Genomic DNA, 121,896 nt, shown 5'->3' on the forward strand with positions numbered 1-121,896 from the left:
AGAGATCATTTATATACTATTCCCTAATTGTCCCCTCCATAGACTTCCTCAAGACATGTTAATGCAAATGTGTCCAGGAGAAATGTGTATTCTTTAGTAATAAACTAGAGACTTAGTCTTTCATCCATCTTTGAATAAGTAGTTGCATAGCCACATTTACTAGTTCCAAGTCCTGCTAATATATGAGGAAATGACAAAGCATTAGGTCACCATGAAGTCATAAAATATCTGAGGAGTTGATCAATATTAATTTATGAATGCACGTATAATGTGAATATCTCATTTTTCAGCTGATGATTTCTATTACCCGGAAAGAGCCTCATGGAAGAGAATTATAAAAGTTCTTTCATGTCAGCCTTGAAATTGAAGGCCATAGAAAGCATTCATTGGAAGAAAGAGGTTACTTTGTATTATTGTGTATGACCCAGAGCAAGTGTCTTCAGTGTCTTCATTTCTTCTCTAAAGAACAACTCATTTGAAAATCACTTTGAGACCCTCACATAACAGATGAGAGCAATGTACTATCAAAAACCTGAATAAGAAAAAGCCTGAGAATTGATTTTCTATGTTGCTGTGACCAATCTGCTTTTCATTAGTTCCACTGACATCAGTACTAAATATATAAAAACAAGAGTTGTGTGTATATATTGTTTTGTATTATTTTTTGTTTTATCATAAGAGCACCACCCCCCACCCCCATCCCCCACCCTGCCACATACAAGCTGCAGCCTTACAATGAAGGCGGAAGAAAAAAAATAATTCTCATATTCTCCTATTTGCCCCAGACCTGAATTACTCCATTTCCTCAAGTCAGCAAATCCCCTGTACATCTGAAGCACTAAACTCGGTTCCTGAATATATTGCCTGCTTGTGAAATCACCCACACTGGATAGGCCCTTAAAGAGCCAGACATGCCTTGAAATTTACTGCCTCAAGCCCATCCATCTTTCCAAGGCCTGCAATTTTCTCGAGTCTTTTCCCCAGAATAAAAGCTTCAGATGTTTGTCCCTGCAGAGGGCAACCAAGAGCTATGCTGCCAGTCGAACCCATCCTTGCACCCTGAAGAAACAGTGAGCAAGGATTCCTGGCTTTGGCCTTTGTAGGACCTTGACAGCTAATCCAAGTCATGTGAATGGCTTTAAGCTGACCCATCTTTTCTTTTTTAATTTAACAGTATGTGCAACTGCTTAGGAAAGACCAATTAGACTGACCCATCATTCCTTCAAAGGCCTGATTGTTCTGATGTTTGGTCAAGCACACATACTACACGTAGATATGCCATAGAAACCAGATTCAGATACAAATCTACAGGCGTTCTGAGTTTTTCTGCCATCCAGCCAGCTTCCCCTCTTTTTAGGTAGATGTAGTCTCATTTGGCACCTCAAAGCTTGATGCAACACACCAGACTTCCTTCAGACCATTTTACAACTGGTTTGTTTCATTAATTAACCACCTTTTGTGAGGTTCGTCAGCCAGAATAATATTGGCTTCATAGCCAAGAGTTTTATAGCTGTGTCACAGCATATTTTGATTTTCCAGCTAAAATTATCTAGTATGCTCTCCGCATTACCATTTAAAGCACAGAAAATTTTCTTTGAAGCTGACAGTGTCCTGTTCCTCTTCATTAGAGTAAGCCAGAACTGCGCCATTAAACATGCAGGCAGCAGAGAGGCCTGCGGGAGGCCCCTTCTCAGTTGCCCCTTCTTAGGCTTCAATTAAAAGATAATACTGACTACTTTCATAGCCCAGAAAAGTAAATTAACTCATCATCCAAGGAAACACAAGGCTTCAAATATAATTTCTTAGACATTTGTGGAGCTTCCTCAGGTGAAATCTGTTTTCAGCTGCTTCTAGCTCCTATTTGGTAGGCACTTTATGGAGACCTACCCTCCTGGTCATTTCAAATTCCTCTTAGCACCTTTATGTTCCTAATGGCATCTCTGAATTTTAGATCTAGAGGGAATCAGAGAGCAGATGCAAACTGAGAGATTAGACCATTTTTATAATCATTCCTTAGACCAAAGTTCTCAACCACTGATACTGCCATCAGGAGCATTAACATGAAAATGCCCAGGTACCACGGATCCAATGAAGAAGAAATTCTGGGAGTGAGATCCAGCAAGCTGCATTTTAACAAGTCCTCCAGGTAAGTCTGATGCAAGCTAAAACTGAGAACCACTGCCTTAGGTATTTGTGAGGCTTTCGAGATTTCCAACTTATTTTGACATACAGTAGTTTCGCTTCTTTACATTATAACTTCATTAAGTAGGCAGAGTAGATATTACCTTTTCCAAATCTCTGTAGAGGAAACTATAGTTTAGAAATGGTGTTTGTTCAAGAGTATCCTGTTGCTAAATGTTAAAGCAAGCCTAGATCATGGGGTTTCCAGTCCAACACTCATTTCCACTGCAGTCTGCAGCCTGCGGAACAGAGTTGCTACTGCATGGACATGGAAGCCAGGAAGTCTCACCTGGCTCTAGTGACAGCATCGACTGGGCCCACCAGGTAGAGCCCCTAATGGCTGATCCCCAGGAAAGTAATCAAAAAAGGAAAGAGGAAAAGAGGAAGGGAGGAAGAGAAGATGGAAGGAAAAGGGAGAAAGGAAGGGAGGGAGGAAAAAAGAAAAGTTAGAAAATTGGATAAAGGAACATGGAACAATGGTAAGGAATGAAGAGAATCTACAGCACCAACAAATACAGTATGAGTATGAGAGAAAAGCAAACATTTGATGAAAGGGTAGAAAAAAGGAAAGGAGAGCCTACTTAAAAGGTAGAAGAAGAACCACCTTAAATATTTTTCTTAGGATTTCTGATGGGGAGAAAACCACTCAAATTTAGCACAACATCTTATAACAAACAAATATGGAAGCCAAGAAAATTGTTTTGGTTCAAAACACATTCAAGGCATGTTTTATTTCCTTATTTCTCTTTACATCTTTATTGCCAAAGTCAGTGTGTCTAAAAGTGACAAGACAGGTGCATTGGCTCACACCTGTAATCCCAGCACTTTAGGAGGCTGAGGTGGGAGGACTGCTTGAGCCCAGAAGTACAATACCAGCCTGGGCAACGTGGTGAAATCCCATCTCTACAAAAATTAGCCAAGTGTGGTGGGGCACACCTGTAGTCCCAGGTACCTGGGAGGCTGAAGTGAGAGGATCACCTGAGCTAGGAAGTTCTAGATTGCAGTATGCTATGACCACATTTCTGCACTCCAGCCTGAGTGACAGAGCTACACACTGTCTCAAAAAAAAAAAAAAAGTGACAACAAACCAATCATATCAGAATGAACAGATACTTGTTTAAAACAAAGACTTCTGAGCAACATGTTAAATTTACCAAATCTGGATGTGGCACATGGAATCGTTACCTTTATCCTGTATCTCAGGTGAGCTTCCGTACTTGTCACTAGCTAGACCAGTAAGAGTTCACAGTTTGCAACTGTTGTATTTTGTTTTTAACTAAATAGAATTTTGTAACTAAAAAGGCAAATTAAAAACCTGCCTCTTCAACATCCAAGAAAAGGCCAAAAAAAAAAAAAAAAAATCTCTGTTTTGGACCCAGTGTGGTGGGAAAAGGTGTGACCCAGGACATAACAGAAAAACTCATTTTATGTGGTATGTGGTCCCTATCTGAATTGAGTAGTAAATAAATAGTGTATTTCCCATAATTGATACATGTGGTATGTAATGCCTCTTTAGACACATCACTATATCGTGGTAAAAATGAATACTATTTGTGCTCTAAGTATAAATATTGTACGAATATATTGTGTTATACTAAAAATGTTGCTAAGGGGCATGATTCTATGGGGGAAAAAATGAAGAAAAATTTATGGACCCAAAGATGTAGTCTCTGGAAAATCATCCTTTCTGCCCAATCTCCTACTTATACTAGCTGGACAGAAACTGCCCACACAGTGAACAAAAGTGAGTAGATTCTTATCTTGTTAAGAGAGCTTGACCCTGTTTCAACAACCATTCTCCATCACTTAAAAACTAGGAAGTTAAGAGTTGTGAAAAATGCATATGCAAGAAAAAATAAATGAATTGGCACATGCCTCTCAAGTCAATTCCATCTGCTCCAAATAACACTCCCTTTTAAACTTTGTTCATTAAGCCATTGGTTCCCAACATATCCCAGGAGAACACAACTTAATTGGCGTGGGATATGGTCTGGGTTTTGGAATTTTCAAGAGATCCCAGAGGATTTTAATGTGCAGATAAGTTTGGGAAACATTGCCTTAAACTAATCACTTAAAGCAGAATAAAAGCCAGTGTTGATTAGAGTACTGTATTAGTCTGTTCTCAAGCTGCTATGAAGAAATACCTGAGACTGGGTAATTTATAAATGAAAGAGGTTTAGTTGACTCACAGTTCCACAGGGCTGGGGAGGCCTCAGGAAACTTACAATCATGGTGAAAGGCACCTCTTCCCATGGTGGCAGGAGAGAGAATGAGTGCCAGCAGGGGAAATGCCAGGTGCTTATAAAACCATTGGATCTCATTAGAACTCACTAACTATCACGAGAACAGCATGAGGGAAACCACTCCCATGATGCAATTACCTCCCACCAGGTCCCTCCCATGACACGTGGGGATTATGGGGATTATAATTCAAGATGAGATTTGGGTGAGGACACAGTCAAATCGTATCAAGTACTTAAATTCAATCAATTCCCGTGGTTGAAGCCCTCAGTGATTCCCCTTTGCCTATACCATTAGGTCCTATATTCTAGTTCTCAAGCCTTTAGCAGGAAAAGGTAGCATCCCATTATCTCACCATTGTCTGTCTTTTCAGTTTAATTTCTATCTTCCTGCCCAACAAATTTACAAATGTGAAACTTTTTATAAGAATTAAAGAAAACAGCTTGCGCTATACCTTTAAAAAAAAAATCCTAGCCTTCCCACAATGAGTCCCTGTTTCCTGGAATATTCTCCCTCACTCCTTTGTTTTTCATTGGCATGACCCTTACATAGCCATAAAATTTTCACACTGCTCTTCTTGCTACTCTTTGTCTCCTAAGTAAAACTTTCTAGTGTTCTCATAATATCCTATGCACAGATCTAATACTGCATGGATCTATCTCTCCCAGTGAAATATGAACTCTTAAATGCAACAAACTATATCTTACTCGTCTCTGTACTTCCATACTAAGCACAGACATTGGTAGCAAATTCCCAAACAATGTTTATTGAATCAATGGATAAGTAAGGACAAGAAAGTATCTCCAAATGGACTTCTAGAGCCATTCTAGTATTCAAAATCAGAACTTCTTTGTGGGTTTTGGGAGAAGGGAAATATTTATTTATTATTTATTAGGTAGTTGGCTCTCATTTTCAATGATGGATTCTCAAATATTCCAAAGACTTCACACTTTGTTTTCAACCTTAGTTCATGTTGAAGCTAAAAAGATGGGAGACATGATGGTTCTCCTTCCAGTTGTATTTCATTTCGATTAATCTTTTATGGTTTTCCTCCTTTCTGGTTTCTGCAGCCTGCGGTCACATTTGTGGGTATGCTGCCATGCGAGATGCATCTTCAGTGGAAAGTATTATATCTCACTCATTGATATAAGGAATTTCAAAGCTGAACAAGAGATACTGGTTAAAATCACATGTCCTTTCCCTTGGCCTTGTATGCACACCTTCACAGCTGAAGATTTCAAATCTACAGGGATACAAGAACTGTCCTCTAAATGAAGGTCATGCCTTTCTATCATGCCCTTTTCTTGTTTGGTTGCTTTTCCTGGGAAGCCACGTCTTTGTCACACCCAGTCATATCCTGTCCAGCCCTTACATAAATCTCAGAATACACACCCATATATATCTAAAATAACAGTTGAGAAATATCATTCTCCAGGCACTGAGCAGCAGCTCCAACCAAACACCTGATCACTGTCTTGCCCACATTCTCCCTGACCCCTCGTTTTTGGTTTTGTTCTGCTTCCCCCTGCACCCATGCACCCCTGCTGCCCCTGGCTCCTACTCTTAATGAAAATCCAGTTCAGTCTTTTCAAATAAGATTGGACTGTAGGCAACTGAGCTGAATTATTCCAACCTCCACTAGACAAACATTGTTACTCCAGAAAAGTATATGAGTGTTTTGAATTCTACAACAGAAATTTATTGCTGACTCTTTAACTTAATAAAGTTACTTTAAGGTCAAAATAAACAGACTAGGGGGAAAGCATCAGAAATTGCTACCTCCATGGAGAGCTGGCAGCCAGCCCTCTTGCCTATCCAAATATACAATTGCCATTGCCAAATACAAGATAGCACATTTGTATTAAATCCATAGGCTTTTTCTCAACTGACTCAATTGCAATAATCTACTCAAATGTGTGGCAAAGTGTGGGTTTAAAATTGCATGAACACCTCCTCCAACCACTGAACATTATACCACATAGAAAAATGGAGACAAAATATACCAAAACTGAAATATAAAATATGGGCAGGCTGGAGTTATGCCATGTCATTTGACTTTATCCACGGGGGCTCAGAAGTTAATGCATTTGCTCCTGGTGACACTTAGGGATAATGTAATCATCCTTAATGAAAACATTAAAGAATGATCTGGACCTGGTACATTTCAGAAGTTGAAGTGGTTTATTATGATGGTTTAAGAAAGATGTTTTTAGTTTTGCAGTAAAAAGAATCAATATCAAAAATGAACAGGCTTTTGTTTAGATGCAAGGTAAGCAAGCATACTGAGGCAACTCTGATATTTAAAAGTATCTGGATGAGGAAAAATATGACAAATCAAACAAGGATGTTTGGGTATCTGTTATGTACCCAGCTTTGTGTAAAATGTTGAAAGCATAAACTTCCATATGTTGACTTGACCTAGCCAGTTTACCTTCACCTTCATTCCTTGGAACCATACAGGAAAGTCTTTGGTTAATATTCAGTGTGTCTTTTAATACTTTTAAAAGATATATAAATACCTTTTTTTAGTAAAGTTTTTTCTTCTTTTTGGTTTTGGGGTTTTGTTTCATTTTGGATTTTAAGGGCAAGAGAGGAAGAGAAAATAGAGAAGTAGGACATTTCTTACTCAATAATAACATCAGTGACCTCATCAACAAACTTAAACACTCCCTCCTAAGGTACCACATAAACTTCTTTGTGAGATTAGGAAGATGATTGATATTCCTCTCCAGTTATTTTATATCCACTATCTTTTTCTTCAACGGGCTAATTATGTCAATGAGTCTAAGTATAAATATGAGAACATTTTTTGTAAAAGGAAAACCTGAGATAAGGGAGAATTGCTGAAATTAAAAAGAATTAGTGACGATACTTGATTTCTTGAGAGTTAGGACTAGACTATTTATTAATTGAAAGCTGGAAGCGGAGATGCCTTTGAAAATAAGTAAAAAAGGGCCGGGCGCGGTGGCTCACGCCTGTAATCCCAGCACTTTGGGAGGCCGAGGCGGGCGGATCACAAGGTCAGGAGATCGAGACCACGGTGAAACCCCGTCTCTACTAAAAATACAAAAAATTAGCCGGGCGCAGTTGTGGGCGCCTGTAGTCCCAGCTACTCGGGAGGCTGAGGCAGGAGAATGGCGTGAACCCGGGAGGCGGAGCTTGCAGTGAGCCGAGATCGCGCCACTGCACTCCAGCCTGGGCGACACAGCGAGACTCCGTCTCAAAAAAAAAAAAAAAAAAAAAAAAAAAAAAAAAAAAAGAAAATAAGTAAAAAAGCAAACAGGTCATTGATTACCCTCTCATAACACAATTTGAGAAGGCAAGAACCTGGTTTCTCATTTAGCCAGGAGGAAGGAAGAGATTTTTTTCACTAAAATGGAAATAACTCTACAGTTTTTTTTTTTTCAATTACAAAGGAAATAGAGATTTGTTGTGAAAATTTAAAAACCAAAAACCATAGAGAAGACTATCCCACCTGATGAAGTTAGATTGCTAATAGGTTAAGGAAATATCAAGAAGCCATAGCAATAACCATTATTCTCTCCATCAATAAGGAAACACATTAATCTCCAACTTATATGAGGATAATGGAGAATCAAGGCATATCAGGGTATAGAAAGAGGAGAGAGATTAGATAACGGAATGAACTATATTCATAAACTTACGAATTTTAGAGCCATTAAAAATACCACATATGTCAGTTAAAATAATTAATTGAGATGGCATATGTAAAGTTCTCACAACATGATAGGCACTAAATAAACATTAATTTTGTTTTCTCACCTTTGTTTATACTGCCAAGAAACTGATACGATCCCCAGGCCTCTTGGAGTAAAATTTTAAGCTGAACTTCTATGTTAGTTTGTTCTTGCACTGCTATAAAGAAATACCTTAGACTGGGTAACTCATAAAGAACAGAGGTTTAATTGACTCACAGGTGTACAGGTTGTACAGGAAGCATGGTGGCGTCTGCTTTTGGGGAGGCTTCTACTGATGGTGGCTTTTTACCGATGGTGGAAGTCAAAGTGGAGCAAGCAGTTCACACAGCAAAAGCAGGGACAAGAGAGAGTAAGTGGGGATTGCTATGCACTTTTAAACAACCAGATCTCACTCACTCTCCTGAGAACAGCACCAAGGGGTAGTGCTAAACCATTCATGAGAAATCCACCCCCATGATCCAACCTGGCCCCAGCTCCAACACTGGGGATTAAAATTTGACGTGAGATTTGGGCAGGGACACAGATTCAAACCATATAAACTCCCAAATTTTATATTTTAAAAACAATTGGAGCAATAAACATATAAAAAAAGATGCTCAACATGATTATTCATCAGAAAAATACAAATTAAGAAATACTAACAAGTAGCAGCATGGCTACAATTAAGAATATACAGCATTGGGGAGAATATGGAGCAACAAAAACTCTTGAATTACCGGTGAGAGTGTTAACTGATATGATGACTTTAGAAAACTCTTTGGCAGCACCTAATAAATCAATATACTATATAACCTGTAATTTCACTGTTGGGTATGTACCTGTCCAAAATGAGTGCTCTGTCCTCCAAAGGATATATACAATAGTGTTCATAGCAGCTTTATTTATCATAGCCCCATACAGGAATATATAAATATAAAAATATATATATATAAATTTACATACATATAAAAGAATGAACTACTGGAAAACTATATATATATATATATATTCCAATATGGGGATATGATAAATAAATTAGAGATATGTAATTTAATTTATATATCTATAAAAGAATCAACTATTCATATACATAACAACTGGGATGAATTTGACAGATATATGATGAGTAAAAGACATTAGGTACAAATAAGTAAACTCCATATCTTTTATTCGTGTGAAACTCAAAACCAGGTGATACAGAATAATGGCTCCCTTTGGGGTGCACATTTGCAATGCAAGGTGAGCTGGAAGCCTCCTAAGGGGCAAGAAATGTTCTATATCTTGATCTGTGCATGGTTAAAAACATTTCTACAACATGTAAACATTCAAGATCTTCACTTAAGATCTGTGCACCTTCAAACGTATAACTGAATTAACAAAATAATTTCAGTTTTTAGATTTTTTTCAACATGCATGTACATTTGGATCAGCATTCTTGATGTTTATATCTCATCTGATCATTTTTTAAATTGTTTATGTTCAGCACCTCTACCTTTCTGAAAAGTTTCAATACATAAAGATTATTTTCAAGGGAAATCTAGTACCCCTTTCACGGAGCATACTTATAACAGGTGATTTTTCCCCACAGGTGACACAAATGAGGGTGGGTCTACTCATAGCTCTAGGAGCCAAGGTGGCCCAATTTAATTTAATTTAAGTAGTGGCAGTCAGTGAGTTGCAGGCTTCACGTGGGCCACCAATAACAGAGTCTGACAGCATCACAGCAGCAAGTACTCAATGGAGCCAGAGTTGACACTGAGAGTTTTCTCTTTTCTATTTCAGGAACATGACAGCATTTTTTCCCTCCTCCAGTTTTCACTTCTAAATGATCTTTAATGGCAGGAAATTTTTATGCATTTTACATCTTCTTATGCAACCTAGGCCTCCTTTAAAGAATACATTGCTCTCCTCTTTGCTTCCCTTTTCTAATCATTGAACCATGAACTTTACTAGTATAAACCACAATTCGTGGCCCATGTTTATTTTCACCCTGTTAAGGTGCAAACGTTTCATATAGTTCTCTGAGGGAATCAATTCAATACGAAGATATAAAAGAAGACAATCTCACTTCTGACAAAAACAACATTTAAGAAAAACGCAAAAGTAAATAAAACAGAAATAAGTAAGGAATAAAGCATAATGGAAGACAACCTGTTTTCCTGATTTGTGTGGCTCAGATCCCTTGGACTTGAGCATTAACTCAGTAGGGGCCTTCTCTGCGGGTGGAACATGCTGTTATTCTTCACAACAAATACTCAACATCCAGGAGGAAGCAATGATTGCAACCTAACTTTAAAAATGAAATTAAAAAAAAACACTCACACAGCAGAAACAAAGCCAATCAATACTACATGGAATTAAGAGTTGTTAGTTTCATTTCTGAAGCACAATCCCAGGATCTTGGTAAACTCTGACCACGACCATCAAACATAGCAGCTTGCTAAGGGAATAGCACTTCTGCTCTCCTGGTTCTTTCATTCTCTTCTAGATCTCAGGTTCATGCAAGGTCAGAATGTCAAGACTCCATTTTCTCTAACACCATGAACCATAAACAGTTTAGCCTAGGATGGTTAGAAGACTTCCGAAGCTTTTCAAAAATGAAAGTGAATGGCCATTTAGGTTTCAAAGTAGGCCTGTACCCTTCTTCACTTTATTTTTTATTTTGTTTTGTTTTAACGGGTCTGGGTCTGCCAAATACATTAGTCTACTCAGTCCTTCAGGTTGAACTGTGGCCTGTGACAGCACTTCACTTTAAAACAGACCACTCTCATTTGGGAGACGTCCAGAGCAGAGCAGCCTCTAGCTTGCAGCCTAAGCACTTTGACCTCCTTCTCACTCTGTGCCTACTACTGTCCATGTGCAAGTTACACAAGCCAGAGCAATCTCAGCCTCCATCAAGAGCAGAGCTCCAATTTAAGAGTGATGGCTGGAGTAGGTGTTATTTGTACTCTATGTCAGGCAGTGATTGTTCACATCTGGTTGCAAGCTGAACGGAGCTTTAGATTATTCAGAGCAGTTCAAAACGCTGGTGGTAAGAGAGGGGGAAAAGGGTCTTGACTTATCCTGTGGTTTTCAGACAAAGGAGTCACCTTATTAATAAAGAAATATAATCAAATATGTTCCTTTCAATGATAAGTGATCATGTGTATCGTGTGTACATATAACCATACGCAGCAAGGCTGCAAATTAAAAAAAAAAAAATCACAATTGAAGTATCAAAGTAGAATAGGCATCCTTGCTAATAAGCTTTTTTGAAAATGGTGTTGATTATGAGTCAACAAAGAGGTTGCAACACACAAATGTACACACACATGCACGCATGTTAATTTTGGCTACGTTTTTACACCTAATTTCTTCACATCAGGGCAGCAATCATGTTTTAAAATCTTATTTCTACATTCCTTTTCCCTCTTTTCTTCTTCCTTGGCCATTTTGTATAACGTAAACAGAGAGTACACATTTCGGGCTCCAATTCTTATGCCAGAGGATTAAAATGAAGCCACAAATAAAAGCTGCATGAATACTGATAAAGAAATGCTGAGACATCCTGGCCATTGCTTTTCTTGAAAGAAATCTCCTGGGGTGAAAAGCACACACAACATCAGTCGCTATTCAAATATTTTATCTCATGCACTGCTGCAGAGCTGCATAAAAATGTATTTTGAGTCTATATGGCAGGAAAATAGAAACTGGGACTATAATTAGAGTGAACCTAGAGTAAATTACTACACGTGAGGTTAGACACAAATTTGACATATTAAAATAATTTAAAAAATAGAAAATAGAATTTAAAGTTAAGAAAACAAATTATTCTGTAAGGAACTTGAAGTCGCATTTTAGATTTTCTTTTCCCCTGCAATGTTTTTTGCTACCTATTGCAACTTTCATTTGTAAAAGTGAGTTAATTCTAGAGCAATAGATAGTGAAATATACAAAAAATAAGTATGAATTGCCCTGTCATTCTTTTAATATCTTACAATGAGGTAATGTAAATTAACCAGATAAGGAGATGATTAAACATGTCTTTTTTTAGACTACACAGTTGAGCATCCCAGAAACAGTGCAGAAGATTATTTTTAAGCTATCATCTCGACAGTTGCTCTTTAATTCATTTTTAGGGGGGACCTGGTACAACATGAAAGAAAACAGAACAGAAGATGTAAATGGTGGTGCTCCCATGTGTAAGATATCTTTGGATACTTGTTTGCCCCTGTAAAGCTGCAGCCCACAGCTAAAATACTAAGATTCAGTTAGAGTAGTGTTCCCTTTACTTTCTCTTATTTTATAATTTTTCATGACAAAGCACCAAGAATAAAAATTCTGCAGGAAAACACAGATTCCTTAAATAGAGAATACTTTTATGGAGTCTGATTTTTCTAGAGCATAATTTACAACACTGTGGTAAAATTCATTCTATGCTCTGATATTGAAAAGGATGATTTCAATCAAAACAATTAATGTTCAAGATGACAAATGAAACAGTCTCTCATTCTCCAGGGCATTTTTTTCCTATTTATTCCATTCTTGGGAGACTTAGCATCAATCACTATATGATGATCTTCTCTTCTTGCCGTCTGAACATTTTGCAGGAGTCAAACACCTGTTTTGCAACTTTGGTTTTAGATTTGGGGCTCCAGTTAGTCAGTCTAAATGCTGTGTTTTGGTTTTCTGTTATGTTGGAATGCCACAATGGCCCATGCCTTCTGGTATTCACATCTTCCTGTAGTACACTCTTCTTGAATATGAGGTGGGCCTGAAACTTGCTTTAATTATTAGAATGCAGTGGAAACATTGCTGCCCTATTTCAGACCCAAACCTTAAGAAGCCCTGGCAGCTTCTGCTTTTGCATTCCTGGGAGCCCCAGCTTCTGTGTAAGAAGTGTGGCATCCCTGCTAGAGATAGTGCGTTAAGGCCATGTGAAGAGAACCTGTAGAGAAACAGAAACCCTTAGACTACTGGAAAACAGCCAATGAGCTCAACTAAAAGAGAAAATGTAAGTCCCAGACATGTGACCCAGGCTGAGCCATTTTGAGCTACATACATGTCTGAAGCATGTGAGTGAAAAAGCCATTTGGACATTGTAATGTCAGCATACCTCTCGCCTATGACATCATGAGAAATGATGAAAGAGTAGTTCTTTTTAGCCCTTATATTTTAGGGCAATTTGTTACACAGCCACATGCAATCACATATTTCTATTCCCTTTACTGTCTTTGCATGTTAAAGAATGATATATAATTTATTTTTCACAGCTAATAATACATGGGGCCCTCTCTAATCCTGATACTCTGTTTTTCTCTAGCAGTTATGGCCTCTACTCAGTCTTTCAAATTAATACTCACTAAAAGACAGGTTAGTATAAATTCCAAGAAAAGAACTCTTCCTCTGTTAGTGGCTTCAAGTCTTTTTTTTATTTAAACCAGGATTTTATATGATTATCTGAAGGCATTGGCTATTCTTTCTCGAAGCAAAGATAGTTTTTCATATTTCTTCTCTTATTTTTGACTTCCTGGTGAAGGAGAACAATATACAGATCCTAAAAGTTCCTAAGTGAGGCTGAGAGAAAGAGAAAAGAACTAGAACTTGGCAAAATGTGCCCCAATCTAGAAAACAAATTTCCTTGGCACCCTTTGATCTTTCTAGGTTTTAGGTAAGCACTCAGATGATACTTCATTTATTCTTCTCATTTATTCATTCACCGAGCTGTCAACAAAAATGCAGAGAACTCTACAATGTGTCAAAATACTATTTAAATATCTGTTTCTTTTTTAAAAAATCCTTTCAGTAACTACTTAAATATAAAGTAATCAAGTTCAAGAACCATCTATTCCTCCAAGATCCCTTAAAGTCAACTGGATTTCTTTTAATCCATGAAAGTCAGGACATTACTTTTTATTTCGTGTGTTTATTTCAATCCTTAATATAGAGCTATTCAGAAAAAAATGAGCATGAAACCTTGATGGGTGGATAGACCTATGTATAAGGGAATAAATGAATGAAGCAGAACTAAGTAGGCCATAGGAATGCTCAATGCTGCAATATATCACATATTGAATATGTATTGATATGTATCACTAGAAGATAAAATAGAGCCATATTTGGAAGGCAAGAAGAATATTAACTTAGCCTTGACATTTTCCAAAGGTAAAGAATTTATCTTACTCCTTTGAATATCTCAAAATTTCTCAAAAAAAAATCCTGTCTGTATCAAATTTAATCCCCCAAAATAAAATATTAATGATTCAACCACTTGACTTTAAAGGAAAACTGGAAGTTTGGTAGGCTTTAAAATAAAGCAATATGAGCAAAACTATTTCTTGGTTGCTCAGGACTGGAGATGGTTGGACAGATAGAGTCCGGATGTACTTGTACCCTGTAGGCACTGCACAATCACCTGTGAGCACCATTTTTGCATCCTTTGAGTCTAGGAAAGTAACCAGAGGGAACTCAGAGGCTGAGAAGATTTGCTAACCCCATCCCTACCAAACAGATTCCAGCACTACTCAGTAGGGTTTATTTCAATGGTTTCCATGAGGATAAGATTTTAAAATTGAACGCTAGATACAGTATATGAAAGCAGAAAAAAAAACTAATTAATGACTGTGAATGTATCCACTGGTTACCATAACAAGTGATGAATACCAAGTAGTAGGGGGGGAAAGAAGATGAATGTGGAAAGAAAATTGGGGCTGTGTTTTCCAGAAAAATTCATAAATGAGCAAAACCTAATATGAATCCCAGAGTCAAGCTGGGGAAAAGGAATGAGATGGTAGTTTTAAGAAAAGACTCTAATCTGTCTTTGTGCCAGAGACAAAACATTTTAAGTATCTCTTACGTAACGAAGCACTCTAAAATTTACTGGGTTAAATGGGTTAAAACAACAATAATTTGTTTGTTCATAATTATGCAATTTGGGTTGAAATGATCTTTGCAATGGTGTCAGTTAAGGTGATTCAACTCAGACTGGAGGGTCTACTTCCACAGTGGCTCATTCTCTTGGCTGACAAGTCCAATGCCGGTTGTCAGCAAGAAGCTCAGGGGCTGCCTCACATGGCCTCTTCCTGCAGTTAAGTTTGTCTGTCCTCTGGCCTTCCATGATTTGAGTCCCTTCCATATGGAAAATATATTTACTGTTTCCTGAGACCAATAAAACCTCATCTTATTAGAGCATTGTCTTAGGCTTGAAGTCCAGATTCTCATCACCTAGGTCATATCCAGGTACAGATGAGATTCTTAAGGCCTGGCTTCTTTTGATCTGAAGATCTGTGAGCCTGTGAGACAAGTTAATCTGTCCCTCATATCCACAACAAACAATTGTAAACCAGGGACAGGAAAATTACAACAAACGCTCCCATTCAAAAACTGGAAATATGCGAGGTACATAGTAATCACTGGTCCAAAAAATCCTGAAATTTATCCAGGTATAAATAAATAGTTCCTCAATTAGGGCTCAACTCTAATGTCTGGAAATGTCTTTTTAGTGGTTTTTGGTTCTATTCTCTGATTTATCCTTCCTTTTCCATAATAACTGACCCGTATTTGCAGATGGGTTGCTTTCTTAGTACTTCCTGTCAATAGGAAGTTAACATCCAAAGGCCCCTGTTTGGTGCTGGAGAGGATGTAGAGAAATAGGAACACTTTTACACTGTTGGCAGGACTGTAAACTAGTTCAACCATTGTGGAAGACAGTGTGGCAATTCCTCAAGGATCTAGAACTAGATGTACCATATGACCCAGCCATCCCATTACTGGGTATATACCCAAAGGATTATAAATCATGCTGCTATAAAGACACATGCACACATATGTTTATTGCAGCACTATTCACAATAGCAAAGACTTGGAACCAACCCAAATGTCCATCAATGACAGACTGGATTAAGAAAATGTGGTACATATACACCATGGAATACTATGCAGCCATAAAAAAGGATGAGTTCATGTCCTTTGTAGGGACATGGATGAAGCTGGAAACCATCATTATTAGCAAACTATCACAAGAACAGAAAACCACACACCACACGTTCTCACTCATAGGTAGGAACTGAACAATGAGAACACTTGGACACAGGAAGGGGAACATCACACACCAGGGCCTGCTGGGGGATTGGGGGAGGGGAAAGGGATAGATATACCTAATGTAAATGATCAGTTAATGGGTGCAGCACACCAACATGGGCACATGTATACATATGTAACAAACCTGCACGTTGTGCACATGTACCCTAAAACTTAAAGTATAATAAAAAAATTTTTTTAAAAAAGGCCCCTGTTTATTTTAACCTGTGTCTGTCCCTCTTAATCCAGCTTGGTAGTGCTTCTGCTAATACAATTACCTTAAGGGTTTTGTAGGTTTCCAATAAATCTTTTTAAAGTTTACCCTATTAAAATAAAATAGGCAAAAGTCATAACAATACATCTATTAAAAAACCCTCTTGAATCTCAGCTGTAGAACAATGTCTTACGATTCTTAGAAGTCCTTTTTTTTCTTGCTGAGGAGCTCCATGAGTCATGCCTTTATGATCTTAGGAATCCTGTAGTCTAGTAGAGAAAATCTAGGAAGTATTGCCTGAAGTGTTTCAAAGAAATTAACAAAGGGTTTTGAAACATGACCTTACCCCAAATGCCACAACCAGATTTCATCTTTGTCCTCAGCCCATTTGTTACTGTGAGAATTACTGACAGTTGGAATAGCTGAGTATGGGAAACAGGTTAATTTTCATTTATTTATATTTTTGAGACAGGATCTCACTTTGTCACTTGGACTAAAGTGCAAGGGTATGACCATAGCTCACTGCAGACTCACTCCTTGCTCAAGGGATCCTCCCATCTTGGCCTTCAGAGTAGCTGGGACTACAGGCATTCCATTATACCCCACTAATTTGTTTTTTATTTGCTGTGGAGAGGAGAGTCTTTCTATGTTGCCCAAGCTGGTCTCAAACTCTTGGCCTCAAGTAATCCTCCTAACTTGGCCTCCCAAAGTGCTGGGATTCAATGTGTGAACCACCACCCCTGACCAAGAACCAGATTTATATTTGACTGAAGCAAATCCTGGCTTTTTTACATTGATTCTTAATTTTGTTCAAAAATTAAAATTTCCTTTGTAATTGATTTTGTTCCTCCTGTCTTTGTCATAAATAGGTAAAGTCAAAATAGGTAGCTTCAACATTTTGCCCGGAAATCACAATACCCAAGCCACAAGGTCATTAAGTATCATTTCTATCATCAGCCTTACTGAAGATGGAAGCCTCACTCATTTTTCCACCAGCCCCATTCTCTCTAGCCACCAAGAACAATTTCCCGAATATTGTTCCAGTGTATAGTAAAAGTTTCTTTGAAGCCCCTCAGGCTTCAGGGCCCTTCGGCCCTTCAGGGACTGCCACCTAGTCCCCAAACCCCCTAATTTCACATCATTCATTTACAGCCACATTGTACTTGCAAATACAAATTTTGTTTTTACTTTCTACCATTGCCTTTAAAAATCACCTCAAAAACTGAATGGCTTAAACAAAAACAGTTTATTATTTCTTATGATCATGGGTTGAGCTGGCAGTTTTTCTGCTTTACCTAGTGTTGACTGATGGCTAGCTGGTTTACAGTGGCCTCACCCGTAAGATAAATTTATGCTGTCTGGATGATGGGAGCCATTAGGCAGGAGCTGTCTGCCTGGGGCCTATTCTCCCTGCTGCCTGGGTTCCTCAATTCTCTGTTATGTTGCCTCTCCATGTGCTTATCTTGAACTTTCTCAAACATGAGGGTCTCAAGGTAGTTAGAGTTTTTTCATGTGGTGGTTGCTTTCTACTAGCACAAAAGTAAAAACTGCCAGACCATCTCAAAGCTCAGATCCACAACCAGGACAGAATCATTTCTACTTCATTCTATTGTTTAAAACAAACCACCAGCCCAGCCCATATTCGTGCAAAGGGCATTGGTACCAAGAGGATGTGATTCACAGGAAGGCAAATAAGTTAACAGCCTGGCACAATAAAAATCAATTACCTTACAATGAATTGATTGAAAAGAAACTATTGCACAGCAGTTCTTGAAGTGTGGTTCCCAAACCAGCAGCATCAGCATAACTGTGAAACTCTTTACAAATACGAATTCTCGGTCTGTACCCCAGATCTACTCAAGGAGAAATGCTGGGGACAGACCCACAAATCGATGCTTGTCAAGCTTTCTAGGTGATTCCAATGTAGACAAAAGTTTGAGAATTCAAGGGCAAAGAAATGTGTCAAATTGAATTCGTGTCATATGTGGAAACTGTTAAAGCATAGCCAACCAGTTAATTCTTATTATGAATTAGTTAACTCTTACTTTTAACATAGTAGTTATAAAAAGGTTAATTTTGCTGACAATGTTCTATGACTATTGGTATAAACCATTCTTTATCACATAGGTAGTAAATAAATGTATTGGTCAAATTAATCAACAATCCAAAAACCTAAATGAAATGTCTAAGAATCAATTAACAATTGTCTTTCTTATCTATCTACATACACACCCACACACACAGACACACTCACACACACACCTCCTTTTTACTCTTTCTTTTGCTCTTTGGTTGTTCCTATTGTTGTTTTTGTGGTCACTTTGATAGTATTTTATGTTATGTTTGAATGATAATTTTTTTTGTCATGAATTGTTGTTTATTTCCAGGAAACAACAATGCAGGCACGGTAAAGAAGGAAGCTAGCATATATAGTAAATATAGCCAGGGTACGAACAATTTTTCAGAACAATTATTTTTTAAAACAACCTGGCAATGTAAATTTAAGATAAAGATCCTGCTTCAGTGGGGAATTAGCAACTTATCTAAGGACATTTGGTAGAGAAAAGGTTTCACTTATATATTGATCCCTCTCTTTTCAGTCCACTGAGACTAGGCATGTACTCAGTAATTTCAGGCTACCCTATAATCTTCCAAAGTATTCAGGTGTTTGCAAAATTAACCTCTCAAAATATTGCAACTGGAAATGGCCTATTGAACTCCATTAATTGATTAAATTCTACATGCCATTAGAGCAGCACTTGTTTGATTGCCAATAAAAATGAATCATGGGAAGTGGTTTGTTAGGGAAGAGAAGATAAAAATAGAAAGGATTCAAACATTAGCAGCAGCATAAGAAACTTGTAGTGCTGATTTCTGTGTAAAAGTTCTAAAATCAAATGATATTTGTAGCCTTAGACACTTGATTAGAATATCGATGAGAGGAGTTGTGCAAGTAATATCCTGGAGCAGGTCACAGTTTATCTTACTTTATTTCTCTTAATTCAGTAAACGTTATGGGGCACGCCACATGAAGGCAGGCATCATTATGCATTCACAGAATCCTCATATCATTCCTATGTTGCAGGCAGTATTATTTTACACATTTTACCAATGGGGGAAAAAATGTTAAATTAGCCAAGTTGGGATTTAAATTCAGTCTGGTTACAAAGTTCATGCTTCTAGTCACCAGGCGAAACAGATTCTTTATACTGATCTCAGATTCTCACTTTGAAAATATTTGGGTATATGCCAATATGGTGATTTCTAAAGAAGTTAAAAGAATTTCTTACAGGTTAGCCATCGAAATTGTAGTCATGGCTACTACCATAGAATAGATGATAGTCTTCTCTATTCACAATTACTTAATTGTAAAAGGTCTTCAACACATTTCATTTCATTTGACTCACTCAATTATCAAAAGGAATTTATTCCAATTTTGTCACTATCAAAAAGAAAAATAGAAATAAAACCTGAGGCTTAGAGAAGCAAAGTAACATAGATAGTTCATGCAATTGGTAGATGCCTCAGCTGAAACAGTAAGGCCAGTATCCTGATGTCAAGTCTTACACTTTTCCTGGAAACCCCCTAAATTCTCAAAGATCAAGTAACAATCCACAAAGAAAGGGAAGCCTGCTCAGCCTCATTTATACATCTGAATAGCAAGATTGCTGAGAAGCAGAACCTTTAAAATGCAGTATGAATTTAGATCTTGCTTTATTTAAAATAAATTTCATTGTTATACTCCCAATACAACTTCTACTCTTGTATTTGATCTCCTTCTTTGACTAAGAGAGACAGGGCTGGAGTGACAGATAGACAGCTGGGAAGTAACCCCATCCAGTTTTATGGGTATTCACAGACAAGCCTACATTGCTTAGCAAAGTGACCTATCATAAGTACTTCCAGCAGACAATTGGTTGATAGTCATATCTTTAGTGACACAGCATAGCTTTTGTTTCTTTAGAATACATGGACCGGCACCTACAGACGGGGGTCATTTGGTGGCTTTGCTTCTTGAATATGTCTCTATTTTTAATAAATGCTTAAACCCTACGACCCCATTCTTATTCTGCCTCCCTTTAATATGCTCCTGAGAAGGTACTCTGGGTAAGGGGCTTTTGAGAAAAAATAAAATAGAAGGGAAGAAAAGAGTGCATGAAAATAAAGTGTTGAATATTTGGAGAGGGCACATAGCAAAAAAGGAAAGCAAAAATCAGGAAGAAATGTGATAGGGAAGCACAAACTGGTAGACGGTGTAGGAGGAAAGGGCAGGACTTCAGATGATTCATATGAGATGGTGTCAAGTCAAAGAAGTGGACAGACCTAAGTCCCTATTCTCTTTTGACTCAATTCTCTGCTTATTGGTACAACCAACTACAGTTGGCTTAAATCTTTGCTGAAACTAAATGGAGACATAGCACCATTTGTTGTGTGAATCTGCGTCTGTAATTTCTGTGACCTGGGCATTCAGGGCAAAAATTGTTCCCATTTTTTTCCATTTCATGCGTCATTTCAGAGCTGTGTAGTCTCTGTGTAGAAGCTGTGGGTGCCAATTTAAATGAGTAGAAAAACAAGAATTGTAAAGCCTGCATTGCCAGCATCTGCTTCTCTCATTTACAACCAGAGAATGAAAGGTAACAAGAGCAACTAAATTTAACAACAGTGGATCCTGTGTTTGCTTAAGTGTCCCGTTTTAACTAAGAAGCAACTGTGTGTGATCCCTTCAGAGAATCAGGTTGCTGGTTGGCAGGCCTCCAGGAGCAGAAACACCTGCACAGTGGAGACGCACGATCCTCTGTGAAGGGTGCCAGCCATGGCCATTCCACATCACATGCTTAGCATCTGACTAAGGATGTCAGTTGTTTTCGAGGGCCAGTTGGTTACAGAAAATAACTACAGCTCTGTTGAGACCCTTTCTCTCTCTGCTTTTCTCTCTGATCTGACTAACCTCTTTCATTCTTTGCCCTATGTTATATGGCTTAGACCAAAGTCTGAGACATTTAACCAATTTATAAATATTAAATGCAGAAGGCATACTCTATCAGTTCCCGGAAATATCAAAGAAGCTGGAAGGGGAATGGAAACTGGATGGCACTTTGTGGAGGTCACTTTGCTGACAGTCAAGTATTCAAGGGTAGGGTTTGTCCCATGGTTTTAAACCATTGCCTTATACAATAAGAGTCTTTTCTATCATTCTTCTAGCTCTTAGCACAAGCCTGGAAGAACGAATGAATGACAACTAACAAATGACTGACAAAGAACTTAATGCTAATTTATGTAAATGTGACTAGATCTGGACTTTTATTTTGCTTTTATAATTAACTTATTTGATAACTTTCAAAAAGTAGCTTATTCTTAATTACTCTCTGTCTTTATTTCTTCCTTTTGTCTTCATTCTTTTCTTCCTTCTTTCAGTTTTTCTTTTTGTCTTTCCTAAGAATCTGTCTTCTTATACTACATTAAATAGAAGGAAGGAAAGAAGAAGGAAATTCTTGGCCTGATAAAATTCTTTCCTTTTTCCTTCCTTCTTTTCTTTCTTCTCTTTAATGTAGTATAAGAAGGCAGATTCTTAGGTCATGAACCTGATTCTGCCTTTAAGAAGAGTTCTTACTTTTTGAAGGCATATTGGGCCACTGGATCCTAACAGACATGCATTTTAAAAAAAAAAAAAAAAACTGTGAATTTCCTTGCTAATGGCAATTTACTTTCTCTTCAATTTATTGAACTTCTTCAATTTAAGAAAGAAGATAGCATCATGCTGATTATTTGCTCTGGATTTAAACTGAAATTATAGCCACCAGAGATCATGAATAAATAATTCTCAAGAAGTTTTAGAGAGTCTTCCAAATATAAACCAGCCTGAGATAAGGATCTAGACAGAACGATACCCAGGAAGATTGCTAAACCCAGCACCCATTGTGAAGCATTAACTGGGTGGCAGTAGAGCTGGCCAATCAGCTATGCATTCTCACATCCTCTATCAAACTGACCTTAAGTATGAGACAGGAACATGGTGCTAGCTATATTGTGTGCCAGACTGACTGAAACGTATTTCTTTCTGGAAAATTCTCAATAGAGAAAGAAAAATTCATCAGATCTGAAAAATAGCTCAATTTACATAACCATTATATTATCTATGTAATTTCAGGTTATTCCTCTAGTTGCAGGTGCTTTCAAAATAAAGGTTAGAGTGCATTCAACCCAAAATGTTATCATTAAACTAATTAAGAATGAAACTTTTAGGCTTAATAAATAAACCTCTCAGCCCATGTAACAGTGAAATTATCCCACATTTTATGAAGAATACAATATTTAAAATTCAAAAGGATCATTTTTATAGTTTTTGGCTGATCTTTGGAAATTATGACAAATTCATGTGACCCCCAAGTTGCATTATCATCCCTCTTGGACATATCTAATTCCATCATCACTGCCACATGACATCTACATTTTCCTCCACTTCCCATCCAATCACTTATTGACTTTCATTGATCCTATTTATTACAACACCATGTTTAATATCATAACATCATAAAACATATGATGAATCAAAATGAGGGAAAAAAATGCCCAAGCATCCTTTTTTTTTTTTTTTTTGAAACACTGGGTCTATTTTCCCTGTGAAAAAAAGAGGTTAGGAAGTTGTAGTAGATCTTGTACCGAAACTCAACTCATCATGTTAGTTTCCCAAGAATAATTGGAAAAACTTACCAGCAACATTACCTTCAACTCATCATGTTAGTTTCCTAAGAATAATTGGAAAAACATACACAACATTACCTTCAACTATTTCCCACTTGGAGAGGGTATTAAAAGGTTAGTTGTATATGATAGGATGGCAAAGAAGTTTAGGTCATAAGGACTGAAACAACAGGAGAGTCATTGTTCCAAATCTCCTTGTCATCTCTCGGATCCAAAGTAAGATTTTATTTAAAAGTTTTAAATATAAGATTAGTGCTAGGAGTTATTTTTTGAACTCAGCAGCTTCTACATCACATGAGTATTTTTCAAGACACATTGGTTCAAGGGATACTTCATTAGAAACACCAGTTACCAGAACAATCATGAATATTAGCTATATATTATTATTTTGATGTTTTAACTTTAAACAGTAAGAGGCAAAACCTTTAATTTCTATGGCATTTTCTATTCTGAATAAAATTTGGTAAACTTGGCATCTGGAATACTAATCAGAATATTTGCTATCCATGAAAACAGCAAGTCAGCCATGGAAATGCCTGTCTTATTAACTGTGAAAACTGAAACACAGAAGGAAAATATAATCTGTTTTAAATATATTCTAGCATGCTGAGAAGTGGAATGTATTTGGAAGGTCATAACTGGCATACCTGCTTGGTGTTTTCTAGAATACGTTTTAGAACAAACACAGTGCCAAAACGAGCCATCAAAAGAACCAATGACCTGATACTACTGTTTGGAGGGTCTGGAAGAGAGAGATGTAAACACAGTATTTTATATGTATTTCTAGGTGCTAAAGCAATATTTATTTTCTTAAAGAGATTTTCTCCAAAACTAATGCAAAAGGGTTACAAGTAAACCTCCTCACTTATATAAGTGTGTAAAATTTTCCACCCTTGAAGCCACAGCACATGTATTTCTAAAAAAGAAATATATATATATTAGGAAACCACTAACACATGTGCACACACTAGGAAAATTGGATTACTTTACTTGACGGAATGAATAGATGCATTTATTTACTTCTGAACGCTTATTTGAATATAAACTTGTAAGAACTGGTCACTTATATTTAGAATGAACAAACAAAAACCTACCGAAAAGGGAGTGGATAGGACCACCGGCCAGGTCAGGTCCTCGTGCAATTGTCTGCCTTAATTGGGGTAATTTATTTTGATTTGTCATCTTAGAGACCTGAAATTGCATAGTGTATTCCTGCCCACTGATTGGCATAGGTATCTTTCTAGTGTGAGTTGTTCTTCTTTTATTAGGATAGAAACCTTGGCGATAATGAAATTTTAGCACAAGTTTTTATAAATATAAGAATTTGAGAAGGATGATGCAATCTTTTTGGTTTATACATCTGAGTTTTCATTGACATAGAAATCATCTAGCAAAGATGACCTCAGGTTTTAACTTTTATAATACTCTATAATACTCCGCTAACGTTAAGTATGAACTGCTACATACCTGTATGATCATTTAAGAGTTCCATTTTATCCACCATAATCATTGAAATATCTTCAGAGCTTTATAATGACATAAACTTAAATTCCTCTGTGAAGGTCGGGAAACGTGTTGTATCTCTACTCGGATATTTCTTTTTTCTTTTTTTGTGATCATTACTTGTCAGTCTCTTTTTCCCTTTTTGTCCCTTCATCACAGTTATTAATAGACACTCTGCAAATCCATCCCGCCGTGCTCAATCCCTCCTGCCGTGGACAAATATTTGTTCAAGTAATTCATGGAAAAGTAGATGCAAGTGGATGCAAGCATTTCCTTCCCAAAGTTGTGGTGTTTTTTGTTTTTGTTTTTTGTTTTTTGTTTTTTTGAGACGGAGTCTCGCTCTGTCGCCCAGGCTGGAGTGCAGTGGCGCGATCCCGGCTCACCACAAGCTCCACCTCCCGGGTTCACGCCATTCTCCTGCCTCAGCCTCCCGAGTAGCTGGGACTACAGGCGCCGCCACCACGCCCGGCTAATTTTTTTTATTTTTCGTAGAGACGGGGTTTCACCGTTTTAGCCAGGATGGTCTCCATCTCCTGACATCGTGATCCTCCCACCTCGGCCTCCCAAAGTGCTGAGATTACAGGTGTGAGCCACTGTGCCCGGCCCCAAAATTGTGTTTTAGAGGAGCTGAGAGCTTCCCAGGTTAGGAGTAAGGCAATAATACTTTAATGATAGACACAACAAGCACAAGTTAGGAGTAAAAAATTTGCTGGAAAGGAGTTTTTAGAAAACTAAAGTCTAAAATCATAGGGTAATTAACTCGAATTAGTATAGTCAGAGTTACATTATCAGAAGTAAGTCTGAGGCTGGGCTTAGTGGCGCACACCTGAAAATCCAGCACTTTGGGAGGCCAAGGTGGGAGGATCACTTGAGCCCAGGATTCAAGGTGACAGTGAGTCCTAATCATGCCACTGCATTCCAGCCTGGGCAAGAAAGCGAGACTCTGGCTCAGGAAAAAAAAAAAGAAGGAAGTTTTAGTATATTTGGGGTGCTATAAGAGGGAATGGCTAGGTGGGCACTTAGAAACCAAAGCAACATTTGACAAGGTATATGTTCAGAAAATCAGATAATAAGCTAACTCTAGAAATTTGACTTGCTGAGGTGACAGGGCTAGTGTGGTTAGACCCAACTGAATTCTAGGTTTCTTAATTCCAATCTAGAACTTCCTTTTAAGATTTACTGTTTTATGACCTTAGTTTTCTACCATGTAGTAGATACCAATACATATTTGACTAAATGGATCATTTTCACTATTCATACACTTATTCTCCACATTGTTCCAGATATGAGGATTTCTCTACACGATAAGTATCTTAAATCATGTATTAGAGGAGGCAAGCCTGTCTCAGTGATTACTTAGAGAGAAATATGTATACATTAATAGTTTTTAAACAGAACACTTACCTCACTGCAAACTGAACTGTACACAAGACAGGAAAATATAAAACATACAAAAATAGAGCTTCTATAGTTCAAAAATTAAGTGTGCACAGGACATACACTCCCTTCTATTGGTACTTCCTACAGAACTGTTTTGGCCCTTCTATTTAAGAATAAAGGCCACTGAGGCATAGGGGCAGCTCACCTAAATCCACATGGGAATTCCAAAGCAGGCATAGGAATTCATGCTCCCTCAGCTTGACCTAGTGTTTTTTCTGGTAATTTATACTGCTTGTATGCAACCCTCTGGATTTAGTGCTCTTGGTTTTTCTTTCTGTCTGCATTCAGTTTTTTAGGTATTTTCAAGCTCTAACACTGATAAGCTACAACAGTGCACTTTCCCACTTAGTATTTTTACCAGTTTTTATTACTATCTCTAAAATCTAGATGATGCTATTACTAACAAACTTTTGGTCAAATATAGAATAAAATAAATACATTTAGCTAACTTTGATCAAAAGTCCAAATGAACATGGCTTAATTAATTACAACAAACGATGGAGCCACAGTCAATTCTGAAAAGAGAAATCGCAGAAAAGCAATTTACTTATAATACTTTATACTTGGTTTCATTGTTTTATAAGATTGAACAGTGACAAAGTTATCTTTTTATAATTAACTAAAAGTTACAATAAGTTGGTGGTTTTCTAATGCAGGATCCACTGGGGGAAAAAAAAAAGTCGGGAGGCTGAGGCAGGAGAATCACTTGAAGCCAGTAGGCGGAGGTTGCAGGGAGCCAAGATTGCGCCACTGCACTCCAACCTGGGCAACAGAGCAAGATTCTGTCAAAAAAATTAAAAAATAAAAAGAAAAAAGCACTCAGACATCTAAAGTGAATTTCAAAGAGAGAAAAGAGAGAAAATCATAGAGTTGGAAAACACGGAAGTTTTAAAACTACAGTAGTAACTAAGACAACATAAAGATCTGGTCTTTTGTTGTTGTTGTTGTTTAAAAACACACAGTTTTTAATTTTTAAAACTAGCCTCCAAAACAGTTCATCTTCACATTTCCAAAATAAAGTTTTAACTAACCTTCCCTCACCAAATGAATAAAAATGTAATACCCCAAATAATGTTCAAATTACTAGAGATCTCTATATATAGATCTATATATAGATCTATAGATCTCTCTCCATAGAGATATATATAGATATATATCTATATAGAGAGATACATGATAAATATGTAAAAATTATATATGTGTATCTGTATGTTTGTGATAAACTAGATTCTTAGGATAGCAATATAATAATGATAATATAATTTCCAAAATAACAATACCTATAAAATAAGCTATAAGATATTAAGCACGTTTGCTTAATCATTTAATTTCAAAACAATCCATGAAGGAGTATGATAGAGTATATATACTTTGTATGTATTTTATTTTTTGACTGAAGACTATTGGTGCATATGAAGGTAAATAATATGAATTATTCATTGTGAAGACCTGCCCAAAAGCCTTTTAATGTTGCTGTTGTCACTAGTGTGTGCATGTATGCATGTGTGTGTTTAGGGAAAATTACAGAAAATCCAGAGACATGGAAGACCAGATTCTCCTAAAATCCCACTCCATTAACATCACCACTGCTATGATTTTATTATATTAAATTCCATCTCTTTCTGTATGCATAGAATTATTACAAATAAATAACTGTCCTAATTTGCTTTCATCTAACAGAATCTAGAGACTCAAAGAGAATGAGGACCTTGCTTGAGTGCACACCATTCCTTGGTGGTCTCCCTGGTCCAGTTTCTATTCACATGCCACCCTTCCTCATTCATCCAGGGCCATGTGATTGCAAAGGTACCAGCCCAAGGTTGAGAGTCAGGCATAGAAACACACATGTTAACCTAGACAGCAAGAAAACATTCTGTCAGGATTAGATTTCCTCCCATCCATTAGATATGTCTTTAGTAAATACCAGAAAGAGATGGAACTCAGCTCCCACATGCTTGGAAATGGAGCGTATCTGTCTGCGCTTTTGCCCAGCAGTGTGAGTGTAGCCAGGCACAACCCTGGGCCATTACTTCCAAAGACAGCAATACGAAGCCTGCCTGCCCATAACGGAGGCAACATTTTTAAAAAGGCTACTGCTGTGTAAACTGGATATGAGAGCAGGAACATTTTGATTTTTGAAGAAAATAGCTCAGTAAACATTCCATCACATTTCACAGCAAATACGTTCCACCCACTGACAAAAAACCCCTGGCCTACTCTCCTCTGGGTTACGTTTAGCTTTTCAAACATCAGGTAAAAATAAAAGCAAACATAGCTCTCTTTTTTTCTTCCTTCTTTCTTTGAAATTGCCATATGGCAAAGGTTTCTCTTAATATCTCTTAATAAAACCCAGTAATATTTAACAGAAAAGCAGCTACTCCCACTGCAGGAAAAGGTAAAACTCAATCCACTAAATAATGTGTTCGAACCACGAGGAAAAAAAATGAAGGTTATTACTAGAAAGTCAGGCAAGTCCCTTTGTATTCATTCCAACAGCTGCTTAACCTGAATGGAGGCCAAGTAAGGAAAATTCAGGTAAATATTCCCGTTTAATACAATTACCCAGGGGTCAAAAAGACACTGTGGTTTTTGAGGGTGTGGTGTTACACCTATCCTTAAAAGGCAATTTTTAATATAAAAAGTGAAGCATTTTATTTACAGACCTTAACGTATTTCAGACACACAAAAAGTGTGACAACGTCATGCTTGTGTGACGCTGGAGAATGTGTGGGTAAGTTAAGACCTTCCCCAGGTCCCAACTTTAGTTCCCAGAGAACCCATCAAAATCAGAGGCCTGGCCCCATTTGCTACCACTTTCACCCTTGCCTTTCTAAACCTGTGAGTCCACTTGCAGAACTGAAATTCTAAGTAGCTAAATAATATGTTTCCAAGTGCAGTGACTCAACATCGATTGTACTGATCATCCATAGCTACTATTTACCCTTCCCTACTCAAAAATCATCCTACTGGCCTATTTAGGAATTGGATTTTGAAGACACATGAAGTGATGTATAAATGTAACAACAGATCTCCTCCACTGCTGCCTCAATACATACAATTTTAGACAACCAAAGCAATCATTACCCGAAAAGGTCTTGTTTCTGGCAGAAAAAAAATCAATTTAATTATACAAGATGTGTCTTACGTTTTAATTGTTGTTAAGTATAATGCCTCATTGACAGTGTCTCCCTGAATCTTAGTTTATGAGCTTTTACGTTACTCAGATAACTTGCTGAGGAGAAAGAAAAAAGTTCATCATTTTCCTTAAAAGAACTGAAGAGGCATTGTGCCCAAGTCATTAGAACCCTTGACTGTGCTCATAATGATGAATGCATCATTTTTCTTGCATGAAACTTTGGTAACAAATTGCACAGCCAAGTCTTTTCCAGCACTGTTATTCTGTTTTAAAAAACGCTGACATTTTCTTAAACAGACATAATTTACAATTTTAAGGAGCACAACAGTGCCTTGGTGTTTGAGGGCCAGAAAGCAAACAACACTCCTTTCAGTTAGATGTTTTAAAGGGGAGTCTCGTGCTTAGTGAGTTCACTACAGCTTAAGGCCAGAGACACAGAGCAGAGGGAGAACAGGGCACCACTGCAGCATGTGAAGGTCATGACTAACTGGTCACATTACATTAAGAGTCAGAGCAAGATGGAGGAGCTAGAGGAATGAGAGGGGTGAACAGGACAGCCAAGCCATGCTCAGCACAATACACAGTGAGGCACCACAGTGGTGCTAGTCCCTTGCCCAGATAGAAGTGATCGCAGATTTCTTTCTATCAGACCTATGAGGGAAGCAGCAGTCTCGTGGCTGCTTCTGTACTTAGAATTCCCTCCTTTCTAGCAGGCCCTTCTGTAAATTTCACACAAAGGGAGCCCTGCCAGTGTCCGTGTGCCTGGATCAATATCTGCAGCAATGTTCGATTTCCAGTGGGGTCAGCTCAGCCCAAGTAGATAAATAGAAGTCTGTGTAGGATGCTGCAGGTCTGTTGTTTGGATGAGACCGTAGAAGTGAAGGTTATGTGTAAAGAATAAAAATACCAAAGTTTTATTTCTATAACCACCTATGTGTTTCAGTGCCCTTGGTAAAGTTTCTCTTCCTGTATTTCCTAATAATCCTTAATTAAATAGCAGTGTCTCATGGCTGGGGAAAATTATTTTTGTGAGGGACTAAGCATAAGTGTGTGTGTGTGTGTGTGTGTGTGCGCGCATTTGTGTGTGTCCTTTTTATACACTGAAACTATATATGTATGTATTACGTATTTATAGATGTAGACACAGATATGTGTAGATATATATTTATATGTATATACATGCACATACCTCATACATCTCATTTTCCTATGATAACATTTTTGCCTTTTTCTTGATGTATGTGTGTTATCTAACCTAAGATATCTTCACCAACAGAAGTTCAGAATCCAGGCTGGGCGCGGTGGCTCACGCCTGTAATCCCAGCACTTTGGGAGGCCGAGACGGGCGGATCACGAGGTCAGGAGATCGAGACCATCCTGGCTAACACGGTGAAACCCCGTCTCTACTAAAAATACAAAAAAACTAACCGGGCGTGGTGGCGGGCGCCTGTAGTCCCAGCTACTCGGGAGACTGAGGCAGGAGAATGGCGAAAACCTGGGAGGCGGAGCTTGCAGTGAGCCGAGATCGTGCCACCGCACTCCAGCCTCGGCAACGGAGCAAGACTCCCTTTCAAAAAAAAAAAAAAGAAGTTCAGAATCCGGATGATGTTACTCCCATATGAAATGTGACCATTTGCCTGTTTTACAAACAGGATTTAACCTCCTACCTTGCTCCACGCATAACCCAAGACTCATTACACAGATTTCTTCCATGAAATCTCTCATAAATTTTGAAACCCATTAGACCCACAAACACAATTTCAAACCAGTATGATGAGTACAACCAAAATGCAAATGAGGTGAACAAAGCATAGTGTAGAATGATGAAGGGAGTGATTCCCTTTATTCGACAAGTCAGTGAAGACTCCTCCTTGGGAAGAGGCATCTCTTCTGGGTTTGAAAAGATGGGGGAAAATAGTTTACCAGGCAAGCAACGGGAGGAAAATGACTCGAGGCAAAGGAATGGGCAACTGCAAAGGCACAGAGGACTACAGCACTGTGGTGTGTGCCTTGTTCAGGTAGAAGATAATAGAGAAAGGCATCAAGGGGTGGGAAGCCAGGCTAATAAGGAGACTGAAAATAGCCCGTCGCAATGTGCCCCCTGCTATCAGTTAAGCAGCTTGGCTTTTATTCTAGAAAGCGTTACCCAAAGCGTCTCTGTGGAAACTAGTACTATAGATATTGAATAGGTAAAACTTGAAAAAGAAATTCCGTGATTAAATACATTAAGAGAATTCTGGATTGAACTAGTTTATTCAGGCCATTACTGCTCCAAATGAATGCATTTGAAGCCTCCAGGAGGGGATTTCACTACCCAAAATTTTCTAAATCATATTTTGCCATTTATTAACTTGTTGAAGTTTCTCTCTGGTTCCCTGTCCCTTAGGAAACACTGATGTAAGTGCTGGATAGGCAGTGAAATATTTTAAACAGTGGAGCAAGAGAGGCCTTATCAGTCTCCTATTGTGACATTTTTGACATCATTTTCTAATGACAGTAAAGGGACTAATTAAGAGGTTATTAGTAATTAAGAATAAGGTCCTTATCTAAGGCAGAGGGAATGGAAGCAGAAAGAAAAGAATAATTTCAGAAAATAATAGGTTGTAGAATCATCCTTTCCCAGATCGCTGGATGATATATATTTTCTTAGTTATGAATTTTGGATGAAATGAGCTGCAACTTGGAAAACCATAATGTGTTCCTGATGTATCTCAAAGATCAGTGATAAAATCTACTTATTGTTAGTTTGTGCTTTGTCAACTTTTCTCCTGGAGAAATTGGATTTTTGGCCAAGAAAGTCTATCCCATATTCTTTCTCCAAAAGCAAAGCAGGAAGTAGCTAGAAGGTAGATAAAAGTCAGCCCCAGCCATGGTGGAAAGACCAGTGAGCCTAGACTAGAGGAAATTCTGGAGCTGAGTCCACTGAGTTCACAGAATAAGTCAAGGTCACTCTACTCAAGTGGTTAGCTAAGAAATCTTCTACTGCAGATACAGAGTGATCAAAAATTACCAAATTCAGAATGGCGTGTGTTGGGGCTGGGGGTAGTGGTGGAGGGTTCAATGTAAAACCAGAAGTAACCAAGTTGTATACCAAAGAAGGCAAATGGGAGATCAGACCCTCTTCCCTGGGGCAAGAGAGGAAAGGCAGAAAAGGGATTGTATATTTCCTGCACAACATCCTTGAGAAAGTGTGAATCTTCTGTCAGTTCATATAAATTCCAAATATCTCCCTACATCTTTTAGGTTGGTAAGATTCCTCAAATTAACAAGAACAAGGGACGATCTTTGATTGTAAACTTGGAGGAAGCTGTGGGAATAGAGGTGGAAAAAGTAAAATCTACCAGTACACTTTTAGGAATGCCCATAAAATGAACCCAAGCAAATGATGCTTCTTTCTGTAAATAGTGCACACCACATCAAGCCTTTTATTTCTATTTTAACCAAAAATATGGCATAAAACATTCAGAGATCTTAAAGGGAGCTTTCATAAATATATTGCAACTTGATGTGAACCTAGTGTCAGTCAGAAGCCCTGGTCTAGGAGGTACACAGCCCACATCCAGTATTTTGCTATTTTCTTCTGGGATCTCTACACCCTCCCTGCTGCCTAGATGCAACTGTTTGATCTGAGGGCTGTGTGGACACATGAGAGGCATCCAGCTTTCTTTCTCTTCATCTGCCTCTTGCCTGTTAAGATTAGGGGGAATCTGAATTTAAATGAGAATTGTAAAAGTGGCTGAAGCTGGTCCGAGCTGGGGTTTTCCATGGGAATGTCAGTACTGAAGAAGTTGGCCGGATCAAAGCCACAGTCTGTGTTCCACAGGAGCTTTTGAAAACTATTTATAATAAAACAAGTGGAGGAAAAATCCTCCTTGTGCCAGACTGCAGGCTGCTGCTGCTTAAACACACATCAAGGCAAAGCCGTAAAGCTTACAGTTAGCCCAGATACCAGGCCAAGAACTGCAGCCTCTCTTTGAATTTTTTTTATCCATTTCTTCCCAAAGGAATGAGGTTGCCAACCAAAAAGTTGCACCTGATCCTCTCAGCTCTCTTTGAAGATGCTTGCTTGCCCAGTTAACGTTGCTATCGTCTACAGAAGTTGTACCATGGGATGAGGAGAGGTGACTTAGGAATAGGTTTAAACTAGGAGAAAATGCTTCATAACTGAGTTCAGTCTTCCGCTATGAGGAGAGCACCATAAGATGGAGGATGTAAGAGAGATATTTAACCAAAACCTTCTGCTTCTGGCTATTTTGCCCCTTTGCTTTTATTCCTCAAGAGTTTGCAAAGGTTTTCTCCACCATCATAACCTAGATCATCTTCTATTCATCTGGATATCAGAGAATCCAAGAGGGTTAGAGGAAATGTTCCTTCTCAGTGCCTTCCAGATAAGACATAGACTACAAAACCCAGGACATTTCTGTTCTGCTGCAGTGCAAGTGTTGGAAACTAAAATTAGTAATTAGTATGGCAATGTCATGGGGAATGATGTTGGTGAAAGGCAGGAGTCAGGTGGGTGTATATTTGATTTTGATTCCTGGCCTCCTCACTCAGAGGCAAGGAGAGGTGTAAAATAGCAAGAGTAGAATTATCATCTTCAGGAGGAAACACAAAGCTTCCGTTCAGCTGTCTCTTCAATTATGTTGGAAGGAATGTAAGAGCCCAGGCCACCACTGTAGGGCTCGGAACTCCAGGTATCTCACGTTGCTCACTCTTTTGCCCATCTTAAGGGAAGCCTTACTATTGCAGACCTCTCCACATCCACCGATGCTGCTCTAATTAAAGGACTGTCAATATTTTGACTGTATTCACTTTTGCTGATTTTAAATATCCACTGAGGCAGCTTTTAACAATGCTGAGCTGTCTGCCTGGGCCATCTAAATTAACTCTCCAGGTATGCGTCATCATAACATCATAATCATCTTTTTTGTTGTTTGTTTTTTAGTGCTTTCATTACAAGGGTTAATTGGAGTGGTCTCTTTCCCTAAACTCTATTATTTTTTAATGTGCAATTTCTCAGGAAACACATTGCTTTGTGGGAGAAAATGTCTGTATTCTCATTCCATTTAATTTCTCATCACCAGCTTTACATATGTTGCCATTGAAATTATCAATAGCCATAACTTTTGAATGAATGTTGTATGTCAGGTACTACTCTCAGCACAGTATATACATTATTTCATTTAATTCTTGTATATCCATCTCAGGAAGCAACCAGAAATTTTAGGGAATGTTTTCAATATCACAGAGCTTGAGTAAATGGCATAGTCAGGATTTGGAGTAGGCCAGGATGGACTAGGCTATAAATTATCAATGGAAACAGTATCATCTTTAGGTTTGGATAAAAATGAGACACAATAAAACAGACTTTAAACCTGGAAGATACTTGATGGCCACTCAAAATATGATGCAAATCTCCAGCATCAGCCACCTTGGAGCCTGTTCAAATGCAGATTCTCAGGCCCTATGCAGGCCTAGTGAATCATAATTTTATTATCTTGTTCAGTTTTCAATATGGACCCTGGGAACATTTGAGAATACAAAATTATTTCAGAGAGTCGTGAATTCAAAGAAACAGCAGATATTTTCTGAGGAATAAATATGTCTTGAGAATTCTATTTTCGTAAAAGTATAAAGATACATTTGAGTCATTTCAACGCATATTTATATGACAATAGTTCTGGACCCAAATAAAGTGGTTTTTTTACTATTGCTCTATATATTTTCTTATGTAATGGATACTAGAAGTAGTCATATACAGAGACTTGGGTGGTGTTTGTTTGTTTTTAAGACGGAGTCTTGCTTCTGTTGCCCAGGCTGGAGTGCAATAGCACAATTTCGGCTTGCTGCAACCTCCACCTCCTGGGTTCAAGCGATTCTCCTTCCTCAGCCTCCTGAGTAGCTGGGATTACAGATGGTTGCCACCACACCCAGTTAATTTTTGCATTTTTAGTAGAGATGGGGTATCACCATGTTGGCCAGGCTGGTTTCGAACTCCCCAAGTGCTGGGATTACAGGCGTGAGCTACCACGCCTATCTTTTTTTCTTTTTCTTTTTTTTTTTTTTAATAAAAAGGGATATTCACAGTTTAAAATTTAGGAAAAACAGATGTATTTCAAACTCCTACCTGACGTTGGCACTTTCTTTTCAATATCCCTAACAAGGTGTCACTTAGTTTGTATTTGAGGATTGCTATTGAGAACCATATTTCTCATCAGGCAGCTGATTAATTTCGTTAGAAGATCTATTTTTTTAAAGTTATTTTAATGTTGTGGTTAACTATACCATAATGGAGTTCAGGATACACTATGCCAAAATATGGCACCGTGACATACTGAAAAATGGCAGAAGCAGATGGACTCTCTGACTTCCTATCCTTCTTCCCTGATGTGGGTCATAAAACCTAGGAAGGATTTTCTGCTCTTGCCCTGAGGGAGTTCATAAGACCTTTGTGTGAGAGATGTCTTCCCTACACCCCGAGCAAAGGACCGTAGTCTGATATCTGATCTCTGAAGATGAATGGATGACACAGAAGAATCTGAATGCATGAGCCTCTCCAAGCTTCTCCCAATACGTTACTATTAAACCGTACTCTTTACCCTATCATATTTCTCCACCACTCTCTACTCTCCATCAAACCTACTATAAAATATACTCAGGTTTAACTGTTTCTTTGGGTCTTCATTTCCTTATGAAGGTTCCCATGACATGTAAATATTATGGTAAATAAATCTGTCTGCTTTTATCTTGTTAATCTCTGTTGATATATATATATATCAGATTACATATATCAATATATATAATATATACAAATTATTATTATAGGGATCTCAGCCATGAACCTAGGATGGGTAGAGCAAACGATATTTTTTCTCTCCTAGAACCTCATTGTAGTAGTTTCAGTTTCTAGAGCTAAAGATAATCAGAAACCCAATCCCGTATTATGTCTTCAAATACTCAAAGACATAATATGTCTCTTTTGGCCTAAACATTATAATTAGCTCCTTCAACTTCTAATCATTTGACATGATTTCCAAATACTGAGAGTTTCCTTTCTTTTAGTTTTTGCCCCCTTAAAATACAGTACAAAAAAAGACCACTCAATCCTTAAAATGGGACTTTTGCCAGGAGAGCTACAGATGTTACCTTTCTTGTTTGAGGTGATACATGTCTGTACTAGGTTACAATTTGAGATATCCTCTTGAAACTTACAATTAACTAAATAGCCTAGAACTTTTAACTGTTATAACGCTGGATCCTCAATATCTTCCAACTGGTGTAGTTGATTTGATTCTTTTAAACCTAAGCATAAGATTTTACATTTGGCCCTGTATATTGCAACATGTTGATTTGGGCCTATTATTTCAAAACTGAAATATTTATTTCATTTTGTTCCTATTCCAATTTGTTAGCTTTCCCTAAACTTTTGTTCCCTGAAAAATGAAAATATAAATGAAATGAATTCCTATTAATGTGTTTTTGTTAACTCCTTCTTGTGACTATCTTCTTAACACTAAAAATTGAGTAATCCATTCTAGAATTTGTCAGGAGTCAAGCAGACGATTACCAACCTGTAACCTCCTGATGATTGCATCCTTACCATGTAGACACCAGTCTTCTGGCACTTCACCCATTCATAACTGATATAGTTTGAATATGTGTCCCCACACAAATCTCATGTTGAATTGTAATCCCCAGTATTGGAGGTGGGGCCTGGTGGTAGGTAATTGGATCATAGGGGTGGGTTTCTCATGAATGCTTAAGCATCATCCCCTTGATGCTGTCTTTGCCATAGTGAGTGACTTCTCATGAGATCTGGCTGTTTAAAACTGTGTGGCACCTTGTTCTCTCTCTCTCTCTCGTTCCTGCTTTTGCCACATGACAGCCTGGTCCCCCTTTGCCTTCTGCCATGATTGGAAGCTTCCTGAAGCCTCCCCAGAAACAGATGTCACTATACTTCCTGCACAGCCTGCAGAACCATGAGCCGATTAAGCCTATTTTCTTCATAAATTATCCAGTCTCAGGTGTTTCTTTGTAGCAATGCAATAATGGCCTAATACAATAACTACTCAGAGATTATGGGTAATGATGCTTGTGATAACATCTGGAAATTTTTTTGGTATCCTGGACTCCCTAATCTCAGTCTAAAGACAGGAACACAGTTAAAACAAACAGATGTTATTTAAGTATCTCTCTCTTTGGATCTCGTTGGATCCAATTTCCTCTTTACCATGTTTGTTATACCCATTTTTTAATTTGAGGATCATTCTCTTGAAGAAAGAAGAAAAACCACCACAAATTTCGCTTTCTCAGTTCATTTTAAAATATTATATACAGTCTGCCTTCACCTACCTTCTCTTTGTTCTAAATACACAATACAAAGTGCTTTAGTTATCCTTAACATTTTTGTGCATTCCTTGGCTTTCACCCTCATGACATTATTCATGGTGCTCTGTGCCATGTCTCCTTTCCCATTCTTGTTCATGAACTCCTTCTGTACATGTCATCCCATTCCCAAAGAACCTCTTCATTCAACTGGACTAAGATTACAATTTGGGGGGTTTTCTCTAAGCTTAAAATCAACAAAATAGCCCAGATCTCTTCACTTTCATTGTTGTAAAGATGGATTCTCAACATCCTCCCACAAGCACTTGAAGTCATTATATCCAGGATGAAACAATTTTCTTTTTCTCCATCACTACTTATCCTCTTGTAACTCTTATCCTGGTTAATGCTATTTTGATCTAACTAATTACCCCAGGCAGGAACCAGAAGGGATCCTTGACTCATTTTCCCATTGAGGTTCCATATCCAATCACTCAGCAAATCCTTCAATTGCTCTCAAATCCATCTCTCCCCATCCATCCTCACTGCCACTGACTTAGTTTAGGTCAGTACCATTCTTTTCTTCCCGGAGGATTGCAATCATCTCCTTGGTAAGGTGTCCAATTCCAGATAAGTTTCTCTATAAATTCCCCTCTGCATTGTCAGTGTCATATAAACTTCCTAACACACATACCGCATATGATACCTATGCTGTTCAAAAACCATACATGGTTTCTTATTAAACACAATATAAAAACAATGAACTATCAATCCTTGCTTCTGCTCAACTTTCCAACCTCTGGGCTCCTCATACTACTGTCCTGTACCCTGTAATTTTATCTTTTCCTTGAATCTCCATCCACCAGACATCTTTGCAGAAATTTTATCATTCTTCAAAATTTCAGTAAATTCTCTGGTTTTCTTTTAAATTGTTTACAAGTCAGCAAAGTTAAATTTGGCACTTCTTCCTTTACCAGTGGACCATGTGGATGCTTCTATTATTACTACTTATTAAACTATATGACAGGTATTTGTTTGCATGTCCATTTCCTGAGATAGGCTATGAAATCATTGAAGTTAGGACATGGCTTGATCATATCTGAATCCACCCCTGATACACATATGCCAGAGGGGGCAGGCAGAATAATGCACTTTCTCCTACCTCCAAAAATTTCCATATCCTAATCCCCACAACAAGTGAATATGTTGTACCACATGGCACATGGAAATTGCAGATAGAATGAAGGTTGCTAATAGCCTGATTTCTAAGAATAGGGAGATTATCTCAAATTATCTAGGGGAGACAATGTAATCACTATGTTCCTTAGAAGTGAAAGAGAGAGGCTGAAGAGAAGGTCAGAGTCCCTGAAAGGAACTCAACCGGCTCTTGCTGTCTTCGAAGACAGAGGAAGGGGCCACAAGCCCAGGAATACAGGTGGATCCTAGAAGCTGGGAAGACAAGAGCATGAATTATCCTCTACGGCCTCTAGAAAGGACTGAAGCCCTGCCGACACCTTGAGTTTTGCCAGTGAGACCTGTGCTGAACTTCTGACCTCCAAAGTGATGTCTGAAACAAGAAATGTGTTGTTATTTGAAGCTACTAAGTTTGTGGTAATGTGTTACAGAAGCCGTGGGAAACTACAACATAGATTTCATAAGTTGGTAAATTGGTTTCAGGTGGATTTTCCACCTAATTTGGGTAATTTTCAGGTAAATATCTACTGATAAAATATGTATTTAGTATAATGGGGCAAAAGCATTTTATAGGGGGCTAATGTCCTATTAACATATTGAATATACACACATAACTTATTTAGTTAAATAAGGAAAATCAGAATTTTTTAGGCAGGTAGATTTCACGTTTACTTTATGTCCTTTTATGAATGCTGTTGCTTTTGTTTTCATTCCCTTAGGATTTTTTTTTTTTTAGAATTAAAGAGAAAATTATATTCTGTTGAGTTTACTATAAGAAAAAAATCCTCGATACTGAAGTGCATTTCTGGGAGAAATAGCTTTTGAATTTCCCAAGTATAATGAGAATTCTTGTCTCCTGTTACCCAGATTTTCAGTGTGGATGACTTCTGAACCCCATCACTCCAGTCGGGTGCACTTATTTTCAGAGGAGTGTTAGGTGGGTACCACACTTCCGAAGTTTCTAGGGAGAAAAGTATTTGTTTTCCTTGAGGCTAAAGACTTAATTTGTTACTTAGTTTTTCACTAACTTCATGAATCTAAGACCTAGGGCAGAGAACAGAAAAAGTGAAATGGGCAAATGCACCAGAATAAGAAATAGTGTTAAAATGTTGGATGTGCTCCCCAAAGCAAGCAATGCTATAATTATCATAATAGTCTACCTCTCTCATATTGCTGTGAAGTATAAAACACAGCAATGTACCTACCTTTAATTAGTAGTATTTAGTATTTTTTATGCCCCCTGAACATGGTACTCAGATTACCATATATTAGCATATAATTTCCATATTATATACCTTAAGGTATTTGGTTTCATTGCTGTTACCTTTTGTGGCCCTATTTCAGTAATGACTCTACTGGAATACAAAGATATTTCTGACTCAATACACTTTACAATCTTGGGAGTTTCACAATGGAAAGTTCTATTTAAACATAAAATTCTTCCAAAAACTGTGCATTCTGAATATGATCAATGGGCATAGGTTCTTATCTGGCAAATCTCTAATAGGTGCCCAAGTAAAAGTATTTAATTTCATTCTCAGCTCAATAAAGATATATTTTATAAGTAAAGCTTGAGGTATAAATTGTTTCATGTTTGCTTAAAAGAAAGTTGCACACACAATTTAAGGAATCTTACTGGTCTATCAGCAGCTAAAGGTCCCAAGAAAGAAAAATAACAGCTGCAGCTAGAGAATTTGGAGAAAGGTCAGAGGTCAGTGGCTGCATCTGCATTCACTGGGAGACAGAGAGGAAAAATAAAGGGGCTCTCTTTGTGGCAAGTCAGCACTATTTTAGAAAGTGCAGATACTGACTTAATTATCAATGTTCCCTTTTGCTCTGGGGTGCTGCGGCAGGCTATAAATCAATACCTAAGGTCACATTGTTAAAAGCATGAAAAAACTCACTCTTTCTCGCACTTGGGAGCATTGTTTTCTTCTTCTTTCTCAGCGTTACTAGCGTTCGATATCAGATGGAAACAGAGGGCTGGAGTCATTACAGAGGGAATCAGAACTATGAAAGCTGATATGTGAAGCAGGGCCCTCTGAGCTCCAGACATCTCTCTAACTGTGTCCAATCTCCCGTCATTACTTGTTGTTTGTTGTTGATTAGTTTATTTGTAATCCTTACACCCAATTCTTAAGCCTAATTCCATAAATAAATGTTACCATGAATTCTGTGCTAATTTGAAGCTGAAGCTAAAGCAAACCTTGTCTTTTTTTGTAATTAAAAAATAATTTCAATGTAATGTGTTTGGGACTGCTTATGTATTTTTATTCATTTCTCTGTCCACATGCTATTAAGTTTCCTACAACTGATTTTATAAAGGCAGGAAGTGTTGTAAAAACGGTTGCTACTCCTTTTATTGGCAACTGCCTTTGTAAACCTAGAGAGACTATAATATCCGAATAAGGTAATATACAAAATGAGAAAATAGTCATTGCTAGGTAAAGCATTCTTTTTTTTTTTTTTAAATTTATTTATTATTATTATACTTTAAGTTGTAGGGTACATGTGCATAACGTGCAGGTTTGTTACATATGTATACTTGTGCCATGTTGGTGTGCTGCACCCATCAACTCGTCATTTACATCAGGTATAACTCCCAATGCAATCCCTCCCCCCTCCCCCCTCCCCATGACAGGCCCCTGTGTGTGATGTTCCCCTTCCTGAGTCCAAGTGATCTCATTGTTCAGTTCCCACCTATGAGTGAGAACATGCGGTGTTTGGTTTTCTGTTCTTGTGATAGTTTGCTGAGAATGATGGTTTCCAGCTGCATCCATGTCCCTACAAAGGACACAAACTCATCCTTTTTCATGGCTGCATAGTATTCCATGGTGTATATGTGCCACATTTTCTTAATCCAATCTGTCACTGATGGACATTTGGGTTGATTCCAAGTCTTTGCTATTGTGAATAGTGCTGCAATAAACATACGAGTGCATGTGTCTTTATAGCAGCATAATTTATAATCCTTTGGGTATATACCCAGTAATGGGATGGCTGGGTCATATGGTACATCTAGTTCTAGATCCTTGAGGAATCGCCATACTGTTTTCCATAATGGTTGAACTAGTTTACAATCCCACCAACAGTGTAAAAGTGTTCCTATTTCTCCACATCCTCTCCAGCACCTGTTGTTTCCTGACTTTTTAATGATCGCCATTCTAACTGGTGTGAGATGGTATCTTATTGTGGTTTTGATTTGCATTTCTCTGATGGCCAGTGATGATGAGCATTTTTTCATGTGTCTGTTGGCTGTATGAATGTCTTCTTTTGAGAAATGTCTGTTCATATCCTTTGCCCACTTTTTGATGGGGTGGTTTGTTTTTTTCTTGTAAATTTGTTTGAGTTCTTTGTAGGTTCTGGATATTAGCCCTTTGTCAGATGAGTAGATTGCAAAAATTTTCTCCCATTCTGTAGGTTGCCTGTTCACTCTGATGGTAGTTTCTTTTGCTGTGCAGAAGCTCTTTAGTTTAATGAGATCCCATTTGTTAATTTTGGCTTTTGCTGCCGTTGCTTTTGGTGTTTTAGACATGAAGTCTTTGCCCATGCCTATGTCCTGAATGGTACTACCTAGGTTTTCCTCTAGGTTTTTATGGTATTAGGTCTAACATTTAAGTCTCTAATCCATCTTGAATTAATTTTCGTATAAGGAGTAAGGAAAGGATCCAGTTTCAGCTTTCTACGTATTGCTAGCCAATTTTCCCAGCACCATTTATTAAATAGGGAATCCTTTCCCCATTTCTTGTTTCTCTCAGGTTTGTCAAAGATCAGATGGCTGTAGATGTGTGGTATTATTTCTGAGGACTCTGTTCTGTTCCATTGGTCTATATCTCTGTTTTGGTACCAGTACCATGCTGTTTTGGTTACTGTAGCCTTGTAGTATAGTTTGAAGTCAGGTAGCATGATGCCTCCAGCTTTGTTCTTTTGACTTAGGATTGTCTTGGAGATGCGGGCTCTTTTTTGGTTCCATATGAACTTTAAAGCAGTTTTTTCCAATTCTGTGAAGAAACTCATTGGTAGCTTGATGGGGATGGCATTGAATCTATAAATTACCTTGGGCAGTATGGCCATTTTCACGATATTGATTCTTCCTATCCATGAGCATGGTATGTTCTTCCATTTGTTTGTGTCCTCTTTTATTTCACTGAGCAGTGGTTTGTAGTTCTCCTTGAAGAGGTCCTTTACATCCCTTGTAAGTTGGATTCCTAGGTATTTGATTCTCTTTGAAGCAATTGTGAATGGAAGTTCATTCATGATTTGGCTCTCTGTTTGTCTGTTACTGGTGTATAAGAATGCTTGTGATTTTTGCACATTAATTTTGTATCCTGAGACTTTGCTGAAGTTGCTTATCAGCTTAAGGAGATTTTGGGCTGAGACAATGGGGTTTTCTAAATATACAATCATGTCATCTGCAAACAGGGACAGTTTGACTTCTTCTTTTCCTAACTGAATACCCTTGATTTCTTTCTCTTGCCTAATTGCCCTAGCCAGAACTTCCAACACTATGTTGAATAGGAGTGGTGAGAGAGGGCATCCCTGTCTTGTGCCAGTTTTCAAAGGGAATTTTTCCAGATTTGCCCATTCAGTATGATATTGGCTGTGGGTTTGTCATAAATAGCTCTTATTATTTTGAGGTACGTTCCATCAATACCGAATTTATTGAGCGTTTTTAGCATGAAGGGCTGTTGAATTTTGTCAAAAGCCTTTTCTGCATCTATTGAGATGATCATGTGGTTCTTGTCTTTAGTTCTGTTTATATGCTGGATTATGTTTATTGATTTGCGAATGTTGAACCAGCCTTGCATCCCAGGGATGAAGCCCACTTGATCATGGTGGATAAGCTTTTTGATGTGTTGCTGAATCCGGTTCGCCAGTATTTTATTGAGGATTTTTGCATCAATGTTCATCAGGGATATTGGTCTAAAATTCTCTTTTTTTGTTGTGTCTCTGCCAGGCTTTGGTATCAGGATGATGTTGGCCTCATAAAATGAGTTAGGGAGGATTCCCTCTTTTTCTATTGATTGGAATAGTTTCAGAAGGAATGGTACCAACTCCTCCTTGTACCTCTGGTAGAATTCAGCTGTGAATCCATCTGGTCCTGGACTTTTTTTGGTTGGTAGGTTATTAATTATTGCCTCAATTTCAGAGCCTGCTATTGGTCTATTCAGGGATTCAACTTCTTCCTGGTTTAGTCTTGGAAGAGTGTAAGTGTCCAGGAAATTATCCATTTCTTCTAGATTTTCCAGTTTATTTGCGTAGAGGTGTTTATAGTATTCTCTGATGGTAGTTTGTATTTCTGTGGGGTCGGTGGTGATATCCCCTTTATCATTTTTAATTGCGTCGATTTGATTCTTCTCTCTTTTCTTCTTTATTAGTCTTGCTAGTGGTCTGTCAATTTTGTTGATCTTTTCAAAAAACCAACTCCTGGATTCATTGACTTTTTGGAGAGTTTTTTGTGTCTCTATCTCCTTCAGTTCTGCTCTGATCTTAGTTATTTCTAGCCTTCTGCTAGCTTTCGAATGTGTTTGCTCTTGCTTCTCTAGTTCTTTTAATTGCGATGTTAGAGTGTCAATTTTAGATCTTTCCTGCTTTCTCTTGTGGGCATTTAGTGCTATAAATTTCCCTCTACACACTGCTTTAAATGTGTCCCAGAGATTCTGGTATGTTGTATCTTTGTTCTCATTGGTTTCAAAGAACATCTTTATTTCTGCCTTCAATTCGTTATGTACCCAGTAGTCATTCAGGAGCAGGTTGTTCAGTTTCCATGTAGTTGAGCTGTTTTGATTGAGTTTCTTAGTCCTGAGTTCTAGTTTGATTGCACTGTGGTCTTAGAGACAGTTTGTTATAATTTCTGTTCTTGTACATTTGCTGAGGAGTGCTTTACTTCCAATTACGTGGTCGATTTTGGAGTAAGTACGATGTGGTGCTGAGAAGAATGTATATTCTGTTGATTTGGGGTGGAGAGTTCTATAGATGTCTATTAGGTCTGCTTGCTGCAGAGATGAGTTCAATTCCTGGATATCCTTGTTAACTTTCTGTCTCGTTGATCTGTCTAATGTTGACAGTGGAGTGTTGAAGTCTCCCATTATTATTGTATGGGAGTCTAAGTCTCTTTGTAAGTCTCTAAGGACTTGCTTGATGAATCTGGGTGCTCCTGTATTGGGTGCATATATATTTAGGATAGTTAGCTCTTCCTGTTGAATTGATCCCTTTACCATTATGTAATGGCCTTCTTTGTCTCTTTTGATCTTTGATAGTTTAAAGTCTGTTTTATCAGAGACTAGTATTGCAACCCCTGCTTTTTTTTGTTCTCCATTTGCTTGGTAAATCTTCCTCCATCCCTTTATTTTGAGCCTATGTATGTCTCTGCATGTGAGATGGGTCTCCTGAATACAGCAGACTGATGGGTCTTGACTCTTTATCCAGTTTGCCAGTCTGTGTCTTTTAATTGGAGCATTTAGTCCATTTACATTTAAGGTTAATATTGTTATGTGTGAACTTGATCCTGCCATTATGATATTAACTGGTTATTTTGCTCATTAGTTGATGCAGTTTCTTCCTACCCTCGATGGTCTTTACATTTTGGCATGTTTTTGCAATGGCTGGTACCGGTTGTTCCTTTCCATGTTGAGTGCTTCCTTCAGGGTCTCTTGTAAGGCAGGCCTAGTGGTGACAAAATCTCTAAGCATTTGCTTATCTGTAAAGGATTTTATTTCTCCTTCACTTATGAAACTTAGTTTGGCTGGATATGAAATTCTGGGTTTAAAATTCTTTTCTTTAAGAATGTTGAATATTGGCCCCCACTCTCTTCTGGCTTGGAGAGTTTCTGCCGAGAGATCTGCTGTTAGTCTGATGGGCTTCCCTTTGTGGGTAACCCGACCTTTCTCTCTGGCTGCCCTTAAGATTTTTTCCTTCATTTCAACTTTGGTGAATCTGGCAATTATGTGTCTTGGAGTTGCTCTTCTCGAGGAGTATCTTTGTGGCGTTCTCTGTATTTCCTGGATTTGAATGTTGGCCTGCCCTACCAGGTTGGGGAAGTTCTTCTGGATGATATCCTGAAGAGTGTTTTCCAACTTGGTTCCATTTTCCCCCTCACTTTCAGGCACCCCAATCAGACGTAGATTTGGTCTTTTTACATAATCCCATACTTCTTGCAGGCTTTGTTCATTTCTTTTTCTTCTTTTTTCTTTTGGTTTCTCTTCTCACTTCATTTCATTCATTTGATCCTCAATCGCTGATACTCTTTCTTCCAGTTGATCGAGTCGGTTACTGAAGCTTGTGCATTTGTCACGTATTTCTCGTGTCATGGTTTTCATCTCTTTCATTTCGTTTATGACCTTCTCTGCATTAATTACTCTAGCCAACAATTCTCCCACTTTTTTTTCAAGATTTTTAGTTTCTTTGCCCTGGGTACGTAATTCCTCCTTTAGCTCTGAGAAATTTGATGGACTGAAGCCTTCTTCTCTCATCTCGTCAAAGTCATTCTCCGTCCAGCTTTGATCCGTTGCTGGCGATGAGCTGCGCTCCTTTGCCGGAGGAGATGCGCTCTTATTTTTTGAATTTCCAGCTTTTCTGCCCTGCTTTTTCCCCATCTTTGTGGTTTTATCTGCCTCTGGTCTTTGATGATGGTGATGTACTGATGGGGTTTTGGTGTAGGTGTCCTTCCTGTTTGATAGTTTTCCTTCTAACAGTCAGGACCCTCAGCTCTAGGTCTGTTGGAGATTGCTTGAGGTCCACTCCAGACCCTGTTTGCCTGGGTATCAGCAGCAGAGGCTGCAGAAGATAGAATATTTCTGAACAGCGAGTGTACCTGTCTGATTCTTGCTTTGGAAGCTTCCTCTCAGGGGTGTACTCCACCCTGTGAGGTGTGGGGTGTCAGACTGCCCCTAGTGGGGGATGTCTCCCAGTTAGGCTACTCAGGGGTCAGGGACCCACTTGAGCAGGGAGTCTGTCCCTTCTCAGATCTCAACCTCCGTGTTGGGAGATCCACTGCTCTCTTCAAAGCTGTCAGACAGAGTCATTTGCGTCTGCAGAGGTTTCGGCTGTGTTTGTTATTGCCCTGTCCCCAGAGGTGGAGTCTACAGAGACAGGCAGGTTTCCTTGAGCTGCTGTGAGCTCCACCCACTTCGAGCTTCCCAGCAGTTTTGTTTAGGTACTTAAGCCTCAGCAATGGCGGGCGCCCCTCCCCCAGCCTCGCTGCTGCCTTGCCGGTAGATCACAGACTGCTGTGCTAGCAATGAGGGAGGCTCCGTGGGTGTGGGACCCTCCCGGCCAGGTGTGGGATATGATCTCCTGGTGTGCCTGTTTGCTTAAAGCGCAGTATTGGGGTGGGAGTTACCCGATTTTCCAGGTGTTGTGTGTCTCAGTTCCCCTGGCTAGGAAAAGGGATTCCCTTCCCCCTTGCGCTTCCCAGGTGAGGCGATGCCTCGCCCTGCTTCAGCTCTCGCTGTTCGGGCTGCAGCAGCTGACCAGCACCGATCGTCCGGCACTCCCCAGTGAGATGAACCCAGTACCTCAGTTGAAAATGCAGAAATCACCGGTCTTCTGTGTCGCTCGCGCTGGGATTTGGAGACTGGAGCTGTTCCTATTCGGCCATCTTTCGGTAAAGCATTCTTAATATAGCTTACCTTGATGATCTGAAGAGTCAGCAAGGATTTCTGTTTTGTATGCATCAAAGGGAATCTATTTGAGATGGCACTGAGCTTTGGTTCACAGGGTACTTTGACAACATCTGCATGGGATAGCCACATCAGAATGTGAACCATTCCAATAATTGATGCTGGAATCTAATCCATCATGGATCAGACCAACCAGGCATCAGAGTAATTTGGTTGTTGAGACAAATGAAATAACTACATTGATTTTGCCAGTGGAGAAATGGACCACATAATAGATGGAACATCTTTAAGTATTGAAGCTTTAGGGCTTGGTCCACACATTTAGTGTATCTTTAATAGTTTACTTTTCAATGTGTATTATATGCTTTTAAATAGTTTTTGGAACTAAAAAGTGAAAATTATGCATATATAAAAATAATGTCAATAATTCCTGCAGAATATCCCTATTTCTCTATGTTTTTCTTCACTTAAAATAAAAAAATACTGATATTTTTTCGGAGCTCTTTAACTTAGTCCAACATTTTGTGTTTCTTGTACCATCTAGGCTGATAGGTATGAAAGGTACTTTCTTCTAAAGATCTCCAATGTAAAGAGTTTTACAATATGTATAAATGTCACTTGATAATTATTTTACTGAATCATATAGTTACAAGAAGTAATATCCCTTAACAGTCTTCTGGTTTTGTGAAAAAAAGACAGAGGACATCATATTTTACTGCAAAGGCTCAGCAGAAGAGAGTACTCCAATTTAGTAACTAATTTGTTTGGAGGGAAAATTTCTAATAATTAAGAGGCACTACTTCCTTAGGGTGGCAAGTGTTTTTTTATCTAATTATCACTGCAAAGTGTTCCACCGATAATACAAAATCTGCTACCTTTCCCAGAGTCAACAAAAGGAGATTTAACTTAAAATGAAATAATAACATATAGTAGCAACCAATATTTTCCCAGACTTCTTCGGGAAAATGTGAAGTTGAAAGAAGAAATTCATTTGCTATTCTCCAATGAAAATGGGAAATAGAAAATGCTGTTCGTTCTGTTGCCACAATGAGTTCTCCAGAATGAACACACATATTATTATAACTGCCCCAATTATAAAACACAAGTCATAATTGAAGGTAGTGTCTACCCTAAATACTGAGGGCAATCTGCCCTGGCGTCTAGCTCCCCATTCTGCCTTTAGGGAACCATTGAGCATATGCACATTCCATCAGCCAGAGTCTGCCAGCATCTAATGCCTCTCTAGGGCTTCACCATTACCCAATTTGAATGCTGAGAAGATGCTCATAATTGCTTATTATGACATTAGACAAGAGAATTCAAGTCCCATTTGATTGTAATGAGTTTGTGTAGTCTCTGCTTTCTGTGGGTCCAATCACATACAGAAGTGAATGTGAGGCAAGTTTGATGAAACAGAATTATGCTTGAAGAGGTGAGCATGAGGCTCGGACCTTGTTCACTTAATTTTTTTTTTTTTTCGTATTACGTTCAGCATTCTATTGATGAAAATAAAAGCAATACCAATTATAAAATCTTTCAGCAGGAAAACTCAAAATTCTTTCCAAACTAATTTATTTTCCCAGGTTACCACTGAAATAATTCAGACTTACTATCTCCACATTGCAGATAAGCAAATTAAGCGGTAAAGAAATAAAATTATTTATTTAAAAAGATATACATGGTGAGTGGCAGAATCAGTTAGTATTGCATGCAGCATAAAACTCAATAAAAAGGAATAAATGTGTACATCTTACACGGATATGTGAATTGAAGCTACCTACATAGGATTAAGTGAAACATCTCTGTGATTATTTGAGAATGAGAAGTGTTTAAGAAATTACCTCTATCCTATTTTTGCAAGATAGAAAGTCAAAGAAAGTCTGTTAAGATAACATGCGGCATGACTATGAGAAAAGGAGCAAAAAGAGGGAATGGATTGCTTGTGATTTCTAAGTAGAAAAGCTAGGAACCATTTGAGGTGCTTGGGATTTCATCACTCTGTGCTTTGATAAAGCATCCCAATTCCCATTTACTCACAGTAGTAACCAGATGGCTGAAGGAGGGAAACAAAGATGAATTGGATTCTAATGGAAAGCACACTGAGACCCCAGGGCTTTCCATTCAACGCTAAAGCTGAAATTGGCCAAAATGTGAAAGCTCAATGGGTAGGTGTTACAGTGAAACAGCCTTCAAGCACAGGTGCATTCGCTATCTTACAGTATGCAGGCACATATAATATTAATTGCTTGCCCAATCAAGTCTTTTTATCATATAAAATAAAGATTATGTTGCTGTGGCCATTCTAAAGACAGCACTAAATTGCTTTCATCTCAACCTGGCTCTGAGTTATTAAATAAATATCTGATTGCCAGAAAAGAAAAGCAATGAATTGTGATTCTCTTTTTGAAGGAACCCTAACAAGCATTTTAAAAAATAGTACACACTATCGGTTTCTCTATCCTACAAACTTTACTAGGGTGACTTCACTTGTAAATGGAGCATTTAGATGTAAAAGTAAAGTAACTGGACCAGAAATGGAATAAAGTCCTAGTATTTTTGTTTGGTTTTGCTTTTAAATCTGTCACCAGTTAACTGGGTGGCTTTAGGCAAACAGTTCAATCTCTTGATTTGGTTTGATTCAAACATCTATGAAGCACCCCGCTTTCAGGTTCAATGAAATATTTACTGATATGCTATATGCTCCCTGTAGCTAAACTACTTTAGGATGCTCGGTTGAATTCGTCGTGGTTACTTATCTAGTATCTCTTTATTTCTCAAAAGAAAGTAATGATGATTAAAACTAACTGACATCAAGTCAATAGTGTATTAAACACCAACTCTTTGCCAGGCACAGAGCTAAAATGCTAGAATTTTAGCATCAAAGATGAATGAATGGACCTGCCATATAAGAATTCAAAATATGATAAGGGAACAATTCATACCCTGCAACCCCCAACAAATTACATAGTACCCGCAATACCGATTTCACAGGGCTGCTTTGCAGGCAAAGGGCCTGGACTACAATCTGGTCTCTCCACTAAGTAGTCATGTAACTTTACAAGTCAACAAACAACTCTTAATCTCAGTTTTCTCACCAGTGCAATAGGAATAATAGCAGTAGCTGGCTCTTATGGTCACCACGAGGTTTAAATGTCATAATTAATATAAAATCATTATTGTTACACCAGATGGTAAGCTTTAAATATTAACTGCTAGTTATCATTACAATCAAATAAGTAAGTGTAAAATGTTAGAATAATGTAAAGAGGAATATATAAAGTGTCCTTTAATAATAATATTAAAGGATATACATATTCTGTTGTAAATAAGATAATAAAAATTGCTACGGGTTATATTGTGTCCCTTTCAAAGTTTTGTTTCCCCTCCAAATTTATATGTTGAAGCCCTAACCCTTAGAACCTCAGAATGTGGCTACATGTGGACAGACAGACATTAAAGAGGTGAGTCAGGCTAAGTGAGGTTGTTAGAGTGGGCACTAATCCTATCCGATTGATGTCCTTGCAAGAAGAGGAAATTTGGACACACGAACAGCCATCAGGGATGTGCATGCACAAAGAAAAGACCACGTGAGGACACAGAGAGATGACAGCTATCTGCAAGCCAAAAAGAGAGGCCTCAGGAGAAACCCAACCTGCCAACACGTTGATCTTGGACATTCAACCTCCAGAACTGTGAGAAATTAACTCTCTATTGTTTAAAAGCTCTCCAGTCTGTGACAGTTTATGGCAGCCCTAGAAAATCAAAACAAAAATAAAAGTGTATTATATAATATAAATAAATGCTCACACAATAATAATTTTAAAAGATATACACAGATCTTAAATATGTTAGCTTCTGAAAATACATACTTTTTAAACTTATTTTTTAATATAAATAAATGTACAGAATAAAGAAATATTCACGTAACTAAAGACTATAAAATAAAATGTAGGTCCCTCTTAAGTTCTATTTGAAATGGATAAATAGTATTATCAATACATTTCTGGGCAAAATATATAAAGCAGGAATATGTTTTGTTTGATACATGGATGGCCAATGGTTCACATACCTTCAAGTGTGCACAACATTTAATCTAGGGCTCTCATTCATTAACACCTAAGTAAAATATCCACATAGTTCCAGAAATCTAAGCCATTAAAAAGAAGTTATCCACTGTTTTTTTCAGATGGAACATGTGATACAGCATCCAACACAGAGCCTCTTGCACAATATGAGCTCAACAAATATCTGTCTGTTAATTTAATATGCTTGATTAATTATGCCTTGGATAATAAGTTTTATAAACCAGATGCATATGGTTTCACTGAATGTAATGAATTTTAATTTTTGGCCAGGTCTATATGTGTGCAGCTAGAAAGTGAAATAATATTTATGTTAGTTCCAAGCCTTTTGCTAAATACTTCTTAATGTCATCTGATTTAGTTCATTTGACACACATTCATTCCTACACTCAGTGCCAAATAAAAATTTGCATTTAATTTTCTACAAAAGTCAGAGAATCTAAAAATAAGGATTGACCTTATCTGACAGATAAACTCTTTGGGCCAAAGGGTTCATCTAAATCCAATTACAGTTTTCCCTAATATTCTGAAGATTCTCTGAAGCTTCCTAAGATACAGCAGAAAAGGCAAAGAATTACAGAGATTTTGTTTAAAATCATAGTGCCTGCCTGTAGTGATTGTATTATGCTGGGCAAGCCGTCTATGCTGAGCACCTTTTCTACATGTGTACGTGAGAATGATACTGTCTCAGTTTCCAGATAATATACGAGTATTTCTTTCAGTTCTGTCTATTGGCCAATTGATTCTTTTGCTCATCTTGCCTATGCTCTTTCTGGAGGCTACGTTTAGCTGGGGGATCCACTGGGGGTTGGGCACACCTGGGCATACCTGGGCTCACCTGGACCTTATTCTGTGTGTGTGACAGTTGAGTGGGACTTTTGGCCCAGTGACTTGCTTCTCTTCCTTACGACTTCCCAGCTCCAAAACTGTTTTATGAGAGTACAGGCTTTATTTAAAAATATCTTATTTAATTTTGTGATATTCCCTCATTATAATTTATTTGCCTTTTAATTATAATAGATAACCTCAACTTTCTTGGAGAAAAGTCTTCTTTGAAAAGATATGAAAAATCATCATCATTTTTTACATTTACTTTAGCATAAATCTTTAATGAAAATATATCCAAAATTAATTTTGTACATTTTTAGTATTTATAATTTATATCATTGTTGTCACTTGAACAAATTATTAATATGTGAACATTTTGATTAGAATACCTACCACAATTAGTGATTTTGCTAAGATTAATATTACAGAATTAATATCTAACAAGCTATAAATTTTGTATTTTCACTTTCTTAGCCTAAAATCATTGAACTATATCAGAATACTCAGACATGCATGAAGACAACCCACTTCAGCTGTTTTTATTATCCCCCTGACTTCATATAAAAACCTTAGCTTTACATGTATGTTTAGATTTTGTCAACAGGAAGTCATCTTTCTTACAAAATGACTTATTCTGTTTAGAGTTTGTTAAATTGTTGTGCAACTTTTCTATTTTTATCCATATCTATGTGGATTTACGTTTGTTCTTTTGTCCCAAACCCTTGCAAATATTAGGATTGGATCTGGTTACTGAAATATCTAAAGTAAAGGAATAGCATCTCAGTACTATGTTTGAGAAAGATTACTTCAGTGTATTCAATAAAACCACTTAGAAGGCTGGTCTCCTTCTATGTAAGTGGTGTTTCACCCTGTAGCCTAAACTTCTGAGTCAACACTCATATTTTCCCATATTGTATCCCTGGAGCCCTCCCACTATAGCTTTTCCTAACAGAAAGTTCCCAGCCATAGGCCTGTCCCTTTTCAGAACAGATGTTTTTGACAGGTCAGCCACAGGTATGGATGGAGAAGGGCAGAAGCCACGTGGGGTCTCTAGGCCTAAGCTCTAGAACTCATGCAATTTCACTTTCCATACAGTCTGTCAGAGGAAGCCAGCCACAGGTACTTCATATTCAAAGGGTAGATCAATAGACTCCCTCCTGGATGGGTAAGGGAACAAAGTCTAATACATAGGGACACGAGAAGAACAAGAGGCTGTTAGCAAACTATCACAAAGATCTATGTCAGAATATTGTGTCCCTATCATGGTCTAGTCATCAGCATACTAGAGACTCAGCCTCCCCTAACTGCATGCCCCAGTATATGTACTCTGAGAGGAACCATCAATTGAAAGGAAAATAGACATGCTAGGGGTAGACTCCAACTCTAAAATAATCACCGAGTACCCATACATTCCTTGGCCATAATTTTAACTTAAAATAGCTGAATTACAAACAGCCAATACTTGAAAATTCACCGACAGTAATGTTTTCTGAATTTTCCCCCAGATGTCACTAAATATGCATGCGATTACCAGGTCTCCATGTTAGTATACCACTATCGGAATAATATGCCTGGGACAAGGTGATTCTCCTGTTTGATACAAGTAACAAAAGTTTGGATCTACAGAACTGTTCATAGCAAAAACCTCATAAATGATTATAGCAACTACTAAGTTCAGTTTATTATCTCTGTCCACCAACAAAGGCCTGTGTAGCTCATTTGAAGCACCTGTTACTCAGAGAGTGGGCTGCACTGTATCTCATGTTGACACAGTCCTTTTTTAAGGAAGAAGCATACCTTTCTAGAGAGTTGTTATTTCTCCATGAGATGAGATGGATATTTAAAATGTGAATTCACCCTCTTTTAGGATTTAGAAAAAAAATATTGCCTAAGACACACTTACTCAAACATTTTGTTGTTCATGTGAAATTACATTTAACTGGCTGTTGGATTTTTATTTGGAGCCCTACCCTCTACAAATGTGAAGACAGAAAATTTATTCATCTATTTTTTAATATGTATTTTAGCCTTATGCATAATTGCTGAAACCTGGAAATATCCAAATATCCATCAGCTGGTGAACGGATAAACAAATTGTAGTAAATCCTCATAATGGAAATACTCAGCAATCAAAAGAAATTGACTATTAATATATGTCTATTTATAAATCTTTTCTTTGTTGTTACATAATTGTTGTAGACATTAATGGGGTACATATGATATTTCCTACATGCATACAATGCGATATTTCCTACATGCATACAATGTATAATGATCAAATCAGGGTAATTGGGATATCCCTCACCTCAAATATTTGTTATATTCACCAAATTGGGAAAATTTCAAATCTTCTCTCCTACCTTCTACTTTGAAGCCAGGGGATTTAAAAACAAACATTATCATTTACCTTTTATTATTAATAGTACCCTTGATATAAATCTCTGAAACTTTATTTCCTTTCTATTTGCAACCAGTATTTCAGTTCATCCCTTATCATTTTTCACATAGGTAAACTGACCACCTACTAACTTCTTTATTTCCCCCCAGTCTCTTTCTCCCCTAGTACCCTGTGCAGAAAGCCATAGGAAGGACCTTTCCAAAACTGCTTCTTCCCAGGCTCAGGTTGCTTGAGAATCCAACCCAAAGCTGTAGTAAACCCCACTCAAGGTTAAACATTTACATGAGACCCATAGTGAACAAGCACCTTAAGGGAAGTTAAAAAAAAAAAAAAAAACTTTGAAGAAAGTTTTTTTAGTTTTTAAAACTAAACACTTTCGAGGCTATTTTCCCATTTAAAAACTCAAAACTTCTCGTTACCCATAAGAAAAACTTCAAACTTCTTAGTATGTCCTTCTAACTCCTGTACCCAGTCTATCCCTGCCCTTTCTCCACTCTCATTTCTATGAACTACCCTTCTCCAAGTCTATGACTGAGTCCAGCATTTCCCAAAATAGTGGGTCTAGGAGTTATTTAAAAGTCTTGGGTGAAAAAATTCTATGACAATATAGAGGTTTGGAAAATATTGAGTTAAAAATGTAGACTTCTCAACTGGGAAAAATTAAAGTAACTATAAAAATATGAATATCTTCAATGCTGCCATTGCCACTATGGGCACTTTTAATGCCTTTCATCCTTCCACTCTAATGTACAAAGCAAATACTGTACCTATTCATGTTTTAAGACAGGAGCTCCAATGGGTTTGTACAGTCACATTCATAATCTTTCCTCAGCCCTCCAGACAGAGTTCTTCCATTCCTCATTGTTTCCTAGTTAGGGTGAGCAACTTAGCCCAGTGTTCCCAGGACTTTCTTGGTTTTAGCCCTGAAAGTTCCACATCTAAGGTACTCCCCACAAATGCACTCCCAGCCTCAGACAGATCGGGATGGTTGGCTTCCAATCATCTACTTGATGAACTCTGATGCTTCAAAGACAGTGCCTGTATTTCCATTATCATTATTTTTATTTGTTTATATCCCCAATGTTAGTCCAGTGTCAGATAGTTTTTAAAATACATAATAAATGTTTCTTTTGTTGTTGTTGTTGTTCTCTAGGCCTATTATTATTATTATTATTATTATTTTCACTTTTGGAAATTTTTAAAAAATTATCCTTTAAGTTCTGTGATACATGTGCAGAACGTTACATAGGCATACACGTGCCATGGTGGTTTGCTGTACCCATCAACCCGTCATCTACATTAAGTATTTCTCCTAATGTAGATTCTCTCCCTCCCCTAGTACCACACCCCCCAATAGGCCCCAGTGTGTGATGTTCCCTTCTCTGTGTCCATAGGTTCTCATTGTTCAACTCCCACTTATGAGTGAGAACATGCAGTGTTCGGTTTTCTGTTCTTGCGATAGTTTGCTGAGAATGATGGTTTCCAGCTTCATCCAGGTCCCTGCAAAGGACGTGAACTCATCCTTTTTTATGGCTGCATAGTATTCCATGGTGTATATGTGCCACATTTTCTTTATCTAGTCCATCACTGATGGGCTTTTGGGTTGGTTTCAAGTCTTTGCTATTGTGAACAGTGCTGCCATAAACATACCTGTGCATGTAATAAATGTTTCTTGAATGATGATGAAATAGAGCATAAGGGAGGGTTACTGAAAGGAAGAGTGAAGGGAGAGGAGCGAGCATAAGGGGCACCCAAGGGAGAAATACACTGCAGAACATTGAAAGAGCAGTGTAATGTTAGTCACGGCTCAGAGGAGTGACATCAACCCTGCTGCACATCAAAATTCTCTGCAAAGCCTTTTAGATATAGTAATGCTTGGGCTCTACCAATCGGACAAAATCTCTAGACATATGGCCCTGCTACAGCATTTTTTTAAAGCTCTCCCAGGTATGTCTAAAGTGCAACAACAGTATAGAACCACTAGCCTGAGGCCTCCCAAAGGCAGGCAAAAAACCTGCAGTGGAAGGAATCTGAAACAAAAATCAAACAAAACACAAAATTAAAAGATATTCCGAGGAGGTGTGAGTCTAATACACTTCTCTAATAACCTCACTTTGGAGGGTCTCCTATTGCTATGGTTGTTCCTGTTGCTGCTCCTTATGCATAATTATCTTCTCAATTACATGAGTTCCTGGCTAATTTCTACAGTGAAGAAACTGAAAGTCAGAGGAATACTGTGGTTGAGTGTCCCTACGATCTAGGTAGGTATGATGAATCTGTCTTAAAACTCATTGTTTGGAAAAATAAGTAGCATCCAAATGCCGGGTGAAGAAAATAGCTAATGTTAGCAATTTTGTTAACATATCCAGAAAGTAGACTTACTACTGGCAGGCTAAGTAAAGGTGTACTACACATGACCTTCAAAACCATTGATCTTAAAGGTTATAAACAATACCCAACTGACCCATTGGGCTATGTCCTCGGATTAAGAGATCTTTCGATGTCTAGTCCATTTTGTAGTACATTGTAGCCAATAAGGAAGCCTACTTTAAATATATATATATTGAACCAGGTTATATGTGATCATTAATCACAGACTCTCCCCAGGACAACCATCATAAATACTGCATCTGCATAAAATTCCCTGCTGAAATTGCCTTGCCATCTTTTCTGCCTTCTATGAAAAAGCAGATGCATTTGGAGGAAAAAGGAATCAAAAGGGCAGAGAAAGAAAACAAAGAATATGCTGCCTTTTAATATTTATCTTAAATTACTAAAAGAAATTAAATGTTTAAAAATCATTTTTAAAATTATTTTCAGCTATATTTAAAGTTATTTTAAAAGAATTTTAAATGTGCTGGCATTGTCTCATAGCACTGTTTGATGGCAATATTAAGCAAGATACTCTAACTGAATTGTTTATATTTTGGTATTTCTGTGTTACCAACTATGTCTTCATAGGGCAATTACATTTTTTTGTGGGGCCAGAAGCTTATACAAAATGACAAATCCAAAATTATAAGTACAAGTTCTTGGAAGGGTCTCTGAAGCTTAAGCTTCCTCAGATGTATGAAAATCTGCCCTGGTCCACCAGCATCATAGTTGGAGATGAAAATGATATTTCTTTCCCTCTGTTTATTGTTTCTAAAAGGACATCAAATTATATAGCCTTGTATAGAATGCAGAATTGTGAAAATAAAAATCAAAGATCTTTTTCATGGTCCCTTGTGTTCCCTTCTGGAGGTCCTTGCTTTCAGCAGCCAGTAGGCAAAATGTACTCATTTTTTAAAGGTGCTTTCAAAGAGTTACTTAAAATTTATTTTCTTTCTAGGTTCTCAGGTACATATATTTTCAAGTGCTCAGATAGGTATATGTATACTGTCAACTCTTGTTTACCAAAGACTATTGTTTCAACTTGTGGGGACTCCAAGTCCTTCTCATATTGATCTTTTTCTCTAAGTGTGCACTTGATCTGGGGGAGCTTAGATGTATTAATACCACTGACCAATGACTAAACGGGCAACTGTGGAGTCAGACCTGGTTTGACTTCCTGTTCAGCCATTAAATGCATGTATGGTGTCAGGTTGACTACTCAACTATTTTGATGTTCTCCATCTTCAAAATCAGGATACTAATTATAAGCAGCTAAGGAGATTGTTGCAAGGATAAAATGAAATGGGGCATGCAAACAACCCAGCAATGTTCTTGGGTAACATATATGCAAAAAACATGAAAAACCATCACACCACCTTCATGGTCATCATAATGATTACTAGCTTCATTTTCAGTGTCACCAAGTGGCTAAAGGAATGGAGGTTACAAAAATTAAATATTTTTTATTACTTATTAGTAGCTTGGTAGTAGTAGAATTTGAAATTATTGACTACAGCAAAATTTAGGGCATGCTGTGGAAAATGAACTTCCAAGTAAGTGCCAAGTATACCAATATTTAAGCTATCCCAGAGGTCACAGAACAGACAGGCTCACAGAGCAAATTATCACACTGGTTATTAAATTAATTTTAAAAATGCAGTAAGAGTAAGGAGAAGAAATAGGGTGTTAATAATCTAGGGGTAACATTCAAGTGAGGTGGGAGGACAACATTACCTGAATCCTGGGGTACACAATATTCATATGTCCCATCTCTGTATCATATCAGAATTCCCTGTGGGTGATGGAGTTGTAAAGGTCAGAGCAGAAATTTGAGCCAGGGGTCTCAGCAGATGGAAGACACCTGGAGTCAACACACAGTTGCACTCTCTGAAACACACAGGGTAAGTCTATCTGGCCAATACCTGTAGCTTGCCAGTTAGTCTAATGAGCAGCTACAGTTTTATCTGTATTTCCAGACAGAGGATATATGGGCCAGAATGGGTGTCACCCTTGAATGGCTCAAGTAAAGCCTAAGGTATATTCATTGCCCGCTTGGCCCTTCTATTCCATCCTATCCATCTTCTGAACACATAGGATCTGCTCACTTTATGCTCAACCTATCTCCCAAGTTACTTTCACCTTTATCTAGTTTTATCTATCCTTCTTACTTTTCTTATTTTCTACAGCAGAATTAAATATTATTAAATCATAGGATTATTTGATTTATGCTTATCGTGATAGAGTGGAGTTGTTATAGCTCTGCTCTCAAACCAGCACACCTAGATTCAAATTCTAGTACCATCACTTCCAAGCTATGTAAACATAGGTATATTATTTAATCTTTCCATGCTTCCGTTTCCTTCTCTGAAAAATGCAGATGATGATGATACTGATATTACCTACCTGGTAAGGTTGTTGTGTTGATTAAATGAGTTATTCAACTGAAGTGTTCAGAACAGTACCTGGCACTTAGTAAGGACTTGATAAGCCACAGCTTTTCTGATTTCTAGCCTTTTCGATAGTGAACTCTTGGCTGGAAGCAGAGGCATCCTGGGAGGAGATGTCAATGTGTTTACAGATAGAAAAATAGGTCTTTGTATTTACAGAGAGCTTACAACTTACAAAGAATTGTAAAGTAAGCAATTATTTTAAAATTTCAACATAACCCTATAAAGTAGGTACATGACAACTATTTTACAGATCATGAACCTGAACCTGAAGCTCAGGGAGTGAAATGACTTACCCAGAGGCATACATTTGTTGTCAATACATGACTTGAATCCAGGCTATTCATCCTTGCTTTGTGCTTCTCCATCTCAATATAGCTGCTGTACCCAAGGGGCTGGGAATAAGCTTCCCTGCCTGAGAAATAAAGGGCTTCTCTTCCAACTACCTCCTTATACTACATACTTAAACTAATGTTATGAAACTCTTTATATAATCAAAGGGAAGACTTAAACATGGCTTCTCCCCAACTCTTAACAGTGATTAATTGACACTATTGCATAAATTCCTTGCAACTGATTATTTCAGATCATTTCCTGGGGTAAAGTGTTCATATTTGAGAAACTTTGTTAAGATTGGAAGGGTGGAGCACCTCGAAGGACTGATCCCAGAAAGAGTGGGCAGATTTTATCATTTGGCCTAAGATTGATGCAAAAGGTAATATTTACAAGTACAGATTTACCTTATTTCTAGGTGTAATCTATAGCACTGAATGTTGCTATCTTTAATACTTCATTGTAGTTCAATCTCTTTCATTCAAAATAGAGTTTAACAATGTGAGTAAAATATAGGCACAAAGGAGAAAGTAGTCATGTATTTCATTAATCCATTTGCACGAATCTAAGTGTAGGCCTTGGTGAAAGCTCAAGAGTTCACCTTCTCTCCCTACTTGCCCTCTATGGAGGAATTGTATTGAGTCAATTGTCAGCAACTGCTATTAATGGGAAAAATACATTAATATAAAGATGTTCTGAGCAGGTCAAAGGAAACCAAGTAGAAAGAAAGGAAATGATTCTTAACAGAGAACAGAACATGCTTACTACACACACACACACACACACACACACACACACACACACACACACAGTGCTGAGCAAAATTAAACCAGCTGTCAAACCATAGTTCCACGCTGTCACATTTGTGACCAAGTTGGAAAATCACCCCACATTAGAAGAATCCTCTTTTCTGTAATGGTAGAGTGCACTTTTCAACCATCCTGGTGGATTCAAGAATTATTCACTTTTCAAATTCTAAGTAGTCAAGCATACCCTGGCAGACATAGCCCCCAAACCAACCATGTTTTATGACCATGCCCCAATCATTTAAAAAAAAAATCCACTCTGTATGAGAAGATGAGATGGAATTTCTTCTCAAGAATTTCAAATGGCTGGGCATAGGTGGCTCATGCCTGTAATCCTAGCACTTCAGGAGGCCGAGGCGGGAGGATCACCTGAGGTCAGGCGGTTGAGACCAGCCTGGCCAACATGAAGAAACTCTGTCTGTACTAAAAATACAAAAATTAGCCAGGCTGGTGGCAGGCTGGTGGCAGGCACATGTAATCCCAGCTACTTGGGAGGCTAAGGCAGAATGCTTGAATCCGGGAGGTGGAGGTTGTAGTGAGCCAAGATATCACCACTGCACTCCAGCCTGGGCAAGAGAACAAGACTCTGTCAAAAAAAAAAAAAAAAAAAAAAAAAAAATTAAAGGCCTTTACAATTAAATCAGGTATGTTAAATAGAAAAAAAATACACATTTTGTAGTTTGTTGAAAACTATACTACAATTTTTAAAGTCACAAAGATAACTCCTGAGGTCTTGAGAGGAATGATTCATTGTCCCCAGAGTTTCTTCTCGTATGGGAAGGATGGGTCGGGGTGAGAGCAGGACTGACTGAAGGAGGAAGATACCCAACCCTTGGTCTCATGGTGGGATAAGAATTTAAGAACCTGTTCATTAGCTTTCTCAGTAACTAGGAACTAGCTTCCCTTCAAATGTTTTTGTGTGTGCCTTCCTATTCCTGAGCAGACTTTAGGCCTTATCTGCTCTTCTGTTAACCCAGGTAAAGTGCTCACCTAAAATAATCATAATTTTTTTAGTGTTGTATTTTACAGTGCTATATGGGTATATGCATTCAACCAGAGAAGCAAAGAAGACATATAGAGTGAGAGATTTGTTGCAAAGTACTGGCTTATGTAATGGTGGCAAGTTCAAAAATCCGCAGGGCAGGCCATCAGGGAAGGCAAGCTGGAACTCAGCCATGAGCAGAAGTTGCCATCCACTTCTGGTAGAATTTCTTCTGTTTCAGAGACTCTTCAGTTCTGCTTTTAAGGCCTTTCAACTGATCAAATCAAACTCACCAGGTTATCTGGGACTATCTCCCTTACTTAAAAATCAGCTTATTATGGACTTCAATCACATCTACAAAGGCCCTTCACAGCAACATCTAGATTAATGTTTGATGGAACAACTAGAGATTGCAGCTTAGTCAAGTTGACATATCAAAAAAAAAGCAATGCATTGTGTATGTGCCAGGTGCTATTCTAAGGACTCCATGTATTTAAGCCTCTCAACAATGCTATGAGGCAACTGAGGCACAGGATAGTGTAGTAAATTGCTCAAGATTGTGTAACAAATAAATATTGAACAAGCATCCCAGCCCAGTTGGTCTGGTTCCAGAGATTATGTTTCAAACATGATTTTACCAATTTTCTTTGGATTCAAGCCTCTCAAGTGCATTCCAAAATACTTTCTAGAATGTTCATGTTGTTTTTGTCAGTGTAAAATTGCTTTTTAAAATCAAAATTTCTCTTACTCCAGTAGACATTCTGACTCCTTTGTTTGCAATGTTATTTTTATTTAAGGTCATGATGTTTCTGAGAGATAGGATTGTAATTACTCTCATAATTAGTGACAAATAGATAGATAGGTACATAATTTCTATATTTAGTATTAACTTACTTTAACCTTCATCAAAAACAATTGTATTTATAGTCTGTTTTACAGATCTATTTTATAATGAATTCTATAGATGGAACAACTAAGGGTTAATTAATTTGAGGATCTGCCTAAGCTGAGAGACTTGGTGGCAGATTTAGAAATGTTATCTCATGTATTCCCAAAGGAAATGTTCTACAACCCAGCTAAAGTCTCTGTTTGCTGTTTGGGAATAGAAGTGGGCAATGGAAACAAGAACAGTAAGAACAGTTTGGAAGGCAAAAAAGAAAAAAGGAAAAAAAAAAAAAAGGCAACCAGGGCCCAAGTTCACAAAATAGTCTGGAAATTATGTGAGAACTTAATAATTTTATACACAATATTTTGATGAGTAATCACCAAGGAGAAGAAAAAGCTATCATTTGTGTCAGGACTTCGTGGTGGTTTAAAGAACATGTTGACGACCACACTTGGCATGTTTCTACAAGCTGTCAAGGTTGGGAGGAGATGAGTACTCGCCCATCCTGCTGACCTTCACAAGCCCATAAGGAAAAGACCTGAACGGGCAGGTGTGAGCACTCTTGAATATGTTTACCAACCGGAGGGAACTGTTCTTACAAGCCTGCCAAGGTGACTTCTGCTAAAAATGCCAGCAATATCCCAGCTGTCCTGACCTAGGGGTGCAGCCACAACCAAGGAGGCTTGTTTGAGAGATGTCATCTCCCCCTACCCCACCCCAACCTGTCACTTTGAAGACTTGTCGCCTTCCCCCTCCTTCATTGAAATCTCACAGAGAAACATTTTATTATCCAGATTACTGCTTTAGGAGATAGAAGGATAAAATAAAACTGCCATGGGAAAGGTACAGGTTTATTACTTATAAAATTTCTACCAGCAAATTGCCTCTTTCTTTCCTGCTTGCCTGCTTTTTATTTCTTTCTTTTAAAATTGTTAAATATTTTCAATACATAAAAACAAAGTAAAAGATATCTATATACCTACCACTGAGATTAAGCAGATGTTAGCATGGTTTGAATTATTTGCTTTAGATCTTTCTTAAAAGATATAAAACATTACAGAAGTAGCTACAGCCTTACTCCCTGTTTTTCTAATCTCTTGTTCCCTAGACAAACTACTATTTTGAAGTTGCTGTGTATCATTCCCATCCATTTTTCTGTGCTCAGACTCTATCTTTTATTCAGTCAATCAATCATCTATTTATCTATCCGCATGATTCTGAGTGTTGATCATTATACGCATTTGACATCTTACTGTATATCTCTTTTGGCAATTGACTTTTCTTATTCAATTTTGTGTTCTTGAAATTTTTACATGATAATACTCATAGATCTAGTTCATTCATTTCCTTTTAAAAATCTGTTTTGGTTTTTGTTTGTTTGCTATCACACACAACACTGCAATAAGCATTATTGTGTGACTTTCTATGAACATGTGCCAGAGTCTGAACAGAAAGAACACCTACCAGTAAAATAGTACAGTTACGTGATGTGGGTATTGTGAACTTACATGATGTAGCCAGATTGATTTCCAAAAGAAGGGTGCTGATTTCATCTATCTTTGTCAGTGTAGGCTGGACTGCCACCTATCACATGACTGCGAGGTGATACCCTTTCCATGGTACGGTACCACAGTTTGTTTAGCCATTCACCCATGGCAGGACAATTGCGTTGTTTCCAGTTTGGAGTTATTTTGAATAAAGCCACTTCAAACATTTGCATAAAGGTTTTTCGTGGAACATAAGTTTTCATTTATCTGGGAGAACTGCCCAGGAGTGCAATTGCTTGGTCATATGGTGGTTACATATGTAGTTTTGTAAGAAACTTTCATATTCTTTTTAGAGTGACTATGCTATTTGACATTTCTATTAGCCATGCATTAGAGATTCTCTGCATCCTCACCAGCATTGACTATTTTCACTATGTTTCTTAATTTTATCATGTTGATATCTCCTTGTTATATTTCATTGTGGTTTTAGATTGCATTTTTCTAATGGCTAATGATGTTGAATGTCTTCTCATGTGTTTGGTTGCAGATTGTACATCCTCTCAGGCGAAATAATCTATTCATGCCTTTTAAATGTTTTCTAATCACATTTTTTGCTCATTGCTATTTAGATTTGAGAGTTCTTTATATATTCTAGATATTCAGTCATTTGTAGTATATGTGGTTTCCAAGTATTTCCACCCATTCTTTTACTATATCCTCTTCAAAAGGGCTTTCACGATGCAAAAGTTATTTACCTTTTAAAAAAATTTTTTAATGATCTCTAATTTAAAGAAGTTTCCTCTTACGAATCACACTTTTGTTGTCAAGTCTGAAAACTCATTGCTTAGCTCTAAGTCTCAAATGTTCTCTTCTACATTTTTCTCTAAAAGTTTTACACACTTTGGGAGGCCAAGGTGGGAGCATCGCTTGAGCTCAGGATTTCCAGACCAACCTGGGCAACATAGCAAAATTCCACCTCTACAAAAAAAAAAAAAAAGAAAAAAAAATAGTTGAGCATGGTGGCAGGCACCTGTAGCCCCAGCTACTCAGGAGGCTGAGCCAGGAGAATTGCTTGAGCCCAGGAGGCGGAGGACACAGTGAGCTGAGATTTGCACTGCAACCCGGGGGACAGAGCCAGACCCTAAAAAAAATTACAGTTTTACATTTTTAATTTAAGCCTATGATCCATTTTGAATTAATTTTTATAAGGTGTGAGTTTAATTTGAAGTCTTTTTTTTCTTTCTTTCTTCTGAACTCCACCTGCTTTAGCACTACTGGTTGATAAAGTAGTCTTTCCTCCATTGAATTTCTTATGCATCTGTGTAAAAAATATCAGGTATATTTCTTGTGGGTGTATTTCTGGGTTCTCTTATGTTAGCATCCAATACCAAGAGCTCTCTCTTTCTCTGTCTCTCTCTCCATACTTGTGAATTGAATAAATTACTGTCACAGGCTTTACACTGTCACTTTGCTCACATGTCTATGCTGTTATTAGAGAGACTGGGCTTCCTAATTACCTCAAATACTGTTGGCAGGTCCCTATGCATTATGGAGTACCCAAAGTAAATCTCAGTTCGTAGCATCCTGTATTGCTTGTGTGGTATCCATTTTATCAGCTCAGATGATTGAGTTCAAGATAAGAAATGGTGTGTTGCTGGAGATTCATTCACAAACTTTAGTCCTTCCATTTCCACTGACACCAAATGCAACACACTCTCCTGGAATATCATCAGGTTTCCTTTCCCAGTGGAATGTCTCAGCAGCACAGCTATAGTCAGGCTTTGCAAAGCCAACCATTGAATTCAGGTTCTACGCTCCTGCCAGCTAAATGCCTCATTGATTCTCCTTTATTGTTTCCAAATACATTGTGTGGATAAATGAGTGGTGGACAGGACTTAAAAGTTTGTGTAAGGCTTTAATGAGGATAAAAATCCAAATGTTTGGGTATTCATACATTGCTTATCCACTGTCTTTGGAAGCTAATGGGAAAACATCCAAAAGGAGCCTTCTATTCTTTCCAATATTTGCTGCTCTAAGTTGAGTGAAAATAGCACTTGGTCCTGTTTGAATACTTATATGTTTTCAATTTGGGTCATAGCCAGAAACTGCCTCACTAAGCAATTCTGGGAACACATAGGTACCTCAAACTCTATTTGGATTTCCAAGAAGTTGGTGTGATGGGTTATAACTATGGGTATGCTCCATTTTGTTCAAAAGGGTCTGTTTGACCAAAGTGATGAGAGTGGGAATTAATGCAGTAGCTCAAAACTTGTGAGGCTTAGTTTTGCAAAGATTTGTTTTGTAAATCTGTGTGGATACTTTGGTTCCCTGGTTTTTTCATTGGCAAAATTTACAAATTCTAGTTAACAGGTTTCTCAGGAAAAAAAAAAAAGTGTATTTCTTTAGAAATACACAAGAACATCACACACTGGGGCCTGTCAGGGGGTGAGGGGGCTATGGGAGGGATAGCATTAGGAGAAATACCTAATGTAGATGATGGGTTTACGGGTGCAGCAAACCACCATGGCACGTGTATACCTACGCAACAAACCTGCACGTTCTGCACATGTATCCCGGAACTTAAAGTATAATCTAAAAACAGGAAATAAATACACAAGAAAATTATAAAATGGTTGATAGTTCATGACTTTCTCTGAGACCACATATGGTATGCAGAAGAATCCTAAAGGATTCATACCGTTAATACATGACATCTACAAGAGGGCTATTATCTCTATAAGTCAGTATCACTAAGGATCTAAATTGGCCTAGCCTAAAGGAAAATTAGGTCCATAATATCAGAAAATAAGACTCTATTACTTGTGTAAACTTCTCAATTTGAGATTCTTCTTACCCTCCTAGATTCTGCTGACCATCAAACAACCATCAAGAAAATCTTCCTCAAGCCCCATCTTACACCACTCAATTGATCACACACCTGTAAGGAGGTTCCTAGTATTTATGGCATCAAAATTGCACTTCAGGTCCAACACTAGCAGCATTCCTTCTTCCTCAAAGCCTAATGACACGATTTTATATATAATGGTTAATGTGGTGTTTGGTATGCTTCCCTAAATTTCAGCCTCCTATGATTTTCACACCATTTTCCCAAATGTCAACGGGCTATTATTGATTGGCTAATCCCTCCATAATGAATATGTTGCTATCTAATAATCACAGAAAATCATGTCAAGCCGAACTTTGGACATAGATACCTCTGAATAAGTAAACAGATGCTGTACATAGCCTACAAAGGGAAATAAAATAGCTATAATGTAATAGTTACCATTTATTGGGTCCTTACTCTACAACTGACACTGAACTAAACATTGATAACTTTATGTTATTCTTACAACAACCCTAAAAGGCAACAACTATTATTCCTGTTTTAAAGGTAAGTAAAATAAGATTCAGAGTGGTTAACAGGCTTATCCAAAGTTACAGAACTGTAAGGAATGGAGTGAGATAAAAGATAGGATTGGGGCTCAAGTTGAGGGTCCTGCTTCCAGAAACATTTTCCACAGGGTTGTGCTATCAGCAATCCCTCTCACTACGTAAAGCCAGGGGTTTGGAGACAGTGGTGTAACTCCTGATTACCCTCATGCCCTGACCACCCTACCTCCTGCTTGTCTTTCTACAAACTCGCTGTGTTCTAAACCCTGACATCCCAGACTGACAACTAGGGCTTTGTGAATCTAGACATACCCACTACAAACACAAGCTACTGACCTGAGGACCTCTGAGTGTCCCCAGCCCTACAGAGGAAACAGGAGAGTGTCGAGATTATTCGAAGATTCCAGAAGGCCATCTTTACTTTTAGGTATCTGTATAAATTTTTTGTTTACTTCTTTCAAGAGCCCAGTTGTATATTCTTTTCACATAATTGCACCAGTAATTCAACGCCTAAGCAGAAAATGGTAATATGAAAAAACATTTGGATAAATTTCTAAGTACGGTAATCAGTAGAATAATTTAAAACAAGTCAGTCGGTGGCTATTTTTTATAAAGTATAAATTTCTGAGAATATGTTACTTTAAATATGTTATTCAAAAAAAAATTAAGCGATTTCTATAATAAAAATGTGTGTTGATTCTACAATATAAATTTGTATTAATTCTTTGAACTTAAGAACATAGAATAATTTATAAAGTATGTATGTGTTTTTGCATTTGTTACAGGGATGGCTTATGGTGGAATCTGCTTATAATTTTTGAAATCTTTACTAATTATGGGCTATGCCATGTTGCTGTCTCAAAATTCAAACAATGAATTAATTTTTTATCTGAAAACAAGTCTGATAGTTGTGCTTAAGACAATAGGTATGAATAAACATATAATATTTATCAATTAATTACTAATAACTACATGATTAAGATCTGCTAGATTCTGGGTATAGCCAGTTTTTCATTATTAACTTACATAAAGTACACAAATGAAGCAAGAAATTTTATTTTATTTACTCATTTTATTCACAGGCATGACTTGGCTTTTGATAAAACAATCTCTCTCCTCTTTAGACCAAATAACTCTTTCTCCTTCTTTAAACTAAAATTTTGAAGTTAGCCAATGATTGAAACGTCACCCAGCAAAAAATGATTGTTGAATATCACTTGTAATTTTGATAGTACACATATGGGTTTTGTGCTTATATATTCATTGGTTATCGGGACTTTCTCTTTACACTGTTTTGTAGGAACCCACTTAACTAGTTTTCATGTTGTTCCTAATTTTAACTAGGACATGCAGAATCACTTAGTGTGAGCTAAGCTGCGTTTAGTTAAAATGCTAAAAATTATCTAGGCGCAAAACTGAAGATTTTTGTGTAGTGAATATTGGTGATGAATTTCATACACTCTATAGCCTTTTATGGAATTTGTGTTGTAGTCTTTCTTTATGCCTGCTTCACCCAGAAATATACGCATTATAAGTGTTGGCCTGTGCAAAGCAGAAAAATGATGACACAGGAAAATGGCTGCATACAAGGACCTTTCTTCAGTTTCATGTTTTTGTTATTTACACACAGCATGTGTACGAGCTGTTCTCTTCCACGAGTCCAAAGAGCACTCTTAGAGGGTGCAAGGTAGGGAACCTATCTCTTCACTGCCTTTCTTCACCTGTTTTTCCTTCAGTGTTCTGTGGCCCATGGTAGTCCTTGGTAGTCTATGTAGGACCATGGTTGCACTGGTCTTTATCCCTGTATCTAATCAGGAGACTAAATGCCAGCTTTCATAGCAATTCACAGATTGTAGCACATAATAGGCCAAATTAGCCGGCCTTACATTTTTAAAAAGTTCTAATAACATCAGAAAATGATTTAAGGTGGAATTATTGTATCTTTGCTCCTTTCCTTCTCATTTCTGCTCATGAGCACTCTTACTAATTTTGTTTTTGAGGAAAAATGTTTATTTTACATATATATTTATTATTTTAAACTGTTATGTATAACTTGAAAAGAAAAATGATTCTTACATATCACTATGCCAAGGATGCTCCAAAAAGAGCTCTGGTTAAAATGTGTAAGGAAATACTTAAACACACTGAAAAAACATAAGGACTTACACATCTTGAAATGGGAATATTGCAGCAATTTACTCATTTCACTCTAGCAAATATGGGAAAAAATCAACTTATTCTCGGGTAATAAAATCTGGTGTACCAAAGTGTTGAAAAAAATGAAATCGATAAAGAAGTCACAAATGTGTAAAGCAAACATGAGAAATAACTGCTCAAACAACTAAATTATATAGAAGAGAACATCAGAAACCAGGGGTTTATTACCTATACCTCACAGCAATTTGAAATGACTAGATTCAAAATACATTTATGTATTATGAATGTTATTATTCAGTTTCTAAAAGATTTTAAGAACACACAAAGGGAATATTGACTTCCTTGTTATGCTCTGTAAAATACAAAATTCAAAACCAAAGGCAGTGAATCAACTTGACAAAATTAAGCAACAATGCGCTTTTCTCAAAAACTTAATTTTTCCTAAAGAATTATTTTAAATTATTTCATTAATGTTTCAAATTCTATCTGATCTGATTCCCCAGAAAATACCTATTTTCAAAAAAAAAAAAAAAAAATCCACCAATTTAAAGCTAAGATGAACAAATGATTAGCCTGGTATTTTTTTTTTCTTTTTGGTTATTTTTTTTGAATTTTATTATTTGTTGATAAGTACTAACTGTATATATTTATGAGGTACAATGTGATTTTTGATATATGTTTACAATCAGGATAATTAACAAATCTATCACCTCACATACTTGTCATTTTTGTGTGCATTGAAACATTTAAAATGTACTCTTTTAACAACTCTATTATTATTTATTATAGTCACAATTCTATGTGATAGATCTCTTAAGTTTATTCCTCCTAACTGAAACTTTGTAACCTCTGATCAACAACTACCTTTCCCCAACCACTCCCCTTCATCAGCTTCTGGTAACATCATTCTACTCTCTACTTCTACAATTTCAATGTTTTTAGATTCCTCATACAAGTGAGATGATGCAGCATTTGTCTTTCTGTGCCTGGCTTATTTCACTTAGCATAGTGTCCTCCAGGTTTATCCATGTTGTTAAAAATTAGAGGATTTTCCTTTTTTTTTGAGACAGTCTCTCACTCCGTTGCCCAGGCTGGAGTGCAGTGGTGCAATCTTGGCTCACTGCAAGCTCCAGCTCCCAGGTTCACGTCATTCTCCTGCCTCAGCCTCCCGAGTAGCTGGGACTACAGGCACCCGCCACCACACCTGGCTAATTTTTGGTATTTTTAGTAGAGATGGGGTTTCACCATGTTAGCCAGGGTGGTCTCGATCTGACCTCGTGATCCACCTGCCTCTGCCTCCCAAAGTGCTAGGATTACAGGGATTTTCCCTTTTTTTAAGACTGAATAGTATTTCATTGTGCATATATACCACATTTTCCTGATCCATTCGTTCCTTGATGGACACAGAGTGCTTCCATATCTTACCCATTACGAATAATGCTTCAATAACATGAGAGTGCAGGTATCTTTGGAATAGGCATTGCAATTCCTTTGACCATATACCAGTAGTGGGATTGAAGGATCATATGATAGATATATTTTTAGTTTTCTGAGGAGTCTCCATACCATTTTCCGTAATGGCCATATTAACATTTCCACCAATATTGCATAAGGGTTCCCTTGTCGGCACTCCCTCGCCAACATTTATCTTTTGTCTTTTTTGATGATAGCCATTCTAACAGGTGTGAGGTGATAACTCATTGTGGTATTAATTTGCATTTTCTTGATGATTAGTGATGATGAACATTTTTTAATATATCTGGCAGTCACGTATGTCTTCTTTTGATAAGTGTCTATTGACGTGCTTTACCTAATTTTTATTGGATTATTTGTTTTCTTGCTATTGCATTGAGTTCCTTATATGTTTTGGGTATTAGCCCCTTATATGGTTTGCAAATATTTTCTCCCAAACCATGAACTATCTCTTAGCTTGATTGTTTCCTTTGCTTTGCGGAAGCTGTTTAGTTGATGCAATCCGATCTGTTTATTTTTCTTTGTTGACTTTGGTTTTGTGATCATATCTAAGAAATCTTTGCTCAGATGAATGTAGTAAGTATATCCTCTTTGTTTTCTTTTAGTAGCTTTACAATTCAGGTCTTACATTTAAGTGTTTAATGTGTTTTGTGTTGATATTTGCATATGGTGTTAGACAAGAATCTAATTTCATTTTTCTGCTTGTGGATATCTAGTTTTCCAAAACCATTTATCAAACAAACTGTTCTTTTTTATTGTATGTTTTTGGCATCTTTGTTGAGAATCAATCGACCATACATGCACAGGTTTGTTTCTAGGTTCTCTATCCTATTCCATTGGTTAATGTGTCTATTTTTAGGTCGATATCAGTATGGTATATTTCATACACTGCAAGATGCACCTCCTATGTTATGTATCTATCAGGATGGAGGAAGAATGTGCTTTGATGTCAGTAATGACCAAGACAGGGTGCCACCAAAAAGACAGTTACCAGTTTGCAGGCTCAACTGCAGTGTGTCCTCGAGAGTATCAAAAGATCCAAAATTTGTGTTACAGACAAAAGTAGAACATATTCTAAAACTTCAGGAAAAGTACCAAAACAAGAAAAAAATGAATTTTCCACGAGATAACTCTATTTTTATATGATTGAATGGGTACAGTATTCTTTTGTGTACATAGAGTAAGCTTCAGTTTCCTCTATTCTGTAAATAAATAGCACACTAATTGCAGATAACCAAAAAACAAAACCAAGTAATTCAAATTGGCACAAACAAGAAAGACAATATCAAACTATGGTAGATTAAACACTCCAGAGTGTTCTTCTTTCTCTGTCAAAATATACATATATATTATCTATAATATCTGTAGATAATATAGACATAAATAAATATGAGTCCTATGATATTTGACTGTTTCTTTCCTTGTAAAGAATGTCAGATACCTATAATTTATGACACGCCGCGATTGTTTCATTGGTTGCATTTTCTTTGAAATTGAAGTGAAACTTCTGAAGAGGAAAACTTGATAAATTCACGGTAAGTTTCTACCTCCGGTTAAGCATTGCAATAATAATTCATGGATAAACAACAGCTGCAAAAAACATTAAGATATTATGAGTATATGAGTGTGGGAGTGTGTGTGTTTTAGTAATTGGGAATTGTTGGTCACATTAAAAGCCCATGTTATTACAAACAGGAATTTCACTACAAGGCACCGTAATGCAAAGGTATGAAGAAAATCTATCCAAGAAAAGAGAATCAGACTTGCCCACTTGTTAAATCAGAAATAAATTCTCTAAGAGAATTCCAAGGAAATTTTCTTGGAAAGATAATTCCCCAGGAAAATGTTGTATTTCCTGGAAGAACCAAGAGAACTAAAAAAATTATTGTAAATGCAAGTAGAATCTTGTTACTTAGAACATAAGCCTGCCATCAAAACTCTATTTTTGTTTAAGTAACAGTTAAGAGTGCAATCCGCAACGGGTGCCAGCAGCCAGTGTTGTCTGAGGGGATGGCCATGGGCTTCAGAGCATGGGCCAAGAGAGAACAAAAACACAATGTACAAAGAAAAGGTGTTATCAAGTATCAAGAGGATGGTCCAAACGAAGCATCAGACTAAAAAGGCAGGCACAAAGGCAGACTCCAGTCCCAAGATAGTAGGGTGCAAACTAAAGAAACTAGAGTACAACTATCAGGTTCAGAACATGCTTGCTGATCTGGTGGCTTTCATAGGCTGCTTTTAACATCAAGCCCGGGTGGGGAGGAAGTTATTAAGGCCACTCTGGTTCATCCAACATGATGAACACATCATCTGATCTTATTTTAGTTTTACATATGTGGAAAAACAGAATAAAATAAATAAAAGCTGTGCATGTGTGTGTGTGTATGTGTAGCATGTGCACAAATACACATATGCATGTTTGCAACCATAGCTAAAATCATAGCCCGAGGGCACCTAAGTGCAAACCCCTTCAGGCCAGAGTCTGCAGTGTGTGTTGTTGTTGTTTTTAATCTTTATATTTCTAGCCTTGAACACATTTTATATATTACAGTATATGTTTAACAAATGAATGAGGAAGAACTTTTGTCTCTTTCATTAAAATGTGTTTTGCAATTCTATTTATCAGGGATAAAGAGTTGTACTTAAACACCTGGATGTCAAAATACTATAATTGATTGCAATATTATCAAAAGTCATCATCATCTTTTTAATCTTAAATCTACTTTTATAAATTAAAAAATTCTATACAAGTTATCCTGTGGAATGTGGGAGTGCTTAAGAGAGATAGAGAGAGCCATCTGGGGAGTCAGAAATACTCTACTTCTTGATCTGACAGGTCGTTACATGGGTATCTACATGAGTACAATTCATCAAGTCAAACACCAGATCTGTGCATTTGACTGCATGTAACTCATACTTCCAACAATAACATTGTGTAAACCAAATAGAACGTATCTTTTGGCCAAACCTGGAAAAAAAATCTGCTTTTATCAAAAGAATTCACTGCAGGAATAATTTGAAAGAGTATTGCAGAGGTAGATTCCCAAATAAATATCTGGGGATGGAAAGCAGAAAAAGGCTTTTGGAACTAAAGCTTAATTGAATTCTGCATAAGCATGAACATAATGAACACATCATATAATAGTCACTTTGCAAAAGAGCTATCAGTATGCTTTCTGGAATCTTCACTGATGTAACATGAGCTCACCCCATGCTCACACTCTCACCTTCTTGAGATTTACCCAGGTCTTCTGTTCACTCCATGGCAGGGAATAATTTCAGAGGTTATTTGGCTGTGGTTGAGCACAAAAGGACTGAGCCTGGCTGTTACAGAGACTGGCCCTCTGCACCTATCTGTTAGCTTCAGTACCTATTCCTTGTTTATTTTTTGTATTTTTCAGAGTGATCTAGAACCAAGGTTTTGAGGACTAGCTCCAAGTTTGTATGAGAGGATACAGCACAGTCCCTAAGACTGAGCAGTCCTGGGGCCAAAACCCTGTTGAGCATCTTTCACTGCCACAGGTAGGAATGGGGAATGATTTGTTTAGCATTCAAATGATCACATAATACCAGCAGCACAGAAAGTTATCACTCTCAGTTCACTTGCATAGCATTAAGAAAAAAATTAAATAAACAAATATGGATTATTTTTATAATGAATGCAATCTTCTTAGACTAATAGCCAGAGAAGAGCTATGATTGTTGTATGTCGAAAAATCCCAAATGGCAAAATGTAATTAAAGTTAGAACTGTTGAACAAATAAACCTGTTAAATACATAATATTACCAGGCAAAATAGCTATGTGTTTATCATTTTGCCACTGTAATTACATTCACTACAACTCTTCATGCATATATTAATATCTCACTGACATTATAGAGGCTAAAATATAAATTGCAGAGCACTGAGCCTAGTTCCATCCAAAAAGTTTGAAATGCATGGTAAAAATGCTTGTCATTAAAAAACAAAAACAAAAAGGCTTTGTATTTAATATTACTACTAATTGCTTTACTCAGAAGTAAAAGATTCTTATAACTACATGTGTACTGGTTTCAAATGAAGAATCACGACGTACCTCTATGTGGGCATCTGGTTTGAAAAATTATGATATTCTTTATCTTGGGTCTCTTGGAGCATAAGGCGCAGAACTTGTTCAATTTGACCTGAAAAAGGAAATACCCGGAAATGAACCTAAGTTGCTATTCCTACATTAATAGTAGACAAATATTTTTAAGTAATCTCAACTAATTTCCAAGATTATGAATAGACTGTAATTGGATAGATGTCAGTTAGAGTGGGTGTGTTAGTTATTAAGAGTCAGGAGAGGTCAGGAAATTAATTCCCATGGGATGAAACTCTGTATCCAAAAATAAGCAAGAAGAGGCTTTGAAATGATTTCCAAAAGTTTGACAAAATCAGTGCCAAAGATTGTCTGGGGGGAAAAAAAGATTACACATAATGAATAGTAAAATAAGAAAGAGGCAGAAAAAGAGGAAGGGAAGGAAAAGGAGAAAGAAAACCAAATAATTTGTGAGTACAGAACATACAATGAATCCTCATTGCTGAGTTAATAAAATACTGTCTTTAGCACCAATAAATTACAGAAACAGGGATTGGAAAGCTTTAATAGAAATCACAAGCCTTTAAAAATAACACTGGCAATAATTAAAAACCTTTCCCTTAAAAGCTTCCTATTGTTAATTGGTTTACTTTCATTTAGATATAAATTAATTTCCACAAATTAATTTTTACCATTAGAATAGCCTAAAAACATGGAAAGCCTAGAAATTGACAGAGCAGGGTCAATATATTGAGCAAAGTAATGTGATGGTGCATAATCTCTATCATGATTAATATCTAATCATAATCATCATCATTTTTGGAGGGCCATTTTTCATCATGATGGCTGCACTTTATTTTGAAATTATTTAAGAGAATTAAATATTTTGTAAAGTGAAAATTAATGTGTCTTTATTCATGACTGAGTGAACCATTACAAATGTTTTTCAAATTCCATTCTTTTAAAATAAATGCCATGAATGGTCATTTAAGTTAGTCACCATACCTATTTTTCCCATGACATAATGACTACAGCTGCCCTAATGAGTCCAATCAAATGGCTATTGTGCTTGTGGTTTGGGAGTGTGAAGTTCTGTTTCCTCACATTTGGATTTTAATCAAATCACTAATTCAAGCCAGGCCACTGAAACACCTACCAATTTTAAGAAATTCAAATTACTCTCCTTTTGTGATGGATTAAAACTTAAATCATCTTGAAGGATATCATCCAACCAGTTAATTTATATATTTGAGAATAGGGAGTACAAATGGATCATCTCAAAATGAAAAATATTGTATGACAATTGGTCCTTACAACTCAGAGGTATGCACACATGCGAGACACAGATTTCATCTCTCCTTAAACAAGTCATTGTTTGTTTAAGCCTTGGATAAAAACCAAGATTTTTAATATCACTGGTCAAGGCCCTGACCACCATTCTAGCCTCATTCCCGGCCCTGTCTCTCTAATACATTGTGCTGCTGCAATGCCAACTGATTTAGGTTCCCAAATACTTAATGCTACGTTATCCATGAGCATTTGTATGCACCATTCTCTTTTAATGGAGCAATTTCTTACTTCTTCAACTTATCTCCTGCATCCTTTCCTTCAAACCTCATTTGAAATATCAACTCATCCAGGAAGACTTGTCTGATGCTAAAAGCTCATTTAGATGCCCTTGTCAGGGTGTTCATAGGCTAATCACTGGTTTGGTAAGTCTCCATGATGGGATTATACGCTATTGAAGAATAAAGAGCTGTGTTATTAATCTTCAATTCCCAGGACTTGCCATATACCTGATGTATAGCTGGATGTCACTAATTCAAGCAAGTTGAATAAAGGGATAAGCCAGCAGAAGTAAAAAGAAGAGGAGGAAAGACAGACTAAATGAAAAGCAATGTCTGTTCTATAACTGTCATATACCACTCTATGTCAAAAACCACTTTATGCTTGTACTAGTTTGCGCTTTAAAATGTTTTTAAACACTCTTACATATATTGCCCACACAGTACACTGGACATCTCCTTGAGCTTGATATGAGGAACCTGCAGTTTAAAGAGATTTTAAAGATTTGCCTAAAGGCAAACAGGGAGTGAAATACAGGATTGGAACTAGGCCTTATCACACCTCATCACAGCTTCCTTCTGACACGTTGCAGTGTTACAGTGTGCTGTGTGCTTCAGAGCAGGCGTGCACTAGGAAGGGGAAGGGGTAGCAGGAAAGTGTGTCCCCAAAACATGTCTTCGGCCACAATACTTTCATCTAATAAATACAGAGAGAAAATATCTCTTCCTACTTTGAGTACATTTAACCTCAGAGCAAAACTAGATGACCTGGCTAAATGAGTTGGGGGACGGATTTTCGGGAAAACGGGCAGAGATGTACAAGCCTTGGTGGTGGTAACCAGGATTCCACGTAGCACCTTCAAATAGTGCAGTACTGAGTCAGAGCTATCCTGAACTTGGGGAATTCCCTGTGGAATGCACAAGGTGCAAAAACAGGCAATCAGAATAGGTTTAACTTTATCAGCAATGAATGAGTTCAGGCATGGAACAAAAATCCGGGCCAGATCACTTGGCTGCTGTCACGGAGAGACCATGTAAATGCAGGTCATTGCTGAAAAGAAGTGGTCTGAAGTCTTTCCAAGGTGCTGGCAGTTTCTGAAGAGCCGTATCCACAGAGGTACCGATAGAGAGGCCTGTGAGATCACCCGGTGGCAGAGTGCAACTATTTTCAATTATTTTTTGAGGATAAGGCCCAAACTCCCAGCTCCCTTTCCTGGAGTACCTGAGCTCGGCAGCCCAGTGGACATGTGCTTCTCTCTGCAAGGGATATGTGGAAATAGGAATTCTCTTCTCCTTTTGGAACAGTGGATTTCTTCCCTTATTTACTTGGGAAAAAAAAATACCTCTGCTTCCCACCCATTTTGGAGGAAAGTCTCCAGTAGGATATGGGGTCACCTAACCCAGAGGAAGCTATTCCAACCTGAACAGCCTTGTGCAATATGCACAAAGTCCTTCAATAGACATTGGATGTCAGCACAAGCCTTACTTGAAACCAAGTCCATGTTCACTCCCTAATGACCACAAGAAGGAAGGAACTGAGAGGGTTCCTTCACTTGCTAACTGCCTATGTGATATTGGCCACCTTGTTTCATTCCCCTATGCCCCGAAAATCTCAGCCTTCAACCCAGAATGATACCCTATAGCAATACAGTGCTGAGACTACAATGCTGTGAATAATTTTGAGGTATTTACTTACAGATCATTCAGAGAAGCAATGGAGGGAACAGGTGAATACAGGCAAATGTGAAAAACAACCAGAAGCTCTCAAGGGGCTAAAGATAAGTCCTGGGAAGTTTCTTCTTATCAGAAAAAAAAGGAAGTAGAATTTTTCTGCTTTTGCTGTGTATGAGTGCATAAACATTTTGTTACCTGACCATAAACCTACCTTGAAATGTGATCAGCGTCAATTCTACCCAAGGATAGTGTCTCAATGGGCTGTTATATCCAATATTAACATGAATTTAGTATCTTTAGGGACACAGATTGCCATTCATCAGAATATTAATTAGAAATGTTTGAACCATGTCATGCTTTACTCTTTTGGTTTTCTGATTGGAATTCATTCTAATAAATTCAAATTGTTTTATCCCTCCACATGGCCACAATACTCGAAAAAGTAAAAACAATCCCCCACTTACTTGCTGGTTACCAAGGGCCTAATGTTAAATATTGCAAGTGCAGACACAATGTTGTTAGCTATTTAAAGGCTATATGCTAGATACATCCTGCAAATAAGTGAATAAATAATATATTAATGCCCTGGGTCCCTTTTTCACCAGAATTATAAGCACAAAAGTGATACGGAGAACTGACAGTAACTTTAATATATGTAAATATCTCAATTGGATAATTCAGGCACAAAAATATATTGTAGCTTGGTGCTTATTAAGTTTATGTTTTATGCATTTCCATTGCAGGAGTTAATATGTTTCTTGGTTTCTATGTTCTCAGATCTCCTACAATACCCGGTCTTTAAAGTGTTATACAAAATATCAGGTATGCACTAATCTATAAAGTTAAAACGTTGCGTTTGTTTATACCAACCACCCCAAAGCAGAGTTCCTTCTCATAATGAGGTGTTTCCTAACAGTGTGATAGAATATTTTAAAATTGTCTTTGACAAGCACATTCTGAGGCTGATTTCTCACAAATGCATGCTGTCTATATCCACACACACTGTGGACCCCACCATGAGCTCTGGGTGGAATGCTCAAAATCTTCTCTCGTTCGATCTCAATGACCTGAGCTGTGGAAAATGTTCCTTAAGCTTGCTGAGGAGAGTTATTTTTGATTTCTTTGGCCGGCGTGCTCTATTTTCTCACTTAATGGAAAGGGATGAGAAATGAAACATCTTCGTTTAGCTGTACAATGGACAATTTTCCAGCTACTTTAATACGTTCTGTTTAGAAAGAGAGTCCTGGAAATCATTTCTTCCTGAATTTATAACTTGCTCTGTGTTTTCAGAGTTTTTTATTCAATGTAGCTTTAAAATTAAAATGTGTGAGCTCACTCCTTATTTTCCTAAGACAAATATAACAACTTCCATCTTGGTCATTGAATCCTTTGTGCAGGCAATCAACCAGAGGTCAGGTTTACGATCATGTGGCAAGCATTTGACTAATGAAAAACACGGACCCTTTCTAATCACTGAGGTTTGAAGAGTTTGTGCAATTGTCCCAAGACCTATCAGCTCTAATTTACCTGATTCTGTCTTTCTGCCTTTTCTTCTTTGGTTAAGGGATGATCTATTTTAGTTATTGCATCACATCTGGAAATTATAGAGGTAATAGTATTAGCGTGACTCCTCTCTAAAGGGTTCCAGGTTGAGATTATGTCACTGTATACATTTGGGAGAGAAGATACTAGGTAGTGGTGTTTTTGAGTAAGAATCTTAGGTTCTAAAGAATGGTTTAGAATTACATTTTGAAAGACATTTCTGTGAATAGTTCATTTATTAATTTTCACCTTCTGGCACTGCCTCTGATGATCATTCAGTTTCCTCTCCTCTTCCTTTATACTCAGCCTCCCCTCCACACAGACCTGTCCCAGAAATCTTTAAGGAACTCAGATATTTAAATAGAGTCAGTGGGTAATATCTAGTAGAAGAGTTCTTTTATCCAGAAATGCTATTTCCATTTATTTTATTGAGGCTACTCCTGCAACTCTCTCTGTAGCAATTACTTAGGCTGTGTGTGAACACGTCCAATAATAGCTGTTGCATGAAATGAAGAGTTGAATAAAGAAGAAGTGCTGAAACAAAGAAGATGGAAAGAATTGAATGGCGAATGTGCCAATAATGAAATGCATAAGCAATTCCACAGGTGAAGAATGGTGAAGCAGAAATGGTGGTTTTGTTTTTGTGACTGTGTTTCTAATTTAATTGAATCAAAGTAACATACGGGATATATTCCTTGCCTGAAGCTCACAATTTCAGTTTGTCAGAGAGATAGGATAGTTACACATAAAAAGATGAAAATAAGGTAGGTAGGGGATAGGAGAGAGGGAGGAGATTAAAAAAGGCTCTAATAAAAAGAATCCAAAGGTGAATGGGTCATTGGTGGCAATTGTTAACAGAAGCTTATCTGGAATATTTCACTTGCACCCTGCACCCATTCAGAGTGAATTTTGCAATTCCTATCGTTGAGGTGGATCAAACTGTTGTTTTTCCCTTTATCCTCATATGTTGCTTTCTGCTTTACTTGTAGCTTATTGAGTGTGTATTCTGTATTGATTCATTATGTTTATGTAGAAGGCTGGGAGGGCCCGTCAGGATTCCATTTAGGTTGCTCGTCATGGGCACATCAACACCTGGCAGGTCTGTTCTTCTATCCTCTTGTGTGATCCAGGCAGATCTTTGATGCAGGGAGGCAGGCTCCATGTCAATAACCAGGACCAAAGGTAAACCCAAGGGTGTCATTGTGGTGTGATTTGCAGGTAGCAGGGCAGGGGAAAGGAGAATGCCAATTAAGTACAATACAAGTGTGCTGTGTATACATATTCCTAGTGAGGTTCATAATTCTCAGGGCTTTTAGATTGTGAATAATTGACACCCCTGTAAAGGTGGATCACTATAATTGTCCCCATCACTGAGGAGGAAATTGTCTTGCACTCTGGAAAGGCTCATTTATGCTCTATGTAGCTTTGCTGCATACCCAGTACTTCCCAGGAGTGCTGTGAGGACCAATTACTAATTATCTGGAAGAGCTCTTATGCTCTGATGAGATCCTTTGGAATGCAGGCATCTGTGAAACTGTGATGATACCTTCTCCCTGTTTTCTATCACACTTGGCAAAGGGCTGGGCACTTTTGGTCATCTAATCAACGGTCTCTGAAAAACGAAAGAGAAGGATTCAGGAGAGAGGGCGCTCCACCCAACCATGTTTAGAAAAACAAGACCAAATTAGTTGAGAAGCTAACTTCATGTGACCCTTCCATTTAAATGATTTTTTAAAACCTGAGAATGTTAATGGAAAAAAAAAAAAGAGAGAGAGAGAAATTTGAGAGAGGCCTTGTGTCCACCAGGTATGCAAACAAGGATAATAAACATTCAGCAGAATATCCACATGAAAAACTGAAAACACTATATAGCAATATCCAACAAAAACAATATATATGATCAAAAGGAAGCACAATGGCATGGTAAACCAGAGCCTTGGTAGTATATGTCCAATGAACATTTGAGACAGATTAAGTGAGAAAATACCTGTCAAAAGGTGAGAAGAGTGTCTGTACATAGTAAATTATCAATAAGTCCATTGTTGCCACAGTTGTTGCTTAGGTCCCAGCATGAAGTAAGTGTTCAGTGAAAAATGAACGATTTCATTCATACCTGGGTGGACAATGATGGACGGAGGGAAGAGTGGTTACTAAGCTCTTCCTCTGATGGTCCCTTGACGACTTAATCCTGTGTATACAAATTCAACATGCATTCTATCACAAGGCCCCAAGTTGTGCAATAAGTTAACAAGGAGAATCCAATAACACCTTCTGATTCTTGTGTCCATTTCTAAAGAGTATCAGATGGGATGGGCATGGGGTGGCTCACGCCTGTAATCCCAGTACTTTGGGAGGCCAAGGCAGGTGGATCACCTGAGATCAGGAGCTCGAGACCAGCCTGGCCAACATGGTGAAACCCTGTCTCTACTAAAAATACAAAAAATCAGCTGGGCGTGCTGGCGCACACCTATAGTACCAGGCTGAGGCATGAGAATCACTTGAACCTGGGAGGTCAAGACTGCAGTGAGCCGAGATCACACCACTGCACTCCAGCCTGGGCGACAGAGTGAGACTCTGTCTCCAAAAAAAAAAAAAAAAAAAAAAAAAAAAAAAAAAAAAAGGAGTACCAGATGTATCTGTTTTCTGTAACAGAGTTGGAGAGAGAACTGTGGTAATATGAAGTTTAGAGATGTGCTAGTATCCCATAACTAAAAACAAAAATAAAAGAGCAAACAACTCTCACCAATGCTGCAGTGTACTTCTCTTTTTGTAGGAACATCACCTTCATTCACTTCCCAACAGTCAGCTTTCTTTAAAACACCTTCTGTTCTTCAAGCTCCATTTGTTTTTCCACTGCTACGATTTGGTTTCTACCTCTTTTCTCACAACTGTGCTCACCAAGGCCTCAAGGCTGCCTTCATTAATTGATCCCACAGCCACTTTTTAGCCTTTTCAGCCTTGACTTCCTTGCTGTAGTTGACACATTGTTGGCCCTTTTCAAAAAGTGGAGTTTCCCTCTCACTAGTTGCCTTATATATCATTACTCATTTCTGGTTTTTATTCTGCATTTCCGACTGCTCCTTCCCAGGTTCCTTCCAAGATCTCTTGCTTTCTACTGACATCATTAGTGTCCCTGGCTCTGTGTGTCCCTTGCTCCCTTAATCCACCCTGCAGAGAAGCCCCTAGACCTTCTAACTGCATGTCTTTCCTCCCTCACACATGGTCCAAATCTCTCTTAGCTCCATGACTTTCCCTGAGGGCCTCCCCTCTGTACTTTCAAATGTATCATAATTTCTGCCTGGAATACCCACCCACATTCCCATTGGTCTAATTCCTGGTGATCCTTCAGTTTCCAGCTTAGATGTCATTACTTCAAGACATTCCTGATCTTTAAACAACCAAGTCCCTTCACATGAGTTTCCTCCCTTATAACACTGTCATTTGCTTTTAATTACTTGTAAATGTCTGCATTCCCTGACGGGGTAAATTGTGGCATCCTCACTTATGACTTTGTACAATTTGTACCACAAAAAGTTTCAGGGCAGAGAGAGTAAAGAGGCATAGAAATCTCAATCAGGTGCAGTGGTTCATGCCTGTAATCACAGCACATTGGGAGGCCGAGGAGGGTGGACCACAAGGTCAGGAGTTCGAGGCCAGCCTGGCCAACATGGTGAAAACTCACCTCTACTAAAAATACAAAAATTAGGCAGGCGTGGTGGTGGACACCTGTAATCTCAGCTACTTGGGAGGCTGAGGCAGGAGAACCGATTGAACCGGGAGGCGGAGGTTGCAGTGAGCCGAGATCACGCTACTGCAGACTGGACAACGGAGAGAGACTCCATCTCCAGAAAAACAAACAAACAAACAAAAGAGGCATAGAAATCTCATGTGTGCTCTGTGATCCCTGGTTTGGGACAACTCTGCCCAGTGACTTCACTGTTATTTAATTTGCACAGAAAGAACATCAAGGCCAGCAGAACTGCTATTCCCTAATAACTTGAAAGTTTAGTGAAGGAGAAACTGTGTCTGTGTTATACATCAATGAATTCTCGCTCCTAGCACAGTGCCCGGAATTTTTCAACTGACCATTGCTAAATGTATAAATCCCCCCCATTACCGTGTTCTGGAACTGCACTGTCCCATTTGGTAGTCCCCAAGCCACATATGGCGACCAAGCACCTGACATACGGCTTGAGATGTGCTGAGTATAAAATACACACCAAGTTTAAGACCTGGCAAGAAAACATCTTAGTAATTTCGTATTGATTACAAGATGAAATAACATTTTAGATATATTGTGTTAAATAAAACATGTAATTAAGATTAATATCACCTGTTTACATTTGTGGACTAAATAATTTGCATTTGAGGGTCACAGTAGGTGTCTATTGGATAGCACTATTCTAGACTTTCTTCTGAGACATTGCTCTATATCCAAACATTCACTGAATACCTCCAGGTGATGTCCCACAGACACTAAACGCAATGAAACTGAATTTATAATATTTCTCAATAACTTGCACTTCCTCTTCAGATGTTGCCTCAGATGTTAATGGTTGCAATTCATCTGGTTACCTAAGGCAAAATATTGGACTATTCCTCCACTCTTATTTTGTTATGAAAAGACTCTTCCAATTTTCCCTGCCACAATGCCATTAATATGGCCACTGGACTCGCCAGCATAAATCCCCATCGGCACATCTAGGAGACCTTTTTTGACAAGGCATAAGACAGCCTCTGGCTGTCATCAGATTACAATCTACCTCTTCAGGGTCTCCTCACTCTATTGTCTCACTCACCCCCTCTACTTGATACTCAGAAAAAAAGCTCATATTGACTTCGTATGTTTCAAAAGTATATCCTTACAATACCTTATCATTCTCATATTGCAAATGAAGAAACTAAAGCAGAGAGGTCAAATAATTAGCCCAGCATTTACACCTAAGTGATGGAGCTGGTATTTGAACCTAGACCATCTGACTTTGGTATCTGGGCTCTTAACCAATGCTCTTTATTTCACATCCACAGTAATTTCTATTCTCTGACCATATCAAGATTTCTCACACCTTTGTAGCTTTACAAATGTTGTGTTTTTTCTTTGCATGAGAACTTCCTCTGTCTCCTCATTACTTTATCCACCAGATCAATTCTTTGAAATCTTTTAAGATGTATCTCCAAAGAAGCCTGTGTGTCAATTTATCAGACCTTACTAGAAATATTTAGCAGTTTTTCTGTGTGCTTGCCTAGTATTTAAAACAATATAAATATTACATGTCTTCCTCATTAGAAAATGTATTTTCCATCTTAAATTTTTACCATCAAGCGCAGTGCTTGACAAATAGCTGGTTCCCAATGAACGTCTAGTGGATTTTTGCCTGCGGGGGTAGAGAGAACAGGGTCATATGAACAGGACAACTTTTGGTCAGGAGGTCTTCAGATTGCTGATTGAGCTGAGATTGTCTGGACTCTTAGATTTCCCATTCTAATTTGAGAAACATTGAACTATACAAGAATGAAGTTCATTCTAGTTATTCTAGGTTATCATTCATGGAGCTATTGTTGACAAAAAAGTCATGAGATTTCAGGGCAGTGTTAGAGCTGAGACCATTTAATAGGTAAAGCCCTAGTTGCACAAAGAAGCAAATTGAGATTAGAAAGATTAATAACTTATCCACAATGACACTGCAAGTTAGTATCAGAGCTTTGCTTAAACCTGCATTTTCTGACTTCTAATCTATCCATAGTTTCTGGCTCTTTCCTATGAACATACAAATGCTAAAATGATTTTATGTGTTTATACACATATACACATATATCTTCACTGCTAATGAACTGTTTCAATAAATGCACGTGTTTGCCTCACGTAAAGCCTGGATGTATTTGTGGGAATTATTAGAACTAATATAAATTCAGTGATTTATACATGAGATCATCTTATTTACTTCTGAACTGTATAAAGAAATTCACAACTTCACTTTTCCCCCAGGAGAGGAAAAAAATCTATCCAGTCAACAGTTTTCCAACAAAAAAGGCAGTGCAAAGGAATCAAGTTTATTGAGTTCTGCTGACTTACTTTTCCCAGTTTTCAATGCTTCCATAACTACCATTATGATAGCATAAAAGCACTAACATTTTTATAATAATTGTCCTTTACCACGATTTCTGAAAAATGCTTTACATGCTTTATCACATTCAATCTATAAAACAACCTTATGAGATTGATCACAATTACAATTTCCTATTTTATAGTTGGAGATACTAGAGCCCAATTTAATAAATGCCACAGGGTGATAGAACTTTTAAGTGGCAGAAGCTGCACTTATATTTTAAGTGAATCTGACAACAAAGCTTATGCTTGTAACCACTAATCCAGTCCATGTGTTTTTAACTGTATATTTAATTTTTATCCAAAATGATGGACTCATAGAATTAAAGACCTAGAAATGATATTGGATACTGCCTGATCCCAATAAGTCACTTAATAGAAACACAAAGTGAGGTTCTGGAACATAGGTGAATCAACCTCTCCTGGACTTAGTATGCTTACAATTTTTCCATATTTTTCTATATCACACAATAAAGTGCTTTGCATAGTGTACATACTTAATAAATATGGAAGACTGACTCTCATGGATTCTTCCATAACTATATACAGCCACATAAACACATGCATATGCATATATGTGTATCAATGTCTAGCCTATGTGTTTCCAATAATACAGAAAGTTAGAATAACAGCCAGCTTGTCAAAACATAGCAAAAAGGACCACATTTTGGAAAGAATTACAGTATCATTACTGTTGACATGGGTAGAATAGATGAGTGTCCCCTAACTACTGCCTGTCAGGGCCTACTCCTATCTCAGCACTGAGTTTAAATACTACTCAGCCAGCTGCCTGTGGATTTAGCCAACATTGCATGTCAATGCAAAAGTCTGATTGCCCAGATGGTTATTTCTAGGCCCATGACCAAAAATAGTAACTGAGCATGGCTGTAAGGCATATCACCCTACACATAGGCTAGTGGTTTCTTGCTTTCTTCATATATCCCTTTCTGTGCAGAATGGGCATGTAGATGTTAGCTATTTTAATAACTCTCACTAGGAACAAAAAGAGAGAAACAGAAGGATCTGGGCAGCAATCTTCTAAATCTGTGAAAATCTCTGTATTACTTTGCCCCTCATATCTTCAACTGCATTCTTTCTTTCCTCACTGTTATTATTGGATATAGAGTATCCACTCTGTGAACTTCCTTGAGCAAGTTTTTTCCTTCCTTTATGTATCCCTTCTATCATCACCAGCACAGTAACTTTGCACTTGAAAAGCAAAATAAAGAACTGTAACAGACACAAAACAAACAGACCAAACAAACAAACTTCAAATGCTCTGAGGGAAAAAAATGGAAGAAGTTCCAATTTTAAAGTCTGACTAGCCCTTTGCCTGCCCTAAGGTAAGAAAATGCTGGCATAATGCGGAAAATCAGATCTCTGAGGCAGTACTTTTAAACAATTCAACTTGTGACAAGAAATAGAACAACCCTCAAAATTTCATCAGAGCAACTTTGATTAACAATTCTGAATCCCTAAATGGTTAATTAGGAACTCTCTCTGAGGCAAAAACTGGGGAGGCTGTAAAGATCTGGAATACCATCTTTGCCCTGACATGCCCTGGGTTTATGGGGAGCCACTCCTGGTTACATATTTGGAAAGAGATCATTTCATTGCCTTGGAGGGGAGCCTTTCTTCTTATAAATTACATTAATTCAGACCTTCGTCGGTCCTTCCTGGTTCTGTTTCAATAAACAAACATAGGAATGAATTGTTCTGAGCTTGCTTTGTTTATTCTAGTTCTTTCCTCCACCAGCTCCCTTTTCTGATTTTTCTAGTACCCTAGGCAGAGGATTTTTACAGGGTAAAATTGTTCCTTTCAATGTTAGCATTTTTTCTTACATTGGAATAACTTGGTTCAGCTACTCTGACCTTGAAGTCCAATCTCCCTTTCCCCCACTGTAAGAAATCATCAGGAGCTGTAAGGTGAACAGCACCAAGTTTCCATTTCTTTGCAATCCATATTGACATGGTGAAGGTTATGCTGGTTCCAAAGGAAAAGGGACAGCCCATCATCCTAAAAGAATGATAGATAAGGATTAGGGTTAATACTGGAAAACATTTAGAAACTGAAAGAAAGACTGCATTCATGACAGAAATAAAAGGGGCCATTCTTTGGCAAAACATAAAACAGCATCTGTTGAAACAACTCAAGTTCTGAGCTGCTTTGCATGACATCCTTTGTTGCCCAAGGATGGCAGCTTCTCTCAGGCCTTTGAGGACATGAAATGATGACAGATACGGGTCCTGTGCCAGGAAGCAAGAAAAAATCACATTTTGATGTGCAACTACTTGATTCTTAGCCATTTAAAAATACAGAGAGGAGGCTGTCAATTGCATGTAATGAACTGCCTTGGTAACACTAGGTGATTAATTTCCAGCTTTACCCTGCTCTATCATGTACTGTGGAGAGCATATTACCAGAGCTTTTTGGCTACGAGGGAAAGATCAACCCTATGTGTGTAATCTACTCCAGGTGTACCAAAGTGGGCTCTTTGCCTTTTTTCTTTGGCTCAGTACCCTACCCCAATGACATTCTGGTGTGATGCATTGGCTTTTTCTGTGTGCAATGTTTGTAATCACAAAGTCCAGAAAATTCCCATTCGATTCACGTATTTATAGCAATAACTCATTTTTGTCAGTATTTTTAACATTATACTTTTTGGCTATAAAATGGGGAAAACAAAAACACAATTTTGGTCACGCTTTAAACCACAGAACTAAATAGCTGAGGTCGCCTACCACTTTAGATTATTAACAAAGCTTTTAATACACACAACTGATTGTAGGTATTATTAGAAACAGAGAGGATGAATGTTTTAAACTACCAAGGTCATTCTCATTAGTATGGTGTAAAAAATAGAAAACATCAAATACATACACTCTTTGCTATTTCATATTTATTCCTAAAACATTTCAGATATATCTGATTAAAGGACTGGTAACTTTTCTTTCTCCACATATGAGGTAGCTAATAGATACCAGCCTTGTTGGGGGAAAAATGGACTTTGTTTTACTGCAAGTAGATTTTATGACTTTTTCTTTTGATGTCTAAACCATGAAACATGCCAGGGGCACTTTGTTGTCTGTTTATAGTACCTATGTACACTCTTAATGAGTTGCCAATTTTTACTTCCTTTAAGAGACCCTAATGGTAAAACATTTATCTACATATTGAAAAATTCATTTAAGCATGTTCTGTGTTTCCAATGAGGCACCATCTAATGGTCCTTTTAATTAAATGTTGATTCCAAGGATTTCTCTGTTGTTTAAAGTTATCGTTCAGCTTGTTCATCATGGATTGCAGACTGGGAGACATGAAATTTAATTCAAACCATGATTTTTAAGGGAGGATTTGACTTAAATTATTTTAAAGATAACTTAAAAGGGGTGTACGTACTTAACCCTGAGAACTTAGTGATGACAATCTTAATATTAATTCTGTTTTGGCCTCTCCGTTATAATTCCAGACGTGGAAAGACTTACTAAGTAAGCAAATCTTTGCCAACAAGTTGCTTCATGAAAGAAGGTTATTTTTGTTAATTGACCAGAGGCAGCAATTAGGTAACAAGCTGCAGCAGCTGATGCACACCTATAGGTTGGTAGGTGTCACGGGATCTCAGTTCTATGACACTATGGGGTGGTGTCACCCAATTTCAGGCTCAGCTATTCTTAAGAGGAGTCAAATAATTTCCACTAAAGTGGAAATTACTGGTAGTGGGAGAGGACAATGTTGAGACAATGTTAAGCTGGAGTGAAATTTGTAAAAGAAAGCCACAGAATCGATTCAAACCCAAATCTAGTGTCCGGAGTATGTAGGAAGACGTGGGTATTTGCAGTATAAACTCCATTCTCAAATGGCTTCTTCCCTTAATATACTTGGAAGTCCCTATAGCTGCATCTGGGGTTAAAGAAGCAATATTGCCTACCTGAGTGAAGCATGTCCTTTCTCTTCTTCGGTGAGCTTTCTCCATTTCTGAAGGGAAAAACAAACAAAAAGTATTACCTACTTTCTTTCCCTTACTGCTAAGAAAGAATCTGGTCTTTGATTAGGGAAATCTGTTTCCCTACTCAAGAAGAAACAATAAAAGTCCTTTGTTGCAGTATCCAGTGGACCCTAAGCTGACTTTGTATCAGGGCCCATTTTTACTAATTAATCACCTGCACTGCAGTTCCTTAAAAGTGAAAGTTCTACTGAGTTGGTTAAGGATGTCTTTCCTGTCTCCTTCCAGAAGCTTTACATAAATGTTCAACACAATTTTTCTTGTTACACTCTCCAAGGATTATCATAGATGGTCACTTTAGGCATGGTTTTCCAGAAACTCCCCTTTCTGCATGAGCTAAAATATTAAATGTACAAAAACGATTATGTTGGAAATGCTGTACTTCAATGCTTAGATTTACTTACATTAAAACTAAAAGATCACTGGGTTGGAAAGTGAAGAAAACCATCTTGGTCCTGGATGAGACTGTGTCAGAACCTGGAACAATCTTCTCAGGGGCTCATCAACAGAATAAAAACATGTAAAACATCTATCTTTTTTGTTTCTTTAGCCTATGAGATGGCTACTGAAAAGTTCCCCCCAATATGTTCCACTTTATATAAGAAATTGTTCTCAATATAAGAAAGATTTACTGAAATATTAATAAAATTTTAGAGAAAAGGAAAAATAAAGAGATAATTATGCAAACAATAGAGCCAGTAAGAGGCAGGGAAGCATCTCTAAAATCCTAGCAAGACCCTTAGGCTAAATTAAATAGTACTAATATTTATTGAGCATTTTGTGCCATGTACTTTACATATTTAATCTCAATTAGCATTCTTAATAATCCTATGAGGTAGATATTATTATTCTCAATTTTAGAGATAAGGGTCTGGGACTCAAAGAGTATAGGAAACTAACCTCAGCAGTTGTTAAATGGTAGAAGGTGACACTGAATCCAAGTCTTCCTAATTCCAGAATCCACATTCTCCTCCCTCCACCACTTGGGCTCCTGGGCAACAGAATTAAGTGAGCAAATGCTCTGTGCAACTATTCCACAAAATTGTTTTTCTCTGACTTGGGATTATTTAAGAGTCAGGTCCCATCCAATATCAATGTTTGGAAAGTCATGGGCAAAGCCAATCTCAGATGCAGTACTTACAAATACTCAAGTTCAGGAGACTGGTGTGTTGCAGGGTTAAAACCGGGATCCTGGTTTACCTTCATCTCCAACTCTCTTCTCCCTCAGGATGAAGGCTCAGATCAGTTTCATCTATATGATATGCCTGCCTGACCTGGAGAACTTGGCGTTAAAGGAAATGTGTTTATCAAATGTGTCATCTTATCCTTGGAAGGCAACTAAGGATCAGAGCACAGCTGCCTTGATTTGTTTCATCGAGTTATTCCGTTGCAGTTACGTGGAACATCAAAAAATGTCAAGAAGCCTAAAACGTGGAAACTTGTTTAATTCTCTCCAGCAATGGCACTAACCAAAGCAAACGAAACTTTGACAGAAGAAAGAAGCAATTGTTTAGCCTTGTCATGTCCTCACAGTTAATAACACAAAGGGTATATTCACAGTGCAAAGATACTTTCCCTTTCTCTCAAAATAGGAGACAACATATTGTAAGATATTTTACAGACGTCCTTCCTCATAGAACTCTGTAAACTCTACTGGCTCAAGAACAAAATCAAAGTTTCAATTCACAGAACCGATTCATCTTGCATTTTAGGTACTCTAATGATATATTTGTACTGTGTGTTGCAACCTATAGAAGAAATGTACTTCTTCATTTTTCCTGTTTGCTGATGACAGATACCAGTGGCTTACCTTTTGGTCTGTGAAACAATGATTTCTTTTCAAATTTGAAGTCTGAATAAATATGCACCACAATAGCTGCCTTTGACCCAGAATTTTTCTCTAATCATTATCTTCCAAAGAATTTTTCTGCAGTTTGTTATCCTCTAAGTTCTGAATCACATCTGAAACCTGTTACAACTTAAACTTCTGGCTCCCACTCTTAAGGACTTGCTGTTTCATCAAATCTTCTCCATTTTTCCATCAGTGAAACCTAAAATAAATTCAAAATCATAAGAATGTAAGAGAAAACCTAATGTTCTGTATCATGGCATAATTTTACTTGGAGAAACCAAAATATCTGAAGGTGAGTTCTTCAAATCTTAGGTGACAACAGTTAACTTACTATAAGCAATAGAAAAATTTAAATATTAGAACAAGTGCTACAAAAGAATGTACATTTTGGGACAGAAACTTCCATATTGGTAAATCTGCCACCCTTCTGAATAATAAATGATTTGATTTTACCTCCTCAAGAATCACTCCACTGTGCTCCTCTTTGGAGACTTCTGGGGCATTGTTACAGTTTTGGTTAGAGTGGAAAGCAATGATATATAAATGTATTCTTTGATTAATAAAAGTATTTTATAATTTTATATGTATGCCCAACTCAGATGTTACATTACAAAACATCATTACTGGCTGAGTGCAGTGGCTCACGCCTGTAATCCCAGCACTTTGGGAGGCCAAGGTGGGTGGATCACCTGAGGTCGAGAGTTTGAGACCAGCCTCACCAACATGGAGAAACCCCGTCTCTACTAAAAACACAAAATTAGCCGGGCATGGTGGCACATGCCTGTAATGCCAGCTACTCCAGAGGCTGAGGCAGGAGAATCGTTTGAACCCAGGAGGCGAAGGTTGCAGTGAGCCGAGATCTCACCATTGCACTCCAGCCTGCGCAACAAGAGTGAAACTCTGCCTCAATTAAAAAAAAAAAAAAAAATCATTAGTTCATAATAAAGTTTCAAAATAAGCAAAAGTATGTATTTGCTTCACTTTGACAGTTCTCATTAGTTTAGGGACTCCTTTTTATATCAGCTTTCAGATATGATTCCTTGTCAGGTTAGAATGTTTGTGTAAAAATCTAACTCCAAAACTCAAGTAGAAACACTATTTTTACAAACTATACTCCGCATCGGGATCTATGTATTGTATCCCAATGCATGGTAGAGTTCCTTATTACTTTTGACTATGTTTATACATATGAAATCAACCGCATCATTGCCTCTTTCTTCATTCTGACCATCCTAACCATTGGTGTGGTCTGCTGTGTGATTGATTTGGTTTCCATAATTGATTGCTATTCATTGGCCAGAATGAATGACTCAAGCTCACATTGTGTTCCAACTCATCAACAGAGAATAGTTAACGTCTACTTTGGAGCACAATTTGACTTAATTAATAAATATTGCATTTTAGCAATTGTCTGGTAAGGGATTTATTTCTACAAGCTCAAACCTACTGCTAATTTCAGAGAAAAACTTCAGACTACAGAAGCTTCAGATCCATGTCTAAACACAGGAAATAGGCCAGACATGGTGCCTCATGCCTATAATTCCAGCATTTTAGGAGGCCGAGGCAGGTGGACCATTTGAGCTTGGGAGTTTGAGACCACCCTGGGCAACATAGTGAAACCTCATCTCTACCAAAAATACAAAAAATTATCCAGGTGTGGTGGCATGTATCTGCAGTCCCAGCTACTCAGGAGCCTGAGTTGGGAGGATCAGTTGAGCCCGGGAGGTCCAGGCTGCAGTGAGCCGAGATCATGACACTGCACTCCAGCCTGGGTGAGAGAATGAGACCGTGTCTCAAAAGCAAAAGCAAAAGTAATAACAAACAAACAAACAAAAACAACAAAAACAACAACAACAACAAAAAAAAAAAAACAGGAAAAAATGCACCTGATCAAAAAAAAGAAGAAAAAAAGAAAAAATCTAATTAAAATGCATTTATTGACCCTACTTTGTTATAGTTTGCTCTGTGTTAATGTATACGTATACACATTTTAAGTCATTCTTCAATATTCACCATCTTTAGGAACATACTTTTGAAAATGGGTTACAAACTCTCTTAAAACTGCTAATGGAAGATGCCAAAGAAGAAGAGGACTCCTCGCCTCCAAATGTGGGAGAAGGCCTTAAAGTCCCCTTCTGTAACTGAGAAGCAGAATACTCCCATTGTGTTAGGTTGCTTGGCAGCTGCAGCTGCCACTCAGACTTCTTATCCACACCAAGCACTTCCAAATACAGGAAAGAAGTTAGACTTTGTTTCTCTACCCTATTTGGGTAATAATTAAATGTTTCAACTAGAAACCTCTTCACTCTGGCATCTGAAGCATCATTTTAGTGTCAGCTTCTCTCGAAAGGGGCACACATGCACACACACACGCACACACATGCATGTACTCATACTTGCTATTTTTTTTGTCAAAATGTTTACTACGTTATGGGAAAAAAACTTTTTCTCTTTTCTTGAAATAAAATTAATTTCTTTTGTTTGTTGTGTTTTCCTTCAAAATGTCAATTTGAACATTTTTCACTACTCTTCTGAAACATTTATTCTCTTTAAATCACAATTTGTACTAAAAAGGCTCTTCGCTTGACAGATGTGGACACTAAAAAGGAAACTAATTACTTCAAAAGCTATGTGTAAATAGAAGGCAATTTGTAAGCATCCCATGTGAAATTAAAAGCCGCCATGCCTATCAGACCTTGGGAAAACTAAAGGACCTTCATATCCCATAATAGAACTTAGAAACAGTAAGTGCCTCTTACTACTTGTGAGCATGCATTTCAGCCACAATAAAGTAAACTAGTCAAATGAGTATTGATAATTAACACATTTAAAAGCATTGCAAAAAATATAAATATCTACTATTTCAATGGCTATTCCAACCTAGGCACTATTTTCAAAACTGTGCAAGAGTAGTGTTGTCATTACGAATTTGATCAATATACCCACTTCTGCAGATTATTTAAAAAACAAAAACAAACCGAGTCTAGGTAGATAGGTTAATAGAAAAGTATTAACCAGTTAATTTCCATTACAAGACAATACATAAGAAACATTGTGTGTTTTTATTAAGCCAAACATAGATGCCTAGATATAGTTACATATACATCTAACACTTTCTTTCTATCTGCTGGTCTCAATTTATCTGATGCTCAAATCACCTTGTGTGTACTGCATATACCATATTGTAGCTTCTCAAGTGTTGGAGTACTTGAAACTGTCATGTGCTTTCATTTAAATTTTTAAAAATTCATGGATATAACATACATAAAATAAACCACTGCTAGGAAGGAGTCACCTAGTATTTGAAAATCATAATCAACCAGGTGCGGTGGCTCACATCTGTAATCTCAGCACTTTGGGAGGCCAAGGTGGGCAGGTCGCCTGAAGTAAGGAGTTCAATACCAGTTTGGTCAACATGGTGATACCCCGTCTCTACCAAAAATGCAACAATTAGCCAGGTGTGGTGGTGTGTGCCTATAATCCCAGCTACTGAGGAGGCTGAGGCAGGAGAATCTCTTGAACCCGGGAGGCAGAGGTTGGCAGTGAGCCAAGATCGTGCCACTGCACTCCAGCCTGGGCAACAAGAGCAAAACTTTGTCTCAAAAAAAAGAGAAAATCATAATCAATAACATTGAATTGCTGAAGCTCAAATTCAGATAGTAGTAGATGAAAACAGGCTAAAACATATAACATAACAAAAGATGAATTTGGCAGTGGATTTATCCTGTGGCAGTGGTTCTCAAAGCATGGCCAGAGAACCACAGGGTTTCCTAAGACTCTTTAAAGGTTCGAGAAGATCCAAACTATTTTTATAATAAACCAAGATGCTAATTTCTCTGTTTCACTCTCATTCTCTCACAAGTGTACAACAGAGTTTTTCAGAGGGGTTTTAACGTGTAACATTAAAACAGAATGTTTAGAGAAGCAAATCTAAGAATCTAGCTTTCTATTAAGCCACACAATAAAGAAATTTGTAAAAATTTAAAACAATGCTGTATTAGTACATTTTGTGTTGCTTACAGCAGAATATCTAAAAATTTATTTTAAAGGAAGTTTATTTAGCTCATGGTTCCACAGGCTAAGGAGTTCGAGGGCATGGCCCTGGCTTCTGGACAGGACTTTCATGGCACATCACAACATGGTGGAGAAGGGCAATGGGAAAGTAGACATGTATGAAGTGGAGAAAACCTAAGGGCATCCCGGCTTTATAAAAACCCACTATCACAGGAACTAATTCATTCCCATGAGAACTAATTCAATCTTTCAAGATCGAGAACTCAGCCAGGTGTGGTGGTGTATGCCTGTAATCTGAGCTACTCAAGAGGATGAACCGGAAGGATCCTTTGAGCCCAGGAGTTCAGGGTTGCAGTGAGCTATGATTGTACCCCTATGCTCCAGGTCGGGTGAGAGAGTGAGACCCTGTGTTTAAAAAAAAAAAAGACTGAGAACGCACTACCACCAGAAGAGCACAGAGCCATTCATGGGGAATCCACCTCCATAACCCAAATACCTCCCACTAGGCCCCACTTCCCAACACTGGCACATTGAGGATCAAATTTCAACATGAGTTTTGGTGGGGACAAACAAATTATATCCAAACCATAGCAAATGTCACTCATTTTTTTGTTTTTTTGAAAAAGATAGTTATTTCCTATTAAAATATACCATTCGTGTCAAGATGCAATGGGATTATTACTGTCACTTTAAAGCGAATTAGTAATTAAATAGTTTTAAATTTTTCTATTTTAATTTCTAATATAAATATTGAGAGATACGACCCACATTAACAAAAGCTTTCTTTTTTGGGGGGAGGGGGTGATTCTCAAAAATTTCCTAGCATGTAAAGAAATCCTGAGACCAAAACATTTGAGAGTGCTATTTTATAGCATTGGAATCTCAATTCATTTCTAAAGCCTCAGTTACTAATGCTGCCAGAATCAAAATGAGAGTGGCACTTCTTATAAAATTCTCCCAAATTATAATTTGGAAAGATTAGATCCATATTTCTTGTATTGATGCTTAATCAACAAAATACAGCTAACAGAGTAATTTTAAATATAGGATTTAATATGGTTAATTCCGCCTGGTCCATTCCTGGACCACCGCTCTTCCTGAGGACCTAGCTTTGCCATTCAACACCAGTCTGCTGGGAGGCATATTGCTTGGTGTATATTACATGCCCAAAAAGTGTTTGCTGACCATTTGTTTTAAACCTACTTCCTCATTAAAGTCTATTTGATTATTATCAAGTTTATTCCTTGTTTTGACTTCATAATTATCATGATGGTCAGCAAATCAAGGTTAACAGGCATTGGTGTAGTGGTCAACCCAGTACCCCCCAGAACTATCCTGGTTAAGCTGAAATCCTTACTCTAACACTTGCTCTTGTGTGAATGTGAACAAGTGCTTAAACTTCTCGGCACCTAAATTACCTCATCTGAAAATTATGAATACAAATAATACCTTCTAACGACTTTGTTATGCAGATTAAATAAACTAACACTTGTAAAAAACCAAAAACTGAGCTTAATAAATAATAAATGCTATATAAGGATCACTAAATAAAATATCACCTAACTTCAACTGCTGTTCAGAGCAAGTGCATGGATAACTGTGATTTGGTTATCAGAGAAGCTTCCCAGAGTTTTGATATTTAAATAGATGCAGATGCCTGAACTCAAAAATTCCCATGACTAAAAGTTAAGAGTAGCAGGTTAAACATGAGCAGCAACCACAAACACACTGAAATACTGAGAGGAGAAAGGCCATAAAACCTCAAAATGTAGACACAAAATCTTATTAGATGCACCACAGAGAAACCCAAACATATTCAACTAACAAAAATGAAATTAAATAACCAATTTCAGCAAAAAAAATAGAAAGTTGGGCCAAGTCTTCTACCTAATTTGAGTTTGTTTTTAATTGATACGAATGCCAGCATAGTTTTTAAATTATCACCTTAATAGTGTCTTTACAATTCTAGCTACTCTTTACAAAGTGTCCAAAAATAATGAACACATAGAATCATGTAATGCAGTCTAGCTAAAAGCAAAGAAAGAATTAGACAGTTTATAGAACACTCACCCCTCAGCTTCTGCAATTTCATGTGGGTTGATTTTCCAACTTATATTTTCCAACAAGATGAAATCCCTCTTCTACTTGCCAGACTCTAAGTCCCAAAGATGCAGACGTACGCAGAATGGATGGACCGTCCTCACCAACACTGGAGTGTGCTCAATTTCCTGCAGTTTCATTATCATCATGCCAAATATCCCAGCCTCTAAGCTTGTTTATGACGAATGGCAATGAATAACTTCCAATTTTCTTTATAGCTTTGTTTTGTTCTTTTCCTTTAAGTTTATATGAATTCAAATAACTAGATAGGATGAAGCATGTTACCAGAAAAGTTTTGTTCAATGAGCTTTGATACCACATCTCTTCAATTATTCATATTTCACTCAAATGGAATAAGATCTGGAAAATATAAATTAAAAGACATAACTGGAAAAAAAACAGACAGGGGAATTTCCCTTGAAATGGATCACAGACTAAAACTTGCTAAAACTTTGTCACAGAAACATATTCTAGTAACGGGATGGAAAATCCTCTGGTCTGTTCCATCTCAAATGGTCACACTAGAAGGAAAGGTGCATGTATTCCACAGAGCTCACTGCTGAGGAAGCTCATTTAACTTTATAACAATATTCATCTGACGTTATCAGTAGGAAGCAACATATTGGTCTTTAGATAAATAAAATACAATAATAAATAAAGAGCTAAACATTGCTCTTCAGATGTAGTTCTTTAAAGCAATGAATTTTAAAAATCTGAAATGGAAATACAAATATTGAAGTACCTACAAACTTAGAAAAAAAAATCAGGCTTTGAGATTTGCAAACAAAATGCTTGAAATGAATTATGAAATCCCAACATGTAGCTTTTCCCTGTGGATGTTTAGGCAGGAAAATTCCAAGTAAGGAAAGTCCATTTCTGTGATAACCATCAAATGTCTTTTGGTTTATCTTATTTATGACCGGAGGCCTTGCCATTCAACACTGAGTATCATTCTGTTTAGGTTTCCACAGTGGTGAGCTGCCATGTTTGGGGAGATGCAGCCCATAATAGCTTATGGAGCAATAAAGGGGCATCTTACGGAGAAGTTCCTCATCCCTTGGCTGTGGTACTGGTGCCTGCACAGCATCTGCCTCCTCCTTAGTCTTGTGACCACACTGAAATTGCTTTGCTTTGTTTCCATGCCATACTGGAAAAGCTCTCAATCATTTCTCCTGCCATGTCTATAGGAAAACAGAAGCAGGCCAATCATGCCCTTATGACATTGCATGACAGGCAAGGTCCATTTTACAAAGCAGTACTGTAAAGTGAAAAGCTTTGAACCCTCTTCCGCCCCTTACTCTTACTCTTAAAGCCAAACTAAATTAAACCTGCAGCATCTCTGCATTTTACCCACTTTTATCAATATTATGGAAAACAGGCTTGAACACCAAATATGACCAAAGATGAAAGAAAGCTATCATTTATTGAGGGGAAAAGAAAAACTGTTTAAGTTAACAGTGATGGGCAAATTAAAGGAGGATTTATTTAGCTATAGAATAAGTAACCAAAATGTCTTATTAAATATCTGAAATAAAAACACCAAGGGCCAGCCAAGTGCAGTGACCCACGCCTGTAATCTCAGCACTTTGGGAGACTGAGGCGGGCCGGATCACCTGAGGTCAGGAGTTTGAGACCATCCTGGCCAACATGGTGAAACCCCGTCTCTACTAAAAATATGAAAATTAGTTGAGCGTGGTGGCGGGCACCTGTAATCCCAGCTACTCTACTCGGGAGGCTGAGGCAGGAGAATCGCTTGAACCTGGGAGGCAGAAGTTGCAGTGAGCCGAGGTCGTGCCACTGCACTCCAGCCTGGGCAAAAAGAGTGGGACTCCATCTCAAAAACAAACACACAAAAAAACAGACACTGAGGGCATAGATACAAACTAACCAAGAAAATTATAAAAAGAGTAGAAATGTTCTCGTATTTCAGTTTAGCAGCAGGGTCACATTCCCTTGTTAAAGAAGCATTTGCACTTTCTGGGCTTGTGAATTAAGTGTGGAGAGGCCAGGATCTGCAGCTGAACATTTTTGGATTGGGCAGGCAATGGGAAAAATAAAGATTTCCCTCAAGCTCAACAATTTCTGTCCTCTGAATAGGGCAAATGTGTCTGAACACATTCAAAAGGTCCCTTTGCCTTAAAACGTGAGAAAATCACATTGTAATAGCTAGAGAGAGGAATCTGGAGCATATTCACACATGGAATAACATCATTTGTTGACGTCAAGTTGTGTCTAAGAGCCTACTACTTAGAATACTTGGAAGAGAACAGTAGAAAGGTAAAGATTATCCAATGGAAAGGATGTTCCTCAAACTATTTATGTATTCATTTCTCTTCTTGGGGAAGGAAAAATCAATAATTTATTACAAATGCAGCGTTCTCAGAGAGGTTTCCCCAGTTTTCTGAAGAAACAGAAATTTTCCAAAGCACTGTAGTTTATTTAAATTCTATTAAATGTCTGATAAAATCATAATATAAATATAAATAATATGCATGTGCAATAATGTCTATATAATGTTTCAATAAAAAAGATTTGTGAGTATTTTCAAAGAAGTCAGGATGGTAACTTAAATTTTGAATATTGTATGTGGGAAGATATAACCAAGTGGACATACACTTTAATTAGCTAATAAAGTCTGTGAAAAAATTACTAGTTGATAAAATGGAGATTTGTTTTTATTGAACTTATAATAGTCAATATATAAACAGTGTAAATTGTGCAATAATACAAACGCCTCTATTTTATATTTTCTTAAATTTTCACAACTGTACTGACACATGATAAAAAAACAAACAAACTATGCTTTTCATTTTACCAATAAAGAAACTGAATATCCAAGAGAACAAAATAACTTATTTAGAGTAACAGAGGTCATAAATCACCAAATCAAGAGGAACATTTGGGACTTTAGGTTCTGTTTAGAAGCTCTGCTAAATTATACTTTTGATGTTGCTTCCCTACGTTAAATTTAAAAGATGTTTTGATCAACTTAAGACAATAGTTTGTATGTATATATCTAAGTATTTATATATTCATATATGAAAATTTACATATATTTATATACATAAATATATACATAAAGTTTGTATGTATATAAGTATTTTTATATATAACTGTAGGTTTATAGGTAATGTATTCTTTACATAGAACTATCGATTTACATATAATTTATATTACATATATATAAATCCTAATGGAGTAAGTCACGTGTTGTTTTCTATTGGTCATATGCTAGCACAAGAATAAAACTCTACAAGGGAAAAACAGGAACACAAACTGAACCTTTAAATATAAAGAAACTTCATTACGCAGATTTTTTGGCGTTCCTGAGATGTCTGCAGTGTTAATACCCTCCAGGTCAGGTGTATTTAATGGCCATTTGGATCAAGGGCCCTTGGTCTTGCCTGAGGCCCTCAGTTCTTCACCCAGACGTTAACTGACAGACACTGAGCAGCTCAGAAAACCCTCTTACATGATAGAAGTGCTCAGTCAATAGAAGCTTCTCTACTAATAGGCATACAGCACATTAGTGAGATATCCACCTACAGTTTTAATGACCTGAATCCAACCTTCTCACACTGTAAACCTATTTGAACTCTGAAAATAAACATGGGGTCAGATTTTGTTGCATGTATCAACATCAAACTTTAATTTAGCAAAATCGTATTGAATAACTACTTAGTTCTCTATATAAGGCTATATGAGGACCCACAGAATGAGAATGCTTATATTTTGTTGTTCTGTAGAATGTATATCTTACCTTCTGTTATTTTCTCCAAAAACACTTACATCTTGGATTAAAAAAAGAAGGGACATAAAGTGTAACTAGTATTTCTAAAGTAGCTTTTTTTTTTTTTTTTTTTTTTTTTTTTTTTTTTTTTTTTTTTGAGACGGAGTCTCGCTCTGTCTCCCGGGCTGGAGTTGCAGTGGCCGGATCTCAGCTCACTGCAAGCTCCGCCTCCCGGGTTCACGCCATTCTCCTGCCTCAGCCTCCCGAGTAGCTGGGACTATAGGCGCCGCCACCTCGCCCGGCTAGTTTTTTGTATTTTTTAGTAGAGACGGGGTTTCACCATGTTCACCAGGTTGGTCTCGATCTCCTGACCTCGTGATCCACCCGTCTCGGCCTCCCAAAGTGCTGGGATTACAGGCTTGAGCCACCGCGCCCGGCCTCTAAAGTAGCTTTTAACTCTATTTGTTTATATCAATTTCATCATCCCACCTTAGTGTATAACCATCTTAATATCATACTGTAAGAGTCTCCCCGGGGCCTGAAAGCTTAAGGAGATGAATAACTCCTCCCTTCTCAGGTCCAGTTCCAGGGCGCAACTTGCGCCAGCAGCGTGTGCCAGCAAAATAGCAGTAGCAAGAAGAAAGCCAGCAGAAGACACCTACCCTGGCCGGAAGACAGGTACCCTAAAGATCGAAGAAGGGGCCATCCGGGTACAACGTAGCAGTTACGTCAGACTAAGACACTTCCTGTTTATAGGAGACTATAAAACCTTTGCCCTGTTCTCAGTAGGAGCTGACGCCATTTTAGGCCTCAGCCTGCTTGCACCCAGGCGTTTGCTAAAACAGCATGTTGCTGCACACTGCCTCATGTTGTCTGTTGGCGCGCTCTCGGGGTTCGAACCAACACAAGAACCTTACACATATCATACTGCACCAAATAAAAATAGTCTAAAATAACAACCAGCCAATATAGGCACAAACCTGAAAGTGTCTTCATAGAAATAACACTTTGATGTACTTGATAATCTAAAGTGTAGATATTTTATGTGGAATAAAGTTTGAAGAGAGGTATACCAATTGAATGTCAGTCTGTTCTTTGTGAGAAAACAATTATCTCTTCGAAGAGTCAGGAAGGCTTTACTAACAAAATAATATACCAAGGACTGTGTGAATAGTGAAATTCAGAATACTTGAGACCATGGCCCTGGGAATAAATTGAAATGTGTGCAATTTTGAGCAGATTTGAGAACGGTGTCCGCATTTCTTTTATATCCCTCACATGACCGGATGCACCAGCTGTACCATTTCTGTCACTGGTTTACTCATCTCCCTTTATACTGTCTCTTGCTTCATGCTTTGCAGTGCCTGAGGCTGAAGCTCGTGACTGATCATGCGCCTCTATTCCCTAGGAGTTTTACCAATGAATGTCACCTCTCCTGTTTTAAAGATGAGCAAGTAAAATCAACCAACATAACACCTGAAGATAACAGATTCTCTAAAATGAATATTTTAAAACAAGAGAAGTGACGTGAAGATGGAATGAGGCACGGATGCAGGCACTGTGCTCTGATCCTGTATTTTTATGTATGGAGCAAAGCTACACTGGTTGCTCAACCTAATTTCAAGGTAATGTTGCTTGCAGCATGCTGAATTCAGCAAAACCAAATAAATAGAAACTTTTTCCTGACCCATAGGGAAAGAAATGACACCATTAATATATTCTCAGTGTTAATTATTTTCCACATATATTTACCTTTACTTCCTTGGTATCTATTACCACTTATCCTCCAGGAAACATTGGTGTTAGTAAAATTCACAGAGCTCATATAAAAATAACAATAGTAAACCCTCATAACATTAATTCTAACTTTTTTTGAGAACTTTCTCTTTTCCATGCTGTACATGCATTAGCTCATCTAGAACACTCATCATCATTGAACATATACAGAAAGTATAAATACATTTATCTTTATTATATCAATGAGAAAAACTGAAGTTTAATGACTACAGTAGTTAAGGCAACACTAGCTGCTAGAACAGATAAGCCCTGAAATCTTAGCAGCTAAAATATACATTTATTTCTTTTTCTTACACATAACAGTTTGATGAGAGTGCTGAGTGGATGGTCTGCCATGTAAGGATTGAAGACTCAAGCTCTTTATTGTCGTAGCTCCACTATCTTCAGCACTTGGCTTCCAAGGTCACTGTGGAAGAAGAAGAAAGAGGAAAGCAGGCACACTTACTTCTTAATCATTGAGAACCAAGAAATAACACACTTTATTCCTGCCCACCTTCGGTTAGTGAGAGCTGGTCACATAGCTCCATAGAGATGCAAAGATGATTAGGAAATTGAATCCATGACGGGGAAGCCTGTGCTTAGCAACATCTCCACACAATGGGTGATGCTACAAATTTTGATGAACAGTTGGCCATTTCTGCCAGAGAGAGAATGAGCTACTTTCCTAAGAGCCCCCTTTAGTAAGTAGTAAAATTGGAATTTGAACTCACCTCTGAATCCAGATTTGAGCTCTTACTCACAGTGCCATACTTCTGAAAAGATGGCTCATGGTTCATGGGCTCCTCTACTGCCCTGCACATAAGCCTTTGTGATTGTGACTGTGTATAGTACAGTGAAATTACAAACAATGTATATTTCATGGCATTCTACAAAAAGCCTCATTACTTTCTAAAATTCTGATACCCAGAAGTTCTGGAGAACTTATGAGATGGTGGGTAGTTGTATTAGTCAGGGTTCTCTAGAGGGACAGAACTAATAGAATAGAATACATACATATATATATATGTATATAGGGAATTTATTAAGTATTAACTCACATGATCACAAGGTCCCACAGTAGGCCATCTGCAGGCTGAGGGACAAGAAGAGCCAGTCCAAGTTCCAAAACTGAAGAATTTGTCCAGTGTTTGAGGGCAGGAAGCATCCAGCATGGGAGAAAGATGTAGGCTGGGAGGCTTGTCCAGTCTCTCTTTTCACATTTTTCTGCCTGCTTATATTCTAGCCATGCTAGCAGCTGATTAGATTTTACCCACCCAAATTAAGTGTGGGTCTGCCTTTCCCAACCCATTGACTCAAATGTTAATCTCCTTTGCGATACCCTCACAGACACACCCAGGATCAATACTTTTTATATTTCAATCCAATCAAGTTGACACTTAGTATTAACCATCAGAGTAGTTATGTGCTAGGATTTGAATAGAGTCACAAAAAGACATAATTTTCGATATTCAAAGGCTACAATTTTCAGTACCTATGGCGTTTTAGTAGAGAAAAGAATCTAAATGTACAACTTGCCAAGTCAAATATTATTTAATTTTACTTTATCTTTTTGTTAGATCAGTCTCATTTGATAGAGTCATGAGTGGCCTGAAACAGAACTGTTTATCTTACTACAAGCTTTTCAAATATAAAATTTCACAGAGGCAAGCTCTTTATAGATTTTAATATCAGAGATAACTGCCCTCTATGAATACATTTCTATTGGTCATGTCTAAGCTCACCAGAGCCAAAAAAAAAATAGATGCACAAAAGAAAAATCACTGGCCTTCTACTGTCCAACAGCAATGGAGAACTGTAGAGGTTCTAAAAAGATACAAAAATGTACAAAAATGAGAAAGATAATAGTAATCCCTTTCCCTTATGTTCTGTATACAAAATACCCTGACAGAATTTTTCTACGTATGTTGCTAAGTAAACTGAACCCCTCTAAAACTGTAAACCAAATAAAATTGTTATTTAGCTCTTAATGCAACAAATTCAATTATATATTTATTCATTCAACAATATATGGGATAGGATGACAGATAGGATGAGCTGACTGACAGCCTCTAAGAGCAGTGTTTTGCTATTTCCAGGCTCTCTTACATGAGAATGTAATTATAAATTTCTAAATCAAATGCATGAATAATCTACACTTATTTTTAATTCACTTGGAAAGGTCAAATGTAAAATCTATAAATAACTCCTCATACTGTTTTCCTAAAATGTGAAAAATGGAGAGAAACACAAAATTATAGGTAGAAAATTAGCCCTTTTGACAACTAACATAGCACAGTTATCTATTATACTCAGCAAATATTTACTGACTACTGCCTAGGTGCCGTACATTGTGTTAGGGTTAAAAATTTTGAATAATATGTCATTTTTCTCTTTAAGGTGCTTATAATGCAGTTGGGGAAAATATATGCGTTGATACTTCAGAAAACAAATTATACAAATAACATCCGCTAATACAACTTTTCTTAGAGTTCACCAGTGGCCAAATTTGGGAAAGAATTGTATATTTCTGTCATCTTTCTAGAGGTCTGAAAGTGAATAATTAAATTTAATCTGCTGAAAAATAGACAATAATCAAAATATTAGGAATTAAGTTGAGGTTCTTTACTGTACTGAGTTACAGCACGTGATTGATTATGGTCCCATCATTCCTACAAGTTCCCATCATTCCTAAGATATGCGATTTCAAAAGGAGCCACACAAACATGAGAGAGTAACAAATCAGAAGTTTAATTACCACGTTATTATAATTATTCAACTGTCCATAACTCCTAATTAAACCCTAAAATAAATCTGGATTGAAGTGATTAATTTAGAGGAAAGGAAATGCCCTTCTTTGGCCTTAAGTTTAAGTTCTCATTTCCCCCCTAACAAGCTGCTGAGCCCAAATTAATGAGAAATCCAATATATGAACGCAGTGGTGTGAAGTCAAGGTAGCTCATCATGCTGCAAAAGTGGCCAACTCTATTTGTTCTTTTTATGATGTAAGTAAGAGATTGAAAGGGACAGAGAGTGGGGCTGTCATGTCAACTTATGACATCGAAGCAAGAAACAAAAACGAGAGAGCTTCATTCACGTATAATACTTTGTGACAATTTAACCACCAACTATAAATTGGGCCTCATTTGTGTCTTTAAATCTGGCCAAAGTAGCAATTCCTAGGTGTGGTGGATAAGCAGAAGCAATGTGACGAGGGTGAAAAATGGTTCCATAGAGAAGAAAGAACTTTCCAAAATTCTGTTATCCTCCTCATTTTCGAAAGTGATGCCAAGTTTCCACAGTCAGTCATTTGCTTGTTTAAAAAAATTTTCACCATGATATGGTGACATTATAAAACTGTCTAAAGAAAAGTCCAGATATATTGAACTCAATTAAAATAGCAACTCCTCTTTGAGAGGGTGAAGGGAATGCAGTGAGGTGAGGAGAGTGAGTGAAGTAGGTGATTTTCAAACCACCACATGTAATAGCATGTGATTCTCATGATATATGTTAAATCTTTGTCTATTATAACAAATTTAGTAAACTACTTATAACTACTACAAGTAGTTAATAGATACTGCTAATTTGGGAGAAATGAGTAAGGATATCCAAAACCTAATACATTGTTCATCAATACATTCTGAAAGAAGTCTGGCAATAATGAAAATATTATTATAATATATGAACCATGCTCAAGTGCTAACTAGCACCATTGCTTTCAAAGACAACCATGAAATTATGACACTTCACATAACTTATAAACAATTTCTTATGGGTTAATTTTGCTTTGTTTCTTTCCAGATATATTTTTTACATTTCCTTCTCTATTATCTTATACAGTACTTCCAATTTTGTACACCTGTTGCTGCCTGTGAGGCACAATATAGGTAGTAATAAAAATAATTTCAAAGAGCAAGAGCACATTTTCATTCAGAAGATCAAACAATTCATCAGTACCCCTCCTTTCTGAATACTTAACATCCCTCTTACCTCAGGAATTTATCCTATGAAGGATATGAGGATAAGGCTATTTAAGTTTTTTTAATGCATTGAGTTGTTTTTCTCCCACTCTAAACCTCCAAGGCCCTGTCATGACTGGACACATCCAGGACACTGGGGTGACTCACAGCCTGTCTCTGAACTGGCCGGAGTGGCAGCACAGGGTGCAGCTTCAACATGGAGCCTCTTTCCATGCCTCAGGTCTTTGCTCACTTGTCAATATCATCAATAGCATATCCCTAAATGTTACTTATTGCTTAACGAAAAAACAGATTGCTCTACCTGGCATCTAATAGTTGTTAATATCCTAATGGCATTAACGTATGCAATATTGAGCTGAATTGTAAAGCTGACAAAAGCCTATGTGTGTGGAAATGTAATTACAGTGTGAGTTTAATGATAAACCACAACAGTTTCTTTTTGCTTTAATAAACTGTCAGGGAGGGGGCGGAGCAAGATGGCCGAATAGGAACAGCTCCAGTCTCCAACTCCCAGCGCGAGCGACACAGAAGACCGGTGATTTCTGCATTTTCAACTGAGGTACTGGGTTCATCTCACTGGGGAGTGCCGGACGATCGGTGCTGGTCAGCTGCTGCAGCCCGACCAGCAAGAGCTGAAGCAGGGCGAGGCATTGCCTCACCTGGGAAGTGCAAGGGGGAAGGGAATCCCTTTTCCTAGCCAGGGGAACTGAGACACACAACACCTGGAAAATCGGGTAACTCCCACCCCAATACTGCGCTTTAAGCAAACAGGCACACCAGGAGATCATATCCCACACCTGGCCGGGAGGGTCCCACACCCACGGAGCCTCCCTCATTGCTAGCACAGCAGTCTGTGATCTACTGGCAAGGCAGCAGCGAGGCTGGGGGAGGGGCGCCCGCCATTGCTGAGGCTTAAGTAGGTAAACAAAGCCGCTGGGAAGCTCGAACAGGGTGGAGCGCACAGCAGCTCAAGGAAACCTGCCTATCTCTGTAGACTCCACCTCTGGGGACAGGGCACAGTAAACAATAACAAACGCACCCGAAACCTCTGCAGACGCAAACGACTCTGTCTGACAGCTTTGAAGAGAGCAGTGGATCTCCCAACATGGAGGTTGAGATCTGAGAAGGGACAGACTCCCTGCTCAAGTGGGTCCCTGACCCCTGAGTAGCCTAACTGGGAGACATCCCCCACTAGGGGCAGTCTGACACCCCACACATCACAGGGTGGAGTACACCCCTGAGAGGAAGCTTCTAAAGCAAGAATCAGACAGGTACACTCGCTGTTCAGAAATATTCTATCTTCTGCAGCCTCTGCTGCTGATACCCAGGCAAACAGGGTCTGGAGTGGACCTCAAGCAATCTCCAACAGACCTACAGCTGAGGGTCCTGACTGTTAGAAGGAAAACTATCAAACAGGAAGGACACCGACACCGAAACCCCATCAGTACATCACCATCATCAAAGACCAGAGGCAGATAAAACCACAAAGATGGGGAAAAAGCAGGGCAGAAAAGCTGGAAATTCAAAAAATAAGAGCGCATCTCCCCCGGCAAAGGAGCACAGCTCATCGCCAGCAATGGATCAAAGCTGGATGGAGAATGACTTTGACGAGATGAGAGAAGAAAGCTTCAGTCCATCAAATTTCTCAGAGCTAAAGGAGGAATTACGTACCCAGCGCAAAGAAACTAAAAATCTTGAAAAAAAAGTGGGAGAATTGATGGCTAGAGTAATTAATGCAGAGAAGGTCATAAACAAAATGAGAGAGATGAAAACCATGACACGAGAAATACGTGACAAATGCACAAGCTTCAGTAACCGACTCGATCAACTGGAAGAAAGAGTATCAGCGATTGAGGATCAAATGAATGAAATGAAGCGAGAAGAGAAACCAAAAGAAAAAAGAAGAAAAAGAAATGAACAAAGCCTGCAAGAAGTATGGGATTATGTAAAAAGACCAAATCTGCGTCTGATTGGGGTGCCTGAAAGTGAGGGGGAAAATGGAACCAAGTTGGAAAACACTCTTCAGGATATCATCCAGGAGAACTTCCCCAACCTAGTAGGGCAGGCCAACATTCAAATCCAGGAAATACAGAGAATGCCACAAAGATACTCCTCGAGAAGAGCAACTCCAAGACACATAATTGTCAGATTCACCAAAGTTGAAATGAAGGAAAAAATCTTAAGGGCAGCCAGAGAGAAAGGTCGGGTTACCCACAAAGGGAAGCCCATCAGACTAACAGCAGATCTCTCGGCAGAAACTCTCCAAGCCAGAAGAGAGTGGGGGCCAATATTCAACATTCTTAAAGAAAAGAATTTTAAACCCAGAATTTCATATCCAGCCAAACTGAGTTTCATAAGTGAAGGAGAAATAAAATCCTTTACAGATAAGCAAATGCTTAGAGATTTTGTCACCACTAGGCCTGCCTTACAAGAGACCCTGAAGGAAGCACTAAACATGGAAAGGAACAACCGGTACCAGCCATTGCAAAAACATGCCAACGTGTAAAGACCATCGAGGCTAGGAAGAAACTGCATCAACTAACAAGCAAAATAACCAGTTAATATCATAATGGCAGGATCAAGTTCACACATAACAATCTTAACCTTAAATGTAAATGGACTAAATGCTCCAATTAAAAGACACAGACTGGCAAACTGGATCAAGAGTCAAGACCCATCAGTCTGCTGTATTCAGGAGACCCATCTCACACGCAGAGACATACATAGGCTCAAAATAAAGGGATGGAGGAAGATTTACCAAGCAAATGGAGAACAAAAAAAAGCAGGGGTTGCAATACTAGTCTCTGATAAAACAGACTTTAAACCATCAAAGATCAAAAGAGACAAAGAAGGCCATTACATAATGGTAAAGGGATCAATTCAACAGGAAGAGCTAACTATCCTAAATATATATGCACCCAATACAGGAGCACCCAGATTCATCAAGCAAGTCCTTAGAGACTTACAAAGAGACTTAGACTCCCATACAATAATAATGGGAGACTTCAACACTCCACTGTCAACATTAGACAGATCAACGAGACAGAAAGTTAACAAGGATATCCAGGAATTGAACTCATCTCTGCAGCAAGCAGACCTAATAGACATCTATAGAACTCTCCACCCCAAATCAACAGAATATACATTCTTCTCAGCACCACATCGTACTTACTCCAAAATTGACCACGTAATTGGCAGTAAAGCACTCCTCAGCAAATGTACAAGAACAGAAATTATAACAAACTGTCTCTCAGACCACAGTGCAATCAAACTAGAACTCAGGACTAAGAAACTCAATCAAAACCGCTCAACTACATGGAAACTGAACAACCTGCCCCTGAATGACTACTGGGTACATCATGAAATGAAGGCAGAAATAAAGATGTTCTTTGAAACCAATGAGAACAAAGATACAACATACCAGAATCTCTGGGACACATTTAAAGCAGTGTGTAGAGGGAAATTTATAGCACTAAATGCCCACAAGAGAAAGCAGGAAAGATCTAAAATTGACACTCTAACATTGCAATTAAAAGAACTAGAGAAGCTAGAGCAAACACATTCGAAAGCTAGCAGAAGGCAAGAAATAACTAAGATCAGAGCAGAACTGAAGGAGATAGAGACACAAAAAACCCTCCAAAAAATCAATGAATCCAGGAGTTGGTTTTTTGAAAAGATCAACAAAATTGACAGACCACTAGCAAGACTAATAAAGAAGAAAAGAGAGAAGAATCAAATCGACGCAATTAAAAATGATAAAGGGGATATCACCACCGACCCCACAGAAATACAAACTATCATCAGAGAATACTATAAACACCTCTACGCAAATAAACTGGAAAATCTAGAAGAAATGGATAATTTCCTGGACACTTACACTCTTCCAAGACTAAACCAGGAAGAAGTTGAATCCCTGAATAGACCAATAGCAGGCTCTGAAATTGAGGCAATAATTAATAGCCTACCAACCAAAAAAGTCCAGGACCAGATGGATTCACAGCTGAATTCTACCAGAGGTACAAGGAGGAGTTGGTACCATTCCTTCTGAAACTATTCCAATCAATAGAAAAAGAGGGAATCCTCCCTAACTCATTTTATGAGGCCAACATCATCCTGATACCAAAGCCTGGCAGAGACACAACAAAAAAAGAGAATTTTAGACCAATATCCCTGATGAACATCGATGCAAAAATCCTCAATAAAATACTGGCAAACCGGATTCAGCAACACATCAAAAAGCTTATCCACCATGATCAAGTGGGCTTCATCCCTGGGATGCAAGGCTGGTTCAACATTTGCAAATCAATAAACATAATCCAGCATATAAACAGAACTAAAGACAAGAACCACATGATTATCTCAATAGATGCAGAAAAGGCTTTTGACAAAATTCAACAGCCCTTCATGCTAAAAACGCTCAATAAATTCGGTATTGATGGAACGTACCTCAAAATAATAAGAGCTATTTATGACAAACCCACAGCCAATATCATACTGAATGGGCAAAAATTGGAAAAATTCCCTTTGAAAACTGGCACAAGACAGGGATGCCCTCTCTCACCACTCCTATTCAACATAGGGTTGGAAGTTCTGGCTAGGGCAATTAGGCAAGAGAAAGAAATCAAGGGTATTCAGTTAGGAAAAGAAGAAGTCAAATTGTCCCTGTTTGCAGATGACATGATTGTATATTTAGAAAACCCCATTGTCTCAGCCCAAAATCTCCTTAAGCTGATAAGCAACTTCAGCAAAGTCTCAGGATACAAAATTAATGTGCAAAAATCACAAGCATTCTTATACACCAGTAACAGACAAACAGAGAGCCAAATCAGGAATGAACTTCCATTCACAATTGCTTCAAAGAGAATAAAATACCTAGGAATCCAACTTACAAGGGATGTAAAGGACCTCTTCAAGGAGAACTACAAACCACTGCTCAGTGAAATAAAAGAGGACACAAACAAATGGAAGAACATACCATGCTCATGGATAGGAAGAATCAATATCGTGAAAATGGCCATACTGCCCAAGGTAATTTATAGATTCAATGCCATCCCCATCAAGCTACCAATGAGTTTCTTCACAGAATTGGAAAAAACTGCTTTAAAGTTCATATGGAACCAAAAAAGAGCCCGCATCTCCAAGACAATCCTAAGTCAAAAGAACAAAGCTGGAGGCATCACGCTACCTGACTTCAAACTATACTACAAGGCTACAGTAACCAAAACAGCATGGTACTGGTACCAAAACAGAGATATAGACCAATGGAACAGAACAGAGTCCTCAGAAATAATACCACACATCTACAGCCATCTGATCTTTTTGACAAACCTGAGAGAAACAAGAAATGGGGAAAGGATTCCCTATTTAATAAATGGTGCTGGGAAAATTGGCTAGCCATAAGTAGAAAGCTGAAACTGGATCCTTTCCTTACTCCTTATACAAAAATTAATTCAAGATGGATTAGAGACTTAAATGTTAGACCTAATACCATAAAAATCCTAGAGGAAAACCTAGGTAGTACCATTCAGGACATAGGCATGGGCAAAGACTTCATGTCTAAAACACCAAAAGCAACGGCAGCAAAAGCCAAAATTGAGAAATGGGATCTAATTAAACTAAAGAGCTTCTGCACAGCAAAAGAAACTACCATCAGAGTGAACAGGCAACCTACAGAATGGGAGAAAATTTTTGCAATCTACTCATCTGACAAAGGGCTAATATCCAGAACCTACAAAGAACTCAAACAAATTTACAAGAAAAAAACAAACAACCCCATCAAAAAGTGGGCAAAGGATATGAACAGACATTTCTCAAAAGAAGACATTCATACAGCCAACAGACACATGAAAAAATGCTCATCATCACTGGCCATCAGAGAAATACAGATCAAAACCACAATGAGATACCATCTCACACCAGTTAGAATGGCGATCATTGAAAAGTCAGGAAACAACAGGTGTTGGAGAGGATGTGGAGAAATAGGAACACTTTTACACTGTTGGTGGGATTGTAAACTAGTTCAACCATTATGGAAAACAGTATGGCGATTCCTCAAGGATCTAGAACTAGATGTACCATATGACCCAGCCATCCCATTACTGGGTATATACCCAAAGGATTATAAATTATGCTGTTAAAGACACATGCACACGTATGTTTATTGCGGCACTATTCACAATAGCAAAGACTTGGAATCAACCCAAATGTCCATCAGTGACAGATTGGATTAAGAAAATGTGGCACATATACACCATGGAATACTATGCGGCCATAAAAAAGGATGAGTTTGTGTCCTTTGTAGGGACATGGATGCAGCTGGAAACCATCATTCTTAGCAAACTATCACAAGAACAGAAAACCAAACACCGCATGTTCTCACTCATAGGTGGGAACTGAACAATGAGATTACTTGGACTCAGGAAGGGGAACATCACACACAGGGGCCTGTCATGGGGAGGGGGGAGGGGGGAGGGATTGCATTGGGAGTTATACCTGATGTAAATGACGAGTTGATGGGTGCAGCACAGCAACAAGGCACAAGTATACATATGTAACAAACCTGCACGTTATGCACATGTACCCTACAACTTAAAGTATAATAATAATAAATAAATTAAAAAAAAAAAAAGAAGTCCTCCTAGACAGCATTAAAAAAAAAAAAAAAAAACTGTCAGGTACTACAAAATAAAGCACATGCAATTAAGAGAAGCAATAGGATCTTGGGCTGAGCGACAGGAGTGATGGAAGAAATAGAACCTCCGTACCCCCGGAACAGCTTATACACACTGCTAGTACTAACAGCTGCTGAACTCTGGTCAGCAGGAACGTCAACCTCCTCATTCATTCATCTAGTGTGTGGCATTTTGATTTCTCAATGGAAGGTGCGCTATTTTCAACTATGATAAAGTACCTTAGACATCCAAATGGCTCATTAAATTCCACCTATTACTTCTGGGTTTCCCTCAGTAACTGTTTAAAGAGGTTATTTATAAAACACTTTTTATTTGTTTTATTCAAAGGCAGGAAATCCCCTTATTTCCTGGGACTTTCAGCTATGATTTTTATAACAGATGGGCAACACAATGAATTTGGAATAGTGCACGCATAGGATAGAACTATGCTGCCCAACGGAGAATGGCAAAGGATTTAGAAAGCAACAGATCCGAGTTCATATCCCAGCTCTGCAATTTAACAGCTAGGTGACTTTGGATAGGTTACTTAACCCTTTTTGATATTCCATTTCCCGATTTATAAAACGAGAATATTATTTAATAATACCTACTTCACAGGTTGTTATGAGGAACAAATAAAATAGTGTATTAAATATTTGGTTTGGTGCAATTCCCGCCACCTATTCTGTACTCAATACATGTAATTATTATTATAGATAATTATCATAGCATTAGCTGCCATGCATATAGGTATTTGCCCTACTCTGTACTCTTGACACATTTAGTAGAACTTATTCCCTGCAGCCAGACGAAATGATAAAGTCATACAGCACCTGCACAGACAGAGCCACTGTGATTATATAGGATCTAACTCTCTTATTGGACATGGGAGGAAACTAAGTTGATCTAAATTCATATATCTAATTACAATTTAGTTAAACATAAGCTAAACACCAGGCTCTGAAATAGGAACCCAAGATACAAATATGAGTACAACTGAGTCCCTATTCACCTGGAATTCAACATTTTTACAGAGAAGCAGGCAGGTAGAGTCAAATAAGAAATGGACCACCAAAGGCAAGTTCCTACTGCCACTCTAACACCAAGGAGGAAGAGTTTATCTTAGCAGTCTGAAAAGCTGCTACAGAGAAGGTGACATTTGCCCTGTTTTCTAAATCCATGTACAGGAGAGAATCTAAAAAGAAAATCAGAGAAGAATATAGATAAATTAACTAATAAAATTATGTATAATTATTTATACAACATTAGTAGCCATTAAAACCCCTACCAGACACCATTACACAAATATTGGATGGCTAAAATAATAAATAAATAAATAAATAAATAAATAAATAAATAAATAACAACTATTCCAAGTACTGGCAAGATTATTGAACAACTAGATTTTTCATACATTGCTGGTGAGAATGCAAAATGGCATAGCTTATTTTGAAAAATAGTTTACCAATTTCTCATGAAGTTAAACATGTACTTAACAAATGACACAATCCCAATCCTAGGAATTTTCCCCAGTGAAATGAAAAAGTATGTTCATAAAAAAAATCTTTCCTGAACTTTTATACTAAGTTTATTCATAACGTCCAAAAACTGAAAACAACCCAAATATCCTCATTACATCAACAGATAAGCTGTGATACATACTCACAATGGAATACTAGTAAGCAATAAAAATGAATGAACTATTGATACACAAAATAATGTGAATGAATCTGAAATAGAGTATGCTAAGTGAAAGAAGCTAGACACAATACATTGGTAATGTGTGATCCTATTTATATAGCATACTGGAAAAGGCAAAAACACAGGGAGAGAAAACAAATCACTGGTTTCCATGGGGTGGGAGGAGGCATTGATTCTAAATGAACACAATGGAAGACTCAGAAGGGAGAGGGTGGGAGGAGAGTGAGGGATGAAAATTACCTATTGGATATAATGTACAGTATTTAGGTGATGGGTGCACTGAAAACCCAGACTTCTTCACTACAAAATTCATCCACATAACCAAAAGCCACTTGCAAACCTAAAGCTATTGAAATGTTGAAACTTTTAAAAATAATCACCTCCAATGTGCAAGAGTAGTGATGCTAGTAAATGGGATATGCCAAAGAGAAGCCATAAAGTGTTCCCTTTAAGTGAAAAGGTGAAAGTTTTTGACTTAGGAAAAAATAGAGTGTATTTAGGGTTTATTCTAGGTTTCAGGCAACCACCGGGGGTCTTGAGATATATCCCCCATGGTTAAGAGAGGACTATTCTATGTAGCATACATGAATAGAAGGAAATCACCGTGTAATGAAACTGGAAATAGGAGCCAACTCCAAAAAAAATCATGAGTAATTGACAAAGTCAGCATTGCTTATACAGTAATCTAATGGATATTACAATCATTTGTATTATTTAATAAGTACTATCTTAAAGAAGGGGAGAAAATATAGAAAGATGGGATGCATTCTGGCAGTCATACAGACCAACTATTGTGAGAATCGTTTCCCTTAAATTTGTGTAATGAGCAACTGCACAACCACTGATAGCAGGGGCATGTGTTGGCAAAACATTTCTTTTGTCATTTTTTTTTTCAAGACAGAGTCTCGCTCTGTTGCCCAGGCTGGAGTTCAGTGGCATGATCTCAGCTTACTGCAACTTATGCCTCCCAGGTTCAAGCCATTCTCCTGTCTCAGCCTCCCTAGCAGCTGGGATTACAGGCACACCCCCACGCCTGGCTTTTTTTTCTTTTTTTTTAATTTTTAGTAGAGATGGGGTTTTGCCATGTTGGCCAGGCTGGTCTCGAACTCCTGACCTCAAGTGATCCGCCCACCTCAGCCTCCCAAAGTTCTGAGATTACGGGCATGAGCTGCCACATCCGGCCGGCAAAACATTTCTTAATGTTTGCTTCCCTACATATCTGAGAGACATTCTCTAAGGAGAAATGTAAATCCTGAGAGAAACACAGTATCAAAATGCTGAAAATGGGGACTATATAACTTCACTGGTTTTACAGAATCAGGCCACCATAGTCAAACATTTTTTCAGCAATTATCTCATATAGATATATCCAGCTTATCATGTATATATAATACTCCAGAGTTGTATATTAGAATAAGATAATACAAATTTATTTGCACTGAGTAAAATTTCACACCAAATACAAGTCATAATAAGAAGTCAACAAAATAACTCAGATCTATAGGGAAACAGGTGGCAACAATAGAACTGCATGGAACCTGGTAGTCCGGTGCTGAGAATAAGCTGGAATCAATGGAGTGACTATAGACAAGTGAAAAGAGTTGTTCCTTGCAAGTGTACAGAAAAGTTTTCATCACATTTACCATTCTTGGAGCATTGGATATTTTAAATGATTTTCTAGCTCCTATAATTTATTTGCCCCAGAATTCCTGTAATGTAAGTAAATATTAGTATCTCAGAAAAAGGAACTCAGAAAGTTTCAATCAAGCAGAAAGTCTAATGCTGAATAAGAACTCCAAATCTTCTGACCATTTCAACACAGTGCCACTCTATTTTGAAATGATGGTTGTTTGACAACTTGTACTTATACTTATTTTCAGAAGGAGGACAACTTGGTTTTTTTTTTTTCCTAAGAATACTTCCAGGTAAAGGGCCAGATGGGATTAAAATGAGGGAACAGAGCCAGAAACAGGAAATTAGGTGTCAGCAGAACAAAGGACAAGTAGAGAAAAGTTTAGGAAGTTACTCTGTGCTTCCACTGAGAATCTACACATTGGGGCTTTATCACAACTGAGTCTTTTGAGATTCATCTGTCACTAGACAGTACTAAGCACACTGTCTTTAAAGAAAATCTTTGTTCTAATTCCCTCCTGACAGGAAAAAGCTTCTGGGTTCACTCAACCCTAGCTTTATCCTTTACAAAGGAAAACTATAGAGAGAAGGGTTTGACTCCCACGGGCTTCACCAACTCTTCTTATTTAACTAGCTCTGTCTAACCAGACAACTGCTTAAAACTCCCCCCATTCACTTGCTACAGCCCTCACACAACAAAAAAAGCCCGCTTTAGATGCTTTTATTTTCTTTCCTTTGGGGTTCCTCAAAGTCTAGGTGTCCCAGAGAGGAATCCTTTGTAACTAGGTTGCCTAAGTGATTGATAAAGGGGCCAGAACATTCCAAAGATAGAGTGGCTATTACTTGCTTCCCTCAATCCTACAATAGTGGAGAATACCTGACCCAGATTCAAATAATCAGAAGAAGATAAGACTTTCGATCCAATAATAAGACAAAAAAAAAGCAGTAATTCTCATATTAAGCGTTATTGTTAAGAGCCTCTAACACACGTTATGTATGAAAGATTGCAAACAGGAGCTTTGGCTTCAAAGGAGGATTGTGTCCACCTTACTTTAGAAAAAAAAATGAGCATTCATTTAATTTTAAGAAGCTCTAGAAAAGTATATTTACTCTTACAACTCAAAAGCCCCATCAACTTTTTACAGTACCCTACAGTTGAGTCTTCTAATATTTATCTCCAATCTCATGTTTATGCTCCAGATGATAATTCCACATACATTGTAAAACTGCAGAAATTTTCCCAAGGAATATTCCCAAGCTTGGAATTAAAATGATCACTTCTCATTCTAATGACCATACTCTTCCCATCTCATATGTATCAGACAGGATCCTTGGTCACAGGTAGCAGAAAGTGATTCCGGCTAATTTAAATAGAAAAATATTTACTGGAAAGATAATGGGGCACACAGAATCTACAGCAGGCTGGACAATCAGACTTAGGAAATAGATGGAAAGAATGAGAACTTGGTAGCAAAAGAAGCAAGAACAACAACTGCTTTTTAGCAGAGATACCCTGCTGAGCTGTCACTTCAGCAGTCATGGAACACTGATGCTGCTGGGTGCTGCACCCTCACTGGACACCTTGAGAGCTATAAACACATTTTAAATCTGTCTCTCTGTCTCTGTCTCTGTCTCTGTCTCTCTCTCTCTCTCTCTCTCTCTCTCTCTCTCTCTGTCTCTCCCTCTCTGCATCACTGGCTCCAGATAAAAATTCCCAGGCTGAAACATCTAATTGGCCAAACCTAGGTCATGTCCTAGTGTCCAGTCTGCTGCTGACTCCTCATACAAACCCTTTCCACAAGTCACTGTTATTAAAGGTGGTGCAAAAGTCGTTGTGGTTTTTTTCATTGAAAGGAGAGGCAAAAACCACAATGACTTTTGCACCAACCTAATACTGCTGGAACATCCTCCCTTAAAAGATTTTCTTAACAAAAAGCTGAAACTCCAAAGGGGAAGAAAAATCCTTTTAAAAAACTATAGCTATGTAACAGGAAGTAGTAACTCAAATATCAAAAGAGATGCAGATGGTATTAAAAACAGAAAAATGAAATCTGGCCATTAGCATGCCTCTGCTCTGCCCTTGGCATTCATTTCAGCTGAAGTTTGCTCAGTTTGGTTGCCCCACAAATTCCTAGGGCACTTATCAGAACCAACAAAGAGGTTCTTCTCTCAAATGCGGTCATTATTTCTTGATTACAGAGAAAGTCGGGTGGCCTAGGAACAGGTGGCTTTCTTCAATCAGCTGAGTTCCTGAGAGATGAGAGGAGAGGCTGGGTTTGCAAGATCTGTTGCTGGCTGGCAGTGGCTCAGTCATTCCAAGACTTCTTGTTCCTTTCTGGAAAGAAGGGAAAATTTCAGAAACTACAAAGCTTCTCTTAGCTTTAATTTGGCCCACAGATCACAACAGCTGTGAAAGTTGAATCTTGTAGCAGGGGTAGGGGGGTAGGGGGGTAGGGGGGTGGGGGGTGGGAATAAATAAGGTCAAGATTTACTGACCTTATTTTGGTTTTGCTTATGTGGTTTTACTAAAGTGTATTGTTATCAGAAGAGGGAAAAGGGAAAAACCACTATGTATGAATATGAAGAGAGTGAAAAAAAAAAAAAAACACATGTAAGTTGTATTTCAAGTTAAAGCAATTAGGCCCACAGTCCCAATTACATATATGCTTCTAGGGGCAGAATGAATGATAGCTACTTGTCTTTGAAATGCTCTAGAATACATTTTAGCTTATAGCTCCAAAAACACCGCTTTTAGTTTTCTTTTTATCTCATGGGCCTGACTAGTAGGAGAAGGGGGCTAAATGTTATATAGGTTAGTGAAACAAACTTACTATTTTTTATTACTATTTTTTAAAGTGACAGATTTTCATTATATGCTACTGATTCTGAAGCAAAATAAAGAGTTTTCCTCCCTGAATTCAACTTATTTCCTTTTATTTATTCCCTGTTGCAAAGATATTTTCTCCCCAATTAATGCAAACATGTCTCTCTTTTCTCTAGAAATTTAAATCAGTCTTTTATTCAAAATAAATGGGCTAGAAGAGAGGAGTTTTGTTCCCAAATGGTTATCAGGTTTTTTATGATTCTGTTATCAATTACCTGGAAGTGTCCACATCACTTTTGATAATCAATAGCAAAAGGAATGTCTATATAAATATTTAGGAGAGCCGTTCTCAGCCCTAGATGTATATGGAAATCACTGGAAAGCTTAAAGTAAATGGGTATCCGGGCCTTATTCCAGGCCTCCCAAATCAGAATCTCTAGACATAGAACCTAAGCATTGCTATTTTGTTTTTCAACTTTCAATTGAATTTCACAGGAAAATCGGCTGCAAATTTCTTCTCACAGGGAGTTGCCACTTCTTTGTGGATCAACACTTACACAAAAGGATTTCCATCAGGACCCGAACTAAACTTTTACTGACTCTCACCTTTGGAGGAATGGACTCCACCAACATAGTGTGTAAGTACCCGTGGAATATAACAGCAGCAATAACAATAAAAATCACTTTGCCAAACTCCACATCTCTAGCTCTCTTTCTCCCTAATTAGTCTTTTTGACCCACAAATGGCCCCTTAAACTTGTAACTTCAGTATCTTAGACTCTCAGAGATCCTGGCTCTCACTACATTGCTTGCTATAAATTATATTATCCATCAGAGAATACAGGAATCCCAAGGCATATGCCCTTGCCAATTTCTGGAAACATTTTCAAAGTACAGTACTTTTGAGATTCTAAGGGTAAGTTCCCCACTGGTATTCACTTGATGGGCAGAGAAAACTCAGTTAAAAGAAGAACAGAGCGGGTTGACACTGAGCCCAGCTGGGGCCCAACTCCAACAGCAGAGAGCAATGACTCTCCAGTCTGACAGTCTGATTCAGTACATCTGAGGTGAAACCTACAGGTCGGCATTTTTTAATAGGAACCTCAGAATATTCTGCAACAGATGGCCTGCAGACCACCCAGAGAAACATGGTCATAGACTGTTATACGAAAACCTTTCAGAAAAACCAGGAATGTTTAGGTAGAGAAAGCTAAACTGTGTTCAAATATTTAAAGGGCTTTCCTGTTTGGGGGAAAAAAAAGTAAATAGATTTTTTTAAAACCCTCTTTTTTAAGACCCAAAGAAGAAGAAAAATGGAAACTGGGTTAAAATTGCAGGAAAAAAATAGACTTGGCTTCAAATTTGGAGGATAATTTTCCAGCAGTCAGACTGGACAGCATTATAAAGCAGTAGTTCTAAATTCATCCTAGAATGATTGCCACTTAGCATAGATAAGATCGATGGGATTCAAGCATGTGGTGAATAGATGGTTCAATTTGTTATGTCCATGGACACACAGAATCGGAACACAGATTCATTCAGAATAATGAACCCCACCATAGGTCTATATCTTTATCTCTACAGCAGGATGAAAAACATGTAATTGAACATTTATGCATCATATTTGACTAACTCAATTTCCTAAACCTCCCCATTAAACCTTTAATACCTTGTATTTACTAATTCTGAAGCTAGCAACTCACAGATTT

General features: G+C 37.8%; 3 long non-coding RNA genes across 4 annotated transcripts; 1 reads left to right on the forward strand and 2 right to left on the reverse strand.

Moving 5' to 3' along the window:
* The first annotated feature begins 21,322 nt into the window (after nucleotides 1–21,322).
* LOC144340750 (uncharacterized) lies at nucleotides 21,323–102,680 on the forward strand. Its single transcript, XR_013417044.1, has 3 exons — nucleotides 21,323–21,526; nucleotides 79,036–79,080; nucleotides 102,184–102,680. It is a non-coding gene; the product is annotated as an uncharacterized LOC144340750 (long non-coding RNA).
* On the reverse strand, nucleotides 72,070–82,397 carry LOC144340749 (uncharacterized). The gene is made up of 3 exons (XR_013417043.1): nucleotides 81,788–82,397; nucleotides 75,035–75,122; nucleotides 72,070–72,548 (listed from the first exon to the last, which is right to left on the reverse strand). It is a non-coding gene; the product is annotated as an uncharacterized LOC144340749 (long non-coding RNA).
* On the reverse strand, nucleotides 85,390–98,360 carry LOC106997843 (uncharacterized). Of its 2 annotated transcripts, XR_013417041.1 has the most exons (6): nucleotides 97,847–98,360; nucleotides 91,052–91,961; nucleotides 90,811–90,901; nucleotides 90,315–90,408; nucleotides 89,836–89,882; nucleotides 85,390–87,923 (listed from the first exon to the last, which is right to left on the reverse strand). It is a non-coding gene; the product is annotated as an uncharacterized LOC106997843 (long non-coding RNA). The 2 variants fall into 2 exon arrangements; XR_013417042.1 differs by lacking the exons at nucleotides 90,315–90,408; nucleotides 90,811–90,901.
* Nucleotides 102,681–121,896: the final 19,216 nt, after the last annotated feature.

This window comes from Macaca mulatta, chromosome 4, assembly GCF_049350105.2.
Source record: "Macaca mulatta isolate MMU2019108-1 chromosome 4, T2T-MMU8v2.0, whole genome shotgun sequence".
NCBI classification, from domain to species: Eukaryota; Metazoa; Chordata; class Mammalia; order Primates; family Cercopithecidae; genus Macaca; species Macaca mulatta.